The following is a 142,240-nucleotide window of genomic DNA, read 5'->3' as shown; positions in this document are numbered from 1 at the left end:
TTTGTACATTTCTATCATGTCTCTTCTCAGTCGCCTTTTCGACTGAGAAGATTCCAACAGCTGAACAATCCCAGCTGTTGGAACCTTCCCCCCTAGGGGAGATGCTCCAGCCCGTTGACCATCTGAGTTTACCATTTTGGTAAAGAAGAGGAAATCATCATCATCATCATCATTTCTTACCCGCCTCTCCATTTTGATCAAGGCAGGGAACAACAGTAAATATAAAATACATAAAACTGAATTAAGGGCATAATATACATTGTTAAACATCCTAAAAACATTCTAAAAACACCCTAAAATTCCCCTGCCGGAAGAGATCAGCTGCCTCCCCACCCCACCCCTAAATAGAAAGAACCTCTCAAGCGATTGAAAACATCAAACGGCTGGTATTTTCACAAGGTCTCTTGTATAGGGAAATGGACGATCCGATCCGTTAAGGGCCTGCAGATGGGGTGTGAATATGTCACAGTTTTCTATTGTCTTGTAATTACTGGGGGATTCTTTCTTTTTTCTTTCTATCTTTCCTTCTTTTTCTATTTTGAGGAGTTGGCTGAGCGCCCAGGATGATCAGCGTCTTTGCGGAAATCAAGCGCTGGGATTTCAATGACGCAACCCAAGAGGTTTCCACACACACACGCACAGAGGGAACGGACTCTGGTTTGTAGAACACATCCTCTTTTAACCCAGGATGTGGGAGACCAGGACGTACGCTGGAGGGTCTTGAGCCAATCACCCACTGGCTTACAAACTATGTTCTGGGGAAACCAGAGATTCCTCAGGACAGGACTGGCGCCAGGGGTCGGAATGATCAGGAACTGGACAAGGCCCACACCCCTAAAGGGGGCCCTCTTGTTCCTTGCTGGAACCTCAACTCAACTGTGTGCTCACAAAACTGCCCAGAGAGCTTTGGCTATGGGGCGGTACATAAATGTAATAGATAAATAAACCTGGTGTCTTCTGGGTGCTTGGGACTACAACTCCTAGCATGCCTGACCATTGGCCATGCTGGCTGGAGTGGATGGGAGTTCACATGGGTGGGAAACTCTGCCCTAATGGCTTTTGGCATGCCATTTTCTCTCTCTCTCTCCACAGCCTCAGTCCTCTCGTCTGTAATATGGGAGCAATAATACTGCCTTACCTTACAGTGTCGTTGTAAGAACTTTAGCTACTAATTGGAGACGGAACGTTTTGAACACTGCGTGGTTTCTTCCCTTCTTGGAAAGGCCCCATTGTGTTTTAATGAGACAGTGCCATCTAGTGGCAGGGAGATCCCGTGATTTCTGGATAATAGCGCATTGTTGGTTTGTTTTTCAAACACTCCATTTCCAGGGGGTAGGGCAGGAGACGTCCTGGCTGTCGATGGCGTTGTGTAATGGCCCCGCAAACTTCCATGAGCAGCCAATCAAGAGCAGGCGATAAATCGCTCGTTTGGAGAAGCTGTATGCCTTCGGAGAGGCAAATTAACCTTTCAAAATAGCGCTGGTCGTGGGGACGGCACAAAAGCTGAGAAGTGGTTTGAAGGAAAGGGGTCACAGTCAGCTGAGGAAGCCCAGAGCGGGACTCCAAGCGGACCAAACTCAGCCCCTGGCCTGACGTTTCCCCAGCCCCCCCGGGTCCAGATGAACCCGTGACCAGTTTCACTTTAAATGTAATATTTTGGGCTTTGACTAGAGCGTGCTCGATCTCCTGCCTATAATCAGTGCTTTTCTCTTTGCCTTTGCAGCCTCCCAACCCTGCAACAGCCAGCAAAGCCTTGTGGAGAACGGTATGTATTATTATTATTATTATTATTATTATTATTATTATTATTATTATTTGTATCCCGCCTTTTGCCCAATACTGGGCCTCAAGGCGTAATGCGCTTTTTCTTAGAGCGTTCAGACTTCTCCGTGACTCAAGGTTGTACCCATCGGCAGTTGGGGAGCATGTGGTTTGAAAGCCATAGCCTGGGTCAGCACCTAGGGTAGGCCTAATTGGGCATTTGCTGAGGGCCCACATCCCAACGGGGCCCCCTGAGAAGAGCTCCCTGGAATTACTCCTCCCCTTCACCATGGCAACCTGCTTGTTCACCCGCCTCTCACTCTGGCGGTGGTGCAAAGGAGGAGGAGCATGAGATTATTTATTTATTTATTTATTTATTTGCCATATTTATATACCGCTCCCCATTGAAAAATTTCGGAGCGGTGTACAAGATAAAACGAAAATAAAAACGGACTAAAACACTTCAAACAGATCTTAAAAGAAGCAAATACAGTGACTCCTGGCTGGACATTAAGGAAAGGCTTTCCTGGACTAAGGACGTTTTCAGGAGGCGCCGAAAGGAGTACAAAGTTGGCGCCCGCCTGACCTCCAGAGGCAGGGAGTTCCACAGGAGGGGGGCCACCACGCTAAAGGCTCTTCCCCTGGTGGACTCCAATCGGAGGATGGATCTATGGGGGACCACCAGCAGCAGACCCTCGGATGACCTCAGTGACCGGGCAGGTTGGTAGGAGAGAAGGCGGAGCTCTCTCAGGTATCCTGGTCCCAAGTTGTTGAGGGCTTTGTACACAGCCTCCTTGCTTCCTGGCTCTCTGTCTGTCCAGCAAGAAAGTAGTAACAATCATGGGCAGCGTCAAGAGTGCCATTAGTGACAATGGCACTGAGAAGGTAAATCCCTTAGTAAGGGGGCCCACAGAGGCCCTCAAAACCCGGGAGCCTGGCTGTAGAGATGTATTTATTTATTGCCTTTATATATCGCCCCATAGCCGAAGCTCTCTGGGCGGTTTTCAAAGATTAAAAGCATTGCACGTTAAAAACAGATAGTATACAAGAATTCAAAGCATATCCAAGATAGCGGCCCCATCTCAGTGGAGACAGATGAAAAATCAAACTACCCACAACAAAGAATTGACAAACTGTTCATTGATGTTCGGCCTTTTCAGGTCAAACGCCTTACCAGGACGGTTTAATTAAATCAAAAATTCAATTAAAAAATAACAACACCCATCATTAAAATTCTAGGCAAATCTAAAATGAGCTAAAGGCAGAAAAACAACACCTACGGACCAGCATAAAATTGTTGAAAAACTGAAAATCCAAAACATCTGGAAGGCATCAGGACTGATTTAAGGCTTTAAAATTCCACAGCAGTACCTTAGATTGGGCCAGCCACAGTGAGGCTGTCTGTTGTGTCTCTGCATGACCTGCCTCCTTCCCATCAGCCTCTGCTGCAGGTGGCGGGGGACATCTGCCATGCCTTCACACCAGGTGGGAGCCAGCATTCGATTGCTCTGTTGCAGACATGCAGTGGAGCTGTTTCCAGCTTCAAAAGAGGCTGCCCATTGCATCTCTGCATGCGTCTCTGCCTTTACTCTTTCCAGTTAGGCATTTTAAGAACGTGTGTGTGTGTGTGTGTTCTGCTGCTGCTTTTAATTCGGCTAGCTGAAGTCCCAATGGTTTTATTACTGCCAGTTTGATCTTGATTTTATTCTTTACTGCTTTGTTTTATTTTGATGTTTGTACTGAACGTTTTTAATGCATTGTACTTCTCCCAGAGAAATTCAGTCATTGGGTGGTTTAAAAGTACAAATAATAATAATAATAATAGGGTTAACCCAAAGAAAAATGAGACCTGTGTTCATGCTGTTCTGGTTTGCAGAGCGGGTGTGTGGGTTTTCGACAGAGCGAAAAACAACGCCAAGTCACCGATAGCTCATCAGCCTTCCTTTCCTGCCCACATTTACCTTCCTTCCTCCCTTTGCCGTGGCCTGAGTAACCTCTGAGTAACCAGTGAGCACACTCTTGAGCTCCGCTCAAGGCCAGAGTGTTCCGGTGACTAACGGAGCTGGGGTGGGGTGGGGGGGAAGTGGTGTTTCCGAAACTCTTTGTTCCACGGGCCTCTCCGTAACGCGGTGCTGTAAACTTGGCATCCATCTGCAGATGGCGAGTTCCAGATGCCTTTTCTCCCCCCCAGATGTGTTGCAGCAACATCGTGCAAAAATGGCAGGGCGTCAAAGCCCGGGGCCCTTCATGACTTGACAAAGAGGTGCCTCCCTGTGGCGCCGACTGTCAAAAGGAGGAGATTGCTTTCACCTCCCCTTCCCACCGGGTAGCTGCCATTACTGCCGTTCCTTCTAATTGTCAACACCAGTGGTCAGTGCCAACAGCATGATTTTTTAAAATCTCTTTAAAATATATATATATTCAAGGGACTAACAAAGACTACAGCACAGTGGGTCTGTTCAGACAACACGCTAAGCCACGGTTAGGCCACGAAGCCTTTTGCAGCAAATGGTTCGTGAGCGTGTTTAAACCGTGGTTACGGAGCCACCAGGGTTAGGAACGGTTTGCAGCACGACACGCTGAGCCATAACGTTAAGCTCACAGGGCTTAACCGCTGTGCCTTATCGTGACGTCTGAACGGGGTCAATGTGGACTGAGGATTCTCAGCAACCACGGACTTCAAGAGGCATTCAAGAGGCAGCTGGACAAGCATCTGTCAGGGATGCTTTAGGGTGGATTCCTGCCTTGAGCAGGGGGTTGGACTCGATGGCCTTGTAGGCCCCTTCCAGCTCTGCTATTCTATGATTCTATGATTCTATGACTGTGAGGAATGGTCTGCCAGTGGCTGGCTGGGAAACTGGACAACAGCACTCCTTTTAGAAGGGCGAATACGCTGCAACAGTTGTTACTGCTCCAGCTTGTTAGAAGAAAATGCTGCGTTGTTTGTTTGCTTATTTATTTATTGCATTTTTATACCGCCCAATAGCTGAAGCTCCCTGGGCGGTTCACCAAAACTAAAACCATTCAACGTATAAAACAAACAGTTATAAAAACATGGTATAAAATACACATTAAAACGGATTAAAAACATACCGTACACGATTAAAACATCTTTAAAACATCCTAAAAACATTCTAAAATTTCACTGGATAGGCCTGCCGGAATAGATCAGTCTTTATTGCTTTTATTTTTTTTTTAAAAAAAAATGTTTTGTTGTTCTCTAAAGCTGCTACCAGTTTCTGGATTCTGTTGGCCGCTGCGTGAACAGAGTGATGGACTAGATGGACCCTTGGTCTGATCCAGTAGGGCACTTCTGATGTTCTTATGTCCTTCTTTTGATCTGTCCTGAATCTCCCAACAATCAACTGCATGGGATGATCCCTCCAACCCTGAGTTTGAGTATTATGAGGGAGGGAGAGAGAGAGAGAGAGAGAGAGAGAGAGAGGTCTCCCTTTCCACTTTCTCCACTCCACACGTCATTTTGTCCACCTCTAATCCAAGTTACTTTCTCCTTTTCTTTTCCCCTTTCCAGAACCAACTACTTTTAGTTCTTTCAATCTCTGCCGTGTCTATTTCACTCGTTTTTGAGCTGCGTGCCATTAACCCGGCTCTATAGTACCCTCTTCCCCTCGTACAGGAAAAGACGACGATACGGTCATTTCAAAAATTGGATGGTCGCGATGCCATGCTGTGATTGCAGATGCTTATTTTGCCTTTGCCAGCTTCCAACAAACCATTCATTGCTGGCTCTGGCTGATAGAATCATAGAATCATAGAATAGCAGAGTTGGAAGGGGCCTACAAGGCCATCGAGTCCAACCCCCTGCTCAATGTAGAAATCCACCCTAAAGCATCCCTGACAGATGGTTGTTTAGCTGCCTCTTGAAGGCCTCTAGTGTGGGAGAGCCCACAACCTCCCTAGGTAGCTGATAGTCTAGTGTGCTTAAGAATGTAGGTCAAGGGTGGGCAACTTGGTGACTACAGGGCCCATCAGCCTCAACCAACACAGCCTGCAGTCAGGGATTAAGAAAGCTGCAGTCCCAGACATTTGGAGGACTCCAGGTTATCTACCCAACAACAATGGCTAAGAAGCAGGAGGTCTCCAATTTGGACTAGCTGTTTCCCCCAACCTCAGTTTTCCCATCTGCGATATGGGGACAGCAAAAGTGACCTACCTCTCAAGGTTGTTGTTCAGGCCTCACCGCCAGCTAACGTACGCAGAGAGCTTTGAACTGCCTTCAGAGACGACACGTTATTGTGTGCACCTAGTTTTATTTCAAGCCTTTATGCCTCTCTTTTAAACTTGATTGAGCTTCTAAAAGTGGTATGCGGTGTATGTGAATCAAACCGAGAAACAATTAAAAATGACAGCTTTTTCTTTCTTTCTTTTTTTTAAAAAAAAAAGAGAATTGAGCAACGGAAAAGATTACGGAACAGGCATGAAAAGCAGCCAAAGTAATAAAACGCCAGATTAAATGGTAGTAAGACATCATATATAAACGTTCTGAGCAGATTTTAATTTTAATTTTTGGTATTTAAAATAAGAAAGCTCAGGCAAATAATAATTAAAAAAACCACCTGGCAAGGAAGACATGGTGGGTTTCAGACAGAACCAGCCTAGGGTTCAGGACATTGGATAGCTGCTATAGTGATCTGGGTGGTTTTGACTGAAATCGGAGTCACCAGCCTCCAGTGAGTGTACTCCTATGTATGTTTACTCAGGAGTAACTCTCCCTTTGGCCAGTGGGGCTTACTTAAAGGCTTTATTTATTTATTTATTTATTTGTTTATTTATTTCATTTATATACCGCCCCATAGCCGAAGCTCTCTGGGCGGTTTACAAAAGTTAAAAACAGTGGACTTTAAAAAGTATACCAAATTTAAAAATGTAAAAACAACACTATAAAAACAACAGTATCCATTTAAAAACAACAGTTCTGGGGGTCCGTTAAAAAACAAACTTAGCGTTGTTAAATGGTGTTAAATGCCTGGGAGAAGAGAAAAGTCTTGACCTGGCGCCTGAAAGATAAGAGTGTTGGTGCCAGGTGAGCCTCGTCGGGGAGATAATTCCATAATTCAGGGGCCACCACTGAAAAGGCCCTCTCCCTTGTTGCCATCCTCTGAGGTTCCCTCGGAGTAGGCACTCGGTGGAGGACCTTAGATGTTGAGTGCAGTGTATGGGCAGGTTCATGTTGGGAGAGGCGTTCCATCAGGTATTGTGGTCCCAAGCCACGTAGAGCTTTATAGGTTAAAACCAGCACCTTGAATTGGGCTCGGAAACATATAGGCAGCCAATGCAAGCAGGCCAGAATTGATGTTATATGTTCGAACCTCCCTATTCCAGCTATCAATCTGGCCGCTGCATTTTGCACAAGCTGCAGCTTCCGAACCGTCTTCAAAGGCTGCCCCACGTAGAGGGCCTTGTAGTAATCTAATTTGGAGGTTACCAGAGTATGGACAACTGAAGCTAGGTTATCCCTGTCCAGATAGGGCCGTAGCTGGGCCGCCAACCGGAGTTGGTAGAAAGCACTCCGTGCCACTGAGGCCACCTGAGCCTCAAGAGACAGAGATGGCTCTAGGAGAACCCCCAAGCTATGAACCTGCTCCTTCAGGGGGAGTGCAACCCCTTCCAGAACTGCTAGAACACTAGCTCTGTAGGTAGGAGGGAGACGTCCCTAAGGCAGAACCTTATGGGAACGTTGTTTTTTTTACTAGAACCTCAAGATCCACCAGCCAGAGCCTGATACAAAAAGTCATAACCCTGGTTCATACTTAATGACAACTCAGGGTATGGGTATACATTGCTATTGCATCCTGCTGTATGGTTTAACCATGAACAATCCAGGAAGAGAATCCATGTCATTTGGGTTGTGAACTCTGGATTGTTCGTGATAGCCCATAGTTAAACCATAGTGCAGAGTTCGCCTAGAACAACCCACAATTCAACAACAATGCATACTCAACCCATACTCTGGGCTACCGTTATGTGCGAACCCTGCTCTATGGTTTAATCACAATCAACCCAGGAAGAGAACCCATGGTTTGTTGTTGGGTTGTGAACTCTGGGTTGTTTATGGTTAACAACCCATAGTTAAACCATGAGGAACGGAGAATTAACTCTTTCCTCCCTTGCTGCAATCCTCCTTGGACCTGTCAGGTGGGAGGCGAGGAACCCCGAGTCCGGAGGTGGTGAAGAAACGTTGTTCCAGCAGCTCACCTAGTCAGGAGCTGCAGCTTATAAGCAGGAGCTGCCGGAACCCCACCCAAGGCTCAGATGTAGCTCATTGGAAACTCCCAGTAGAAGTCCTCTTCATGAGGTCTACCTGGAGCTTTTAGGCTAAAGTTCCACACCCTGTCCCATTCTATGGTTCTTTGAGGCTCACGGGGAAAGCTGGTAGCAAGTTTGAGGTAGGAAGGCAGAGCAAGGCAGGAAGGACAGCTCCAAGTGGGCCTTGCTGAGTGGTGCTCTTTCCTGTTAGGCAATAGGAGGATGTTGTCTCAGCAAGGCACTAAAGCCAGCCGAAGTCTTAGAGTCAACTGTAATGTGGTCAGCTCTGCCCCTCTGGAGAAGCTGAGTAGATTGTTAAAGGGTCCTCATTGGACGATGATGATGATGATGATTATAGCTTGAGGCTTCTGTGAGGCTGGGGAGATGGAGGTTCTGCCAGGACTCATTCTCTGAGCCAGAGGATGATGGCAGGGCTGCATCCTCCAGCCAGGAGGTCCCTAAATATGGCACTGACTGCCCTACCCCCGAGGAAGTACCCTGTGCCACATCCTCAGGATTGTCTGCTGCACAGTGGAAGGGCTGAGGTCCATGGCACCCCCTTGGATGAGGGGTCTGCATTGAAAGCTTTGCAGAAAAGGTGGGTTTTGAGGAGGCGCTTGAATGACGTGGAAGTGTTGGCGCTGGAGAACTGACTTAGAGCTTGGTACTGTAAGATCTGCCAACAGTTTGTGCTGAGGACTATTTGTACCTGGCCTCATGTTTTAAGAACTGCCATCCCATCCTTAAGGAACAAATTGCCCGGAAAGTTTGCCTCTGCCAGTGTGGGTTTGTAGCGAACTTGTAGAAAGCCAAGATGGCGCCTGCATTGCCCATCAAGGGACCAGCCGTGGAGTCTTCTTTCCGAACAGGTGATGACCATCCACCACACTTGGTTTTGGTTTTGTCCCGTCCCCCCACATTGCAATTTAGCATTTACTTTAGAGGATGTCCTATTTCTTCCTCCGGGGGCCAGGGAAGCAGCGGCTCCCTGGCTGTCGTCGGGACTCCAACTCCCATCAGCCCTGGCCCGGGATGATGGGACTTGCAGCCCAAGGCTGTCTGGAGGGCCAGCCCTGACTTAAAGAGCGATTCACCAACTCAACAGTCTTTATGAATATAAAAAAGCTATAAAGACTGATCTCTTCCGGCAGGCGAATTTTAAGAAGTCTGCCTGTTATTTTAACAATGTATTGGTTTTATATGTTTTAATCAGTTTTACGTAGTTTATATTTTTGTATTCTATGTTCTTCCCCGCCTTGATCCAGAGGGAGAGGCGGGTAAGAAATAAATAAATGTATTATTAATATTACTACTACTACTACTACTACTACTACTACTATTATCTTTCTTTATTGTCCAGCCTAAACTCTTCCTTAGCTTCTACCTCCTTCTGAAACTCGGAATATATTCCCTTCATTCATTTGGCCTTTGACCTCTGTGATATTTATAGAATCTCCGATCACGTCTGTCTGTCTGTCTCTCCCACAGATCTTGCTTTACCAGAAAGTAGCTCTGTGTCTCTGGCTAAATTTTCCAGGTCTTATGACTGCAGTTGCCACTAGGACGGGGGTGCGTTAAAATGCTTTCTAGTCCTTTTGGCTGTTCCTTGCTTGCTAATTTTGGGCTTGCTATATGCTGGCATTTATTTATATATTTCACCTGGATTGTTTTTTTCTTCAAATACTTAAAAGGTTGTCACACAGAGGAGGGCCAGGATCTCTTCTCGATCCTCCCAGAGTGCAGGACACGGAATCATGGGCTCAAGTTACAGGAAGCCAGATTCCAGCTGGACATCAGGAAAAACTTCCTGACTGTTAGAGCAGTGCGACAATGGAATCAGTTACCTAGGGAGGTTGTGGGCTCTCCCACACTAGAGGCCTTCAAGAGGCAGCTGGACAAGCATCTGTCGGGGATGCTTTAGGGTGGATTCCTGCATCGAGCAGGGGGTTGGACTCGATGGCCTTGTAGGCCCCTTCCAACTCTGCTATTCTATGATTCTATGATTCATTATTCGCCTTTTCCCAAGCATATATATATATATATATATATATATATATATATAGCAGCTGTATATGTATGTGTGTGCAATGGATATGTGTGTACGCGTGTGTGTGTGTTTAAAAAGCAAAATTAAAAGGCAAAATACAATAAAAATTGCAGATGGTGTAGTGGCTAAAGTGTTGGACTGGGAGTTAGGAGATCCAGGTTCTAGTCCCCACTTGGCCATGGAAACCCACTGGGTGACTTTGGGCCAGTCACAGCCTCTCAGCCTAACCTACCTCACAGGGTTGTTGTTTTGAGGATAAAATGGAGAAGAGGAGGAGGATTATGTGTGCTGCCTTGGGTTCCTTGGAGGAAAAAAGGTGGGATATAAATGCAATAAACAAATAAACAAATAAATAAATAAAAATAAAAACAACAACAGCAACCAAACAAAAACATAACAATTAGAGGGTTTTTAATAATAATAATAATAATAATAATAATAATAATAATAATAAATTTAAACCATTAAGGTGATAAAATGCTTGGCAAAAAGGAATGTTTTAATTTGGCACAGGAAAGACAACAACATTTGCGCCAAGGGCATTCCACTGTAGAGGTACCACGACAGAGAAGGCATAGTGTAGGTCTCCCAGAGAGCTTCAGCTATTGGGCAGAATGTAATAAACAAAATAAATAAAATTTGGAGAAATGCCTCTTCTGAAGATCTTAAAGCATAGGCAGGAGGTATAGATTTATGGAGATAGAGCCCCTCTATCTAAAGAACTTGTACTGATATTGACTAACAATAGTAGAATTGACTAGGGGCTGAAATGTTTAGAGTGCAATCTTATGTATGGTTAGACAGGAAAAAAGTCCTACAACTCCCAGCATTCTCTACCCAGGCATACTAGCTGGGGGATGCTGGGAATTGTAGGACTTTTTCTCTCTCTAAACATCAAAAGGATTGCCACCTTAGTTAATTAAATGGTTGGAATTCATCCTTCCACAACTTGGGTCCCGAAAGATGTTTAGGACTACAACTTCCATCGTTCCTAACTGTTGGCCTGTCTGAAATCTTGAGGAGCCACTTCTAATCAGCATAGACTACGGGTGGCCATGCATCCCCTACCCTCAGATCTTCCATAGCATGAAATTTGGCTCACTTCCTCGCGCGACCTGGAATTATTCTGCTCTGTAGGTGTCTTGAGTCAGTTTGTATGTTTAGATTCTGTTTTTCTAATGGATGGCATTTAGTCATCTGGACAATTTGTGTTAATTTGCTGTGAGCGAGTGCCTACCCCAGCCATAGAACGAAATGAGAGCTCCTGAGAACTGACTCGGGTCCTATTTGCATAGTTCCGCCCCTTCATCTATGCATACCTGTAGCCCTGGTTTCTGTTTCTTGAGGCTTTTCTACACAAGGCTCTGAATGCATTGCACGTACTGAATGCATTGGACTCCATTTTGGCAGGATTGGCCAGTGTTGGTTTTTGATCTTAAAAATAACATTGGGCCACATTCTGGCCAGCCGCTGTCTCTCCGCCTCACCTACCTCGCAGGGTTGTTGTGAGGATCCGGGTGAAGGGGCTTTGCTCGACAGCACACCGCAGCCCTCTCCCGCATGCCTAGTTTCAGCGAGGACATGTGTGATGGAATGTCTTCTATGGAAGACATGTGTGATGGACATGTGTGATAGAGGCACAGCACATGGATGTAGGCCATTTCAAACCGTGGGGGCTCCGATTCGCCTTTTCGTCCCCCCTTCCTAGAGAAACCTGTCCGTCGGTTGGCCGGGAAAGAAAGTGGTGCTGATGCCGGTTTGCAGACGACCTTGGCGATGCTCCCATGCGCCCTTGAGCCTGCAAACTGCCAATAGCGCTGCTTTTAATTTATTTATTTCTCCCTCCGCCACCAGCCCCACCACGTCGGCCTCCCTCCGTTTCCGTGCCTGCCTTCCCCTTTAAGAGCACCTCGCACATGCTGATACGCAGAAATCCTGCAGCTCGTGGTTGCGGCACTGTTGGGGGAAGTGTGCTGAGCCGAGCAGTTTGCTCTGCCAGAGATCCCGTACAATGTCATTGTGCTCAGGAAGAAGAGACACTGCAGTCAACTTTCCCACACCGCCCGGCGGCTCGACCCAGGAGATACCTCCTTAAGCATCTTCAGCAAGCACCGGCCCTCCGTCAACCTGGCTGTGAGTAAGTGACCTTCCGCTTCTTCTACCTTTCCACCAGGTGTAAAAAAAAGAAAAGAAAGAGAAATTGCGAAAGGTGACCCATCCCTATTATTTCCTGCTCTTTTTTAAAAAATAAAATAAAATAAAATAAAAAAACAGGGATGCCCTTTGCTGTTGATTCATGTGCCTTTAATGTCATCTCTTCCAAGGACCGGGCATCCCAGCTGAGCAGAACTCTTTCGGATCTTATTTCGGCTTTGAGTTTTTAAGCCGGTTATTTCTGCTCGGGTCAAACCTCAAGAAGTTTTAAGGTTTAGGTGGAATTAAGACATTATTATTATTATTATTATTATTATTATTATTATTATTATTATTTTAATACTATTTTTATTGATTTTCAAGTAAGGACAAATACAATAAACACACAGAGAGTAAAAGAAAACACTCCTTATTATTATTTTTTAATTATTATTTTTTATTTCTACCCCTGTTACGAATGTGTATTTTCTTATTATCCTTGAAGTCGTGGTGATTTTCTTATTAGCCTTCCTCTTATGCAGTGACCCAGGGCTGGTTAACAGATCCAGACGACCGATAGAGAGATCTTTAAATGTTTTCGGAGAATGTGACTATTTTTAGGGACAAAATCATTCTCGAGCTCAAGATAGATGAGAGCCATTTGAAGGCTCCGATCCCTGCTGCGCGTGTTTACCCAGGGAGTAAGTCGCACCAAACTCAGTGGGACTTACTCGTGAGTAAATGTGCACGGTAAGAGACTGAAGACTGAAATATCACAACTGTAAAAAAAAAAAAATGAAATGAAAAGGGTCACTATATATCTATAAATAGATTTTTCCATTTTCTAAAGGGCTGAGTTCTTTGTTGGAAGGGATCTCTTGCTGCATAAACGTTTCTCGTCAAATCTGCTTACCTGGATTCTGCATTTCCACACTGAGCATCTTTCTTTTGGCAAACGGATGTGCTTCTCGTGGCTCTGGTCGGGACCCAGAAGAGCGCGGTTTGATTACTGCAGGGAAAAATTAGCGTCAGGATAAGTTATGATGACACTCAGAACTCCATTAGCTTTTAAAATTTATGGCTTACGAAAAGCTACTTGGGTGACACGGCTTTTTGTTCTGATCTTTTCAAGATTTCCAGGAAAGAAAGGAAAAAAACACACATTTAATTTTTTTAATTTTATTTTTAAGGTCGTGTGCACAGAGCCAGGCTTGGGAAATCCTTAGAGCTGTACCCCTTTCAGGATCACAACGCCCCACGTTTTAAGACAAAAGTTTGCTTGCAGCCAAAGGCTACAGCTTTGGCAAACCGACATCTGCACCTGAGATCTTTTGCATCCCAGAGATCTAGGTGCTTGACCAGCCTTTAAAAATAAAATAAGAGGAAAATAGACTTCTTTTTTTAAAAAAAAGAAAAGAAAAGAAAATTCGTAGCTTCAGTTTTCGGAGACACTGGGAAATCACAAGCGTAGGGATTAAAATCGTGACCACTGGCGTAGCAACGGGATCAAAGTTTATTATTTATTTATTTATTTATTTATTCATTTATTTCATTTCTATACCGCCCAATAGCCGAAGCTTGGTTCAACGAAGTACGCTCAAGGCTGTGTTTCGGGCCACCGCTGCAAGGAAGTAAGTCCCATTGAACTCAATGGACCTTATTTCTGAGTAAAGGCATGTACAGCCTGTATTGTGGATTCTGGTAGGACTTCAGCATGCGATTTGCGTGCGAACTGGTGGGAAAAGACAGGATAGGGTAAACTGTACTATATCGGCAGATCTGGAACAACTGCCTTTAACAGTACCTTTTGAATCGTAGCATCGGTGGAGGCCGAAAGGACGGAGGAAATAGAGGCAGGCATCCCTTGAATCTTTTATTCCTGTGCATTGCAGTTTGGGTTGTATTTTATTTTATTTGCCCAGCGGTTGAGATGGGCAAAGCGACGGGTCGTGGTGTTGGAGCAAAGTGTATGGAGAATGCAAGTTGGCCGGGAGGTGATTTCAGGAAAGAGACAAGGCACCAGTAACAGACGGGCTAAATAGCTTGCGTGGTCTGAACGTGGCCTGGACTGGGCTTGTGGTCTGTGATGTCACCGCTGCAGTACGCTGTCTTAGCCTGCCAATCTGGCTTTTCCAAATTACTCAGGGCTCTAAAACGAGCGATTGCCAAATGGTACTGTACTCCATTATTGCGGGGACCCCTCCCCAATAATCTTTTAAGCCGCACGCCAATGCAGACTGGGCATCTGACGAGTCCGGGTGGATTAGAAATAAGTTTCATTCTATCCCCACCTTCCTGTTTCCAGCAGGGGACAGCTAGTAGACAACGAGCAGGCCACAGAGACATCAGCGGTCCCAATATTTTGTCCCCAGAGGTCAACTACCGCTGAACGTTCTATTTTACTGTCGTAGCGCCACGAATGTGTCCGGTTTTTTTTCTAAAGTCCTCTAACCTAGTGACTTTCGCCACACCGTGTGGCCGTGAATTCCACATGCCCGTTTCTGCATTTCTTCCACCTGTCCTGAATCCGCTGCCCAATTGGGTGACCCAATTGTGGTACGACGGAAACATTTCTTGCAATTCGTACATTTTCATCCTGGTCTCGGCTTAGGCTTCCTGCCCTGCGTAAATGTATTATTTCGCACAATCTTGGCCTAGCAAACCCGTTTGTATACCCATGGGTTTCAGCCACACCATACGCCCCCCAAATTTGCAGTTCGCGCCTCTGCAGGACCCCAAAATGCTTTGTGAGAATCACAGGACTTATTGCTGTGTTTCCGGAGGCCTGTGTAACTCTGAAGCTTAAGTGTTTGTGAGGCCAACAAGAATTTGGCACCATGGATGCAAATTCTCTAGAAGTCATGTCGTACAGAAGTATTTTTTTAGGCTATTCCAGCATGGCTCTTTTGAGGGTTATACATTTCCTATACAGAACATGCTTCCACATAGGGAATTGTTAATGCTCGAAACGTACAGCTTGTCAGAAGTTAATTACCAATATTAGCACGGATTCGGCTTTTGCTTTTTATATATACTGCTAGTGAACTCATCCGGCTTTGCATAGGTTGGAATAACTCTTCGACTGATACAGCAAAGGGTTTGAGCAGACTTAGGCAGCTGACAGAGTTGGACACTCTGCATAGCTCCTATCTGAGTGAAGTCAAGTTCACTGACACTCCTGGGTGCATCCCTATTGCCCACTGAGGGAGGGTTTGTCCCCAGGGGGGCTGCCCCCCAGCAAGGGCGAAGGGACAGGCCTATAACTCTGTCCCCTCGGCCTGCTCATCTTCAAACTGTGTGGACAGCCAAGCTCTGTGTGGTTTAGGAATGTCTGCCTCTAGTGGCTGAAGGTGTCCCTGCAGGAGCCAACCACACATTTTAATTAATTAAAATTAAGTTTGTTTGTTTGTTTTTAAAAAATAACCCTGAGGTGCACACTCTTGGGGTTCTCTTAGTATGCATACCAAATTTCAGGGGTCTAGATTCCACAGTTTTGGTGCTGATAGATGGACAGACAGACACACATCTTTTGTTATTATAGAGTATTACTACTGCTACTCCAAATTATAACGAGGATGCATCTCTTTTGTGTTTTAGTAAAGCATTTTTGCAAACATTTCCCCAATCCATGAAAGGGCATCCGTGCGCACAGGCAACCATGTGCAGCCCATTCAGGCGCCCAGGCGCATTGCATGCATGTTCCCATGTATCTCACGGTGCATCGCTGGGCCCTAGCAAACAGGCTGGATGAGTCCTCCAAAGGGCAGGGAGTGTGCTTGCCCCCATCCAGAGCCACCGGGACTTCTGCGCAACCAGACCTTCGACAGGCCATGATTTCGCTATTCTTCACAACAACCTTGCAAGGTAGACCAGGATTGTTGCGTACTTGTTGTCGATTTGCAGAAGGAAGAGAAGGAATTGAGAACGTAGCAAGCCTACAGTGCTCCCAAGTGAGTTTATGGCTGAAATGAGGTTTGAGCTACGAGAGAGAGAGAGAGAGAGAGAGAGAGAGAGAGAGAGAGAGAGTTGTAGCTTCCGCCTCCTTTTGTCTCAGATGAGGAATGCTGTGTAACTCAAAACTCGCTTCCTCCCACGCGGTTGGAAGTTGGCTCAGCAAAAGATCAGCTGCCGTAACTCTTTCAGAGTGCTGCTCCCTTGCAAGCTGGTCTGAAGGGGGAAGTCATAGAAAATGATTTTGTCTGGGCTTGTCTGGGCTTGTTCAGTCGCCACATTTAAGAGATTCAGGCTGCTTATAGATCACACAAGCCCTGTCCTGGTGCAGCAAAGCCCACGAATTGGAATCCTGGTGTTTGCCTTTCATTTCAGGTAAACTAACTACGTGTGTGTGTGTGTGAGTGTGTGTGCGTACGCGCAACTATGAGTGTTTCTGTTTGTGCGGCTGTTTGAGTTTGTTTGTCTGTGTGACTCTGTGTGTGTGATTGTGTGTGTGCTGGAATGATATGTATATTCTGCCACTCTGCAGAGGTTGTGCATGATGTGCAATGCACAACGTATGTGTCTCGGGGTGGGTGTCAATTCAAAATGAGAATACTGTGGGGAAACTACAATACCTATGTGCAGGAGACTGTGGGTGTGTGATTCTGTGTGCGTAGAAATGAGATGTATGTTCTGCCACTCTAAAGAGGTGGCACATGATGTGCAATGCGCAACACATGTCTCTGGGTGCATGTCAATTCAAAATGAGAATATTGGGCTAAAAGCACAATACATGTGTATATGTGACTCTGTGTGTGTGTGTGTGTGTGTTTGTGTGTGTGTGTGTGTGTGCAGAAATTATATATATTCTGCCACTTTGTGAAGATAGCATATGATGTGCAATGCGAAACATATGTGTCCCTGGGTGGATGTCAATTCAAAATGAGAATAGGGTGTAAAAAGTTCTATACCTATGCGTATGTGACTGCGTGTGTATGTTAGTGTGTGCACAGAAATGATATGTATATTCTGCCACACTGCAGAGGTAGCGCATGATGTGCAGTGCACAACATATGTGCCCCTGGGTGGATGTCAATTCAAAATGAGAATAGGGTGTAAAAAGTTCGATACCTATGTGTATGTGACTGCGTGTGTATGTGAGTGTGTGCGCAGAAATGAGATGTATATTCTGCCACACTGTAGAGGTAGCGCATGATGTGCAATGTGCAACGTATGTGTCCCTGGGCGCACGTCAATTCAAAACAGGAATGCTGTGGGGAAAGTACGATGCGTTCGCCAGTTGTTGTTTGAGATCTGCCAAGCGGCGGGGTGGGTAGTTTGTAAACTCCCTGCAGATGGACCGAAGGTAAATGAATTACCCGTGGCTGCAGAGTTACTAGCCGTCAGCCAGGCTGGGCAAATGCCCAAGAGGCAGAGCCCGATGGAGGAGACCACAGTGCTGACCGCATTGCCATTTGCACTTTCGATATGGGTCACCAGAAAGAACAGAACGGCAGCCCGGGAGGAGGCAAAGATGTGCGGTAAAGGGTGCGATTTGTCATTGTACTGCAGGCTAATGAGCCTGGAACAAAGTGAATATAACTTTGCGAAAGGGGAAAGTAAAGAAGAAAATACAGGCGTGTTCATGTGGAATGGAGCAGAGGAGATGGTCTACAAACCTCACCCTTTCTGCTCCTCACCAGCTAAAAGCAGGCTCTGCCAACCCTCCTGATGTTTTGGACTACAGCACCCAGCATCCCCGACCACTGGCCATGCCAGTGGCCAGTGGTCTGATGGGAGTCGGAATCGCAAACATCCAGAGGACACCAGGTCGCTTGGGGATGCTCTGGCATCTTAAAAGTGGCTCTGTTTGCCTAGCCAGCTCACGTCCAATTTCCGACGGGGTCCTCCTCACCACCAAACGAATTTATACGCCCCTGTTTCGCGGTCAACACGTTCCGTCGAACTGCAGGCCGAAGCTGACCTTAAACCCACGGGTTTTCAGCCTGGATCTGAAACCGATCACGTAGAAAAAGGGTGTAGGAGGTCTCTGATTTTAACTAGAGGGGAAGAGTGCGGGACCCTCTCCCGTCCCATCTGGCGGGCTGTGGTTCATTGCTCCACAACGCCCCCCCCTCTCTGCTGACATGCCTTTCCCCAGATGAACTCACTTCCTGCCAAACTTCCCCTGCAATGCGCAGCTGCAGAGATGCGTTAAGTGTGTGTCGATTCAGGCAGGGAACACAGAATCATAGAATAGTAGAGTTGGAAGGGGCCTCTAAGGCCATCTAGTCCAACCCCCTGCTCAAGGCAGGAATCCACCTTAAAGCATCCCCAACAGATGGTTGTCCAGCTGCCTCTTGAAGGCCTCTAGTGTGGGAGAGCCCACAACCTCCCTAGGTAATTGGTTCCATTGTCGTACCGCTCTAACCGTCAGGACATTTTTCCTGCTTTCCAGCCGGAATCTAGCTTCCTGTCACTTGAGCCTGTTTTTCCGTGTCCTGCACTCTGGGATGACGGAGAAGAGATTGTGGCCCTCCTCTGCATGACAACCTTTCAAGTTGCCTTGTATTGAGTCTCCACCTAGCCCACTATTGTTGACACGGGCTGGCAGCTGCTCTCCAGGGTTTTGAGCAGGATTTTTTTCCATCCTGACCAGGGGAGGCCGGGAATCGAACTCAAGACTTTCTGTGTGCAAAGCAGGGACTCTGCTGACCTTTCCCATAGATGTTACAACAACAAGACGCAGTAGTCTGGCCAGGGCCTCTAATTAATGGAACATGGGTCCTAGAACAGTTTTTTATGAAGTAAACCTTCTAGGAACCACATAGAAACCTTTTTCCAATGGAGGCAGCTGACGTATGGAGAAAATCCACTAGAGGGCCTCCAGCCAATTGTGGGTGGAGCCAGATCTGGCAGTGGGCGGAGCCAGCATCCCGAGTGGGTGGGTGTCGCCGCATTGCAGGATTTCGAACATAAAAAAAGCCCTGATGGACCATGCCAAGGGTCCATCTAGTCCAACTCTCTGCTCATATAGTGGCCAACCAGCTGTCAATCAGGGACGAACAAGGAGGACATGAGTGCAACAGCACCCTCCCTCCCATGTTCCCCAGCAACCGGAGTATATAGGCTTACTGCCTCTGATCCTAGCATAGAGCCATGAGGACTAGTAGACCTTGATGACCTCCTCCTCCAGGAATTGATCCAACCCCCTTTTAAAGCCATCCAAATTGGTAGCCATCACTATATCTTGTGGTAGTGAGTTCCATAGCTTGGCTACACACTGTGCAAAGAAGTCCTTCCTTTTCTCTGTCCTGAATCTCCCACCAATCAGCTTCCTGGGATGACCCTGTTGGGTGTCTAGTATTAGGAGAACGGGAGAACAATGTCTCCACATTCTCCGTACCATGCATAATTTTGGACGCCTCTGTCAGGTCTCCTCTTCACCTCATTTTTTCCACGCTGAACAAACGGGCTGGCTGGGAGTTATGGGAACTGTGATCCAGCGCAGGTGCAACATTGCCTGACACAAATGCGGGCGCACTGAAACCGGGCCACGATTTGAAAGCCAAATGTTTATCTGGCTCAAAGAGCTGGAACGATTTGCTAGCCCCGACTATACATCGCTCAACACATCAAGGCACAAAAATGACTCGCTAGCCGGCGGCGTTTTGGGAGCTTCGTCACCGTTTCTCAACAGCTCATTTTTAATTTGTTACAGACCGCACGAGGCTTGAAGCTTCTGCAGCTGGGCCGCGACACCTCTCTGATGCTACGATGACCCTGTAAGGTCGGCCAATATTACTTTGTTATTCCATTTATCGCCTTACGTTTCAGTCCTGACTGATTTAGTCCAATTCGTTTCTGCACTAAATAGGATCATGCTGAATTTTGTCCATAGGCTTCATTTTATTCTCACAACTACCCTGCGAGGTAAGCTAGGCTGAGAGTCAGCGGCTGCCCGAAAGTCAGCTTCATGCCCGAGTGTGGACTAGAACTCGGAACTCCCGAGTCCAGGTCCAAGACTCTAACCACTACACCGCACTGCTTCCTTTTCATTCATGTCATCGCTTGATGTATTAAATCAATATCCCTCCTTTTCCCCAAGGAGTTCAAGGAGTTCATCATCCTGCTCCACTCTGTGTTATCCTCACAACAACAGCCCTGTGAGGGAGGCTAGGCTCTGACGCCGGCCTAACCAGGTAGGACAGTTTGCAGCGACGTCATCTTTCTAAGGAGGTGTTATTTCTCCCCTCCCCGCAGCACAGGCAGCAAGGATCAGCCCTGGGCAAAGGGCAGCTCACACCCTTAAAAGCACACACACACACCCAGGACTGACTCACAGGCCCAGGGAGCAAAGTGCCAGTAGAAGGAACCCGGACGGAAAAGCGACCTACAAAAAGCAAGATAAATTGCACAACCTTTTTTAAACGGCCGCCTACCGGCTTAGTCATTCCCAGAGCTTACGCTGGAGCAGAGCAGCTGAGCGCCACGTGAGGAGTCCGCTAATGACATCACTCGAGTCTCTCGGGTGAAGCCAAAGTTCGCCCCCGCCTCGGAGGTTTCCCCGCTGCATCTCTGTATGACTCGCTGTTCCGGCTTTTAAAATATGTATTTTATTTATTTATTGCATTTCTATCCCGCCTTTTTTCCTCCAAGGAACCCAAGGCGGCGTACATAATCCTCTTCCTACTCTCCAGTTTTATCCTCACAACAACGACCCTGTGAGGTAGGTTGGGCTGAGCGTCTGTGACTGGCCCAAAGTCACCTTAAGAATTTTAATATGTTATGATTGTTATTTTAATATTGCATTAGTTTTATATGCTCTTTTAACTAGTTTTATGTAGGATATTGAATTTAATGTTGTTCCCTGCCTCGATCCAGAGGGAGAGGCGGATAAAAAATATTATTATTATTATTATTATTATTATTATTATTATTATTAAATTATTATTATTTATCATTATTATGGCCATGTGGGGATTAGAACCCGGATCTCCTAGTCCAACACTCTAGCTACTAGAGGTTACAATCATTATTATTATTATTATTATTATTATTATTATTATTATTATTATATTTATTACATTTATATACATCCCCTCAGCCCAAGCTCTCTGGGCAGTTTAAAAGCATTAAAAACAATATGCAAAATTTAAAACCATTAAAAGCACACAACAGACAGTATAAACAAAGACAACATACATCTAACTATAGATTTGAGGAATCAGCCAAAGCCGAAATCACATCCAGGATGGATTAAAAACTCATCACGTGCGGCTAAATGCCTGGGAAAAGAGAAAAGATAGCAATGTTGGTACCAGGTGGGCTTCGGCAGAGATCATTCCAGAATTGAGGGGCCACCACAGAGAAGGCCCTCTCCCTTGTTGCTGCCTTCTGAGCCTCCCTTGGAGGAGGGACCCAGACGAGAACCTCAGATGTTGAGCGTAGTGTATAGGTGGGTTCGTGTCAGGAGAGGTGCTCCGTCAGGTGTTGTCATCCTGAGCCCTGTAAGGCTTTTTAGGTTAAAAACAGCACTTTGAGTTGGGCTCGGAAACATACAGGCAGCCAATGCAAGCGGGCTGGGATTGGATTTACATCTTTGGACTTTCTGGTCCCCGTTAGAATCATAGAATAGCAGAGTTGGAAGGGGCCTACAAGGCCATCGAGTCCAACCCCCTGCTCAAGGCAGGAATCCACCCTACAGCATCCCCGACAGATGGTTGTCCAGCTGCCTCTTGAAGGCCTCTTGTGTGGGAGAGCCCACAACCTCCCTAGGTAACTGGTTCCATTGTCGTACCGCTCTAACAGTCAGGAAGTTTTTCCTGATATCCAGCTGGAATCTGGCTTCCTTTATCTTGAGCCCGTTATTCCGTGTCCTGCACTCTGAGAGGATCGAGAAGAGATCCTGGCCCTCCTCTGTGTGACAACCTTTCAAGTATTTGAAGAGTGCTCTCATGTCTCCCCTCAATCTCCTCTTCTCCAGGCTAAACATGCCCAGTTCTTTCAGTCTCTCTTCATAGGGCTTTGTTTCCAGACCCGTGATCATCCTGGTTGCCCTCCTCTGAACACGCTCTAGCTTGTCTGCGTCCTTCTTGAATTGTGGAGCCCAGAACTGGACACAGTATTCTAGATGAGGCCTAACCAGGGCCGAATAGAGAGGAACCAGTACCTCACGCGATTTGGAAGCTCTACTTCTATTAATGCAGCCCAAAATAGCAGTGGCTTTCTTGCAGCCATATCGCACTGTTGGCTCATATTCAGCTTGCGATCTACAACCGTTATCAATCTGGCTGCTGCCTTTTGCATAAGCTGCAGCTTCTGAACTGTCTTCAAAGGCCCCGTGAATTATTATTATTATTATTATTATTATTATTATTATTATTATTATTCTTACCCGCAAAAATATTTTATATTTTATATAAATATAAAATACATAAAACTGAATTAAACATATATAAAACATTATTAAAAACATCCTAAAATTCCACTGGATAGACTAATAATAATAAATTCCTCTTCTTCTTTTCCTCGTTATTTAGTTTTAAAACTTGATATTTCCTGCAAGAAGCCCACGGCGGCATACATAGCAGTGGTAGCTCCAATGTCAGTGGGGCCGGCGAAACCGCTTGGGGATCAGTACCTTGGATAGTTCCTGACTGGTTCGGATTGAACCCCAGAGCTGATTCACAGCTTCCACTGGTTCCCAGTGTCAGGACTTGTAGGAGGTATCCCCGTCTCAAATTTTGGATTTCAAGACCCTGGCGACAGAGAGAAGACAGCCCTAAACGGGATGAATGAAGCTAGATGAACTGTACAGTGACATTTCTATCCTGCTATTTGTCCTCCTTGAAGGAACACAAGACAGCTTACAAGATCCTCATAGAATCCTAGAATCGTCGAGTTGGAAGGGGCCTATAAGGCCATCGAGTCCAACCCCCTGCTCAAGGCAGGAATCCACCCTAAAGCATCCCTGACAGAGGGTTGTCCAGCTGCCTCTTGAAGGCCTCGAGTGTGGGAGAGCCCACCACCTCCCTAGGTGACTGGTTCCATTTTCGTACTGCTCTACCCATTTTATCCTCCTCCTCTTCCATTTTATCCTCACAACAACCCTGTGAGGTAGGTTAGGCCGAGAGTCCTTAACCGGGCCGAAGTCGCCCAGTGAGCTTCATGACTGGGGGATAAACTGGGTCTCCCTAGTCCAACACTCTAACCACTACACCACACTGCCTCTAGATCGGGAACAGGGGGAGAAGCTCATTTGGCCACACCTCTGCGCCGGGGGTGTTTGGATTGTTCAACCACTCCCAGTGCAGATTTAAAGCCGTTACAGCGCAGTTACCCAACTACGGCAGAGGTCCCCCGTCGCATCTTTGCATGAGTCACCGCCCTGCGTCAGCTGAATTCTCCTCCGCCTGGCAGTCAGAGGAGCCCTTTCTGCAGAAAGGAATTCAGGAAGTGGGGTCTGACAAAGGCCATTCTTCCTCGGGAACAATCTCAAACGAAGCTTTTCACTCTCTCTTTGAACGTAAGGAGGGCATGAGCTCACGACTTTCATCGAAGGGGTGCGGGAGGAGCACTCAGAACGGTTCTACAGTGGGAGATTCCAAGGGTATGTATGGTTGGGAACTTCCCTGCATGCTCACATCCCAGGAGGGGCCAACTGAGAAAAGCCCCCGTGGAATGGCGCGTCCTCTTCCCCATGGCAAGCTGGCAAGTTCACCTGCCTCTTGCTCCGGCCCAGACATTGGGTGGGGTGAGAAGGAGGAGCACGAGACGCCACGGCCTCCTTGCTCATTGGCTCTCACCCCGCCAAGCAAGCAAGAAGTAGCAATCATGGGCAGCGTCGAGGGTAGGCATATTTGGGCACGTCCCAAGACCCCCCTGGAGTTGCTCCTTCGCCGTTGCAACCACCTTGTTCATTCCGGCTGTGAAGCAAACAAGCTGTAGCCATACTCTGAAAAGAGCGATAGCAGCTGGCGACAATGGTGGTGTCTCATTGAAGGAGAGGGGCATAGAATCATAGAATAGCAGAGTTGGAAGGGGCCTACAAGGCCATTGAGTCCAACCCCCTGCTCAATGCAGGAATCCACCCTAAAGCATCCCTGACAGAGGGTTGTCCAGCTGCCTCTTGAAGGCCTCTAGTGTGGGAGAGCCCACAACCTCCCTAGATAACTGGTTCCATTGTCGTACTGCTCTAACAGTCAGGAAGCTTTTCCTCATGTCCAGCCAGAATCTGGCTTCCTTTAACTTGAGCCCATTATTCCGTGTCCTGCACTCTGGGGGGATCGAGAAGAGATCCTGGCCCTCCTCTGTGTGACAACCTTTTAAGTATTTGAAGAGTGCTCTTATGTCTCCCCTCAATCTCCTCTTCTCCAGGCTAAACATGCCCAGTTCTTTCAGTCTCTCTTCATAGGGCTTTGTTTCCAGACACCTGATCATCCTGGTTGCCCCAAACCTGGAGCGGACACGAGGTCCCATGTTTTCCACCAGTGGAATTTTAGGATGCTTTTAGGATGCTTTTAGGATGTTTTTGAGGAAGTTTTAACAATGTATACTGTGTTTTGATCAATATTTTATGTATTGTATACTTGTTGTTCTCCAGATGGAGAGGCGGGTAAGAAAATTATTATTATTATTATTATTATTATTATTATTATTATTATTATTATTGCCTCTTTTCGACCAAGGCAATTTCGCTGGGCAATTTACAAAATGGAGGGAGGGGGAAGAATGAAAACCCATTTTTTAAAAAATCATAAGAACAGAAACTAAAATGACATGGAGGGGGTGGGCAGACACAGTACTAGGAAGAGAACCAGAAGGTCTAGCACCTTGGTCGGTTGGTTTTTTTAACGAGACTCTCGGGAAGCCAAATGCGACAGGTTGGGCTCCCTGTGTGGGCATGTCATGGAATGACCCAGCAGAGAGAGAGAGAGTTGAAATCTTGCAAATAGGGAGGAGCAGAGGGTGGAGGATAGAGTGTCCCTACTCCGGTTGACTTCTAAACGTTATGCACCGAGATCTATGGGTTGAGATGACTAATCCACACCCGCTCCCTTTCTCCCTCCCTCCCTCCACTACGCCATTCCTTCCTTTTTTTAGAAGCCGAAGAAAGATACACGGACTCACCGCACAGGTATCTGACCTCCCCTCCCTCGTGGACCGTGCAGAGGCGCTTGTTCAAGGTGTGACCAGGGCGATGTGCAGCTGGGCCGAGCGGGCCGCCGGGCGACCTTCTGGATCGTTCTACCCAGGAGGACGAGTTTCGGCCTTTGGCAGGAGGGGTGCGCGTGTGCCTGCGTGTCAGCATCAGGTGAAAGCGTTGCTGAGGGCCCCACCCACAGGGAGAAGGAGTACAGCAGCCTGGCTGATCTCCCGGGCCATTGCCCTGTTGTTGAAGAAGGAAGAAGATGCCAAGGTGTATGGCATAGGTAAATTCTTTCTCTTTCCTACCTCCCCTCTCTCTTCTTTTTCTCTCTCTTTTCTTCCTTCTTCAATTTCTTCGTTTTAATTACCTTTCTTTCTTTCCTCCTTTGACCTTCTCTTTCCTTCCTTTCTCTCTCTCTTCCACGCTTTTTCTTTCCTTCTCCCCTTTCTTCTTTTTCTTACCCTCCTTCTGTATTTTCTCTTTTTTTCTTTTCTCTTCCCTCATCCCTCTTTGTCTTTCTTTTTCGTTTTTCCTTCCTTCCTTCTTTCCTCCCTTTTTCTTTCTCTTCCATCTTTTCTTTCTTTTTCTACCCCCCCTTGCTTTTCTGTTCTCCTTCTCTTCCTCCCTTCCTTTTTCATTCCTTCCCCGCCTGCACAACCACCGTTTGACCCTGTTCAGATGACACGCTGAGCCACAGTGGTTCAGCATTTTGAGCTAAACATCCTGGCTAACCATGGTGGCGACATAACCACGGTTTAACCACGTGCTCACGAACCACTTGCTGCAAAAGGGTTAGCGGCTTAACCACAGCTTAGTGTGTTGTCTGAACAGGCCCACTATGGCTTAGCATGTCGTGCAAACCCTTCTTAACCATGGTGGCGACATAACTAATTACATAATTCCTGTGGAACTCCCTGCCTCTGGAGGTCAGGCAGGCTCCAACCTTGTACTCCTTTCAGCGCCTCCTGAAAACATCTTTATTCCAAGAAGCCTTTCTTTAACATGCAGCCTTGGATTTCTGTTTTTGCTTCTTTTTAAATTTTGTTTTAACTGTTTTATTCTGTTTTTATTTTCATTTTACCTTGTACACCGCTCCGAAATTTTTCAGTGGGGAGCGGTATATAAATATTCTAAATAAATAAATAAATAACCACGGTTTAAAACACATTTCAGATGTTTTAAAGACCTGGTGTTCCCTGCACTGTTTTTCGAGCCTTTTTTTTTCTACATTGAGGACTGGAAACTTGGCAGGCCATTTGTGTTTTCGCACCCGCGGGTTTAATGAGCACTGAGATGATTGGTCTTTTCCTTCTCTGGACGCAGACTCCTGCATCCAGAACCAAACGTTGCATTTGTGCAGTATCGAATGGCCCTGTCCCGGAGTGAGTTAGAGGATTGGATTACGGATTTGGCCTTGCCCCTGGGGTGACATTGTTCTCGAATGATGCCACTGGCATTTCTTCTTCTCTTGTGCCAAATTCCACATCCCGCTGAACATGCGCTCCTTCCCTTTTCTTCTCTCTCTTCGTTTTCGTGAGCACAGTGGTATTCCCCTTTCCCTCCTACATGCCGCTGTAGTTCCCCTTTTCTCGGCGGTGCAGCTGCATGCATGACTCAAGATGAGCCTCAAAGGGGCTGCGCTGATTCACTCAGCACCCACGTTCCACCCTCCGGAATCCCACTGGGGTTTCTTCTCAGGCTTGCTGTTTTGGGAGAAGCAGGGCAGAGGTGGGGCAGAAGATATAGGTCCGTTACAGCATATATCACAAGCTGAATACGAGCCAACAGTGCGATATGGCTGCAAGAAAGGCAAATGCTATTTTGGGCTGCATTAATAGAAGTATAGCATCCAAATCACGTGAGGTTCTGGTTCCTCTCTATTTGGCCCTGGTTAGGCCTCATCAAGACTATTGCATCCAGTTCTGGGCTCCACACTTCAAGAAGGACGCAGCCAAGCTGGAGCGTGTTCAGAGGAGGGCAACCAAGATGATCAGGGGTCTGGAAACAAAGCCCTACGAAGAGAGACTGAAAGAACTGGGCATGTTTAGCCTGGAGAAAGGGAGATTGAGGGGAGACGTGATAGCATTCTTCAAATACTTAAAAGGTTGTCACACAGAGGAGGGCCAGGATCTCTTCTCAATCCTCCCAGAGCGCAGGACACGGAATAACAGGCTCAAGTTACAGGAAGCCAGATTCCAGCTGGACATCAGGAAAAACGTCCTGACTGTTAGAGCGGTACGACAATGGAACCAGTTACCTAGGGAGGTTGTGAGCTCTCCCACACTAGAGGCCTTCAAGAGGCAGCTGGACAACCACCTGTCAGGGATGCTTTAAGGTGGATTCCTGCATTGAGCAGGGGGTTGGACTCGATGGCCTTAGAGGCCCCTTCCAACTCTACTATTCTATGATTAATCTGGCTGTGATTTCAATGGATGAAACGATAAAAGCAGAGGCAGCAAACTGCAGGATGGTGGGCCAAATCCGCCCTGCTGGGGAGTCAAAATTTGGCCCGCTGGAGAGTCCAGATCTGGCCCACCTGGGACTCCACTTCTAGCTCGCCTGGGAGTCTATATTGTACATTGATGGTGCTATATAAATAAATAAATAATAATAATAATTTATTTATTTTTATTTATTACATTTTTATACCGCCCAATAGCCGAAGCTCTCTGGGCGGTTCACAAAAGTATCTGGCCCTCTTTTCTTTCTCCCAACTGTTTGGGGATCTCCTAGCTTTTGGGGGTTTCTTTGGAATCTTTTTCCTAGGGCTTACTGGCAGCAAGAGCTATAAGTGAAAATATCTCAGTATTTTGCCTTTAGCCTACCACTGAAAAGTGTCTCCGCCTCACCAAAGCTGAATTCAGCCCTTGGGCGGTAAGAGCTTCTGCACTCCTGAATGAAGGGCTTTGCTGAAAGCCTCTGTTGCCAACTTTACTCTCACATGAGGGCAAGTCTTCCCCAACCTCGTTCCCTCCAGGGGGTTTGGGTTCCAGCTCCCATCTGTCCCGGCCAGCATGGCCAATGGTCAGGAATTCTTGGAGTTGTTGTCCAAAACCTCTGGAGAGGACCAGGTTGAGGGAAGGCTGCATCAGTGAGAGCTCAGCCCAAGTCATGATCTCTGCTTCCTGCATTTGGCATGAAACTCTGCCCCAGAATCCTTTGCGGTGGTGCAAAGGGTTCTGGGATGTACTTAGGTCCCACAGGGACGGCCAGCCGTGATGGAGGAAGGGTGCGCAACCTTGGATGGGGCAGCAGTGCTGTGGCGGGGAAGGAGACCCTCACACCAAGTCTCAGCAAAGGATAACTGAAGACAGGGGCAGCAACCCCAGGGGATAAGACAGAATAATGAACTTAGTCATTGACCATTTGCTTTCCTTAAAAGGTATCCCACCGCTGACACCTGAAGTTGCCTCATAGTAGGACAAGCCCGACTTTCTAGATATATTTGCTCCCCCCCTCTTTGTCATCTTCTTGTTGTTGTTACTGTTGTTGTTATTATTATTTCCATCATGTCCTTCCTTAAAGGACCACAGGACAGTGTACAACGTTCTGCTTCCTCTGTTTTTTCCTCTGAGGGAAGGGGGCCTATGGAGGCTTCAAGAATATGATTGACTCTTCTCTAGCCCCAAAGCATCTTGGGTGCTGGAGTTCAGAGAAGGTAACACGGGTTCACCCAAGCAACCCTTTCCAGAGCAACATTTCCCAGGATTCCCCGAGGAAAGGGAGCAGCTATGAAACCCATTTAAATCCGTGCCACCACAATCAGCCCTCTAGTCCTCTTTCTTTTTTAAAATGAGAGTTTGTTATGCTCTGTCTGTTATATCGTTGTCGTCCCCAGAGCGTTTCTCTTCAAGGACGAGGGCAAGACGGGTCGGAAGCTTTCTCCTCTTGGCCGGCGCCACGGAGCCGTCCCTGTGAGTGTTTCTCTGGCAGTGTCTTAGCTGGTTGTTATGTGCAACGTTCGAGGAAGCAATCAGCAAGAATACTGCCCCAGAAGTGCTGCACATTAGCAGGGCTCTTGCAAACGTCCCCTTCTCCGGAGCCAAAGTGGGAGGAAGCCGAGGATTTCCGGAAAGGGCTTCAGCCACTCCGCCCTGCACATCTCCGAAGACACTGTCTGGACCTCACAAGCTCCGGAAAGCATCTGGGTGGCACAACGAACATCACATTACGAGGGAAAAGGTAAGTCGGGGGGCGCGTGATGGAAATGTGTACATTTCTGCGTGTTCTTGAGCACGGCTGTTTGTGCGACTTTCCGGGCAATCTGGGCAACTTTCCGGGCAATTCGTGCAGCTTTTCTGGGCGATTCGTGCAACTTTTCTGAGTGATTCGTGCAACTTTTCTGAGCGATTCGTGCAACTTTTCTGAGCGATTTGTGCAACTTTTCTGAGCGATTTGTGCAACTTTTCTGGGAGATTCGTGCAACTTTTCTGGGCGATTCGTGCAACTTTCCAGGGCGATTTGTGCAACTTTCTGGGCGATTTGCGCAAATTGCTCCGAAATTTATGCAAATTCCAGAAAATATGCAAAAAAAGAAAAGAAAAAAGTCCCGGACTTTGGGGCAAAAGCCTGCAGCTTGGATTGCAAACGCAAATGAAGCGTTACACTCTGCGGAGCTCTGTCGAGACATCCTTTGCGATCATGAGATCTAGCAACTTGTTTGCTTTTTTAAAACGAAAGCGGAGATTCTCTCAGAAAGCTGCATTTTGTGCCAAATGTCACAGTTCGAGAGTGACACTTGGCAGCTTTTGAGAGCTTGAGAATTCCGCCTTCAGCTAAATGTTGGGCTATAAAGGTCCGTATTTTTAATCTGCGGTGATCTGGTGAGAATCCTATGTTGTTCTTCTTCAACTTTTCCTCCTCCCCTTGGTGAAATTCACCTGGTATTTAATAAATTAAACCGGAACAAATTTCATGCTTTTGAGCAAATCTGTATCTTGCTGGCTGGCAGTAATGTATTTATTACTGCTCTGGATGTAAAATTTGCCTTGGCTGCAAGTCAGTTGAGAGCTAGGCGTCAAGACCATTTACAAGTATCGTAATAAGGAATTGGAGATTTTGCCCTTGTTATGTGTACTGCTCTAGTACCCCACTGGGGAGCTCTTAATTTATGTCAATGTGATTTTGTATTTTTATATTCTTGTATTTTTGTTTAGTATTTTTTTTTCATTTCAAACTGTCTATTTTTATTCTATTTGCTTTAGCTCATCTTTTTACTGGTATTTTATTTTTCTAACTATGTCAAATTGTGAGGGCTTATCGCTTTTAGAAATAAAGATTTCATTCATTCATTCATTCATTCATGCTTTTGTGTTTGATGTGACCCTCTTGAGCCCGGAAAGAGGCGTGCAACTTTTTCACTACCTTGCTGTCTTGGGTTCTCTCGAATTCACATCCTCTGTGCCTGCCGCTCCCGAAACGGGAGGCTCTACGCCCAAGAGGTTTCAACTGGCCGAGATGAAAAGAAGAATATTTCACATATCTTCGCAGTGAAGAGCTGCGCGTCTGCATTCCAGCAAAAGCACATCTACATCGGTGGACGAAACGCCGGTGCGCGTTCAGCTCCTAAAGATGACGCTCGGGTTTATTTATGTTCCAAAAGGGCCCGGTCTTACAAACCTAGAAGCCAACCCGGCACAATTGCCAGCCAGAATGCGGCGCGGAGCCTAAGTAGAAAGGGGCATGGCCAAAATACCGGCATTTTTTTAGCTTTGAGCATTTCAACCTTTTAGGAGTGGGAGGGAAAAACCAAGAAAAACCTGGGAAAATGCCCAATGATTGGTGGATGGGGAAAAGGGGGTGTGGCCATCTGGCAAACTGCCGAGGGATGGATCGCTCGGAGGTCATTAAGAGCCGGCTGGTGGGGTGTAGTGGTTCAGAGTTTGGAACTTGTAGAGGGGAGTCCCGAGTTCAAATCCCTGCTCAGATACAAATCTCTATGGGTGGGTGGTCTTGGCTCACCTTTGCCTCACCTACCTCACTGGGTTGTTGTGAGGATAAAATAGTGAGTTTATGCCTGAGCTCTGTGGAGGAAGGGTAGAATAAAAATGTAATAAACAGAACATTCCTGTATTATAGAAAGGACCTGAGATCTCAAAGACCGAGCGCTTGACACTCCTGCTTCCTCCTAAAGAAGGTTGCCAACTGACCCAAAATAACAGCCGGCTCTGATCCTGTGCCTTTAGAGCACTTTTTTCTATTTATTTATTTAGTTTAAAAAATAAAAGTCAGCAGGCAAAGTATTTCAAAGCAAGAAGATGAGGGTGGTGCCCTGCTGAGGCCTGTGTATCAAGCCGCTCCTAAGGGCACAGCTGCAGAGGGCTGGTTGAAAAGTTGGCCACCTTGCTCCTGCAAAGATAACCTTTCTCTCATTTAAAAATAAAATGAAATACCAGAAGAGTTGAAAGTAATTCTCCCAGGGACGTCTGAGGCCTGTCTTCTCTGAGTGCTTCCCACCGCCTAGAAAGAAACATCTGTTGGAGTAAATGGGATCGGACAGGTGAAATGTCAGTGATGGAATAACAGATGAGACAAATGCTTTATACTGTGTGTGCATGGGAGCGGGTGGGACTCTCATATCGATCTGCTGTTAAGAGAGGGCACACCCTCCTACGCTGGTGTAGGTTATGGAAGATCCGCCTCTGGGTATTTCTTCATCCTAGCAATTTGGGTGCAACCTGAACCCTTCCTAGCCTTGTAGAGTTTAATCCGATTAAGTTTGCCATCCCCCTCCCACGTGCTGCGATAAAACTGTGACTAAGTGCAGACCGCGGCTTCAACGTCAAGCCAGTATTTTCTCTCTCTCTCTCTCTCTTTCCTCCACCCTCTGCTTCGCTTAAAACCCAACCTCTCCTTTATTTCTTTCCTCGTTTTATTTGTTTATTTAATTACATTTATATACCGCCCCACAGCCGAAGCTCTCTGGGCGGTTTACAGCAATTACAAATAGTAAACATTAAAAGTATACAAAAATTTTAAAAAACATAAAAACAGTATAAAAACAACAGTATCCATTTAAAAACAACAATTCTGGGGTCCATTAAAAACAAAGTTAACGTTGGTAAATGCTGTTAAAATGCCTGGGAGAAGAGAAAAGTCCTGGCGCCGAAAAGATAACAACGTTGGCGCCAGACGAGCCTCATCGGGGAGATCATTCCACAGTCGGGGGGCCACCACTGAGAAGGCCCTCTCCCTTGTTGCCATCCTCCGAGCTTCCCTCGGAGTAGGCACTCGGAGGAGGACCTTAGGTGTTGAGCGCAGTGTACGGGTAGGTTCATGTCGGGAGAGGCGTTCCATCAGGTATTGTGTAGGGCTTTATAGATTAAGACCAGCACCTTGAATTGGGCTCGGAAACATATAGGTAGCCAATGCAAGCGGGCCAGAATCGGTGTTATATGCTCAAACCTCCCTGTTCCAGCTATCATCCTTTCTAACCAATCTTTTAACTTCATTACCTTTCCTTCTTTTAAACTTTTTCCCAACTCTTTTTTTTTAAGTTTTCCGGAAAGTTCCTCATCATTATCACTGGTGATATTGGGGAAATACTCGGAAGTAAGTCTTTTTTATATCATCGCCATATTTCCCAGTGATTTTTTTAATTAAAACCTATCCTGCTGAAGAACTCTACAGCACTCAAAAGCTTGCTCACCAATCTGCAATATTTCGCCGGGTCCTAATTGAGGCATTGCCTGACTGTGGCTTTTGGCTAAATCTACATCTTCCTCTACTTTGGGGCTGTAGGTTAGCGGTGAAGGGGCTGTCCCGGGTTCAGATCCTACTTCTGCTAGGGGCAGGTGACATGCGTCCTTCCAGAAGTTTTGGTTTACAACTCCCATAATCCCTCACCACTGGCTAGGGTGCACTAGGTCGCCTGAAATAAGCCACTCTCTGTCAGCCCCCACCTGTCTGCAATAGGGGGACCAGCATACTGAACTACCTTACAGGTACGTTGTAAGCGTCCATGCTAGAAGCATGTGCTGAGCAGCGCTTCACCTGGAAAAATGCTGACACCTAGAGGCCAAAGGGGAGATTGCAGGCCCTAAATCACTGTCTTCCAAAAGTTACTTTACAGAAGGGGGTGCAGAAGTATATTTGGGGGGTGGGGGTTGTCCCCAGGCCCTCCATGGGCCTGATGTCCGTGGGCATGGCCACCTCCATCATCATCATCATCATCATTAATATAAATATTTATATTCCTGCATTGAGCAGGGGGTTGGACTCGATGGCCTTGTAGGCCCCTTCCAACTCTGCTATTCCATGATCCCGCCGTTTTGGCCCACAACTCCCATCACCCTTCAACACCGGCGATGCTGGATGGGGATAATGGGGTCGGCCGGCACACTTACTCGTGGGGGGGGGGCACCGACTGCTGGAAGCAGTGGGTCAAATCCAACACAAGGCCCACGTAGAACAGACCCCCCCCTTTCCGCAATTCAGCCCCATTCATTTCAATGGGTCTACTCTAAGCAGGGCTTTTGCCCGTTGCTTCTCGAGCTGAGGAAGGGCTGCTGCGCCTACTTAGCCTTGGAGAGCGCTCTGCGTATGCTCAGAAGCAGGCGGCTAGCGAGGCGAGCCGTGCCCACGGTGGAGGGAGCCGGCAAGCAGCCCGAGCGGCGCCCGGAGGCAGGGCGAGACGGAGACGCGGAGGAGGAGGAGGAGCCGGCCGTGGGATCCGCCCGGGGCGCCCCTCCGTCTCCTCCTCCTCTTCCAGCCCCGGGATGAGCGGCGCGGCGGGCCGGACTCCAGCGCCGACGACCCACGGCCCTCCGCCGGCTCTCCCTCCGCTGCTGAAGCCTCCGCTGGAGTAAGAGAAAGAAAGAAAGAAAGAAAGAAAGAAAGAAAGAAAGAAAGAAAGAAAGAAAGAAAAGGCCAGCCCTCCCTCCCTCCGCCCTCTTTGTTCCCTTTTCTTTCGCCTCCTGCTTCGCTTCTTCGCTTTCCCCTTCTCCTTTCACTTTCTGGTCGGGCTCCTCTCCCTCGACTTTCTCTCTCTCACACACACACACACCCTTTCCCCGGGCCAGTTTCTCCGGCGCTCTCCCTCGCCTCCCAATTCCCCCACGGACACTTTCCTTCCTTCCCGTCCCGTCCTTCTTTTCCCACTTAAAAAACACACACGAAAATCTCCCCCATTCCCTCTTTCCCACCCCCTACTTCCTTTAAAACTTCGCCATTCCCTGTTTCCCCCCAACTTCGTTTAAAACCTTCCTTAGTCCTTTAAAACCTTCCCTTTTCCTTTAAAACTTCCTTTAAAACCTTCCCTATTCCTTTAAAACCTCCCCTATTCCTTTAAAATCTTCCAGTTTCCTTTAAAACTTCCTTTAAAACCTTCCCTATTCCTTTAAAACCTTCCAGATTCCTTTAAAACCTCCCCTATTCCTTTAAAATCTTCCAGTTTCCTTTAAAACTTCCTTTAAAACCTCCCCTATTCCTTTAAAACCTTCCAGATTCCTTTAAAACCTCCCCTATTCCTTTAAAACTTCTTTTAAAACCTCCCCTATTCCTTTAAAACCTTCCAGATTCCTTTAAAACCTTCCCATGTCCTTTAAAACTTCCTTTAAAACCTTCCCTAGTCCTTTAAAACTTCCTTTAAAACCTCCCCTATTCCTTTAAAACTTTCCAGATTCTTTTAAAACCTTCCCTATTCCTTTAAAACTTCCTTTAAAACCTTCCAGATTCCTTCCTCCTTTCCCAACTTCCCTTAAAACTTCCCCATTCCCTCCTCCTTTCCCAGCTTCCTCCAAAATCACCCCCCACTCCCTCCTTCCTTCCTCACCCCCTCCAGAGCTTTCCGTCCCCAGCCGTAGCCTTCTTCCCGGTGGCCCCCTTCGCCTCCGCCATGCTGCCGAGCCCCGCCCTCCAGACGGAGGTGTACCCCTGGGAGCGGGTGGTGGTCCTGGTCTCCTGCGCCCTCTCCTTCCTGGGATCGGCCCTCCTGGTGGGCACCCACGCCCTCTGGCCCCAGCTCCGCACCCGGCCCCGCCAGCTCCTGCTCTACCTCTCCCTGGCTGACCTCTTTTCGGCGGCCTCCTACTTCTACGGGACGCTGAAGGACTTCAGGGGCCCGTCGTGGGACTGCGTGGCCCAGGGCGCCGTCTCCACCTTCGCCAACACCAGCTCCTTCTTCTGGACCATGGCCATCGCCTTCTTCCTGTACGTCACCCTCGTCCAGGGCTTGCCCACCGGGGCCGGTCTGCTCTGGTTTTTTCACGTGGTGAGGTTCGTGACACCCCGCTCCCCTTCATCCATGCTTTCCGTGGCACCCCGGGGCCATGGCAGCAAATGCTGACAGCCACACTGGCTGGTGGAGTCGAAATCTGAAACATCTGGAGGGCACCAGATGTTAGAGAAGGCTGGCTTAGATTGTAAGCTGCTCGGGGCAGAGACCTTACCTCTTATGTTAGATCCATGGGTTGCCCCCTCCTCAAATCCCTTTGCAGCTCCTTTTGCAACCAGGACAAGTTCCCCATCCTTTCTCTGACCCTATACTCCTGTCCCCATTTCCTATCAGTCTGTTCCCTGAGTTCTACAATCTTCAGCTTAACTGCTTAAGGGCTTTGCACAGTTCAAGCTCTGGGTGGGTTGGGCGACACCCAGCCGCGGCCGTCCTTGGCTCAGTCTCAGCTGGCAACAGCTCTCTGTGCCTTGCTTGCTGAGCGGCCAGACTACTGCCATGCACTCTGTGTGGGGCTGCCCTTGAAGAGTGTCTGGAAGCTTCAGTTGGTGCAAAACACGGCCTCTTGGCTGCTACCGATGCATGATATTGGGATCACATCTCCAGGCTAAACATGCCTGGAGAAGAGAAGATTGAACCTTGAAAGGTTGTCACGCAGAGGAGGGCCAGGATCTCTTCTCGATGATCCCAGAGCGCAGGACATGGAATCATGGGCTCAAGTGACAGGAAGCCAGATTCCGGCTGGCCATCAGGAAAAACTTCCTGACGGTGAGAGCGGTACGACAATGGAACCCGTGACCTAGGGAAGTCGTGGGCTCTCCCACACTAGAGGCCTTCAAGAGGCAGCTGGACAACCATCTGCCAGGGATGCTTTAAGGTGGATTTCTGCATTGAGCAGGGGGTTGGAATGGATGGCCTTAGAGGCCCCTTCCAACTCTACGATTCTATGATTCTAATGCCAAATGACCTGCACTGGGTGCCGATTGTTTTCTGGGCTCAGTTCAAGCGTTGGTGTTAACCTTGCAAGCTCTAAGCCTAGGGCCTGCCTCTCTTGGTATGCACCTACACAGATATTAAGATCAGCAAATGATGTCTTTTTGAAGATGCCTTCGCTTGCACAGGCCCACTCCTGGACAATGTGGGAAGGGCCTTTCTCCAGGATGACCCCCGAAATCTACATTGCATTCCCTGCAAAGTTCGTCTGGTCTCAACTCTCTCTCTCTCTCTCTCTCTCTGCCTTCAGGAAAGGGGGCGTGAGACGTCTTTTAAACTCAGCTTTTTAAGTGGCTGATACAGCACCTGACAGTTGTTTTTCGCAGTTTCTGTTTGATTCTGGTTTTTTGTTGTCCGTTGTTTTTGTAAACAGCCTTGGTTGAGCTTTGGAAATATAGAAATTCTGTCAATAAACCGTCTTAAATCCTTGTCAGTTTAGAGATAATGCTGACCTTTGTTGGACCCATGGTCCGACTCAGTATGAAGCATCTTTTCCTGTGCTCCTTTTGAATTTAGTTCTTTACTCAAAACCATGAGGACTGGAATTTTACATTCATTTTAGGAGAAGAGCCATAATTCAGTCAAAGAGAACCTGCTTTGCATGCAGAAGGAGCTGGTTTTATTTATTTATTTATTTATTTTATTTATTACATTTCTATACCGCCCAATAGCCGGAGCTCTCTGGGCGGTTCAATTAGGCTTTAATCATCTTCAGGTAGGGCTGAGAAGGTTCCTGAGTTCTTCGGGTGGGGCTGAAAAGACTCCTGTCTTCTCCGGGTGGGGCTGAGAAGACTCCTGTCTGAAACTTTGGAGAGTCACTGCCTAGTACCTTCCAGATGTTTTAGACCACAGCCCACATAATCCATGAGTTTTGGCCATGCTAGCTGGGGCTTATGGGTGTTGTTGTCCAAAACATCCAGAGGGCATTGGGTTGCCTGTCCCCGGTGAAGACCAGGAGTGGACAAAATAAAGATCTCCAGATGTTTTGGACTTCAACTGTTAGTATTCCTCACCTTTGGCCATGCTGGCAGAGGTTTTGGGGAGTGGATATCCAAAACATCTGGAGATGTACCTTCTTCCCCCTGCCTGGTGTAGACAATTCTGAGTTACAGATGCAAAACCGTCTCTTATCCGCCTTCAATTACCTCCTCCGGATGCGTTTGGTTTTATCTTTGTTTCTTCTCGTGGCTACAATTGTTCACACACGTACTCTGTTATCATTTGTCTTTAGTGTTACCTCTCTCTCGCCCCCTGATGAAATGTACACTGTAAGCTCCTTGGGGCAGAGATGGATAAGAACGGGGGTTGAGTAGGTAATCTAACGTGAGGACGTTTGGAAGAGACCAGCCAGAGAGCCAATGGTTAAAAAAAACTTGCTTGTTGGGGATTTTAGCTCCGATTTTCCCAGCTTGAGTTGAAGCAAAGGCTTTATTATCCCGTGCGAGATGACGCGGTCACACACCCCGAAGCGGAGGGTGGCGGAGCGATCTTTTGGTGCTCTGGCCTGCCAAGTTTTCAGTAGGAATTATGTGGAAAATGATCTAGTTAAGCAAAAAGCACACCCATACGCAAATTTTCGGATGTGTTTTCTGGCGTCTGGTGCTCTCTTTAAAAGGGAAAGGAACAGGGATAGGAAAGAAATGGGGAAGGATAGATTTTGGAAATGCCGCCGCCTTTGGGCTACGTCTGACGTGCCTCCCATTTTACAGCTCGAGGGACTGAGGCTCTGACCAGCTGAGAGCCTCAGCGATTGAAAAGGGAAACATACATCAGAATGGAAAGCCATTCTTGGTAGAAAGGCGGGGGTACGAGGTCGCTGGTTCTCTCTGGTGTCAGAGGCAGTAAGCCTATATACACCAGTTGCTGGGGAACATGGGTGGGTGGGTGCTGTTGCACCCATGTCCTGCTTGTCTGTGTCTGGTCAACAGCTGGTTGGCCATTGTGTGAGCAGAATGTTGGATTAGATGGACGCCTGGTCTGATCCAGCAGGGCGCTCCTTTGGTTCTTAAAATCATAGAAAAACAGAGTTGGAAGGGGCCTCTAAGGCCATCAAGTCCAACCCCCTGCTCAATGCAGGAATCCACCTTAACGCATCCCTGACAGATGGCTGTCCAGCTGTCTTACCTTCCCTGCCCCGTTTCCAACCTGTTTCTTTGAGGTTTGGAACTGTCCCATGGTGGCATTAAGACAGTTAGGCGCGGCAACGGAATGTCAGAAATGTGCAGTGCTTCTGTTCGCGTTGCCCGCCGGCCAACTAGCTGTGCCCTCTTCTGGGTGACTCCATTCCGTTCCCTGTCCTCCCTGGTTTTCGGCATCCCTCCACTCCACTCCAACAGAGAGAGAACAGACTATGACCCCTCGCTGAGCTGTTTGAGGGTAATTTTTGACCTCTGCTCTTTAAACGAAAGAGGAAAACCTGCTCTTTGTTGATCCCTGCAAGTGTTTGACTTTTCCCTGTTCCAGCACCGTCATGCCATCTCTGTCCCTCCCTTGTACTCTCCGTCAGTTGCGTTGAGACCTTGGGTGTCATGAGAACAAACTCAGGAGTGGCTCCAAGATTAGGGAACTTAACCGCTCCGTGTGTTTTCTGAGATCGGTTTCTTTTCCTGCTAGTCGGCTCTGAAGACTTTCTTCTCTTTTTCTTACAGACTTGTGTATGGCCTGTTGTTTTACGTGGTTCTCCTTGTCCGCCTCTATGTGATACTTTTCATCTCCAGGAAAAAAAAAAAAAACATTGCGAAATGAGTGGAGCCAAAGGAGAACCCGCCCAGCCGACTGAACCTCTGTCTGATTTCATGATCATTTCATTTATTACGTGGCTTTTGTTGTTTATTCGTTCAGTCGCTTCCGACTCTTCGTGACTTCGTGGACCAGCCCACAGCCAAAACTCTCTGGGTGATTGACAAAGATTACACCCCTAAAAATATAACTCAGGGCATGTCTATGCTATACTTTTCCCCCCTGGGTCATCCCTGTGTGTCCAAATGACATGCAGGAGATCCCAGGGTCAACCAGGGACGACCCCTCCATTTTCACGGGATAACTGCTTCTGCAGTTACCCTAATTTTCGCCGGGGTCCTGGGACCATCCTGAGGACCGCAGCTGATGTGGGCACCTGTCCCGGCTTCCCCCTTTCTCCCCGCAAGTAAAGGGGCTGGGCACAGAGCTGTTCCCGGGGGGGGGGGAGGTCCGTGCCCTTCGGGGGTGGGGGAAACAATTTTGACATTCCAAGGATGGGGGGTGGGTTTGGGCTTGGGTGCCGCTCCTCTTAAAACAAGAATCATAGAATCATAGAATAGCAGAGTTGGAAGGGGCCTACAAGGCCATCGAGTCCAACCCCCTGCTCAGTGCAGGAATCCACCCTAAAGCATCCCTGACAGATGGTTGTCCAGCTGCCTCTTGAAGGCCTCCAGTGTGGGAGAGCCCACAACCTCACCAGGCAACTGATTCCATTGTCGTACTGCTCTAACCGTCAGGAAGTTTTTCCTGATGTCCAGCTGGAATCTGGCTTCCTTTAACTTGAGCCCGTTATTCCGTGTCCTGCACTCTGGGAGGATCGAGAAGAGATCCTGGCCCTCCTCTGTGTGACAACTTTTTAAGTGTTTGAAGCAGGTAAGTCTGTAATAATCCTCCCTCCCTCCCTCGCTCTACACCCTTAGGTGTAGACATGACGGTAGTAAAGTAATATAAAACCATTTGCGTGCGCACAGAACTGATGTCCCCAAAAATGGGACTCAAGGCTGCTAACCATTCATAACACCATTAACATATTTTTGGGTGTGTGTGCGTGTGTGGGGGGAAATAAAACAGGAAAAGAAAAGAGGAGAGAATTCAAATAAAATAAAAGTAATTGCAAACCAATAAAATGCATATAATCTCTCTCTTGCAAGTGGAAGGGGGAGAGAAATTGAGCTTTAATACAGACAACAGGCAGGCCTACTGATGTCTTCATGCCCCCCTTTGAAAGGAGATCAGCTTCTTCTCCGTGGTTCAGCTGCCGGAACTCCTCAAAGCCACGGATGTGGAAAGTTCTCTCGCCTGTGGCGATGCCCGACGGCGCAGAGATGTAGTCCTGAACGCCACCCCCACCCACCCCGGGGTTGGCAGAGGGATCTGGATTGAAAGACGATCTGCACGGTCTCCCGCGAAGTGGCATTTGCAAGTGGTCATCCGTTTTGCTTGTGACCAGGGTGTATTTATAGCGCTGCGTTGAACGACCCCGGCCATGTGCTACTTCTGAATGTATTTATTACTAAAACATTCAGGGCGGCCTACAGGTAAAATCACACCAACAATATAAAGCAATATACACAGCTAAAAACCAATTAAACCATGCATAAGTTAATACCAGTATAGAATTTAAAAACAGTAAGACCAATAAAACCAATTAAAACGTCAGTGAATTTAGCCATCAGAGGCTTTGCTAAAAAGCCATGTCTTAACCTGGCGCTGAAATCAAGCCAGTGTTGGTGCCAGTTGGGCCTCCAAGGGGAGGGCATTCCACAGACAGGGTGCAACCACAGAGAAAGCCCTGTCCCACCATAATGTAAGTCTCATATAAATAAATTCTTGGGCAGGCATATATAGGGAGAAGTGCTGTTTAGGGGCCTGATCATCTCAGGGAAGACAGATGAAGACCTATTGAGGCCCGAAGCCATGACAAGATTCGGAAGAGTTGTGTCATAAAAATAATCAAGAGAAAAAAGAAAGGGTAATGAAAAAAATTAATGGTAAACCATTAGGTTTGCATATGTGCCCAGGCAAAGACGCAATGAAGAACTACTGAATTAAGTCATATGTCTTGCAAAAAGTTTTATTTGGATTATCCAAGGCCATACGGTTTCTTAATTTAGCACGTATGAAACCGAAGACGTTCGTTTTATAGAAACGCAAGAGGTTAGGACTTAGGTAATGCAAGGAGCCGTGCAGCTCGAAAAGAAAAAAAAATCAATACTGATGTTCTAAACCAAACCTACGCAGACTTGCGGTCGTTCTGTGCGCGTTATGATATACCTTTAAATGAAAAATACCGTGTGATTTCTTACTTGACGTATACGGAATTGAAGACTTTAACGAAAAGGAACTCAGGACACGGATTAGTACTTAGTAAATGGGAGCAGTGAATTAACTCAGACAACCACTTTTCTTTGCACATCAAATTTGAAACATTTACTTCGGTGTTTTTAAAAGAGCAAAGTCAAATCATCGGAGAAGTTTAGCCATCGGATATTCTTTGCTTGGGAGTTGGTTGGGCCATATTTGATTGATTTGGGTTAGGGCATGTTTCAACTGTAGACATAAAACCAGTTTTCCAACCTGTTTAACTGGTTCCAAACTAGGGTGTGCTGGGAATTTTAGGTTCAGGAAGGGCTGTGATGCTCCATGCTGTTTTCAGGGGAGGGCAACCAGGTTGATCAGGGGTTTGGAAACAAAGCCCTATGAAGAGAGACTGAAAGAACTGGGCATGTTTAGCCTGGAGAAGAGAAGATTGAGGGGAGACATGACAGCATTCTTCAAATACTTGAAAGTTTGTCACACAGAGGAGGGCCAGGATGTCTTCTCGATCATCCCAGAGTGTAGGACACGGAATAACGGGCTCAAGTCACAGGAAGTCAGATTCTGGCTGGACGTCAGGAAAAACTTCCTGACTGTTAGAGCAGTATGACAATGGAACCAGTTACCTAGGGAGGTCATGGGCTCTCCCACACTAGAGGCCTTCAAGAGGCAGCTGGACAACCCTCTGTCAGGTATGCTTTAAGGCGGAGTCCTGCATTGAGCAGGGGGTTGGACTCAATGGCCTTATAGGCCTCTTCCAACTCTACTATTCTATGATTCTAGGTATCCCTTAAAAATACCCCCCCAGGAGTCTTTTGAGGGAAGCGATTGATTCATTTTGTTTTCAACTTTATTTATTATTTATTTATTTACAATATTTATATATCGCTCCCCATTCAAAATTTCGGAGCGGTGTACAAGATAAAATAAAATAAAAACACATTAAATTAGGCGTTGGTGTTGTTTTTTTTAAAGCAAAATGTACAGTGAACCATGGCTGGTCATCAAGGGAAGGCTTCCTGGAACGACGATCTTTTCAGGAGGCACCGAAAGGAATCCAAAGGAATCCACAACTCATTTGCAACGTTGGAGACCCAGGGTCACGTGACGCTATGCGTCACATAACCCATTCAAAACGTTAGAATAACACCAGTGTAGATTCCCACCTGGTCATAATCGAACCGACTTTCTCACACCTTCCTTCTGCGCTGTGCGTTTGAGCTTCCGGCGGACCCTAGCATCAGCTAGCTTGTCGGGATGCCCTCCTCTGGAAGAAAGCTCACTTCCCACCGAGTGTGTAGGATTTGGCCTTGAGGAGATAAGCTCTGGAGGGGGCTGACTTCCAGCTGGGGAATTGACTGTGAGAGCTTCCTCCCCCACTGGTCCAGGCTGGCTGGTGTCTGGTGCTGCGTCTTCTAGTTCTGAATCTGATTCTGATTGATTACCTGAAACATCTTCTCCCAAAACAGGGGCAGTAGGGTTAGACACGACACTCTCAAAATTCCAAACAGACCCACTGCTGCAAACAGGTTGGGGGGACCCCTTGTGACCTGCGACGGCTGCCAGAGGTCTCAATGCAGAGGTCTCAATGCAACTGTTTTAATTGGGGGTCCTGGGAATAGAACCCACGTCCTTTAGCATGCAAAACCGGCGCTCTTCCACCAAGCTATGACTTTCGAGGCAGTCAGAATCCCCTTGACGATAGTTTCATCCTAGAAGACCAATAGGACGCTTCCAGTTCATTCTCCGGCTCTCTGCGTGAGACCCTCTTCGCCTAACACCCTCCCTCCTTTCTCTTCTATCCCCAGCTGGGGGGTCCCGCTCAGCATCACGGCAGCCGCCGTCGCCCTGAAGAAGATCGGCTACGACGCCTCTGACGTCTCCGTCGGCTGGTGCTGGATCGACATCGACGCGGAGGATCGAGTCCTTTGGATGCTCCTCGCGGGGAAGGTGTGGGAAATCCTGGCCTACGTGACCCTACCCATTTTCTACATCCTCATAAGGAAGCACATCAGCCGAGCGGTTGGTATTTGGGGCAACTTCCTTTTCCCTGTTAGGGAGGCCTGTTCGCCTGGGGCGAGTCTGCTTCTCCGCCAGGCGAACAGGTGGGAGAAACATTTGTGAATCAGAAGGTGAACAATTCTGCCCCATTTCTCCTAAGCCTGGAGGGATCGATATGTGCCTCTCTTGGTACACCTGAGTCTGCCTGGAGCTCCTGGTATTTATTTTCATTTCTTAAAATATTTTTGCACTGGGTGGCCGGCCTGCAGCAAAGCAAAGGGCTGCCCTGCAGCGCCACCTTTATTGGGGTTCATGAGAGTGGGCTTGTGTTTTGGAGCTCAGAGCCCCGCCTCTGCCTTGTACTTCAGTTGCGCAAGGGACGTCCATTGAGTGAAGGTCTTTGGATCCATGTGCTTCTTCCCGTCAAGGGTTTTGGCTATTTCTGGTGGCAGCGTAGGGGCTGTGCGGCCACGGAATGATTCTAGACTCTTTCCTGACCCATCCCCCTGCCGTTTTGGGCCTTGACAGCTGCGCTCTGTAAACGAGGCAAGATTTGTGTCCGAAAGCAGCTGTTGGCAGGACGGACTGGTAACTTGATCCCCCTCCCAAGGCATTACAGTCCGTGCCGTCATGAACATCAGTGTTATTGAAAATCAAGTCAGGAAACAGGCTGAAGTGTAAGCAGGGTTGGCCTGTGTTTGTTTCAACAAGACCACATCACACGCTAGTCCTTTTCCAGCTTCATTGGCTGCCAATCCAGGTCTGGGCCCAATTCAAAGTGCTGATATTATTTTATTTATTTATTTAGAGTCTTTTTATCCCGCACCTCAGCGAAAAAGGCTCTTGGAGCGGCTTCCAATTGATCAGTAAAGGAGACAGTCCCTGCCTTCAAGCTTACATTCTAAAAAAAGACACGACACACAAGGAAAAGTGGATGGGGAGGGAAGAGGGAGAAAATAAAAAGAAATTAAGGAGACTGTTTAGACTGGTGGGAAGGCCCTGCTCCACCCTCTCATCTCCCAATGGAGGTGCAGATCAACAGCTCCTTCTTCTTCCCCACAGGGCGAAGATGTTAGCCCTGTGCAGGGGAAGGTCCAACTGAAGCAGGCTCCGATGGTCTCTGCCTGCACCACTAGTCTTCCTAACATTCAAAGCCCTAAATGGCTTGGAGCCAGGCTATCTGAAGGAACGCTTCCTCCCATATGTACCTGCCCTGACCCTAAGGTCATCCTCAGGGGTCCTTCTCCGTGAGCCCCTGCCAAAGGAAGTGAGGCAGGTGGCTACCAGGAGCAGGGCCTTCTCTGCTGTGGCACCCCAGCTGTGGAATGAGCTCCGTAAGGAGGTTCGCCTGGCACCTACACTATACTCTTCTTTTCTCAGCATTTTAACAGCCTAGCAACTTAATCTGAACTTTGCTGTTTTAAATTTGTGTTTTAAATCAGTATTAATTTCTGCATTGCTGCTCGATTTTTATCCTGGTTGTGTTTTTATATTGTGTTTCATACTATTTGTTTTAGATTTTGAATGGTTTCCCTGGTTTTAATTTTTGTAAACTGCCCAGAAAGCTTTGGCTATTGGGTGGTATAAAAATGCAATAAATAAATAAAATAATAATAAATAAATCATTATTATTATTATTATTATTATTATTATTATATTACATCTCCTTTCCCTCTTGTATGGCATCCAAGGCATCTTACATGGTCCTCCTCTTCATTTTATTCTCACAACAACCCTGTGAGGTGTTGTAAAATCCATTCCACGAAATTTATGAATTTGTGCAAATTCGCAATCACGCTTATTAGCACTTGCGCAAATGTGGAAATACTCACAAAATGCGCAAATCCCCACCCACCCAAATGTGCACTTTCATGCTTCGGCCCATGGGGGAAATGGCACATTTTCGGCCAGGGGTTTTGAATCCTATGTATTTTTCTACAACTAAATTTGTGTGAAATTCCGGAAAGTAAAAAAACCCACCGGCCTGCAAGTCAGAATCCGTGCAATTTGGGAAAAGCAGGTTCTGCTGTGGAAACCATGTTTTGGATTCATACCAATCTGAACTCATTTGATTCCCTTACGGATTTCTCCAGTATCCCGAACTGACACAACAGCCAACAACGTGTTTAATTCGACAGGTCATTTGGCCTTCAGGCCTGGCGACCATTGATAAACCTTTTCGATGGCTTGGAGGCTTTTTCACTGAGATTTCCTTTCCTTTTCCCCAAGCACGCTGCGCTCTCGGAGTATCGTCCCATCCTGTCGGGGACCCCTGCTTTCCAGCCGAGAACGTCCATCGCGGATAAGAAGTTGATCCTGATCCCTGTGATCTTCATCTTCCTCCGAATCTGGAGCACCATCCGATTCGTGCTAACGCTTTGTGGTTCCCCAGTGGTTCAAAACCCACTGCTGGTGGTCCTTCATGTGAGTCCCTAGTGATGAGGCCTGGGGGAAGGACCAAAAAATGGGTCATTTCATCCTACAAATAGAAGCTATAATAGTAGTATAGCTTCCATATCGGCAAAGTTCCACTCTTTTCGACACTGGTTAGGCTTCATCCAGTTCTGGGCGCCACGCTTCAAGAAGGATGCAGACAAGCTGGAGCGTGTTCAGAGGAGGGCAACGAGGATGGTCAAGGGTCTGGAAACAAAGCCTTAGGAGGAGAGACTGAAAGAACTGGGCATGTTTAGCCTGGAGAAGAGAAGACTGAGGGGAGATGTGATAGCACTCTTCAAGTCCTCGAAAGGTTGTCCCACAGAGGAGGGCCAGGATCTCTTCTCAACCATCCCAGAGTGCAGGACACGGAATAACGGGCTCAAGTTACAGGAAGTCAGATTCCGGCTGGACGTCAGGAAAAACTTCCCGACTGTTAGAGCAGTACGACAATGGAACCAGTTACCTAGGGAGGTCGTGGGCTCCACACCCTCATCCATATGGTTTCTGAGTAATGGCCATTCCCCTCATGGCAGCCATTTTGTGAATGGGTGAGCCCTGCCCCATGGCAGCCATTTTGGGAGAGTGCCCATGGCGCTCGCTCAATATTCCAAATGTCCCCTACGACCCGAAAAGGTTGGGGACCCCTGGATTGTACATTGATAAATAATCATTGGGAGCACCCCCTCCTGCCTTCTCAAAAATGAATGGTGACAAAAAGTCTGAAAGCTGTTATCTTTCTTTCCCAGTTCGGCCTGTAATCTGTTGTTTGTTTCTGAAGGCGAAGCTTCGCTTATCCAAAATTGATTTTGCCTCCTTTTTCTCCTTCTTCAGGGTGTTGGGAACACATTCCAAGGAGGAGCCAACTGTATTATGTTTGTTCTTTGTACTCGTGTGGTCCGGGACAAGTTGCTTTCTTCCTTGTGTTGCTGGCGACGTGACAGCCCTGATGGTTCTCTGCCAAGTCCAGAGTCCCACTTTGAGACTCTGGATTCGTCCTTCAAGGACTGGGAAACGCAAGGGGGCAACCGCGCAAGAGCGGACCTTTCAAGCACCTGAACTCCGAAGTGTCCACATTATAGCGAAAGACTTGGCCTTACCCGGTCAGGGTTTTATCGGTGAGTATCTTTATCTCCCAGTCATAGATTCTGTTTCCTGCTGTTGCTTAAGTAACCAGGATGATCAGAGGTCTGGAAACAAAGCCCTATGAGGAGAGACTGAAACAACTGGGCCTGTTTAGCCTGGAGAAGAGAATATTGAGGGGAGACATGAGAGCACTCCTCAAATACTTAAAAGGTTGTCTCACAGAGGAGGGCCAGGATCTCTTCTCCATCCTCCCAGAGTGCAGGACACGGAATAACGGGCTCACGTTACAGGAAGCCAGATTCCGGCTGGACATTAGGAAAAACTTCCTGACTGTTAGAGCAGTACGACAATGGAACCAGTTACCTAGGGAAGTGGTGGGCTCTCCCACACCAGAGGCCTTCAAGAGGCAGCTGGACATCCATCTGTCAGGGATGCTTTAGGGTGGATTCCTGCATCGATGGCCTTATAGACCCCTTCCAACTCTACTATTCTATGATTCTGTGATAAGTAAAAGGGTTGTCAGCAGCCACTCGCCTTTGGCGAACATTCTTTGCCTCCAGGCGACCAGCCGTAATCCCATCTAGATTGAAAGAGTTCAACCCCCAGCCCCAATTTCAGGAGCTGCATGACTTCTGTGAATATTTCTGGGCAGATTCGCTATGCAAACCTTTTCTGGAATAGTGCTTTCGGTGAGCTTGTTTGCAAGGCACGCCATCAAAGCCACTTGGTTGAAATTCTGTCTGTAGGAAATCTGGGTTCAAATCCGCCCCGTGTGGGTCAGCAGAGAGAAGATTGGATTTGGGCCTGGATTCAACTTCAGATTCAGTCCTAGACTTTATGAGTGCAGCAACAATCCCTGTGGGTTCCGTATTTGCAAACACTGCTACTTTGGGCCGCTCAGTAATACTGTCAAACTTGACCAAATCGGTTGAATTGATTACTTTTGTAATGTGCCTTTCAAATGTATCTCCACGTTGGGCTATTTTGAATTCCTTGCTCCGTACCTGGATCTGTGAAAGCTGCAGCAACCGGGAATGAAAAGTTTGTTTCTTTTAAATTTTTGGCTTAGAGCTCTTTCCCTTCCAAATTTTGTTAAAATGTTGCGCAACCTTGCTTCTGATCTGATTTTTCCAATGTCGATGCTTTTTGCTAGGGCTGTGCTCCGCTTCCATTCGGATCCCTGAATCGGGAGCAGAGCGATCCGCCTTCGCTAAGGGCGGATCTGAATCGGATTGGGGGAGCTGCGGGTCGAGGCGAAGCGGATTGCTCCGCTGCGGATCGCTCCGCCTCAATCCGGAGCTCCGCTCGCAGGTAAGTGGAGGGAGGGGGGCTTACCTGGCGCCGGTGCTGCAGTCCATGCAGCGACGGCGTTGGAGCCAGGTAAGGGGAAGGGGGGCTTACCTGCCTCTGTCTCACTCCAGCGGCGGCTTCAACTGAGGGCCAGGCCTCAAAGCAGAAGCAGACCACGGCCTGCTTCTGGCTTGAGGCCTGGGCCTCAGTTGAAGCTGCCGCCGGACCGCGATGGAGGCAGGTAAGTTGGGGGAGGGAGGCTTACCTGGGGCCAGCGCTGCCGCTGTCCATGCAGCGGCGGTGGTGCCAGGTAAGTGGGGGGGCTTAGAGGTGGGCGTGCCAGGTTACCTGGGGGGTGCCAGGTAAGGGGGGAGGGGGTCTTATTCGCCCCCCATTTTGTCCCCGCTTCCCCACTTACCTGCCTCCGCTGTCCACCACAGAGGCAAGTAAGTGTGGAAGGGGGGGGGCAAAATAGGGGGCGAATCTCGATCCGACCCACCGGATCTCAATCCGGTTCCAGAGCAGGTTGGGGGAGGTTCGGATCGACCCGAAGCGGTTTGTGGGGCTTGTTCACAGCCCTACTTTTTGCCTTCCAGTTAACTTTGTCCCTGTCCAAATTTCCCTAACCTCTTGTTTACTCATCTTGCAAGATTAATTTTGGTTTCCTCCCCCAACAGGGAACAGAAACGCAATGCAATGCCTGCAGGGGGAGCTACTCGCTTGAAGAAAAAGTAGCACATGTTGGGAAAACGAAAACAGCACACCTGGGATGAAACTGTCCATCGCTGGAATTTGCTTCCTCGTTTCTCAGGGCTTTTTTGGAAGATGCTACAGCGGACATGTTCCAGCTTCCTCTTTTTTATTATTTAATGGATGGGTCGTTTCGTTTAATTTAGAACATGCGGGATCCTTCAGTCTTTAGGACCGACATCTTCCAGGACTGGGTGGGAAGGAAGAAACGTGGAATTCCAAACGCTGCGAAGGATTCCACGGTCCTGAACAGAGATTTTTTGAGGCGTCTGAGCAAGGAGGGGAGGCAAGGAAGTTAAATGCTATATATCCAACGTCGGTTTGCAGGGGTGGCCAACCTGTGGCCCTTCAGATGTTGCGGGACTCCAAATCCTATCGGCCTCAGTCAGTGGTCAGGGATTATGGGAAATGTAGTCCAACCAGTGCCCAGGTTTTCGAGGGCCCTGGGCCAAGACACCCTACATCGGCTGCATCCATTGACAGGCCTCCCTTCTCACTGCCTTTTATATAAATTTATGGTGTAACCACACTTAAAACACTGTGTACCGTTCCGGTCGCCACGCCTAAAAAAGGATATCATAGAGCTAGAAAAAGTACAGAAAAGGTCAACTAAAATTATTAAGGGGCTGGAGGATCTCCCCTATGAGGGACGGTTACAACAACTGGGATTGTTTAGCTTGGAAAAAAGGAGGCTGAGGGGAGACGTGATAGAGGTGCATAAAATTATGCGTGGTGTAGAGAATGTGGAGAGGGAGACATTTTTCTCCCTCTCCCATAATACTCGAACCCGGGGTCATCCCATGAAGCGGATTGGTGGGAGATTCAGGACAAAGAAAAGGAAGGACTTCTTCACACAGTGCACAGTTAAATTATGGAACTCATGACCACAAGATGTAGGGATGGATGGCTTTAAAAGGGCCTTGGATAAATTCCTGGAGGAGAAGGCTATCCATGGCTACTAGCCCTGGTGGTTATGTGCTACCTCCGGTATCCGAGGCAGTAAGCCTCGGATTGCTGGGGAACATGGGTGGGAGGGTGCTGTTGCACCATGCCCTGCTTTGTTGGACCCTGATGGACAGCTGGTTGGCCACTGTGTGAACAGAGCGCTGGACTAGATGGACCCTCGGTCTGATCCAGTAGGGCTCTTCTTATATTCTTATGTCACCACCTCCTCCACCTCCTCTTTCCCATCATGGCTACCACTTGCTTATTGGAGAAGCCGAGAGCCAGGGAGCAAGGAGGCCGTGACATCTGTTCCTCATCCTCCCCATCACCATGGTCTGGGCCAGAGCTGGAGGCAAATGAATAAGCAGGTTGCCATGGTGAAGAAGATGAGCAATTCCAGGGGGCTTCTGTCAGTAGGCCCCCTGCTGGAGTATGGACCCTTGGCAAGGGCCCAACAGTCCCTACTCTTGGCGCAGGTCCTGAGTCCAGCAACACTTGGCGGAGCACACAATTTGATCACCCTTGATTTAGGGAATCCCCTGGCGACCCGCTCCAGTTCGCTCGAAAGGGCGAGTGGCGACACGACCAAGGGACCAATTTAGATATAGGCAATGGAGCATAATGCGGCCCTCGCGTGAGGACGGTGCCCACCTCAAGTGGGAGGCATTTTGTTTCGAACGCCTCTTTGCGTCAGGATCTTAGCACAGCGCAGAGGGAGGAAGGACGGACGAGCCCAAGGCTCGCTTCTTGGCCTACTCAACCGCTTAGGCTGTACCCTTTCCCTCAGGATTGTGTGGGGAGAACACTGTGAAAAGCGCCTGGCTCCAGCCGGACTCGTCCTGTGATAAACTGGAGTGTGTGTGGTTTTTAAAAACGTCTCTCTAAACCAGCCGTCCTCAACCTGGGGCGCTCCAGATGTGTTGGACTGCATCTCCCAGAATGCCCCAGCCAGAGCTGGCTGGGGCATTCTGGGAGTTGTAGTCCAACACATCTGGAGCGCCCCAGGTTGAGGAAGGCTGAACCAAGTAGGTAGAGACTAACTTCCGAAGCCTGTATTATTATTTTTTCTAAAGGAATAATAAAACTGCCGCCATTTTGAGGCAACCCTCAAGAGCTGTGTGTCTTTGGTTTCTCTTCCGCCCTTTTTGAAAACGTCTACGCGTGAGGAAAAGCGAAACTACAGAGGCAGGAGTGGATGCCCAAGGAAGGGGCGTCGGGGGTTGACAGCCCATTTGGGGTTGTTTTAAAACCTCGGCTAATAATTCGGTTGTTTCTAGCGCGAGAGGAGTTTGTGGTTTCTGTCTCAACCAAGTACATGTCCTGTGAGCCGGGGGAAAAGGGGATTAGCTTGACAGAAGACCTGTCCAGCAGGGAGCCCAGCAAGAGAGGTGTTGCTTCAGCTGTGGAGATGGAAATGCACCTTTGGTATGCCCAGAGGCACTCTTCTTTTGTCATCGTTCCTGGAGGATGTGAAGGGGACATATCAAAACCATGATGCTCTGCATCTGTAGAGCACTCCCTTCCCTTGCCAGATGTTGGACTTCAACTCCCATCATCCCCAACCAGCAAAGCCAGTGTTCATGAGTGCTGGGAGTTGCAATCCAAAGCACTGGGAAAGGTTGGTCAAGCCTAGTTTTTATTGCATGTTCAAAAAGGCCTCAGAAATGTTTTCTTGCAGCCCAACATTTGATTTGTGCCTTTTAAATTTATTTATTTATTTATTATTAATAATAATATTTATATAACGCCATCAAGTTTTCATGGTGCTGTACAGAACAATTAATTTGGTTTGCGCCTTCTTTTGATTTATTTAATTGATTTATTTACTGGATTTATGCCTTTATTTAATCAATTTTATTTATTTATTTATTTGATTTGTGTCTTTCGCCCAAGAAAAAGATCGAGGTAGATGTTGTTGGGCTGCAGCCCTCATCAGTCCCAACCAACGCTGAGGGATGATGGGAGTTGCAGTCCAGCAACGTCTGGAGAGCCACGCCTTTCCTCCATCCCTATTCTAATTAACTCAAGGTAGAGAGGTGACTCGAACCCAGGACTTCCTGATTGCTCGTTCAGTTGAGGCTCAACGAACCTGGTGTCCTTCAGGTGGGTTAGACTACAACTCCCATCATATTGCAGACCAGCATATCAAGGGGCCACCAGTTTGGGGAAGAATGATTCAATACAGCTCCTTTTAATTCACCAGTAATTAAACCACATTAAATGATTATGGGAATATCCTCTGCAGTGGTGTAACGGAACCAGGGGCTGTCAGAGATGCAGCCCTGGCCCGTGTTTTATTAGCAGGAACCCTGAAATCATCAGTTGCCCTTCTGAGACCTTCCTTGTCCCCTTTGAGTTTGGCTGCCATCTTCACAGCCACTGGGAGGGAAACGAATTTTCCCATCAACGATCTTCCGCCGTAACACAAAGTCTTTTTCTTATGAAAGAAAAGAACACGTGTTGTGTTGGCTCCCAACTGTCAACCGTTTCTTCTAGAATCTTCCGGCTTCCTTCCTCTTGATTGGTTCTCGCAATCCCGTTCGCCTTCCGCCCTATTTAATTAATAGGGACGGTCCGATTCGTCTTTCTGCACACTGGTCCAGAAAACGATGTAGGTTTGCACGCTCTTCGCCTCGCGTAGGGTGGCGTGGTTTGCCATAGGGCACTGGGGCAGTTTATACAAGTGATTCCTCTAAAGTGGGGCGGTAATGACCATTACTCTGTTCCGGAAGGGGTTGCACTCCCCGTAAAGGATCAGGCTCATGTTTTGGAGATTCCCATGGACACAGAACTGTTGCTTGAGGCCCAGGTGGACTCGGTGGCCCAGAGAACCTTTTATCAACTTAGGCTGATATACCAACGATGATGTCTTTATCAGGACAATTATTCAGGCTCTGGTAACCTCCATGCTACAGTTATCCATTCCCTGGTAAACTCATTCTGTAAAGGTTTTTTTTGGGGGGGGGTGAAAATAGGGGGGTGTTCATCTGTTTTGCAGGCCTTTGAAAGACAAAATTACAAACTTTCAAAATGATTTGTGTATGTAAAAAAATAGGGGGCAGAGAAAAGTTGGGGGTCGTCGTCCCCCCGCACACACACCAGCTCACCCTGCACTGTAGGTCTGAGTCTCTGAAAACGTTTCAAAAGAGGGCAGCGAGATTGTTAATGTGATCACATTATGCCACGAGTTTTCCATCTGTGCTGGCTGCTAGTCCATTTCTGGGGCTGATTCCAAAGATTATCTTCAGTGGTCCTTCTCCAGAAGCCCCGGGCAAAGGAATTAAGGTGGGTGGCTACTGAGAACAGAGCCTTTTCTGCTGTGGCACCCTGGCTACAGAGTACGTTTCCCAGAGAGGCTCACCTGGCACCTATGTTGTTCACTTTTTGGTACTTTTCTATTTTCCCAGGCATTTTAGTCTTTTTCAACTCCGCTGTTTTAAATCTGTTACTGTATTTTAAATATGCTATTTGGTTTATTTATTTATTTATTTATTACGTTTTTATACCGCCCAATAGCCGGAGCTCTCTGAGCGGTTCACAAAAATTAAAAACATTCAAAGTATAAAACAACAGTATAAAACCATAATATAAAATACAATATAAAAACTCAACCAGATAAAAACAGCAGCAATGCAAAATTACAAATTTATAACACCAAGTTAAAATGTATTTATAGACTGTTAAAATGCTGGGAGAATAAAAAGGTCTTATTATTATTACTATTATTATTATTATTATTATTATTATTATTATTATTATTATTATTTATATAGCACCATCAATGTACATGGTGCTGTACAGAGTAAAACAGTAAATAGCAAGACCCTGCCGCATAGGCTTACATTCTAATAAAACCATAATAAAACAATAAGGAGGGGAAGAGAAAGCAAACAGGCACAGGGTAGGGTAAACAGGCACTGGGTAGGGTAAAACTAACAGTATAAAGTCAGAACAAAATCAAATTTTAAAAGCTTTAGGAAAAAGAAACGTTTTTAGCTGAGCTTTAAAAGCTGCGGTTGAACTTGTAGTTCTCAAATGTTCTGGAAGAGCGTTCCAGGCATAAGGGGCAGCAGAAGAAAATGGACGAAGCTGAGCAAGGGAAGTAGAGGCCCTTGGGCAGGCGAGAAACATGGCATCAGAGGAGCGAAGAGCACGAGCGGGGCAATAGTGTGAGATGAGAGAGGAGAGATAGGAAGGAGCTAGATAGTGAAAAGCTTTGTAAAAGCATATAATGTAGGTTCGATTTGGTTATTTTCATTTACTTTTTATACGACGGTTTTAAACTTTTCAAGTGTATTTTTAATCATCTTGTATTTTACGGTTTCAATTGTTGCGAACCCACAGAAAGTTTTGGCTAATGTAGGAATGCAATAAATAAGTAAAAATAATGACATCCACATTCTGTAAAGGAGGGTTGGACCGCTTGTTGGTCATTTGTCTGTTTTGTACTACGGCTCCCATCATTTCTCAACCTAAGCCAGGGCTGATGGGAGTAGCAGTCCAGCCACATCTAGAGGACCCCAAATCCACCATCCTTCTTTAAATGTTCAAGAAGACAAACCAAGGATTGAAATCTTTTTCCTCAACTGAACATTCGCTACCCAAAGATGTGGTGATACATCTGGCTATGGGAGCGGTATATAAGTGCAATCAATCAATCAATCAATCAATAAAATCAGCTGGAAAGTTCATCATCTACTGAAAAGACCTTCATCTTCTTCCCCTCTAGCTCAGTCTGGTTTCTGGTCCATACGAAGAAAGCATGGAAGTGTCGAGATCATGAATCCAGAGCCCAAGAACCAGGTGAGTTTGGAGAGTCCATCTCGGGGGACGTCTAAACCGCTGACAACTTCCTTGGGCATGCTTGGTGGGAACGTGGGAGAGGGCCTTCTCGGTGGCTGCTCCTGTACTTTGGAACTCTCTTCCCAGGGTACCTAGACTCCTTGATGAGCTTTCGGAAGCAGGCGAAAAGTTGTTTGTTCCGGCAGGCCTTTGGTGAATGAACTGGACCTCTGTCTGTGTCAAGGACATTTTAAAATTGTCATTTAAAATGTTTTAATATTGGAATATGTTTAATATACTTTTCACTTTTGTATATCTCTTTTTATAGTTTTTTAATGTATATGTTTTAAATTTTGTGATGCTGCCTTGAGGCCCAGCATTGGGCAAAAGGCGGGATATAATAATAATAATAACAACATTAATGCAAAAATAGCTCGTTCCCTGGTGTACCAAGTCCAATTCAGCACACAAGGAGGAGAGGAGAAGAAGTATGGGTCAAACAGTGTTTATTCTGCAGAATAAAGAGGCACTGGAGCTAATTGCTGCAAAGCATGTGCCTACCTCGCAAGGGAGGTAGCTAGGTATTTATACACTGTCTTCTTTGACGCTGCATACGTAGGCACCATCTAACAGGAAATTTCTAGCTGGAAAGAGGGAAGTACAAGGAAATAAGTTTTCTTGGCAAGCATCTAGAGCAGGGGTTCCCAAACTTTTTCAGGTCACCGCCCCCTTGGTTCCACAAACTCATGCCCAGTGCCCCCTACCCTACACTATAAAAATCATTATTCAGAATAGCGGTTTTCAACGACCCACTAAGGAAGATAATAACAATAAAACAGTAACAATTAACTGGATATTTATTCAAAATCCAAAGCACCCGCCACAGGCTTGCCGAAGGAGGGAGGGAAAAGAGAGCGAACGCCTCTGTTTTGCAGCCGGCGTGGCGGGGCACACCAAGCAGGGTATGTCTCTTCATTAGCGTTTTCATGCTTTTGAAACATTTCAATTCACTGTTAAAAGGACTCTTCTAAAACGGTATTAATACATGTGTGGATTCTTCCCCTATATGGCTTGGGACCAAACTACCTTCTCCCATAAAAATGTCCCTGGGTTTTAACTTATAGTATAGGTTACTCTGGTTCAGAGCTGGGCTCTTTTCCAACAATAATAGTAGATAATACCTTGCTGCTCTTTTACCTGCAGGAGCTGACAAAGCTGCTAGTCTTAGCTACAGTGACATCCTCTTTCGGAACATTCCAGCATGGGTACAGCATCTGGACAATTCAAAACCCTGCTGTGGTAAGCTCTTTATTTTATGCCCTGTGGTGTGATTCCCCCCCCCCAATCTTACTATTGGTATTACATTTTATGCTGTTTTGACATGTTTATTCATTTTATATGGTGGCTTGTTGTTGTATTTAATGGGGTTTTATTTGTGTCGTGACGACGACGACGATCTTTCAAATTGTAAAATGCCTAGAGAAATTTTATTTATTTATTTACTTATTTATTAAATTTATATACCGCCCCATAGCTGAAGCTCTCTGGGCGGTTTACAAAAGTTAAAAACAGTGGACATTAAAAAGTATACAAAATTTAAAGCCGTCAAAAATATAAAAACGACAATATAAAACAACAGTATCCATTTAAACCACAACAGTTCTGGGGTCCATTAAAAACAAAAACAAAGGTTGTTAAATGCTGTTAAACGTCTGGGAGAAGAGAAAAGTTTTGACCTGGCGCCGAAAAGATAACAATGTTGGCACCAGGCGAGCCTCATCGGGGAGATCATTCCATAATTGGGGGGCCACCACTGAAAAGACCCTCTCCCTTGTTGCCACACTCCGAGCTTGGTGGAGTATAAGTTGCATAAATAAATAAACAAATTTGTTTGTTTCTTTATGCAGCTTATACTCCACCTATTTATTTATTTATTTGATCACTTTTATCCTGCCCTTTAGCTGAAAACGTTTCTCGAGGTGGCTTACAAAAACATTTCTTAAGACAATATAAAATATTATAAGTGGCAATTCGATCGGATAAGGTGTTGAAGAAATGAATTAAATAACCAAAAGGAACGGAAAGCCACCCTAGAAAATAGCTGGGCATATTGATTGGTTTTATTGGGTTTTTATTTGAATCAAATGATAATCATAGAATCATAGAATAGTAGAGTTAGAAGGGGCCTATAAGGTCATCGAGTCCAACCCTCTTCTCAGCTCAGGACTACACCCTGAAGCATCCTTGACGGATGGTTGTCCAGCTGCCTCTTGAAGGCTTCTAGTGTGGGAGAGCCCCCAACCTCCCTAGGTCACTGGTTCCATTGTCGTAATGATGACAACAATGATGTTTCAAATTGTAAAAAGCCTAGAGAAATTTAATTTATAAATTTAATAAATGGGAATGAAATGAAAGCCAGAGTAGAAAATTGCTGGGCCTGTATCCTGGCCTTCAGATGTTTTGGACTACAACTCCCAGCATAGCCAATGGTGAAGTGTGATGGGAGTTGTAGGTCAAAAACATCCAGAAGGCTACAAGTTCTCCATCCCGGGGAAGAACTAACCTGTTTAAGGTTGTCAACTGGTCACCACACCTAAAAAAGGATATTACAGAGCTGGGGAAAGTGCAGAAAAGGTCAACTAAAATGATTAAGGGGCTGGAGCATCTCCCCTATGAGGGAAGGTTACAAAAACTGGGATTGTTTAGCTTGGAAAAAAGGAGGCTGAGGGGAGACAGGATAGAGGTGTACAAAATGATGCGTGGTATGGAGAATGTGGACAAGGAGACATTTTTCTCCCTCTCTCAAAATACTAGAACCCGGGGCCATCCCATGAAACTGATTGGTGGGAGATTCAGGACAAATAAAAGGAAGGACTTCACACAGCCCATAGTTAAATTATGGAACTCACTACCACAAGATGTAGTGATGGCCACCCATTTGGATGGCTTTAAAAGGGGGTTGGAGAAATTCCTGCAGGCGAAGGCTATCAATGGCTACTAGCCCTGATGGTTGTGAGCTGTCTCCAGTATTTGAGGCAGTAAGCCTGTGTGCGCCAGTTGCTGGGGAACATGGGTGGGAGGGTGCTGTTGCACCATGTCCTGCTTGTTCATCCCTGGCCGATTGCTGGTTGGCCACTTTGTGAACAGAGTGCCGGGCTAGATGGACCCTTGGTCTGATCCAGCAGGGCACTTCTGATGTTCTTAATATGGTGTATCTCCTAGACTGTACTGGAATTTGGCAACATAACATCTGACAAGGAGGACAGGAGCATCTCGGCAGGGTCCTTCGCCATCGTCATGTTCTCCTTCCCGTTGGGAGGCGTTCTCGGCTCGCTTGCACTTCGCTACCTGGTGGACAATTTGGGCAGGTATAGAGAGAGGCAGGAGGGCAACTGGGAAAGCCTCCGAGGGCCTAAACAGGTTCTATGGGGCGGTGGTGGGAAAGCAGGATGGCCTCTGAGCTTCTTCTCCCCAATGATCAGGGCTCCCCAATCCTTTTGACTACATTGGCGAATCTGAGAAACTGCTGTGGGCACCACCACAAAATGGCTCCAAAGGAGCATGCAGCTAATCGCAAAATGGCTGCCGTGGAGGGCCTGACCACTCAAACGAGGGGGGGGGAACAGAAATCTCGAGGCTAGAAGAATTTGAGAAACCATCAACACAACTTCCAATTCCCCAAACCTTTCAGTAACCAAACCTAAGGGTGTGCAGCTGAAATATGAACGTGTTCTTTATTTAACTTTTATTTCCTCTATTTGCTGCATCGTGTCAAAATCTAGAATGGTAAGCCCCTCGGGGCAGGGATCTCTTCTGAGGACCCGTCCGCACATAACGGCAGCGATTCGTGGGTTCACGCACCACACTAAGCCACACTCAGTGGCTGAGTTTGGGTTGTTGTTGAACTGTGAGTTGTTTGTTGGACTGTGGGTAAGTGTGTTGTCCGGACCTGGGACATTTCCCACAAGGTGGCTTGTTAACCATCCTGAGCAACTCAACAACAAACCATGGGTTCTCCAGGTTGGACATTTTCCGTGGGGTGGCACGTTAACCACGGGTGCGCTGCCCAGAAGGCGTCAGCTGATGGGCAGTATAAAATTGTAACAAATGAATCATGCGGCGTGGCTTATTTTTCTCAAAGAAGCCACCTTGAGAATCCATGGTTTGTTGTTGTTGCATTGTTCAGGGTGGTTAACAAGCCTCCCTACATGGGTAACACGCCCCTTTGTGGGAAATGTCCTGGGTTCAGACAACAGACTTACCCACGGTTCAACCAACAACCCACGGTGCAACAACCCACTGAGCGTGGGTTAGCATGTTGTGTGAACCGCCCCTATACATTAACCATGGGTAAAACAAAACGAAACCACACTTAGCAGAACTACTAATTGGTGGTTTGGATGAGAAATTAGTTGGCTGGCTATACCTTTTATGGAATTTAAATTAATCCTATTACCGTATTTCTTCGATTGTAAGACGCCATCGATTGTAAGACGCACACTAATTTCAGTACCATCAACGGGGGAAAAAAAAACTTAAGACACACCCGCGATTCTAAGACGCACCCCATTTTTAGAGATGTTTATATGGGGGAAAAAGTGCGTCTTACAATCGAAGAAATAGGGTAATTCTTTCTGGATTTGCAAGTTTAGATGTAAGCCTATGCGGCAGGGTCTTGCTATTTACTGTGTATAATCTGTACAGCACCATGTACATTGATGGTGCTATATAAATAATAATAATAATAATAATAATAATAATAATAATAATAATAATAATAATTTGACATGTGCAAATATGCACCGTTTTGTGTCCTATGACAGGGGTCCCCAACCTGTTAGGAACCTGGCCGCGCAGGTGAGCTGCTTTCATCCACCCACCCCGACCCCCACCCCAGCGTACCTGGGCGTGGAGCACCATCTCGCCTGCCCAGCCGAAGCAAAGCCAGGATGCTGGGGTGTGGTGGGTCAGCTTCAGAACGGCGTGCCCGGCCGGAAGCCGCTCTGGGAGTGCGACTTCTGGGTGCACCGTTCCGAAGCCACCCACCCCAGCATCCTGGCTTCGAAGCCAGGATGCTGGAGTGGGGGGGGCAGGGGGCTTCCCCAAACCATCCCCTCAAACCCCCCCCCCCCGGTCCATGGAAAAATTGTCTTCCATGAAACTGGTCCCTGGTGCCAAATAGGTTGGGGACCGCTGTCCTATGAGCCTGGCACCCAAATCCTTTGAGTGCCTAGCCATCCCCTTATTAGCTCCGCCCCCTTATTGGCTCCACCCTCCACTGTCATTTTTTACTGTCTTTTCAGAAAAGGGGCCTTGCTGCTAACAAACTTTTTCACCATGCTCTCTTCTGCCCTCTTGGGACTTTCCAAAGTAGTAAATGTCTTCGAATACGCCGTCTTCTCACGTTTCCTTTCTGGAATATGTTCAGGTAAAGAAGAGTCCTGGATTCAGTTTAGAGCCAAAATTCCAGCCCTTTTTACCAGTAAGCAAGCCTTAGAAAAAAGCACTTTGGAAGTGGGCAGGAATGCACAAAAATTGGGAAACCACATGATTGATGGGTGTGTGTGTGTGGAAAGTAGGGGGGCAGGGGAAGGGGGTGTGGCTATTTGGGGAACCCTGGAGGGCCCTGACGTTCTCCAGCCCTGATTAAAACCTTGAATTATCCTTCCAACCAGGTGCATTTTCCAATATGGTCCCGTTGTACATCGAAGAAATCTCCCCCGTCAACCTCAGGGGATCCCTCACCATGGTACCCACTTTGTTCCTCAACCTTGGCCACTTGGTGGCTCAGACCCTGGGCTACCACACGCTCCTGGGGAATCCAAAAGGTAAATTGGGAGAGGCAAGGCCTTCGGCAGCGAGGACATCGGACGTGTCGTCAGCCCCGTACATCAGTGCACCTTGTTTCGTAGGTTACCCGCTTCTGTTGGGCTTCAGCGGGATCGTGGCCTTCTTAAGCTTCACCCTGCTGCTCTTCTGCCCCGAAAGCCCGAGATTTCTGTGGATTCAGAAGCAGAAGGAAGGGAAAGCCAAGAAAAGTATGCCCCCGCCCCCACAACCCCCGGACTTCACAGCAACCTCTGGGCAGTGTCAGCTCCGGGATTTGGAAGGCCCATGGGCTAAACACCCTCACTGGGTTGCCAGAAACTGAGGTCCAAAACATCTGGAGGTCGACTTTATATATTTATTTATTTAGTTAGTTGGAGTCTTTTTATCCCGCACCTCAGCCAAAAAGGCTCCCGGAGCGGCTTACAGTTGATCAGGAAAGAAGACCGTCCCTGCCCTCGGGCTTACATTCTAAAAAAGACACGACACACAAGGAAAAGGGGATGGGGAGGGAAGAGGGAGAAAATAAAAAGAAATTAAGGAGGCTGTTCAGGCTGGTGGGAAGGCTCTGCTCCCCCCTCTCATCTCCCAATGGGGGGGGGTGCAGACCAACAGCTCCTTCTTCTTCCCCACAGGGTCATGATGACCGTTAGCGCTGTGGGTGGGGTCAGGGCTGGTGCTACCATACAGGCCACTCAGGCGGCCGCCTAGAGTGCCAAGGTAAGGGGGCGCCGAACGCCGCACCTAGAAGCCGCTCTCCCACAGCAGCTCTGAGAGGGCGGCTTCTGGGTGTGCCGTTCCGGCTGGGAGGGTGCCAAAGCGAAGCCATAATGCTGGGGTAGGGGGGCGGGCAGGCGGGCAGCTTCGGAACAGCGCACCCGGAAGTCGCTATCCCAGAGCGGCTTCCGGCCGGGCGCGCCGTTCCGAAGCCACCCGCCCGCTGGCCCACCCATCCCCGCGTCCTGGCTTCACTTCGGCTGGGTGGGCGATATGGCACCCTGCGCCCAGGTACGCTGGGGTGGGGGTGGGTGGGTGAAAGCAGCTCACCTGCCTAGGGTGCAAAATAGTCTGGCACCTGCCCTGGGTGGGGTGGGGTTCCAACTCTCTACCCACCTCTCTACTTTCTACCCACCTCTGTCGTAGGCCATAAATCAGCACTTTGAATTGTGCCTAGAAAGGGGGCAGTGACCCGTGATGCTGTTGTAACGCAGGGTGGCCACACAGCTATGTAGGTTGCCCACACCCAGAAGCAGGGCTGGCATCGGAGGCAGGCATGGGTGGGTTACCTGCTGAGGGCCCACCCCCCAACAGAACCTCTGGAGATGCTCCTCCTCTTCACGGTGGTGACCTGCTTGTTCGCTTGCGTCTCGCTCTGGCCCAGACAACAGTAGTGAAGGGGAGGAGGAGCAGGAGATGCCATGGCCTACTCTCTCCCTGGCTCTCAGCCTGCCAAGCAAGCAAGTAGGAGCCATGAGGAGAATGAGGAGGAGGAGGAGCATGAGCTGGTCGTCATGGCGATGAAAAGGTCACCTTGCTGAACGAGGTCCCCATCGAGGGTGTCTAGACCAAGGGCCCTCAAAGCCAACACCTCGATGGAACGCAGCGAGACGCAGAACCCTGCGAAGGCCATGCTTCTGGGGAGCGCCTTGCCCAGGGAGCTTCCAAATCCCGGAGCTAGCATGGGGGAAGGTCCGAGGGAGCAGAAGAGAACACCGTTTCTCCACGCTGCTCTTTTTCCGGGTGACGGGGGCCCATCCCCAGAGATGCCAGAGGTGATACTGGTTGTGTGTCAGTCTTACAGCAGCTGAGAGGCGCAGAGGATGTGGAGGACGAGATCGGAGACCTCCGCCTGGAGGCCCTCGCCGAGAAGGCGGAACGGAACATGACGGTGCTGAAGCTTCTTCGTTGCCAACAGCTCCGGTGGCACGTGATCTCCGTCGTTGTCTTGATGGTGGGGATCCAAATAGCTGGTGTCATCGGGGTAAGCAAGGAAGGAAGAGCCTGAGAGGTTTTAGAGACTTAAGCCAGGAACAGCATCAAGACTCTTCGCACAACGCACTAACCCACTCTCGGGGCTGAAACGCGGGCGATCGTATTGTCTGAACCCAGCTGCGGTAACAAACCATGGCTTGTTAACCGTGAACAACCCACAGTTTACAACGCAACAACAAACCGTAGGGATGTTCATGCAACTCGCTGATCCACAGTCAGTGGTTGAGTATGGGCTGTTTGTTGAACGGTGGGTTAACGTGTTCATATCATAGAATCATAGAATAGCAAAGTTGGAAGGGGCCTACAAGGCCATCGAGTCCAACCCCCTGCTCAATGCAGGAATCCACCGTAAAGTCCAAAACATCCATAGAACTCCCTTCTGCTCCAAATCCCACCCCAATCTAGAACCCAGAGTTCCCCTGGAACCTAATCTGATGAAGGATAGCATATAAACAGAAATCCCCAGCGCCAGATCAGAATACACCTGATCTTATTAACCAAAAAAGCAATGTTTATGAACAAAACTAACAGGACCTAAAAGTAACAAGAAGGAAAGGAACCTCATGTGCAAGCACTGAGTCATTAGTGACTCTTGGAGGGACGCCAGCTTTCGTTGACGTTTTCTTGGCAGGTCTTATAGCGGGGTGGTTTGCCGTTGCCTTCCCCGGCCGTGATTACCTTTCCCCCAGCTAACTGGGTACTCATTTTACCGACCTTGGGAGGATGGAAGGCTGAGTCGACCCGAGCCGGCTGCCTGAAACCAGCTTCCGCTGAGATTGAACTCAGGCCGTGGGGAGAGTTTCAGCTGCAGAAACTTCTGCTTTACACAAGGACCTAGTCAATTTCGGGGTGGGGCGGGGGGGGGGGGCGGAGGAGAACTAGTTCTATATTCTCTGTTTTATAGATTTGGATGGATTTGTACTATTTTATATATATTAATAAAGGATTTTTAAAAAGGAAAAGGAAAGAAGAACACAAGGAAGTGAACGTAAAATTGCTACAATGGGTTTAAATGTCTGCGCGTTTTGCATGTTTTTGTGGTTTTTAGTTTCTGTAAATGGTTTTTAAGCGTTTTTATCTTATGTGAACCGCCCAGAGTTCACATAGTAAGATAAATAAATAAAATAAATAAATAAATACGTGCTAGATTATATTATTATTATTATTTTATTTATTTATTTATTTATTTATTTATTTATTACATTTCTATACCGCCCAATAGCCGGAGCTCCCTGGGCGGTTCACAAAAATTAAAAACATTCAAAGTATAAAACAACAGTATAAAACCATACTATAAAATACAATATAAAAGCTCAACCCGCTAAAAACAGCAGCAATGCAAAATCTACAAATTTAAAACACCGAGTTAAAATGTATTTATAGACCGTTAAAATGCTAGGAGAATAAAATGGTTTATTTATATACCACCCCATAGCCAAAGCTCTCTGGGCGGTTTACAAAAGTTAAAAACAGTCAACATTTAAAAAGTATACAAAATTTCAACCCATCAAAAACATAAGAATCCGTTAAAAAACAAACTTCGCGTTGTTCAATGGTGTTATATGCCTGGGAGAAGAGGAAAGTCTTCAGCTCACATCAGTGCAGGATTTCCCTCAAGTTCTGGGTTGTGAGCAGTTCCTTCAGTGCGTCCTAACATTGCTGTGGTTTGATTCCAGGTGTACGATTATTCAGAGAGAATTTACAACTCCGCGGCAGCGGATAAGAGGAAAAATCGATTCTTAACTATAGGGCTAAATTGTCTCACTTTCAGTGTGGCCTTCGGAACGGTAAGCCTCTCACAGCTCTTTTTAAAAAAAACCCTTTTAAATAAATCTTTTACTGGTGTTATTCCAGTTTGCTAGCACAGCTTTACTCAAAAATTCCTAGAAATGGTCACTTGGTTGGGTGACCCTATGAAAAGGAGGACAGGGCTCCTGTATCTTTAACAGTGGCATAGAAAAGGGAATTTCAGCAGGTGTCATTTGTATGCATGTCACACCTGGTGAAATTTCCTCTTCATCACAACAGTTAAAGCTGCAGGAGCTATACTGCAGCTATACTGTGACTAGATTTAAAAGAGGGCAGGGCTCCTGCAGCTTTAACTGTTGTGATGAAGAGGGTATTTCACCAGGTTCCCCATATATACAAGTGACGCTTGCTGAAATTTCCTTTTCAATACAACTGTTAAAGATACAGGAGCCCGGTCCTCCTTTTCATAGGGTCACCCTACACTTGGGTGAGTGGAGGGATTCCTGTGTAGCTGGGTTGTTCATAAACAGATTGGCACGCACACAAACAGAAAGAAAGAGGAAGACTCACACAAAAAGGCAAAATTGTACTGCAGCTTAAAGCTCTTCCTGCCAGAAATTACGCCTTAGGGAAAGGCATTTTAACCTCTTAGAGCCTTTCTACACGAGGCTTTCATTGTGTGCTCGTGACAACTCACTCGTGGTGGTTTGCGGGTCCTTTATATGACCTCCTCCTCCTCCTCCTCCTCCTCCTCCAAGGCGTCTCCCATACTTTGCAACCATGATCACAGTTTCTTTCTTAATGGGGAAAGTCCGGCATTTCCTGAATGGCGGCATGTAATTGTGCAATTCCACCATACCACATCGCCACCTGGTGGCTGTAGAATGAAATATATACCAAGGCAGAGAAAGAAACTCCCCTATTAAAAAGCAGGTGTAAAGGAGCCCATCTTAATCTCGCAAGGAATCCAGAAGCAGAAGCCCAGGTAAAAGTATGGGATAAGAGCCTCATGTAGAAATTCCCTGAAAATGGGGGTGGGGTGTGTGACACAAATGCTGTGAAAACACCAAACAATCATGGTTGGGGTGGGGGGAGAAGGTGAGATAAGAGGAAGGGGTGTGGCCATCCGGAGAACTGTGGACTAGATTGGGAGACTAGGTGGACTTAAATTTATTTATTATGTTTCTATACTGCCCAATTGAGAAAGCTCTCTGGGAAGAATTTGGCCGTGAGGTTACCCACCCCTGCATCAGAGCAACCCAGGCTGCTTTGGACTTTTTAGCCCGCAGTCAAACTGCAGCTTAGCTACCAAAGTCACCCCTGTGTTATGGATCCCTATAATTGTCCCAAGGTCAACCAAGGAGCTTCCTAGCTAAGCCAAGATTTGAATCCAGGCCTATCTATGTCCAGGGCTGTATCCATCACACGGCGTCGGCTTGTGATTGCCTCTCTCTCTAAGACCCTCTTTCTCTCTCTCTCTCTCTTCCCCCACACCCCGCACTACCTTTTTACTCTCTAGATGTACACCGTTGACAGTGTGGGACGGAGATTTTTGCTTCTCCTCGGCTTCATGATCTGCAACATGTCCTGTATTCTGTTAGCCCTGTCCCTCGAAATTCAGGTTTGTAATTTATTTATTTATTTATTTATTTGTTACATTTATATACCGCCCCATAGCCAAAGCTCTCTGGGCGGTTTATGAAAGTTAAAAACAGAAAACATTAAAAATATACAAAATTTAAAATCATCAAAAACATAAAAACAACGGTATAAAAACAACAGTATCCATTTAAAAGCAACAGTTCTGGGGTCCGTTAAAAAACAAATTTAACGTTGTTAAATGCTGTTAAATGCCTGGGAGAAGAGAAAAGTCTTGACCTGGTGCCTGAAAGATTACAATGTTGACACCAGGTGAGCCTCATCGGGGAGAACATTCCATAATGGGGGAGGGACACCACTGAGAAGGCCCTCTCCCTTGTTGCCATCCTCCGAGCTTCCCTCGGAGTAGGCACCCGGAGGAGGACCTTAGATGTTGAGCATGGTCTGCATAAGACCATTCTTGGTCTTATGGTCTCTATCGTCTTATGGTCTCCATAAGACCATTCTTCTCATCTGATGTAATATACATGGTCTTATGGTCTCCAGAGGACCGTTCTTCTCACCTGAGGAGGACCTTAGATGTTGAGCGCAGAGTACGGGTAGGTTCATGTCGGGAGAGGCGTTTCATCAGGTATTGTGGTCCCAAGCCATGTAAGGCTTTATAGGTTAGAACCAGCAACAATTTTATTCCCTTTCTCTGCTTGTGTCGTGTCGTTTTTTCTAGTTCCATAGCAGCTACTCCGGCAGACTTTTTTTGGGCTGAGGCGCGGGAATAAACAGAGATTGAATGAATAAATAAATATGGGGTGCTTTTTAAGAATAATTCGCGGAGGGGGGGAACCCAGTAGTCTCACGATTGAAGCCTGACCAACTTTCTCCAACAGGCCAAAGTTCCATCCATGATTTACGTCAGTGGCATTTTGCTCAACGTCTTCTTCGCCGGCCACATGATCGGGCCAGGTAAGTACCCGGAGGTCGTCCAGAGCGTTTTGCTGGGAACGCACGATATGCACATCGTAGGTCAGGGTGGCGAACCTTAGGCCCATGGGCCAAATCCGGCCCTCTTTGAGTCCCCAGACGGCCACGCCCCCTTCCCGTAGCTCCCCCCTTCTTCTCCCCCTCCGCCCCCTGCCCACTACCAACCGTTTACAAGTTTCTTGGCTTTGGTGTACTTTTTCTCCCCATGCTACAAAGTTGAATTGTCCCACCTAAGTTTCCGTTCCTAGAAATATATTTTCTCTTTTGACTCTGCCCCCTTTTTGCCTTTGGCTCCACCCACCATTGGAATGCCAGCCCCCAGCCCGGCCCCCGAGCTTCCCAAGCATTCAGTCTGAAAAGAGATTCAGCGCCCCGGGCATCAGAGGACCCATGAAAAAACAGTGCCGGTCACCTGATTATTCCTCTCCCACACAGGTTCGATTCCCTACATAGTATCCGGAGAAATATTCCTCCAGTCCTCCCGGGCCTCAGCTTACGTGATTGGAGGATTCGCGAACTGGTTCTCGAGGATTCTTTTGGGGGTGATATTCGTTCAGATGGAGGTGAGTGATTTTGCACATCAGCGTCTGCTTGATTGACCTCAAACATGTAGGCCCCTTCCAACTCTATGGTTCTACGAAATCCAAAAACATTTGATTTCACTGTGGCGGTAAAGCAGCAGTTTCTGCAGCTGAAACTCTCCCCACGGCCTGAGTTCGATCCCAGCGGAAGCTGGTTTCAGGCAGCCGGCTCGGGTCGACTCAGCCTTCCATCCTCCCGAGGTCAGTAAAATGAGTACCCAGTTAGCTGGGGAGAAGGTAATAACGGCCGGGGAAGGCAACGGCAAACCACCCCGCTATAAGGCCTGCCAAGAAAACGTCAGCGAAAGCTGGCGTCCCTCCAAGAGTCACTAATGACTCAGTGCTTGCACGAGAGGTTCCTTTCCTTTTTCTTCTTTCTATTTATTGTATTTATTTGTATCTGTATTTTTTGTATTTATTTGTATCCCTATTTATTGCTCCGGGGAGATTTTGTTTCTTTGCATTAACATATTAGAGAAGCAGTGTGGTGTAGCGGTTAGAGTGTTTGGCTGGGACTCGAGAGGTCTGAGTTCTTGTCCTCGCTTGGCTATGAATCTGACTGGGTGACTCTCGGCCAGCCGCCGACTCTCAGCCTAACCTACCTCGCAGGGTTGTTGTTGCGGAGAAAATGCAGAGGAGAAGGAGGAGGAGAGAGATCAGGGAAGCAGCCATGGGTTCCTTGCTGGGGGGCGGAAGCAGGATATAAATGTAATAGTCATGAATCTTGGAATGGCAGGGAGGTGAGAACGTAAATACTCGACATGTGATTCACAATGGCTGTTGTACATGTGGCTCTCTAAAGGGGAAGGCGTAAGGGTGCAATTTTATGCATGTTTAGACCAAAAAACGTCTTACAACTCCCAACATTCCCTGGGGGGGGGGGAAGCCCCACAACTTCCAGCATTCCATGATGACTGGGGAATAATTATTATTATTATTATTATTATTATTATTATTATTATTATTATTATTTTATTTATTTCTTACCCGCCTCTCCCTTTAGATCGAGGCGGGGAACAACATTAGTACAGGAATCAACACATCTTAAAAATTCTTGATTTTACATTGACCTGGATAGGCCTGCCGGAAAAGGCTAGTCTTTAAAGCTGCCTTAAAATCACACAGAGAGTTGATTTTACGAATCTCCTCCGGCAGGCCGTTCCACAATCTGGGGGCGACAGAAGAAAAGGTCCTCTGGGAAACTGATGTCAGCCTAGTTTTAGCGGACTGAAGTAAGTTCACCCCAGAGGACCTGAGTGTGCGGGGCGGACTGTATGGGACAAGGCGATCCCGCAGGTAACCTGGACCCAAACCATTTAGGGCTTTAAAGGTAATGACCAACACTTTGTACTTTGCCTGGAAACTAATTGGCAGCCAGTGGAGTGATTTTAATGTTGGGGTAATGTGGTCACCCCTAGGTGTACCGGTGACCAACCTGGCTGGCATATTTTGAACTAGTTGAAGTTTCCGAACTAGGTACAATGGTAGCCCTATTGAATCCAAGTTTCAATATTTCCGACATACAGGCATCCAAACCATTGAAAGCCCTCTGACCAGGGATTTTTCAAGGGTCAGAGCATACTCTGGAATTCCTATCTCTCCTTGTGGTGCTTACCAAGGAACAGAGTGCAACGTTTTGTACTGGTCATAGGCTGCCAAGATATGGCCTTGTTTCTGTAAGAATGGGTTTTCTGTTTATGGAACATGTATGGGACTTGCGATCAGTCAAAGGAGGGAGGAGGGAAAAGCATGACTTCGTTAGAGCAACTTGGATGACGTCTAAATGTATGCTGATGTGGCTGATGGGTAGAGAATCTCTGACGTCCGTTTGTACGAGGTATGGGGCTTTTCTCCTGTGTACACAGTAAATAACGAGTCTCTGTTTCTGGACCGGTTGTGAAGTCGTCCCTTCCCTACCCAGGGCCGGTGCTACCATAGAGGCCACTCAGGCGGCCGCCTAGAGCACCAAGGTAAAGGGGGCGCTGAACGCCGCACCTGGAAGCTGCTCTCCCACAATGGCTCTGAGAGGGCAGCTTCCAGGCGCGCCGTTCCGAAGCCACCTGCCTGCCCCAGCATCCTGGCTTTGCTTCGGCTGGGCGGGCGAGATGGCACCCTGCGCCCAGGTGCGCTGGGGTGGGGGTGGGAGTGGGTGAAAGCAGCTCACCTGTCAAGGGCGCAAAATAGTCTGGCACCGGCCCTGTCCCTACCAGGTTTGGGGAATTTAAAACATTTTAAAACATCAAGATAACCCTCCCTGGAGCTCAGAATGCCTTGCGTTCATGTAACCATCTCCTTTTCTCTGTTTCCATGCCCCCCCCCTTTCCCCTCCCTTTCTGTCTCTAGCCGCACATCGGGCCATTTTCCTTGTTCATCTTCTGGCCTCTCTCCATGGCCACCTTTGTTTATATTTTCAAGATGATCCCAGAAACCAGCTGCACGACCTTTTTGGAGATCCAGAAGCTCATGGAAGTTCGCATTGCCGAAAGAAATATGTAAAGAGCCCCCGGAGAGAATCCCGGGCTTGCTTAGTTCTGCGGCGCTGATCTGAAGACGACGGGGCTGTCCTTCCGTAGTCTTGACGCGTCGGCGTTTGGAGCGGTTTCCCTTCTGGTCCGGAGGAACGGCTTGGCCTTCTCCTCGCGCGCCCAGGCCGCGAATTTGGTTTCTTCATTAAACGCTGAAGTGCAGACTGACTCCAGAGGGAAATGTGTGACGTTCCCTCTTGATCCTCCTGAAGTCTAGTCTAAAGAGTGTTGAACCTCTTTCTAAGGCCAAATTCCATTTCAGAGAAGGTCATTCTAGAATCATAGAATAGTAGAGTTGGAAGGGGCCTCTAAGGCCATCGAGTCCAACCCCCTGCTCAAGGCAGGAATCCACCCTAAAGCATCCCTGACAGGTGGTTGTCCAGCTGCCTCTTGAAGGCCTCCAGTGTGGGAAAGCCCACCACTTCCCTAGGTAACTGGTTCCATTGTCGTACTGCTCTAACAGTCAGGAAGTTTTTCCTGATGTCCAGCCAGAATCTGACTTCCTGTAACTTGAGCCCGTGATTCCGTATCCTGCACTCTGGGATGATCGAGAAGAGATCCTGGCCCTCCTCTGTGTGACAACCTTTTAAGTAGTGGGTGGGGCCCAAAATACCAGCCCCAAGCTCTCCTTGCTGGTAACTCCGCCTTAGGAGAGACAGTTCACCTTTTTAGGATAGGGAGAAAACTACACAAAAGCTGGGGAAACAATTGGTATTCCTGGGAAAGGGGGCATAACCAGGGAATAGGGGGGATGATTGGGACCTCAGGCAGGTCTGATTCACCCCATGGGGCTGAGACATAGGTGTGCACACAGGGTGTGCCAGGTGTTCCCAGGCACACCCTAATTTCCCAGTGCCACCCCTTCTTTCCTGCCACCCCCTGCTCCGATTGGAGTGAAGGAAGGGAAAGCGTGCTTTCCGAGGCCTCCTGAAAGTGTGTAATCCCCCCTCCCCACGCCATGGTGGGGAGAATTACGCACTTCCTGGAGGCCCTGGGAAAGCACACTTCCCCCTCCTCCGCTCCAGTTGGGACCTTTAAGGTGCACACCCTAATGAAATGGGCTGCACCGTTGCCTATGGGCTGAGATTTTGTACCCTTGCTCTACCCCATAGTCCTTACTGCCTCCCTGTCTCTGTTCCTCTCTGCCCTTGAGGTGCCGCATGAGAAGCTACCGGAAGGTCCCTTTTCCTCCTCCAGGGCTCAAAGTGGGGTGGGGTTCTGGAATTAAAAGCGCTTCCTCCCCAATAGGGGAGGGCGTCAACGTTCGGCACGGCCGGGCAGCTGCCGAGATTGGCTGTTTCTCTGCATCATTGCAACCTGCGTGTTCCCCTGTGTCTCATTCTGGCCCAGACATTGGTGGTGGTGGTGGTGGTGAGGAGGAGGAGGGGCAGGAGATGCCACAGCCTCCCTGCTCATTGGCTCTCTGCCTGTCTAGAAAGCAAGTGGTAGAAATGAGGAGGAGGAGGAGCAATAAGAGTTATTGACAGTGGTGGTGAGAAGATCGATTCGCTTAAGAAGAAGGCTGTCTTGGCCAAAGGTCCTCCAAAACTTGGAGCTGTCACCTCCCCCAAACAGACATAATCAAGTCTAGTCAAACGCTGAAATGCAATAATCCCACTTGCTTTTTCCCCTTCTCCTTTGAGTACCCCCAACACACACACACACACAGAACTGCAGTGGCTTTCACACGCCGGTTAGAATGTCTGTAAACATTCCATTGCACCACAGTCACTCAGAAGTGTCAGAGGTTTGGTCTAGACGGCACGGCATAATTAAATTGTCCCCCACTGCAGTGATTTGTTTTGATTCTCCCCCCCCCTTTGGGAGAAAGCACAGGGATTTTTGCAGCGGGGGAATTGAGGAATGGACGTTAGTCATTCTCCACATGCGGTCAAAGAAACCAAAAATAGTTGTGCCGACAGCAAAAAGCTCTCTTTGTTTCGTAGATTTTCTTCTCGCGTTCACTTCCATTCAGGTACGAAACTTTTTGGGTGGAAAAGACCGCGGACAAATTACCCAGGAAAAGGGGACCAGATCTCCCCCTTAATAGGGTGTTTCTCAGGGTTTGAAGTGTTGAATTGACATTTGGGGGGGTCCCCCCCGCTTCCATTGCACACCTCCCCAAGTCTCCAGCAAGTCTAGGGCCCATCCTCTTTTCGTGGCTCCCATTCACAGAAATAGTCTAAAAACCACATGCTGGATTATCAGGGAACTATGAAATGGAAAGGAGAAAAACACACACTACAATTTAACTACTTCAAAAGTTGAGGATAACTTTGCTAAGGGGTTGATCCAGTCCCCTTCCCGGTTAACTGTCAACCGCTGTCAAACTAGCCTACAGGTAGTCCTGTCTTGTCAATTACCTTGTAATTTCCTAGTACACTTCATTACCTTTGACTGATGAAACATACAAAGCAATAGATAAGACAAGGCTATATATCCTTTGACAGCCCTAAATGTGCACTTTTGCAACTGTGAAAAACCGGGGGGGGGATTATTATTATTATTATTATTATTATTATTATTATTATTATTATTATTATTAATCATCATCATCATCATCATTTGTGCAAATTCCACAAGGCAAACTATTTTGTTTTTTTCATGTCCCATTTTTTAAAGTCCCATTTTTAATCTCCCCTCCCCCAAAAATTAAATCCTGGGAATGAAAAAGGGGTCACGATTGGAACAGGGTGGGGGAAGGAAGGGTCAGACAAATGGTTTCTGCCTTACAGGACCAGGTGGAGGGCCGAAAGGGAAGGGGAGTGAATACCCATGGTAAGCCCAATTGTGTCTGCGTGGTTTACAAACTTTTTTTTTTTTTTGAGTCGCATCTGAGATTTTGTCGTGGGCACTTTCACAAGATGACTGTTGGGGGGGGGGTGATGATTCCTAAAACGGCTGCCACAGTAGGCATCTCCAGTCGGAAAACCTTCATTTTCCAGAAGCCAAACTGGTGAGATTAAAAGAAAAACCACTTTCCCAAGAACCGACTCGTGAGGTGGCATCCGAGCTTCAAAACACAGAACCACTCTAGAACCCTGATAAAGATGGTGCTAGAGGGCAGCCCCACACTTTGCAGCAGTCCAGCCTCCCATTGTTGATTTTTAAAGTTAAAATCTTAAGGAATAAAATGTAAACACGTGGGGCAAGGAGCCTGGTGGTTGCTAAGGGTAGTAGTGTTCAAGGGCACCATGATGGAGACCCCGCAATAAGACAGCCTCAGCCTGCAATCAAAAAGACACGACACAAAAGGAAATGGGATGGGGAGGGAGGAGGAGGAAAGCGCAGCCAAGCCCCGGAATGCAAACCGGAGAGGCTGAAAGAAAAGTCATTTGCTCAAGAAGCTGTGTACAAGGATGAGGTGGGGCCAGAACCCCCAAACACCAAGCAACTATTTGGACTGAAAAATAAAGAGGGCGCTGGGGGTGCATTTATGGGTTCACAGGCAGCACGGTGCAGCCCCTAGAATAACACGCACACCCCCAAACCACAGGCTTGCAACTGAAAAGACACAACACAGAAAGAAAAAAAAGGGAGCGAGGAAAGCAAATCCAGGCAGAGATGCAGCTAGCTGGAGCCCGTTTTTTTAAAAAAAAATATTTTGTGTGTATTGTTGTTGTTGTTGTGAATTTAACAAAACAGAACTGAAAACAAATAGTGAAGGGCGGAAGGAACAAACCTTACATGCATAGGAATGTCCCCACCACCACCCATCAGATGCACCATTCATAAAAAAAAGGAGTGGGAGAGTTATTCATACATTTCAAGAAAAGCAGAACCAATATCCCTGTGTTTATCCACTCTATACCACCCATTCGAACATTGACAAAATCTTAACGAATAAAATAAAAATTGGGAGAGGCAGCACGCCTGGCGGGGACACATTGGTGTCCGGGGGCACCATGTTGGAGACCCCAGGTTTAAATGCTTAAAAAGGCAGCCGCGGGATTCAAACCGGCGACCTCTCGATTCAGTCTTCCACCATGACGGGTTCTAGTCCCGCCCCCTCCACGAGTTCTAGTCCCACCCCTGCCCCAGATTGGCGCTCCTCTCGCCTGCCAACTGTCAACCGCTCCCATCGGAACCTTCCGGACACCTTCCCCTGATTGGCTCTCGCAGTTCCGTTGACCTGATTTCAAGGGAAACTACGTAACTCACCTGCTCTGAAAACCCGGGTTCGTCGGCCTACTCTTCACCCCTTCCTCTTGCTAACTTGGGCATGAGTCTGGAAAGATTGGGTTGTGCTAGGGTGGCCACGTGTCCTCTTTTACAGAGGACCATCCTCTCTTTGAAAGGTTTCCGGTACTGTCCCAGGAGACCATTGGGGTCTACTGTGCCAGATTTGGGGGCGGGGGGAAGGCACGTTGCGCCCAACTCTGAAAGCTTGTAGGCGTCGCTTCTCAAATTAAGAGCAAGTCCAATCCGCGCAAAGCCGGGTCTCCCATCTCATAAATGAAATAACATAAAATACACGTGAGGTTTAAAGCAATTTCCTCCCATGCACACTCACTGCCGCACGACACGGCATCACAAGCTAAGAACATCAGAAGAGCCCTGCTGGATCAGACCAAGGGTCCCGCCAGTCCAGCCAACCGGCTGTGGAAACCCGCAAGCAGGACGTGGTGCAACAGCACCCTCCCGCCCATGCTCCCCAGCAACTGGTGCATAGAGGCACACTGCCTCTGATACTGGAGGTGGCACACGGCCATCAGGACTAGTAGCCATTGGTAGCCTTCTCTTCCAGGGATTGATCCAAACCCCTTTACAAGCCAACCCAATGGGTGGCCATCGCTCCATCTTTTGGTAGCAAATGCCATAGTTTAACATCTGTTACCTCTAGTCAACGGTGTGCCTCCAAAAGGACGCATCGTTGGTCATTGTCTAGCCAGGGGAGCCAGCCTGCCCAGTGGCTATGTGTCTTCTTTGGAGAGGACCGTCCTCTATTTAAACCATCCAAGATAAGGAACCATAGGGATTGTTGTTCACCTGAAGTTAGTGCCTGAGCGGCAGACTGAAGGGGCTGGCACATGGGTCACCTGGTCTTGCACACCATGGTGAGATGGACCGTATGCTGGGGGATAGACCAGTGTTGGCACCAAGGGTAGGCCTGGTTGGGCACCGGCCCGCAACCCAGGAGGGACCCATAGAGAAGAACCCCTTGGACTTGCTGCTCTTCCTCCCCCATTACAACCCGCAGGTTCGCCTCCTTCTTGCTCTCACCCAGACTATGGTGGCGGCGAGGAGGCGGTGCAGGAGATGCTACTTCCTGTCCTGCTTATGCGCTTCCTGGAACCAATGGTGACCCAATGGTCCTGCTTATGTCTTAGCGTATGTCCTTCGGTCTGTTGAAAGAGTCCACCATTTCCTTACGGGTTCCTACTGACTCCTTCCTCCGCAGCGGAACCTGATTATTGATCCCTACCGAAAGAAGCATGAGAGCGGAAGAAGAGCCAGGTACTTCCAAGAAAGGGGTGAGTTTGCTGGATTCCCCGTTCTCTTGGGTTACGTACGGGTGTTGTTGACCAAGATATATATATATATATATATATATATATATATATATATTGTTGTTTATTCGTTCAGTCGCTTCCGACGCTGCGTGACTTCATGGACCAGCCCACGCCAGAGCTTTCTGTCGGCCGTCGCCACCCCTAGCTCCCCCAAGGTCAAGTCTGTCACCTCCAGAATATCATCCCTCCCTCTTGCCCTTGGTCGGCCCCTCTTCCTTTTGCCTTCCACTTTCCCTAGCATCAGCCTCTTCTCCAGGGTATCCTGTCTTCTCATTATGTGGCCAAAGTACTTCAGTTTTGCCTTTAATACCATTCCCTCAAGTGAGCAGTCTGGCTTTATTTCCTGGAGTCTGGACTGGTTGGATCTTCTTGCAGTCCACGGCACTCTCAGCATTTTCCTCCAACACCCCAGTTCAAAAGCATCTCTCTTCCTTCTCTCAGCTTTCCTTATGGTCCAGCTCTCGCAGCCAGAGGTTACTACGGGGAATACCATTGCTTTAACTCAGTTGTGATGAAGAGGGAATTTCACCAGGTTCTCCATATATACAAATGACACCTGCTGAAATTCGCTTTTCAATACAACTGTTAAAGATACAGGAGCCCGGTCCTCCTTTCCATATGGTCACCCTATGCAGTGTTAAAGAGGCGAGGGAGAGCTGTGAACCGCCCAGAGAGCTTCGGCTATTGGGCGGTATAAAAATGAAATAAATAAATAAAGGGAAGGAGTGATGAACCCATTCCGAGCCCATTTTCGTTGGGATCGGGAGGAATTCTTTCAAAGCAAACGCATCTTGGATCAGGGTCAGAACCGAGGCAGTATTTCTAAACGCCGTTCCGCCCTGTCCGCCGCTCTTTCCTGCAGGAGCTGACGAGAGTGCTCCTCCTGGCCGCGCTGATCTCTGGCTTTGGGTCGTCTTTCCAATATGGCTACAACCTCTCTGTGATCGACTACCCTGCGGTGGTAAGATGGCTTTCCAGCGTGGATGACTTCTTTAGAGCAGGAGGAGAAGCAGTGCCCTTTAGATGGGTTGGACTACAACTCCCAGAATCCCCGGGCTGGAGGATGGACCCTCCGCCCTTGCCTGATTGTACCTACCCTTGACTGATTGTTTTACCAGTTGCTTGCTGGACAGGTTGCCACGGGGAAGAGGAGGAGCAAATTGGGGGGGGGTCTGTTGTCAGTGGGCCCCTGCTGGGGTGTGGGCTCTTGGCACGGGCCCAACCATGCTGACCCTGGGAGCCGGCCCTCCTTGGAACCCAGCACATCGAACGGGCGCGTGGATTTCGCAGGCAGGACTCGCTGTGGCTCCCTGTGAAGCCTAGCTACAGTGATCCATGCTCTGGTAACCTCTCGTTTGGATTACTGCAATGCGTTATACGTGGGGCTGCCTTTGAAAACGGTCCGGAAACTTCAGCTGGTACAAAACAGGGCAGCCCGTTTACTAACAGGGACTGGCCGATGAGACCACATCACGCCAGTCCTTTTCCAGCTTCATTGGCTGCCAGTCCAGGTCCAGGCCCAATTCAAAGCGCTGGTACTAACATTCAAAGCCTTAAACACCTTGGGGCCAGATTATTTGAAGGAACGCCTCCTCCCATATGTGTCCGCCCGGACCTTAAGATCATCCACAGGGGTTCTTCTCCGTGAACCCCTGCCAAAGGAAGTGAGGCAGGTGGCTACCAGGAGCAGGGCTTTCTCTGCTGTGGCACCCCAGCTGTGGAACGAGCTCCCCAGAGAGGTCCGCCTGACGCTTACACCGTACTCCTTTTCTCAGCATTTTAACACCTAATTTAACTTAAATTTAAACTTCGCTGTTTTAATTCCGCATTTTAACCTACATCAACTTCTGCTCTGTGGTTTTATCCTGGTTGTGCTTTTTGTATTGTATTCTGTATTTGTGTTTTTAGATTGTCGGTTGTTTTATTATGCTCTTCATAGTTTTAATTTTTTGTGAACCGCCCAGGGAGCTTCGGCTATTGGGCGGTATAAAAATGTAATAGATAAATAAATAAATAAGCGTCCCCTCGCTTGTTTTCTGACACTGACAGCCTGTGCGCTCCGCCTCTCTCCTAGTTCCTGAAAAGCTTCTACAACGAAACCTATCACTTGCGCAATCGGATCAGCATTGACCACAGCCTGCTTATGTTCTTGTGGGGTCTCACCATTACTTTCTTCCCGCTCGGAGGCATCATGGGCTCACTTTTGGTCGGCCCGTTGGTGGACAGCTGTGGCAGGTACCCGGATCGCATTGTGCTGGGGCGACCTTCTCCCGAACAAAGTTGGCACTCTTGGGGGATAAGGCTGCAATGGGAACTCCGGCTTTGCTCAGTTCGGATCGCCTTGATAACACTTAGAAATCTTAAAGTGCCTTCTCCGTGGGCCTACTCCGAGGGAAGCTCGGAGGATGGCAACAAGGGAGAGGGCCTTTTCCGTGGTGGCCCCCCAATTCTGGAATGATCTCCCCGAGGAGGCTCGCCTGGCGCCAACATTGTCATCTTTTCGGCGCCAGTTTAAGACTTTTCTCTTCTCCCAGGCAGTTAGCAACATATGCTGAATTTTTAACTGACCCCAGAATAGCAGTTTTAAATGGATACTGCTGTTTTTATGCTTTTAAATTTTTTGTATTTTTGTTTTTGATGTTCATCGTTTTTAACTTTTGTAAACCGCCCAGAGAGCTTCGGCTATGGGGCGGTATAAATATAATAAATAAATAAATCTCCATCCGACGAGCGTTTTACTGCACGCTCGTTACTGGGCACTCACGGATCGCGCGAGGGACGGGAGCCACGCGTTTCGACCTAGATGTGAGGGGGCTTTGAGATAGCATTGTTGGAGTGGTTGGTGGCTCCGATTCTGGTGGGGCTGTGAACCCAGTCCGGGTTTCAGCCAGAACCCAAAAGGAGTTCCCTGAAGTGTTGAAACCTATCCCCTAAATGGGTTCAGCACCTTCAATAGCTCTTTTAGAGTTCTGACTGTTTCCGCCTGAAAACCCAGGATGGATTCACAGCCCCACCGGAATCGGCGCCACCAGCCTTGACTGCAATGAGCGTATGCAAATGTTATGCAAAGTTGATGTCCTCTTTGGGATGGAGGGGGGGTGACACATGCCCTGTTTTATAGGGTCATGCCGAAGTGGCCGTCCTTGGAGAGCTAAAGTTTAACTACTTTGCAGGGAACTAATACAGAGCCATATTTCTCTTCCTCTGTCCACTGTCACGGTTTCGATGCTACATGCATTGGTGAACATTTCATCATTTTCTTCTTTTTCAGAAAAGGCACCTTGGTGGCCAATAACTTTGCAGTCATGATCTCTGCCATTCTCATGGCCTGTTCCAAGCCAATCCAGTCGTACGAATTCATCATCTGCGCGCGCTTGATTGTCGGAACGTGTTCAGGTGAGTCGCAGCCTGGATGGAGTGCCTACCCCTGTATGAAGCTACCCAGCTCCTATGACGTACATCTGAGACCCTCCTCTGAGGGTCCTCCTCCGAGGGAGCTTCGGAGGGCTGCAAAAAGGGAGAGGGCCTTCTCCGTGGTGGCTCCCCCACCTGCAAAACACTCTCCCTGGCAAGGCCCGCTGGGCGCCAACGTTGTCATGTTTTGTGTTAAGTCTTTCTTCTACTCCCAGGAATTTGACTGCGTATGATGGGGCGTTTTCATTTTTTTATCAGCTCCCGGTAGTTTGATTGTTCATTCTTTTTGAGAGCAATCCTATGGCACCTAGATGGCACACTGGTGTCCCTACGATATTTCGGATTCCTGGATCCGAGGTCAGAGACAGCGCTCTGACCTCGGATCCAGGAATCCACACTCCCTATCGTTGTCATGTTTTGTGTTAAGTCTTTCTTCTACTCCCAGGAATTTGACTGCGTATGATGGAGCGTTTTCATTTTTTTATCAGCTCCCGGTAGTTTGATTGTTCATACTTTTTGAGAGCAATCCTATGGCACCTAGATGGCACACTGGTGTCCCTACGATATTTCGGATTCCTGGATCCGAGGTCAGAGACAGCGCTCTGACCTCGGATCCAGGAATCCACACTCCCCATTAAGCATTAATTTGTCTAAGAGAGCCATCCTATGGACCATAGGATGGCTCGGGAAACCCATTCCAAGTTCAGAGACAACTCTCCGACCTCGGAAGGGGGAGTTGGGGACCTGACCCCCATTCAACACCTCCTTGCAGCCGGCGCAGAGAACCATGCCAGCTACCCCCCTGAGGTCATAAACACTCTTCAACCTCGGAAAGGGGAATCGGAGATCTGAACACTAAACCATTGTAGAGATCCAGTTCCTTTGTAAGGTCGTAAAAAAACCCGACTTTTGAGAGCAGGTAAAAGGAGGGGGGTACTGGAGAGGTTTAACTCTTTCCACCCTAGCTATTCCTCCCCATCTCCTCCTGCATGGAAATTAAACTTAGAGCTTCATCCCATGTACCCGTTTCCCTCGAATTATCCCCATAGTGTAAAGCTGTCGTTGTTGTTGTTTTGTTAGCTAAATCATACCCTCCTAAGATCCTTTGCATACCAGGAAAAGGATTTAAGAGGGGGGGGGATGTAAAAAATCATAAAAAATCAACGGATGACCCAATCCAATTCAAATTTGGTATGCTGAAAGCCCTCCTTAATATCTATTCCTGTGCCGATTTTGACGTCTTTATCTTCAAAGCTTAAGCATCTGTTTAATTTGCAGTTTTAAAATCTCACATCATCCTCCCAGCGGCCGCTGGGAGAACAACAAAAGATTCGTTCTTAAACGGGTACTAAAATACGACGCTTCTTTTGGCTAAGAAGCACAATTAAAGCAGGATGCATGGGAGTACTTCACAATAAAAGCAGATTATCAGCTGGAAAACATAGGAGTCCTTTGCAGGCGGTCCACAGTAATCGCACAGTATAATGCTGGTGTGATGAAGCTATTAGAACCAACCTTCCAATGGGACCCATTTTCCCGTAGTTTCATTCCCATGTTGTAGGGGTTGATCTGGGTTTTTTTGTCACATACATGTAGGGGGAAGTTAACCCTTTCCCCCTTGGCTGTGATGATGATGATGATTATTATTATTATTATTATTATTATTATTATTATTATTATTATTTGTATCCCGCCTTTTGCCCAACACTGGGCCTCAAGGCGGTCTTACAAAGTTTAAAACGTACATTGTAAAACCTAGGAAAAGAAATGAAAGGGGGGAAAGTTTAAAATACACAACAAAATTATAAGTCAATTAACATAGATGGAGGGACAGATTATTCTCCAAAGGCTTGCCGGAACAAACACGTTTTCGCCTGCTTCCGAAAGCCCATCAAGGAGGGAGCCAGCCTAGCTTCCCCAGGAAGAGAGTTCCAGAGCACCGGAGCAGCCACCGAGAAGGCCCTCTCCCATGTTCCCACCAAGCGTGCCTGTGAAGATGGTGGGACTGAATGAAGGGCTTCCCCAGAAGATCTCAAAGCACGGGCAGGCTCATAAGGGAGAATGCGGTCATTCAGATTTGATTCTTCCTCCCCCTCCCCCATTCCTGGGAATCAAACTTAGAAAAAGCATCTCACTGACACCAATGGATACTCAGAGCTCACGGGAACAGATTCTGAGCAACCGCGTAGCAACGCTCCTGGTTTGTACGTTTCTGCACCTAGCGCCTGTGTACGATCCCTTCATTTCCCCTCTCACCAGGTATATCCTTCAGCATTGTGCCTATGTACCTAACCGAGCTGGCCCCGAAAAACCTGAGAGGAGCCATTGGGAGCATACCCTATCTCTTCATTATTTTGGGCAGCCTGACGGCTCACATCTTCGGTTTCTCCAAAGCCCTCGGCACCCAAGAAGGTAAAGCAGAACAGTGGGCCATCATCCCGCTTCCTGTGTATAGGAGATCGCCTTCCACAACCCCCCCCCACCTACGTTCTATTTATTTATTTACAGTATTTTTACCCCTGTTTTAAAACGGAAGAGGCTCTTAGAGATGGTTTAAGAACACAGACTGAGAATGAAGCCGTCCCTGACCTCAGGCTTACCAACTAAAAGGCACAGCACAAAAGGGAAAAGGATTAGGAGGGTAGAGGAAAAAGCAAAACTCAGACACTAGTTCCAAAATTCTTATAAGTATTCTTTCTGGCAGGGAAGGGCGAAACTAGCTCCCTGCAGATGTTCCTTCTCTGGCTGAAGTGTCGGGGCCAGGTTGATCTCGCGTGATGGTCTCCCTGGGAGGCAGGCAGTGAGGTGAGGGCAGAGACTCAAGAGAGGGTCTTCTCGCTGGTGGCCCCGTTTGTGGAACTCCATGACACAGGAGCCGTGATTGTATCGCCCACTGTGACTATTTTTGAATCTATGTGAAAAAGTATTTTTACTTACACAAGCGTTTGGCTCCTGACCTTTGGGGTGTTTTTTAGGTTAGAATATTATTGTTCTGCTTTAGTTATTTTAATGCTTGGGTGAGTGGGGGGAATCTCTTTCAGCCCGAAAGCTGAATTCAATTTCGGAGGAACTCTTGGGGGCCATATTCTATCAGTGGGCGGGACCAAAAGCAAAGTGGGAGGAGCCCCAAATACAAAAAAAAAAAATCCACATGTATCAGTTTCAAGCTCTTACTCCCAGTAATTAAAGCCTTAGGAGAGACATTTACACCTTTCAGAATGGGGGGGAAATTACAAAAGCCGGGACAGCCACGTGATTGGTGGTTGGGGAAAGGGGGAGGAGCTGGGGAAAGGGGGAGGAGCCAGGAAAAGGGGGCATCGCCATCTGGATGTGGCCCAGCAGCTAGTGGTTCCCAATCTCCCTGAGTTCTGTTGTGACAGTAGGAGTTTGTTAGGGTGATTTTATTGGCACTTGTTTTAATTGTATCATCGGCCGCTCTGTGCTCCGTTTGGAAGGAGGCCGGGCGACGAGAAGTCTGAGTCATAATCTCTTCTTTGCCAGGCTGGCCGATCCTTCTGAGCCTCACTGGGATCCCGGCGTTATTTCAAGCCGTCGTGCTGCCTTTCTTCCCCGAAAGTCCTCGGTATCTCCTGATCCAGAGGCAGAACGAGCCGAAAGCGAGGCAAGGTACGACGGACGGGAACAGCCCAGAGTGAGGATGTAGGGAGACGCTGCCTGGTTTCGGAGGGGCTTTGGGCAAGACCCCCTCCATGGCCCCCCTCCCTCGGTGACTCTACCTTCTCAACACCACTGTCACCAGCTGCGATTCCTCCTCCTCCTCCTCCTCCTCCTCGTTGCTACCACTTGCTTGCATGCCAGGTAGGGTAAACAAGATTTTGGCAATGGTGACCAGGAGGAGCGAGTCCTGAGGGCTGTTGTCAATGGCCCCCTACTAGACTTTGGGCCCTTGGCAGGTGCCCAATCATGCTGACCCTGGATGCTGTCCCTGATTGTTAACCCTTGCTTGCTAGACAGGGAGAAAACCAGGGAGGTAGGAGGCCGCGGCACCTCCTGGTCCCCCATCTCACCACCACCGTTGTCTGGGTCAGAGGGAGGGGCAGGGGAACAAGCAGGTTGCCATGGGGAAGGGGAGGAACTCTTGGCAGTGGGACCCTGTTTGGGGTGCGGGCCCTCAGCAGGTGCCTGGACATGCCCTCCATTGGTGCCGGCCCTGCCTCCCACTTGTGCCTGAGAGAGGTAGGATGAGAGAATGCACAGACTGAACATTCCCAATGATCCATCTAGGGCTGGATCCCAGGACCATAGTCCGAGGCCCTGCAGTCCACCCTACACCCTACCCCAAACGATACCCTATGAGACCCTTCTTCTCACCTGACATGATGCACATGGTCTTATGGTCTCCATAAGATCATTCTTGGCCTTATGGTCTCTATGGTATTGTTGTTATTTATACACCACCTCATCGTCGAAGCTCTCTGGATGGTTTTACAAAGATTAAAACATTGATCGTTTAAGAAAATAGATATAAAAAAATTAAAAGCCATAAAAACATAAAACAGATAATACATAAAATTAAAAAAAACATAAAACAGATAATATACAAAGACAGTATCTGTTTAATAATATACAAAGACAACATTTGGGGTTAGTTAGAAAGCTCAACATATGCGGTTAAATGCCTGGGAGAAGAGAAAAGTCTTGACCTGGCACGGAAAAGATAACAATGTTGGCGGCAGGTGAGCCTCATCGGGGAGAACATTCCATAATGGGGGGGGGGACACCGCTGAAAAGGCCCTCTCCCTTGTTGCCATCCTCCAAGCTTCCCTCAGAGTAGGCACCCGGAGGAGGACCTTAGATGTTGAGCATGGTCTGCATAAGACCATTCTTGGTCTTATGGTCTCTATCGTCTTATGGTCTCCATAAGACCATTCTTCTCACCTCACATAATATACATGGTCTTATGGTCTCCAGAGGACCATTCTTCTCACCTCACGTAATATACATGGTCTTATGGTCTCCAGAGGACCATTCTTCTCATCTGACGTAATATACATGGTCTTATGGTCTCCAGAGGACCATTCTTCTCATCTGACATAATATACATGGTCTTATGGTCTCCAGAGGACCATTCTTCTCACCTCACGTAATATACATGGTCTTATGGTCTCCAGAGGACCATTCTTCTCATCTGACGTAATATACATGGTCTTATGGTCTCCAGAGGACCATTCTTCTCACCTCACGTAATATACATGGTCTTATGGTCTCCAGAGGACCATTCTTCTCACCTCACGTAAGATACATGGTCTTATGGTCTCCAGAGGACCATTCTTCTCATCTGACGTAATATACATGGTCTTATGGTCTCCAGAGGACCATTCTTCTCATCTGACGTAATATACATGGTCTTATGGTCTCCAGAGGACCATTCTTCTCACCTGACGTAACATACATGGTCTTATGGTCTCCAGAGAACCATTCTTCTCACCTGACATAACATACATGGTCTTATGGTCTCCAGAGGACCATTCTTCTCACCTGACGTAATATACATGGTCCTTTAAAAGTGGTCTCCCTAAGACTATGAAAGGCAAAATCCTATGAATGTTTAGACGGAAAATCATAGAATCATAGAATAGCAGAGTTGGAAGGGGCCTACAAGTCCATCGAGTCCAACCCCCTGCTCAAATGTCCTACAACTCCCAGCATCCCCCAGCCACCATGTTGGACTTTTTCTGTCTCAACCTGCATAGGAGTACACCTTAAGTCCGGGATCTAAAACGACTCTTCACTTGTTTCCCCACACCCCAACTCCTCTAGGCGGAAAGGTTACAACACATAGGACAGTTTAGCTTAGACAAAAAGGGTGACTAAGGGGAGACATGATAGAGGTGTACAAAATTATGGAGATAGTAGACAGGGAGACATTTTTCTCCCTCTGTCATAATACTAGGACCCAGTGGGGTCATCCCATGAAGCTAATTGGTGGGAGATTCAGGACAGATTCAAGGAAGGCCTCCTTCACACAGTGCAGAGTTCAACTAGAAGGATGTGCTACCACAAGATGTAGGGGTGGCCGCCAATTTGGGTGGCCTTAAAAGGGGGTTGAACATATTCATGGAGGAGAAGGTTATCAATGGCTACTAGTCTTGATGGCTCTGTGCTACCTCCAGCATCAGAGACATTCTGCCTAGGTACGCCAGATGCTAAGGAGGGTGCTGTTGCCCTCGTGTCCTTCTTCTGGGTCTCCTGCGGGCAGCTGGTTGGCCCTTGTGTGAGCAGAATGGTGAATGAGATGGTCCCTCCTTCTATTCCCCACCAGCACCACCACTTCTGGCCAATTTGTGTCTTTCTGCTTCTCCTTCCATCCAGCCTTAAAGAAGCTGAGAGGCTGGGATGACGTGGAAGAAGAGATGGAAGAGCTCCAGCAGGAGAACCTTGGTGAGAGCACGGAGAAAAAGATGGACGTGCTCAAGCTTCTCTGGTTCGGTGAGCTGCGGTGGCACCTCCTCTCCACCATTGTCCTGATGGCTGGTCAGCAGTTGTCCGGCATCAACGCGGTAAGCCGATACCCCAAGCGGTTAGGAGCTTGAGACATCAACGTGGTGGACCCTGGGGCTTGTCACATCCCCTGAATCTCCATCATAGCCAACATCAGAGTTGTTATCCTAAGTCTAGGCAAATAAGGAATCTCAAGGTGATTTCAGGTGCATGTCTTTACTGGTCATCCATCCATCACCATTGCGTCTCTAGGAATGGCCAACATTGGTATGCTTTGTGGACCATTCTGTTCTCCAAAAAGGCCTGGAGCCAAGGGTCGGGAAGATCAGGCACACCCCATGGTCCCACAAGACCCCCCTGGAGTTGCTCCGCCTTTTCACCATTACAACTCATTTCTTTGATCGTCTCTTGCTCTGGCCCAGACAGTGGTGGTAGTATGAAGGAGGAGCTTTTTCTTTTAGCCTCACCACTTTGCCTTCTGGGAAATATCGTGCCTGGCCATGCCCACCATGGCAGCCATTTGGGAGATGGCCCAGCTTCATCCCCACGGCAGCCATTTTAGGATGGGGCAAGCTTCATCACCACGGCAGCCATGTTAGGAATGGGCAAGCTTCATCGCCACGGCAACCATGTTAGGAATGGGCAAGCTTCATCACCACAGCAGGCATTTTGTGAGTGCGCCCAGGACACGCTTTCAAAATTCCAAAAGTGCCCACCAATCCAAAAGGGTTGGGAACCCCCTACTATAGCCACTATGCCGCACCCTCTAAAGTTGTCACTTGTGTTTTAATTGAATTTTGATATCAATTGTAATTGTATTATATTTATTAATGCTCTACCTTGTGATTTAAATTTTTGTGAACCGGCCAGAGCGCTTCGGCTATTGGGCAGTATAGAAATGAAATCAATCAATAAATTTAACTATTCCTTTGTAAGCTTTCTTGGCATCTTCAGCTGAATAATGTCATGGAAATCTTTTAAATAAGCAAACCGGGGACTTCTCTGGGCTGTGGGAATCGGGTTTTCTGGACAGAGTGATTTGCAGAACAGTAACAAATGACTCCCCTCCCACCCTAAATGATTGTGCTGGAATGAAGAAAGCTCGGGGTGACCAAGAGCAGATATTTGTCCAGCAGTCCTCAAAACTGCTCCGTCCAGTCCTCAAAACAAATTCCTGGGCTCAGGATTCCTTAATTCGAAGTATGGCTTTTGCATCCGGCTGCAGCTAGGTGGATCTCGAAGTTCTAGATTAAAAAGCAAATCCCACAAGCTCGAAATCTATCCTCCCATGCCATATAGGGTTCTTCACTTGCCTGAAACCCAGTGGCTCATGAACGTCATCTTCCGTTTCACTAAGAATTTCACATCCTCTGGTCTCCGTTCAGGCGCAGTATTACAGTGAGAGAATCTTCCTGTCTACAGGGCTAGGAGAGAATATTGTCTGGTACATCCGATTGCTGCTCTATATTCTTCTCATGTTCATAACTCTGCTAGCGGTAAGTCTGTCTGTCTGTCCCCCCCCCCTCTCTCTCTCCAGTACTAAAAAAAGGGTGTCTCCCTCCTCTCATTCTTTACACTAGGGTGGGCAACTCCCAAAGTGCCGGGGGACATTCTCGGGAGGCCTCCCAGACAACCCCCTTTGGGCTGCATACACCCCTATATATGCCCAAAACCAGGAGGGGATAAAAATAATAATTTTGACCCATGTGGTGTTCCGTAGCAGCTCCAGACGCCATTTTGTTTACCCAAAGCCAGGAAACCACCAAATGACATGGGGTGGGGCCTTCTAGGGAACCACATAGGATCAGATTAGGACCCCGAGGGCCGGCTCTGGCCCCCAGGCCTAAAGTTCCCCACCCCTGAAGTACACTTCAAGGGCCCACAAATGTAAACCGCCCAGAGAGCTTTGGCTATGGGGCGGTATGTAAATGTAAATAATAATAATAATAATAATAATAATAATAATAATAATAGCCCTCCCTTCTATATTTATTTATTTATTTATTACACTTATATACCGCTCCCATAGCCAGGGCTCTCTAGGCGGTTTACAGAAATTCTAAAAATTGAGGTAAAAACAAGTAAACAAAATTTAAAACTCTAAAACACAGAACATACACACATAAAGCATTAAAAACCGATTAAAAACTAAACATGTGGGTAATTAGGATGTGCCGCCATACGCCTGGGCAAAGAGGAAAGTCTTAACCTGGTGCTGGAAAGACAGCAGCGTTGGTGCCAGGCGAGCCTCGTCAGGGAGATCATTCCACAGTCTGGGGGCCACCACCGAAAAGGCCCTGTCCCTTGTTGCCACACTCTGAGCCTCTCTCGGAGTAGGCACCCGGAGGAGGACCTTAGATGTTGAACATAGTGACGGGGTATATTCACGTCAGGAGAGGTGTTCCGTCAGGTATTGTGGTCCCAAGCCGTGTAAGGCTTTATAGGTCAAAACCAGCACCTTGAATTGGGCTCGGAAACATACCGGCAGCCAGTGCAAGCGGACCAGAGCAGGTGTTATGTGGTCAAACCTTCTGGTTCCCGAAATCAATCTGGCTGCTGCATTCTCTTTCTCTTTCCCGCCTGTTTATATTTTCTCTAGATTTGGACTGTAGACACCTCGGGGCGGAGGACTCTCTTGCTGGTTGGCTACGGGATCTGCAGCATTTGCTGTGTCCTCATAACCATGTCCCTCGAACTTCAGGTTTGTAATTCAAATCGGATGATGGCGTTAGGTCCTGAACGCCGCCCTGGCACTCCAAAATCAGCCAGTTGCTGGCAGCCACGATTGAACGTTGTTGTTGTTGTTGTTGTTAAAGGAGGGTATGTTTAGAACAGTGGTGTTTTGAAACACATGAACATCCTTCTGGCTGGTCATAGAATCATAGAGATGGCCATCAAATCCAACCCCCTGCTCAATGCAGGAATCCATCTTAAAGCATCCCTGACAGGTAGTTGTCCAGCTGCCTCTTGAAGTCCTCTACGGTGGGAGAGCCCACGACCTCCCTAGGTCATGGGTTCCATTGTCATACCGCTCTAACCGTCAGGAAGTTTTTCCTGATGTCCAGCTGGAATCTGGCTTCCTTTAACTTGAGCCCGTTATTCCGTGTCCTGCACTCTGGGAGGATCGAGAAGAGATCCTGGCCCTCCTCTGTGTGTCAACCCTTCAAGGATTTGAAGAGTGCTATGCTGTCTCCCCTCAGCCTTCTCATCAGGACACTTGAAGTGGAGGGAAGTGTTGTGAGCAAAGCACACCAATTGCCAGAGCACAATCCGAAACCTTGTTCCAGGCAACTAAACCTTGGTTTCCCTATAGACGAGGGAAAAGGCGAGATAGAAAAGGCGAGATAGACCTTTTTTCCTTCACTGAGACCCTCGGAGCCGCTGGTTGGGGGAGTGATGGGAGTTGTAGTCCATCTTGAAGGCAACAGGCTGGGGAAGGCCACGCCCCCCAAAAAACCTAGAGGCGGTATAAGATGTGGGGCAGGGGCATAGCCATCTGAGTGACCCTAAATCAGGATTTAACCCTGAGCCTAAAATTCAGCACCCCTGACTTAAGGCACACCTGAACCCTCACCTCTACACGTCTAAACATGGCCCCCCTTTCTCCAACAGAGTAACGTCCTCTGGATGTCTTACTTCAGCTCATCTTTTATCACCGTCTTCTTCATTGGACAGTCTGTCGGTCCAGGTAAGTGCTCAGACGACATCCAGAGCTCCACCAAGAAGCGGACGCAGTGGGGGCTGAGGACGCATGTCATGGGGTAGCAGCGGCAGGGCCCACAAGGTCAAACCCCCAAGACTTTTTTTCATTAGCAGGGGCGCCGATGTCATCTGCCACCTCCACCCCGCCCCAGACTTCCCTGTTCGCTCTGAGCTTAGCCGAAACCCTCATGGTTGTTGCGGGAGGGCGGAAGGAATTTTCCCAGCAACGATCTATTGCGCCCTGTCGTAAGGCAAATTGTTTCCGGGTCCAATTCAAAGTACTGGTTTTGACCTTAAGTTCTAAATGGTTTGGGATCAAGTTACTTGAAGGACCGCCTTCACCCATATCAGCCTGCCCGCGCTTTAAGATCAGAAAGAGAGGCCCTTATATTTATTTATTTATTTATTTATTACATTTATATCCCACCTTTTTTCCTCCAAGGAACCCAAGGCGGCCTACATAATCCTCCTCCTCTCCATTTTATCCTCACAACCACAACCCTGTGAGGTAGGCTGGGCTGAGAGGCTGTGACTCACCCAGAGGGGATCTACACTAGTATATGAAACGTTGTTTTTACAGTCATTGAACGTTTTGTTTTTGAACGATTTAAAACGTAGCGGTTTTTAAAACGTTTACTTGCGTTTTCTCTTCCCGTGGGAATGCATTCCTTTTGGCCACACTAAGAAAAGAAATCCGTTTGTTCTATTTCCCCGTCTGCCAATTCCCCCTCCCACTTCCTCTTCTCTCCGCTTTAATTCGAGACAATCTTCCACCTACAAACAATCCACCAAGATGCCTCCCAAAAGTGAAACTGGAAGTGGCTGCAAAAAAGAGGCTTGAAAGGAAAAAAAACCCACCAGCTCCAACTTTGGGAGTGGAAATTACATAAACACCCCCCCCCCAGGAATGCGATTGGCTAATTAAGAAATGCAGGAAACCCATTTAATACGCTGAAATCGGCCACATCATACCAAATAGAACGACTTATTTCAGACAAGTTCAAAATAAAAACCGGAGAACAGACAACAATAAAACGTCACAAACTATACGTCATGTGGCGTAATACTACGAAACGCACACTTAAAAACGGTAAGACACGTTCTAACTTAATTAGTGTAGATCTTCTCCCAGTGAGCTTCCATGGCCAAGGGCAGGGCCGGTGCTACCATAGAGGCTACTCAGGCGGCCGCCTAGAGTGCCAAGCTAAGAGGGGCGCTGCGCAGGGCAGCACTCATGCGCATTGTTGGCTGTGAGCCGGGCCGGCCCGGCTGGAGGATTCAGCTGGGCCTGGGCGGGTGAGATGGCGCCCCGCGCCCGCCCAGCCAAAATGAAGCCAGGGACGCTGGGATGGGGGGGGCAGCTCCACATTCGGACTTCCACCTGGAAGCCGCCCTCCCAGAGCCGGGAGGACGCCGCCAGAAGAAGAAGAAAAAGCACATGGTGAGCTCAACCCTGGCTCAAGCCAGCCTCTGCCTTACTCCCGAGGAAAGGGCACCGGGTTGCCTCGCCTCTCTCCTCAAACAGGCCATGATGTCCAGGCGGGCAAGCGGGACTCCTTCTCCCTTCCCCCAGGAAAGCTAGGGACTTGTGGACTCCTCGCCAGGCAAACTCTCCCGCTTCCCGATCCTGCGCGCGTGGATCAACAGGACTTGCTTCCGAGAAAGCGTTGCACCGGGAGGCACCAGTGCGGCCCGATCCGCCTATGCCTCCTCACTCGGAAGCCTTAGTCTCCCCAGTAAACGTGCGGAGCGGATCGGGACGCCAGGCTGCATAGCGGGTTGCGTTCGCACGGAAGTAAGTCCCGGTGAATTCCAGACGGCTCGGTCCCAAATCAAAGTGAGCCAGTCCCAGCTCTCCTCTCGGCGCACTCGTTTGGACTTCTGCGCAATTTGGGGTGTGTGTGCAAGTAGCTCGCCTTGCCTAGGGTGCAAAATAATCTGGCACCGGCCCTGGCCAAGTGGGGACCACAACCTGGATCTCAGTGCAACACTTTAGCTACTACACCACACTGGCTCTACGGTTGCCTACCTGTGACAGCAATTAGGTGGGCGTTCACATGGGAGCCTCGTGTGGCGCAGAGCGGTAAAGCAGCAGTTTCTGCAGCTGAAACTCTCCCCACGGCCTGAGTTCGATCCCAGCAGAAGCTGGTTTCAGGCAGCCAGCTCGGGTCAACTCAGCCTTCCATCCTCCCGAGGTCGGTAAAATGAGAACTCAGTTAGCTGGGGGAAAGGTAATAACGGCCGGGGAAGGCAACGGCAAACCACCCCGCTATAAGGCCTGCTATAAGGCCTGCCAAGAAAATGTCAGTGAAAGCTGGCGTTCCTCCAAGAGTCAGTAATGACTCAGTGCTTGCACGAGAGGTTCCTTTCCTTCCTTTTCCTTTCACATGGGAGAAGGCCCCATACCTTTGGAACAAACTCCCATCGGAGACCCGCCACGCACCGTCCTTGCAGGCTTTTAAGAAGGCCTTGAAAACATTTTATTTTACCATTGGCTTTCTCAGGATATGACTACTGTTGGTGCTGCTATAGCCATTTTTGTTCCTGCTGGTTTTATCGTGGGCTTTTATTGTTTTTACCTGCTATTTAATTGTGGTTTTCTTTTTATGTCTTTTATTGTTGTAAGCTGTGTTGTGAGGGCTTCTGCCCTAAAAGGCGGCCAAGAAACGTTTTAAATAAATAATTTTTTAAGATGTCTTGGTCTTGAAGGTGCCGCTATGAGCCCTTAGTTTTACAACGGACGGGTTCCTGGTAGAGATGAAAACTGTTAGAAATGGATCAACACGGCTGCCTGAAATTTTGGACCCTCCTTGGGGGCGTGGTTATGGGGTTTATCATGATGAGCAACCGTAATCCTAATTTACCACTGCATCACTAAATGCAAGACCAGAGTGGCATAAATAAATGCGTGAGAATGAATGGGCCATTAACCAAGGTGAATTTTTTCTCTTCACTCAGGTCCGGTAACCAACGTGTTAATCTCTGAGCTGTTCCTTCAGTCCTCTCGGTCCACCGCCTTCGTCATTGCAGGCTGTGTACATTGGCTCTTCAAATTTCTCATTGCGGTTATGTACCTTCATATAGACGTGAGTGCTTTCGGGGGGCTGGTTCATCATCCTGTGCTTGCTGCTAAAAAATAAATCAGGGGACCGTTGATGTTTTCTAAAGCTGGATTTCTAAAACATCTCGGGGATTTGCTCGTGCGAATTATCATAGAAACATAGAGTTGGAAGGGGCCTATAAGGCTATCAAGTCCAACCCCCTGCTCAATGCAGGAATCCACCCTAAAGCATTCCTGACAGAGGGTTGTCCAACTGCCTCTTGAAGGCCTCTAGTGTGGGAGAGCCCACAGCCTCCCTAGGTAACTGGTTCCATTGTCGTACTACTCTAACAGTCAGGAAGTTTTTCCTGATGTCCAGCCAGAATCTAGCTTCCTGTAACTTGAGCCCATTATTCCATATCCTGCACTCTGGGATGATTGAGAAGAGATCTAATACAGTCCAACAATATTACAGACTTGGCAATGCTTGACAATGCATTGACTACGCTGATAAGAATAGAAAATGAGAAGAAAGCCTATTTCTGTACATATATTATTCTGATGGTATTGTCTCAGGTGCTCAATGTTATAAAAGCCTGTAATATTGTTGGACTGTATTAGATTTGTATTCTTGCATGTATGATATATATTATGGCTTATTATAGTACCCAACGTTGTGATTGTTAACCACTTTGAGACACATCAGTTGGCTTTATATATTCTTATAAATTGTAAATAAATGGGTTATTTGATAATTATCGCCTTTTATTGGTGTTTGGAGTAGTTGTGTGCCTTTTTGGCACTTTATATAGTACTACTTAATAACTACTGCCTTCCATTAATTGTGTATTTATTATAAATAAATAATAATAATAAATAATAATAGTGTAGCCACTCCATATCTAGACAGATTCCAGAGTGGTAAATGACAAACAATAACAAAGTAAGAAGATAAAAGTTACATCTCTCTCTCTCTCTCTCTCTCCCCCTCCCCTTACTGTTTCCATCTCTAGGTACACATAGAGCCCTATAGTTTTCTCATCTTCTGGCCTCTCTGTATCACCACTTTTATTTACATCTCCAAGGTGATCCCGGAAACCAAGGGAAAGACCTTTCTGGAAATCAGGCGGATTGTGGCAATCCACGAGACCAGGAGGATGCTGATCCGAGACCTGGCAGACATGGATTAAAGGAGGACCCCTCTGTGCTGCTTTGCATATTATTATTATTTTTTAAAAAAGGCAAAGATCCAAAGGAAATCTCTCTTGTCGTCTTTCAGTTGTCTCGGCTCTCCTTCTGGGTTGGAAGGAATAATAATAATAATAATAATAATAATAATAATAATAATAATAATTATATTTATTTGTATCCCGCCTTTTGCCCAATGCTGGGCCTCAAGGCGGCCTTACAAAGTTTAAAATATACATGGGGGGGGGGGCGGCGGAGAAACAAAACCATAAACAATTAAAAAATACACAACAAAATTATAAGACATTAACATAGATGGAGGGCCGGATTATTCTCCAAAGGCCTGCTTGAACAAAAAAGTTTTAGCCTGCTTCCAAAAGCCCAACAAGGAGGGAGCCAGCCTAGCTTCCCCGGGAAGAGAGTTCCAGAGCACCGGAGCAGCCACCGAGAAGGCCCTGTCCCGCGTTCCCACCAAGCGTGCCTGTGAAGAAGGTGGGACTGAAAGAAGGGCTTCTCCAGAAGATCTCAAAGCACGGGCAGGCTCATAAGGGAGAATACAGGTTCATAAGGGAGAATACCTGGACCCGAACCTGAACCAACTGCCTTGTCTCCAACTTCTTCATATACAGGCTTCTTTTACTCTCCTGCCGCGAATTTCTTTTATGAAATCGTACCGTGCGCACACTATTAAAGGGATGTACCTGGGATTCCCCCCTCCCTTGGCTTCCTAGCACACAGTCCCACCTTCCTTCCCCACCTGCAGAAGAGGCTGTCTGTTGAACAGGGATCCCCCAAACCCAACTTCACAGATGGGGGCAAAAAGATGGCGGCTCTTTGGCCAAGGGGTGTGACGCGATTCAGCTCAACCAGCAAGCTCCCTGCCTCGGTTTCCCTCAGGGAAACAGGGCAAGGGAGCTTACTTGGCTGGTGCACACCTGCAAACTGAGTCCGCCTGAAGAAGACTATATTTGGCTTCGCTACCAAAGAATTGTAGGGCACTGTTTGTGTGTCTCTACAACAGGGGTGGGCCACAAGCAGACCTGTGTCGCCTTCCTCCGCCCCCCAAATTTCAAGTTACAAAGTGGCACTCAGTTGCACCAACGGAGCACTAATAAGGTCAAATTGACTTTGCTTGACAGCCAGAGGTGTCCCTTTAAGTCCTCCGAAGCTCAACGAATTTTTGGCAGCAAACCGGGGATTATTTTTAAAAGTGTTTATTTGTTCTGTTGCGGTGCAACCTGGAGGGAGGGGGGACAAAAATGTCCCACAGACCTCCGGCAGTTGCGTCCACCCCTCCTCAAAGAGATCGAATCGGTTCCTCTCGAGTCAAAAGCCTGTTTCGCCCCGTACTATTTGTCTGGTTTTGCCTAGCTTCTAGGCTTGGCGGGAGCTTTGTAACTTTCCTCTAGAAGGAGCTGGAATTATGCATTTGCCTCTTAAGAGACCGAGGCCTTAGCTACACCTACGGTTTATCCCGGGATTAAGATGCTTATGACTATTGCCCTGGACTGCTGGCTAGGAATGAGGCAGGCAGTGGGCGGAGCAAACCCAGCAGCTCTCAGAGAAGAGGGAGGGAGAACAACGAAAGGATTTAACAATGTGCCCTGCAGTAATGTTACAGCTACAGAGAACCGATACAGAGAACCACGTTAGAAAGGGACACTAGCAACGGTATAAGACTAGTGTAGATCCGACCCAGAACCTGCCTCCGCACCAGGCACTCTAAAGTTACGGGCGTTTGGGAAGGGGCTTCCTGTTCTCCTTGGGAGGACAATTGTGCTCGCTTAGTTTGCATAATTTTGCCTAGGGGGGAGTTTCCAAGAGATTAGACTCTCTGCAGGTAGAAGAGATGTTTGCTGCTTAATAAAAGCTTTGTGGATTACCTAGCAGGCCTCGTCATTTGCCTCCCATCGAAAGCAGGAGTGTTTTGAGAAACACGACATTCTCATCGCCTTCATATACCAGCTGGGCGGAGCTCTCTGGGCGGTTCACAAAAGTTAAAACCATTCAAAGTATAAATCAACAGTATAAAAACCATAATATAAAATACAATATAAAAACTCAACCAGATAAAAACAGTAGCAATGCAAAATTACAAATTTAAAACCATGTTATTTAAAATGTATAGATTGTTAAAATGTTGGGAGAATAAAAAGGTCTTCACCTGGCGTCGAAAAGCATATAATGTAGGTGCCAAGCGAACCTCCTTAGGGAGCTCATTCCACAGCCGGGGTGCCACAGCAGAGAAGGCCCTGCTCCTGGTAGCCACCTGCCTCACTTCCTTTGGCAGGGGCTCGCGGAGAAGGACCCCTGAGGATGACCTTAGGGAGGTACATATGGGAGGAGGCGTTCCTTCAGATAACCTGGCTACCTTCGCTTGTCAAACAAACAAGTTTTTTTTGTCTTGTTTGTCTGTTTAGTGTAAATTTCAACAGAGCAAAGGAAACAAAACCATAAAAAAGAAAATGTTGAAGTGATCGAATAGATCAATTTTCAGAAAATATATGTGGAATGTGTGTGGGGGTGTAAATACAGCTTTCTAAAAAAATTTTTAAAAAGATTATACATAAAATTCAACCAAGGCAGAACAAATATCCATATATAACATGGCCGCGAATATTCGTGTGTGCATATATATCCATTCCCAAGGGGCGCCTATATGCCAGCCGTTCAAATGTTGAAAGCGCTATTAAGTTCTCAATCCACTGTGTTAGAGGAGGTGAGGGTTTACCCTCCAGCATTGTCATTTCATTTTTTTTATCTGTCAAAAGAGTGTGGAGAATCCATTTATGTTGACCGTGCATTAACTACCAGGGAGCAGGTAGATAATTTGAAGGGAAAGAAAAACCCATGTACATCAATAATCAGTAAAAATTAAAGAGTGTTCCAAAATACTCTTTATATGTGAAGAAGGGGTAACAATCAGGAGTAGGCGTGGTGGGGCACCGGTCAAGGGCCCACATCTTAGCAGGGGCCCAGTGACAAAAGTCCACTGAAGTTGCTCCTTCTCTTCCCCGTCACAACCTGTTTCTTCACCTGCCTCTCTCTCTGGCCCAGGCAACAGTGGTGGTGAGATGGAGTAGTAGGAGGCTTTGTAGCCTACTCACTCCCTGGCTCTCTGCCTGTCAAGCAAGCAAGCAGAAGCCAGGAGGAGGAGGAGGAGGAAAGTGGGTGAAAAGGTAGATGCATCGAAGGGTCCATTGATGGTTTCTTGCCTTCCTTCAAAACCTGATGCCAGCACTGATTGGAAGACCCTACATTTGAGACAACGTGCAAAGAGATACAAAAGTTCTACCTGGGCTGCTTATAGCTGCGATGAACCCCTTCACCCAGTCTTTTCTTGACTTCCCCGTCGACCGTCCTTAAACAAACCTAGGCTGAACCATCTTCTGAAATGTCAAATACATAACCGTGAGCTGCGGTTGCTCGGTGCTGACTTTGTATGCCCCGAGGCGCTCTTGTTTTATCGACAGTCTACGTTAAAACCTTGACTATGCAAAAGGGTCATGAAATAATGATAATACTTATCATCAGCATCACACTTTGGAGGGTTCAAATTGCCTCAGGAATGTTATCGCGTAAAGCCCACAATCATGTTAAGGGACGCTAATATTGTTATCCATTTATCGCCATTGGGGAGTGGGTTACGGAAGAGCAGGTGGCAGTCCTGAGTGCATTCGTGTTAGAGGTGGATTCTTCCCAACTGGTAGCTCAGTCACTTGACGGCCATACCATGCCTCTGTTACCCCGGTACTTAAACCTCGTGAAGACGCGCTTCTACATTGGCCTCCTTTCTATTGGAGATGATACATCCAGTCAATTCCCAACTGTCAACAGCTTCCCTTGGAACCTTCCGGAACCTTCCGGCCGCCTTCCCTGATAGGCTCCTGCCGTGCCATTAACCTTCCGAGGGACTTATTTCATGGGAAAATAAGCCTTTGTTGATTGTTCCTCAGCTCAGCAGTACGGAAAGCTAAGCTTAGTTTGATTGGTGTGCATTATCTATTCATCCCCAAATCTCTACGGTGGGGAGTTACTCTAAACAGGGTAAGCTACTGATTTGTGGGCCTGTTTAAACTATCAGACGTCCTGGGGTAATGTAGGGTGGACATGTATCCTTCTTTACGGAGGTCAAGCCTCGATTTGAAGACGTCTGCCCTTTACAGAGGACGGACTTGTATCTGATGTCTTTTCAAACAGAAGACGTCAGGGCAAGTCTTCTATTTGTGAGCGCCTCAGTTTGAAGGGTTGTCCGGCAGGGACGGGGTCAAGGGTTGAGCACCTGTCAAGGGCCCACATCCCAACGGGAGTCCACTAACTAGAGTCTCCCCACTGTTGCAACCTTGGCCCAGACAATGTGAAGGTGGTGGTGAGGAAGAGGAGATACAATTGCCAATATCAAGCAACCAAGTGGAGATGTGGAAACACTGCTGGTTTTGGAGGGCCTTTGGTCAAGACCCCATCCATGGGGGCCCTCCCTTGGTGAGCCTACCTTCTCACCACCATGGTCATCATCTGCTCTTGTTCCTCCTCCTTTCTCTCATCACGGCTCCCACTTGCTTGCTTGGAAAATGGAGAGCCAGGGAGCAAGGAGGCCATGGCGTCTCCTGTTCCCCCTCCTCACTGCCACCATTGCCTGGAGTGAAGGTGAAGAAGCAGGTTGCCATGGCGAAGAGGAGGGATAACTCCAGGATCCTCTTGTCAATTGGCCCCTCTTGGGGTGTGGGCCCTCAGCAGCTGCCCAACCAAACCTACTCTTGGCGCCGGCCCTGCTCTCCAGGGTCACCTGTTTGCTGACTGCAGGAAGCAGGGTGCTTCACTCACTAGAACTTCAGGGTGCTTTCCAAAGGAGGGCACTGAACGCTACTAGTCAAAAGACATTGGACAGCTATCAGAGAGAAAGAGAGACAGACAGACAGACAGAGACAAAACTCTCCCATCTTTTCCTACCGGTTGAAATGGAAGATGCCACCGACGCCTGAAACCCCTCCCATGAAGTTCCGTGAGTGATGGCAGGGTGACGGCATGATAAATCATAGAATCATTGAATAGTAGAGTTGGAAGGGGCCTATAAGGCCATCAAGTCCAACCCCCTGCTCATTGCAGGAATCCGTCTAGAAGCAACTGTCCTTGTATTCTTGAGAAAACTGGAAGAATCCATAAGCTCTTTTCCTTCCCCTCCAGGCGAACCCGATATCAAGAAACATGGGAAGCAACGTAAAAAAGGCCAAGGCCGGCAAACGGGTACGTTTGAGAGTTTGTTCCTCCTGCAAGGTTTATGAAAGAAAAGTGAAATCGGAGGATCGCGATATTTCTAAACAACCTTGTAAACAGCCATCAGTAAAGGAATCACGAACGCACAGTAAATGCATCGTGTTTAAAAGCTCTTAATTTAGCTTAGGGGGGAGGGGGAAAAATCTCGTTAGTTAGCTTAGGATGACCTGACTAAGGTTGCAAATTAATTGAAGAATTTAATTGATTGATTAATTAATTAATTTCTGGAGGGTTGATTAATTCAATTAATTGATTTGAAAACATTTGACTGAGGAGTAAATTAGCTGGCTTCCCCGCCCACCCCCCACCCCCGGTGAAATTTAAAGAAATCCTAGTCATGACATCTAAATGTGCAGGTATGGAGATCGGTATAAATTAGCATATGCAGATTTTATGCAGATTTCTGAACTCTGGGCCTGGGCACAGAATCTTTTAAATGCCCAGCAATCCCCCGGGTCTGGTCACCCTCCCATAAACGTCCTGATTGCATGATAAACACCCCAGGTGTGAACCTGCAACGGTCTCCTTCTTGAATAAGCAGAAAGAGTTAATAACCTCTTTTGTTTCCCTGATAGGAGAGAGAGAGTGTAGCTGCCTCCCTAAAAAGCACAGGAAGCAGCTTTGAAACGCCTGATGACTCAAAAGCCAGAGGCAGCAGATGGGTAAGTTCAGAGAGTTTGTTCATCCTGCAAGGTTTATGAAATGTTAACGGTCTTATCCCATTTCCGGAGTCTGAGCCCCGCAGTTGTAGGTTCAAAAGTCCGAAAGACCCAAGATGTACAGCACAAAGAGAGATCAGGCAATAGGTCGAGTCTCAATGGCCCAGTTCACAGGCAACCACAGCAGTCAAGATGCAAGCAGAAGGGGTAACAGTCAGGGCCGGTGCCAGATTATTTTGCGCGCGCAGGATCGGGAAGCGGGAGAGTTTGCCTGGCGAGGAGTCCACAAGTCCCTAGCTTTCCTGGGGGGAAGGGAGAAGGAGTCCCGCTTGCCCGCCTGGACATCATGGCCTGTTTGAGGAGAGAGGCGAGGCGACCCGGTGCCCTTTCCTCAGGAGTAAGGCAGAGGCTGGCTTGAGCAAGGGTTGAGCTCACCATGTGCTTTTTCTTCTTCTTCTTCTGGCGGCGTCCTCCCGGCTCTGGGAGGGCAGCTTCCGGGTGGAAGTCCGAATGTCGAGCTGCCCCCCCCCCCATCCCAGCGTCCCTGGCTTCACTTCGGCTGGGGGGCGCGGGGCGCCATCTCGCCCGCCCAGGCCCAGCTGAATCCTCCAGCCGTGCCGGCCCGGCTCACAGCCAACAACGCGCGTGAGTGCTGCCCTGCGCAGCGCCCCTCTTAGCTTGGCACTCTAGGTGGCCGCCTGAGTGGCCTCTATGGTAGCACCAGCCCTTGTAACAGTCCAGTCCTGGGAACAGGTAGCCAGATTCCCAAGCAACACAGCAGATAAGGGATGAGCTACCACAAGATGTAAAGATGGCCACCAATTTGGATGGCTTTATTTTTTTAAAAAAATATATTATTATTTTCAATACTTAAACATACACCATTACAATTAAAAGAAAAACAACATACTACATAAATGTTGAACAACATTAATATCATATAGTCTCACTTAATCTATATAACATAATCATACTTAACATAAAAGTGCACCCCCAACCTTGGGATCTTATTCCTGATTCCAAAATCTCATAATTTCTTCTGCTGGTGGTTTCCCACTTCCCTTAGAAAACACAAATATTAGGAACTGTTTCCAGATTCCTTCAAAATCATTCGTTTTTGCTATACCTCTTCTCACAGTAATATTACATGTCAATTTATCATTAATAGCTATATCTCATACTTCTTTATACCATTCTTCAATACAATAATCACCTTGAATCTTCCAGTTCCTAGCTACCATCAGCCTTGCTGCAGTCAGCAAATTCATTATCAATAATTTGGATGGCTTTAAAGGAGGTGGGGTTAGACAAATTCCTGTAGGAGAAGGCTATCAATGCCTACTAGTCGTGATGGCTATGTGCTACCTCTTGGATCAAAGGCAGTATCATAGGCGTGCACAAGGGGTGTGCCAGGTGCAATAAACTCCCCATTTAGAAACACCCCATGTCTGGTCCTGTAAGGCTATGCTTGTTCTTCAGCAAGCTGAAAGCACCAATAACCTCTTTTATTTTCCCTACAGGACGCCCTGAGTATTGAAACTTACCCCAAAAGCATGGGCAGCGTAGAAAACCCAGACATAGAAAGGACCAAACCCAGCAGATGGGTAAGTTTGGAGGGTCCGTGTATGAAATGTTAACAATCCAAGCTGCTACGCCCTTGTTTTCCCAGGATGCAAAGACTGCTGGTCTTTAAGCCAATAATATGATATGTATAAGAATCTCATTGGTATCGAAGCTGGAAGAGTGGGAAAGCAGAGGAGGAAAATAGAAAAAAGGAAGGAAATACATAGGCCTGGTTTATACATAACGACAATCCAGAGTACGGGTTGAGTTGTCATTGAATTGTGGGTTGTTGTTACATGCGAATCGGCCACTATGGTTTAACTGCGGTTTGTTCACCCCGAACAGCCCAGGAAGAGAACCCATGGTTTGCTGTTGACTTGTAAACTCTGGGTTGTTAGTTAAACCATAGTGCAGGTTTCACACGTAATGAGAACCCATGATTCAGTGACAACCCACAATTCATCAACAACCCATAGTTACCCCATTCTCTGGGACGTCGTTATGTGCGAATCAGGTCACAGAGTAGTATCAAAGGGATGTGGAAAGTTAAGGCCAAAGAGGATAAACGGCTTCTGAGGCCCTTTCATTGAGATAAGCAAGACGTATTCCAAACACATCTTGGGTTGGGCTCCAAGCACAGGAACATTCCTGATCAGTGACCATCAGGGTCCAAAATCTTTGGATTATAATAAATATTTATATTTATTTATTTATTTATTTATTTATTTATTAAAAATCAAATGGTCTGATTCTTGTAAGCATTTATGAATGCCTTCTGGAGGGTTGTAATAAATAAGGAGTAATGTAACTGATAGAGCCTCGTGTGGCGCAGAGCGGTAAAGCAGCAGTTTCTGCAGCCGAAACTCTCCCCACGGCCTAAGTTCGATCCCAGAGGAAGCTGGTTTCAGGCAGCCGGCTCAGGTCGACTCAGCCTTTCATCCTTCCGAGGTCGGTAAAATGAGTACCCAGTTAGCTGGGGGAAAGGTAATAACGGCCGGGGAAGGCAACGGCAAACCACCCCGCTATAAGGCCTGCCAAGAAAATGTCAGCGAAAGCTGGCGTCCCTCCAAGAGTCAGCAATGACTCAGTGCCTGCACGAGAGGTTCCTTTCCTTTCAATGTAACTGATACTGCTGGCTACAAATGACCAATGTACTAGGCACCAACTACCAAACTTCCCAGACTCGGTGGCAGCATTCAGATAACACAATAGTCAATGGTGAGTTAATAGTCAACTCCACAGTTGGTTATTGAAGAGTACTCCCCAACCATGGTGTGGATTAATGCCAGCGTCGAGTTGACTATTAGTCAACAGTGAGTTTGACACATCACTCGCCCTCTCCCCCCCAGTCCTCCCGTTGGTATCCCATCAGCCATTGCGAGTTCTGCTGGCTGAACTAGAACGGCGGCCACCGCTTTGCCGGGGGATTCTGTAGTCACCAAAAATAACCAACAGTGTGTGCAACGAAATAGTCAATGGTGCCCAACACACAATAACCAACAGTTGTTGAAATAATCAACTCTGCGCAGCGTTGGTTATTTGCGTTGGTCGTTTGCATTGGTTATTTCAGCCAAAGAACCAACCGTAGTGCGAAAAAGTCCCGACAGACGGCACAATAACCCACCGTTGACTATTTAACCCACCGTTGGTTATCGTGTCATCCGAACCCAGTCAGTATTACCTCTGGAGTCCAGTTTCCAGGGTGCTGTGAACATTCTCAACTTAAGAATGAAAATTGGTATCCAGCAGACAATATTAACACCCAAGCTGAAATATAACAAAAAAATACCGCAGGGCGGGGTATAGATTAAGCAGGATTTGGCTTGGATCGCTGGGAAGCGTTTCTCTTATCCTGGAATAGAACGAATCCTTAGGAAGAAGTAAGGAGAAACAGTTTGGGGGATATAGCTTTTAATTGGACCCTTCAAACTACACAGAAGTTGTGTTTATGAAATAATGCTCGGATGTCTGACCTCCCTTTCCCCCCCATTTTTAAGGGCACAACCCTACGCATGCTTAGACAAAAAAAAAAAAAACGTCCTGAAACTCCCAAAGGGTACAAACCTATGTATGTTCAGACAGGTAGAAATTTGCAACACCCCATCCGTGCCCCACTGATGGTGTCCTCCAAAACCAGCAGCCAACACTGCTTGTAAATGTATTCCGTAAACTATTAATTTTTTAAAAAAGGACCACCAGCTACTGTGTTCCTTTCCTTCCAATAGGCACTGATAAGGCCACTTGTCATGGTTACGTTGACTATTTCCTTCGGGTCGTCCCTCCAATACGGTTACAACCTCTGGGTGGTCAACCATCCAGCTGCGGTAAGATTGCGCTGTGGCGTGAACCGGCTTATTCGAAGTGGGTGAGCCCTTGCTTTGCGAAGAGAAGGTCCCACTCCATAATGATGAGTAGCAGTTTGTTGGGGAAATCCCCTTCCCTTCAGCTCCCATGATGATTACAGCTGAAGGCAGCAGGAACGAGGACGTCCGAGGGGGGTGGCAGATGACATCAGAGACCCTGCTAATAAAAAAGTCTCAGGACGTCGACCCTGTGAGCCCTGCCTCCGCTATACCATTACACGTGTATCATACGGGAACACCGGCTGGGTGGCCGGGATTCCAGCTGCAGCTCCCTTGTCACGTTTGCACTGGGTTGGCGACCCAGCGTTCACTGCCGGGCCGTGTTAATGCCACTTCCCATGTTCATCTCTCACAGCTCATCCAAGACTTTTACAACGAAACCTATCGGCAGAGGAAGAAGGTCTTCATCCAAGCCAACTTTCTCAACTTCCTGTACAATTTGACCGTCACCATCTTCTCACTCGGAGGTCTCATTGGCTCCCTTTTGGTTTGCCCCATAGTGGATAAATGCGGCAGGTAGATCGAGAGAATGGGCCGAGGGCCTAACGAGGCCCTGCAAAGGACGGAGGGAGGCGTGCTTGCCTCTCGGTGGATGTTTTGCCGAGAGGCAACCATTCTTTTATAAGGATTTAGAGACAGTAAGCAGCCCGGTGGATGGAAGTCTAACCGGTCGGGCAAAAAGATACAAGGGAACACATAAAGCGGAGCAAGAGAGCTTGTTTCCTCCTTCTGTGGTCAGGAGAGAGCAGGGGGTTGGACTCGATGGCCACAAAAAGATGAGCATATGTGGAGGCATTGGGCGAGAATAAAAGTTTTTTTGGGACTTAATTTTTAAAGAAATTGAAAAGATAACAGGGCAAAAAGTTATTAAATCACCAGAACTAGCATTGTTAGGATTATTTCAGGAGGAGAATAAAAAAAGTTGAATCTAAACAACTAATAGGATTCCATAGAATCGTAGAATAGCAGAGTTGGAAGGGGCCTATAAGGCCATCCAGTCCAACCCCCTGCTCAATGCAGGAATCCACCCTAAAGCTTCCCTGACAGATGGCTGCCTCTTGAAGGCCTCTAGTGTGGGAGAGCCCACCACCTCCCTAGGTAACTGATTCCATTGTCGCACTGCTCTAACAGCCAGGACGTTTTTCCTGATGTCCAGCCGGGATCTAGTTTCCTGTAACTTGAGCCCATGATTCCATGTCCTGCACTCTGGGAGGATCGAGAAGAGATCCTGGCCCTCCTCTGTGTGACAACCTTTTAGTTTCTGCCAGATTGGTTATAGTCAGATTTTAGAAAGGTTTGGTTGGCGCTCCGCTAAGTAAGGTTTGGCATGTAGCCTTAATGGAGAAATTGACAAATAAATTGAGATTAGTAAGAGGAACAAGATTCAAAGATACATTTAATAAAGACTGGTATTGTTTCATAGTATACATAACCTAGTCGGAATGGGAGAATAAAATTCCAAATGGATTCAACTCCTCTTGGCTGACATAATGAAAGATAAATCTTTTGTGTTGGATTAAGTTGTCTCCTTTTTGATTTTTCTGACTTACAAAGAAAAAAAATGCTTAAGAGATGAAGAATGATACATATGCGCTTGTATATTTATATATGCATACACTGTAATAGATCTATATTGTAATAGGTATAATAGTATCATTGATTTCCTACAAGGGGAGGAGGGTGGGATAATTATGACTGCATTTTTATTTCTATTTCTGTTTATTAGTTTTGAATGCTATAAAAATAATATATATATATTGTCAGGTAATCACTGTACTTTAACGCGCTGGAAGTTACAGACTGTACCAGTGAATAGAGTTTGCAACGGCTCTTAGTTAGGACGCAGCAAAGACCAATAAATATAAGGCAAAGATTCTTTGTAGTTACAAAAATAAATCTTTTACTGACAGATATAATTTAGCTATGGCAATACAAGTTACAAGTTATACTCACACATGGTCAAAGTAATACAGCATACATCAGGCTGGGAAACAGAGTCATGAGAGTGATGGGAATGATGATGAAGATGATTAACAATGGCTCAAACACAGTTTCTTTTATAGGCAGTCCTGTACAAATGATGCAACCACTAATTGGCAATCATAGAAAAATGACACAATGCAGTAGTCCAATAATTCAAAAACTGTCCACCTGCAAAGTTGGCCTTTAAGTGATTGTCTTCTACTGACTCCTCACTTCTTCCAGGTTTTGTAGGACATTACAGAAATAAAGGAGAAGATAAAAACAGAGTCCATTCCAGGACTATCTATCTATCTATCTATCTATCTATCTATCTATATCTTCTACTGACTCCTCACTTCTTCCAGGTTTTGCAGGACATTACAGAAATAAAGGAGAAGATAAAAACAGAGTCCATTCCAGGACTATCTATCTATCTATCTATCTATCTATCTATCTATCTATATCTTCTACTGACTCCTCACTTCTTCCAGGTTTTGCAGGACATTACAGAAATAAAGGAGAAGATAAAAACAGAGTCCATTCCAGGACTATATATATATATATATATATATATATATATATATATCATAGAATCATAGAATAGCAGAGTTGGAAGGGGCCTACAAGGCCATCGAATCCAACCCCCTGCTCAATGCAGGAATTCACCCTAATAATAATTAATAATTAATAATTAATAAATAATCCACCTTATTAAATATATATATAACAAAAAGATGAGGACCCTTTTGCAATGCCACAGCTCCTCTCCCTCACCTGCTCTTTGGATACACGGACAACCTGTACCCACAACCCCCCCCCTTTTCACTATCTTTTCAGGAGAGGCGCCTTGATGCTAAATAACTGCCTGTCCATCATTGCTTCCATCCTCATGGGTTTTACCTCCTTGGTGCACGCCTATGAATACACCATCTTCTCACGCTTGGTCACCGGGATATGCTCAGGTCAGAAGCGTTCTTGGAGTTTGTGGGTTGGTTTGGGGTTCAAACGATAACGCACCGAGAATGACTAACCAACCCCTTGCAGAGCCCCACTGGAAATGTCCTGGGATGTCCTGGCGTTTCCCGTCTCCGCGCACCGGGGCCTCCCGTATTTCCTGAAGCGGCGTGTTTGTGAGCTTCTGCTAGAGCTGCATGGCTGCTGTTAATGATTCCTTCCTTCACCATCTAACCAGGCATATTCTCCTGTGTTGTCCCAATGTACCTCGCAGAGATGGCCCCCAAAAAAGTGAGGGGGACCATCATGTCGGTATCAATGCTCTTCGTTGCCATCGGAGTTCTGACCTCTCAGGTCCTTGGCCTTCCGGAACACCTGGGGACCAAAAAAGGTAAATTCAAGGGATGCTTCCTTTGGCCCATAGCTAAATGGTTTATTTATTTATTTATTTATTTATTTATTGCATTTCTATACCACCCCATAGCCGAAGCTCTCTGGGCCGTTGACAAAAGTTAAAAACAGTAAAAATTAAAAACAAATATACAAAGTTTAAAAACATAAAAAGCATAAAAACAACAGTATCCTTATTGTAAACCGCCCAGAGAGCTTCGGCTATTGGGCGGCATAGAAATGCAATAAATAAATGAATGAATAAAATAAAATAAAATAAAAATAGCTGTTCTGGGGTCCGTTGAAAAACAAACTCGGCTCATGTTGTTAAACGCTGTAAAATGCCTGGGAGTTGAGAAAGGTCTTAACCTGGCGCTGAAAAGATAACAATGTGTGTGTGTTTGTTTATTTATTTATTTATTACATTTTTATACCGCCCAATAGCCGAAGCTCTCTGGGCGGTTCACAAAAATTAAAACTACGAAGAGCATAAAAACAACCAACAAATTTAAACACGCACATCCAAAATACAATATAAAAAGCAGAACCAGAATAAAACCACACAGCAACGTTGGCGCCAGGCGAGCCTCATCGGGGAGATCATTCCACAATTGGGGGGCCACAACTTAAAAGGCCCTCTCCCTTGTGCTCAGGGCTGGCCCTATCATTAGGTGGAGGGAAGCAAACACCTCAGCTGGCAACAGTGGTAGTCGCACAGCTGTCCTTTCAGGAAGACAACGCTGTTGTGTGTGCCTCACAGCTTCTCTTACATTGCTTAGAATCATAGAATAGTAGAGTTGGAAGGGGCCTACAAGGCCATCGAGTCCAACCCCCTGCTCAAGGCAGGAATCCACCCTAAAGCATCCCTGACTGATGGTTGTCCAGCTGCCTCTTGAAGGCCTCTAGTGTGGGAGAGCCCACAACCTCCCTAGGTAACTGGTTTCATTGTCGTACTGCTCTAAAACAGCCTGCTTTCCTTGGGTGTGACGGGGGACTCTATCCTGTTGCCTGGAATGGAAGGGGGTGCCATCTTGTCCTTTGCTTCAGGCGGCAAAATGTCTTGGGCCAGCCCTGGTTGTGTTTCATCACGGCCCGTAACTCCATTTTTCTTGCACAGATTGGCCAATATTGCTAAGCCTGACCGGGTTCCTGGCAATGTCCCAAATCATCATCTTGCCTGCCTTCCCGGAAAGTCCGAGGTACCTTCTGATTCAGAGGAGGGATGAAGAGAAAGCGAGGCAAGGTAAAATGGCCCTGACGTGCACAGAGACCTCAGGGCAGGGGTGGCCAAGCTAGGGTGACCATATGGACACGGCTCCTGTATCTTTAACAGTTGTATAAAAGGTGGGTTTCAGCAGGTGTCTTTATATGCATGCAGCACCTGGTAAAATTCCCTCCTCATCACAACAGGTAAAGCTGCAGGAGCTATACTGCAGTGACCAGATACAAAAGAGGGCAGGACTCCTGCAGCTTTAGCCAATAAGAAAACCACACCCTGCTTCAGTTACGGAAAGAAAACAGCTTTATTTATTTATTACATTTATATGCCGCCCCATAGCCGAAGCTCTCTGGGCGGTTTACTTACAAGTATGTTTGCATATACAATGCAGGTACAGTGCAGAGTTTCAAAAAGTGTTAGTTCCATCCATTTAGGGTTCCATTACACCCACAGCAGCAAGAGAGCAAACACACTTGCTCCCAGCAATGGAGGAAGTCAGAGAGAGAGAGAGAGAGAGGGATGGGAGGAGCAAAAGGAAGAAAGTACAGGAAACCACACTGTAGGCTATAGAGATGTTAAGGCTAGCTGGGGTCAAAATTCCAATTAACTGCAACACTGCCTCCTTCCAGTAACTTCCAAATCTTGGAATGGCGACTGATCCATCTTTCAGGTCGTGTGTCTGTCTAGGTATGCGATGCCTTAAAAAGTCTCCCCTCAAAGAAGACAAAACATGCCTCCAATGTAAATCGTTTCCTCCCCTCCTTCCATCCATCTAGCCTTGAAGAAGCTGAGATGCCAGGAAAACGTGGACCGTGAAATTGAAGAGCTCTACCAGGAGAACCTCATGGAGAGGACCGAAAGGGCTATGAACGGATTTCAGCTGCTCTTCTATCGAGGCCTGCGATGGCAAATCATCTCTGTCATCGTCTTGATGGGTGGCCAGCAGCTCACGGGCATCAACGCGGTAAGCAAAGGCAACCAGCTGGACCAAAACTGGCAGGTAAACAAAACCGAGAGCAGCGTGACATCCGCTCACCAGCTACAAGAATTCTGCGGTGGTTCCGGCGACCCCGAAAGGGACTGGTTTCAGTCTGACTTGAAATAATCCCTCAGTTTTGCTGGCCCATTCAAAGATGGAGAAAGCAGGTGGCTGTCGTGTTTCTCAGAAAACTCCTGCTTTCGATGGGAGGCAAATGACGAGGCTTACTACGTCATCCACAAAGCTTTTATTAAGCAACAAATGTCTCTTCTACCTGAAGAGAGTCTAACCTCTTGGAAACGTCCCCCTAGGGAAAACTATGCAAACTAAGCAAGACAATCGTCCGTTCAAGAAGAATAGGAAGCCACTTCCCAAACGCTCGTAACTTCAGAGCGCCTGGTGTGGAGGCAGGTTCTGGTGTAATCTAATGGACTTTCTCACGCCTTCCTTCCACCCCATGCGTTTGAGCTTCCAGCTTGTTGGGACACTCTCCTCTGGAAGAAACCTCACTTTCTCACAAAGTGTGTAGGATTTGGCCTTGAGGAGATAAGCTCTGGAGGGGGCTGACTCCCAGCTGGGGAATCGCCCGTGAGAGCTTCGTCCCCCACTGGTACAGGCTGGCTGGTGTCTGGCGCCGCGTCTTCTAGTTCTGAATCTGATTCTGATTGATTACCTGAAACATCTTCTCCCAGAACAAGGGCAGTAGGGTTAGACATGACACCAGCCTCTGGAGGCCAGAAGCAAAACTGGCAGCAAAAGATGGGACTTCCAAGGTGGCTGTCCCCATTTTCCTTCCCAGAATCCCCCTTACAACAGAGTTGCAGGATGCTGATGGGACATTCTGAAAGCCTTCTGAAGGGCAAATGGTGGTCCTTTCAAAAGAAGCAGCAGTGACAAATAAAACTAGGCGGAGTGTTCCTAAATCTGGCAGTGCCAGATTTAGGAACAAGCTAAGTATCATCCTGCCTTTATACAAGTCTATGGTGCGGCCACACTTAGAACGTTGTGTACAGTTCTGGTCACCACACCTAAAAAAAAGATATTATAGAGCTGGGAAAAGTGCAGAAAAAGGCAACTAAAACGATTAAGGGGCCGGAGCATCTCCCCAATGAGAGAAGGTTACAACAGCTGGGTTCAGCTTGGAAAAAAAGGATGCTGAAGCGAGACATGGCGTACAAAATGATTCCTGGTGTGGAGAATGTGGAGAGGGAGACATTTTTTCTCCCTCTCCCATAACGCTAGAACCCGGGGTCACTCCATGAAGTGGATTGGTGAGAGATTCGGGACAGATAAAAGGAAGGACTTCTTCACACGGTGCACCGTTAAACTATAGAACTCACAACCACAAGATGTAGCGATGGCCAATTTGGATGGCTTTAAAAGGGGGTTGGATCAATTTCTGGAGGAGAAGGCTATCCATGGCTACTAGTCCTGATGGTTGGTTTGTTTATTTATTTATTTATTTATTTATTGCATTTATATACCGCCCCATAGCCGAAGCTCTCTCGGCGGTTTACAAAAGTTATGTGCTATCTCCAGTATTTGAGGCAGTAAGCCTGTGTGCACAAGTTGCTGGGGAACATGGGCAGGAGGGTGGTGTTGCACCGTGTCCTGCTTTGTTGGTCCCTGGTTGACAGCTGTTTGGCCACTGTACAAACAGAGCGCTTGTCCAGATGGACCCTTGGTCTGATCCAGCATGGTGCTTCTTATGTTAAACCATGGCTTCGGGCGGGAAGTCTAGGGAGCTATCCAAGGTGCTGAACCCTATTCCCAAACTTGGTTTCGCCCCTTGGAGAGCTCCTTTAGAATACTAGCTGGCCGAAATGCAGAATGGATTCGCAGCGCTGCTGAAATTGGAGCCGCCAACCCGCCATGTTTGCTGGCTTCCTAGGAGTTGTACATTTCCCCCTCCATTCCAAAAGGTTGGAATGACTCTCCCAAGACTTAATTACCGGCATGTTTGGGCATTTTTTGGGGCTCTGCTTCCTTTGGCCTTTGGCCACATGCCTTTACTGCACCCACCTCTGAATGCAACTCCCAAAAGCAATTCATTCCCCAGGATGAAATGGTTCTGCACCCCTGGAGCATCTTCAGAGGAGGGCAACCAGGGTGATCAGGGGTCTGGAAACAAAGCCCTATGAAGAGAGACTGAAAGAACTGGGCATGTTTAGTTTGGAGAAGAGAAGATTGAGGGGAGACATGAGAGCACTCTTCAAATACTTAAAAGGCTGTCACACAGAGGAGGGCCAGGATCTCTTATTGATCCTCCCAGAGTGCAAGACATGGAATAACAGGCTCAAGTTACAGAGAGCCAGATTCCAGCTGGACATCAGGAAAAACTTACTGACTGTTAGAGCAGTACGACAATGTAAGCAGTTACCTAGGGAGGTGGAGAGCTCTCCCACACTAGAGGCCTTCAAGGGGCAGCAGGACAACCCTCTGTCAGGTATGCTTTAGGGTGGATTCCTGCATTGAGCAGGGGGTTGGACTCGATGGCCTTGTAGGCTCCTTCCAACTCTTCTATTCTGTGATTCTAGATTAAGGTAACATGACATCCAGGGTGTAGTGCAGGATTCTACACTTTCCCCTGAAACTCTGGGTCACCAGTAGCTCCTTCCATGAAGCCATTACATTGGTTGCTGTGATCTGCTTTCAGGCATACTATTATGCAGAGAGAATCTACGCCGGCATGTATCTCAACAGACAAGAGACTCGATACATCACGATGGCCTCAAGCATTTGCAGCATTCTCACGCTGATGGTTGTGGTACGTTTCTCCCACCTTGGTCTCCAAATTTAATTCTGTTCCAAGAGGCTTATTTTCATGACAGGCCTTCACTGTGGTTTCCATGCTGTTTTCACTGGCATGATCCCAGTTACGTGCTGTTGTTTTAACCTTGTTGTAAGAAGCCGATAGCCTTTGTTTTTACTTTTGAGAAAGCCATCTAAGAAGTATAATCAATAGTTGAGCTAGTTGAGATAAGATAGTAGATCTAGTTGAGATAGTAGATCATAGAATCATAGAATAGTAGAGTTGGAAAGGACCTATAAGGCCATCCAGTCCAACCCCCTGCTCAATGCAGGAATCCACCCTAAAGCATCCCTGACAGAGGGTTGTCCAGCTGCCTCTTGAAGGCCTCTAGTGTGGGAAAGTCCACAACCTCCCTAGGTAAGTGGTTCCATTGTCGTACTGCTCTAATCATCAGGAAGTTTTTCCTGATGTCCAGCCGGAATCTGGCTTCCTGTAACTTGAGCCCATTGTTCTATGTCCTGCCCTCTGGGAGGATCGAGAAGAGATCCTGGCCCTCCTCTGTGTGACAGCCTTTTAAGTATTTGAAGAGAGCTATCATGTCTCCCCTCAATCTCCTCTTCTCCAGGCTAAACCTGCCCAGTTCTTTCAGTCTCTCTTCATAGGGCTTTGTTTCCAGACCCCTGATCATCCTGGTTGCCCTCCTCTGAACACGCTCCAGCTTGTCTGCGTCCTTCTTGATAGTTGAGATGATAGTAGATAGTGGATCTAGTTGAGATAGTAGATAGTTGAGATAGCGCCAAAGAACCAGGAAGCACAACACCCCCGAGTAAACAACGGACTTTCCCTTAATATTGAAACATTGAGAGAAACTCTCTCTTTTCTCTGATTCTATATCTCCTAGGTTTATGCGATTGACATTGTCGGGCGGAGAGTTCTGATTCTCACCGGCTTTGGGCTTTGCAGCCTCCTCTGTGTCCTGTTAACCTTGACGCTTGAACTGCAGGTTGGTAATGCGACACATCAAGGAAGGGTATAATTTAAAGCCCGGCATCGCAAATGGGCTGCCCACTAGACCTGGTGGCTCCAGCTTTTGGGAAGGGGGCGCCATTGGGCAAGACAACCTCAATGGTTTCGTTGCCTGGGTTGAGTCCACCTTCTCACCGCCATGGTCACCCACTGCTCTTGCTCTCCTCTTCCTCTTCTTCGTCATGGTTCCCCCTTGCTTGCTGGATTGGCAGAGTCCTGCTCCTCCTTCTCATCACCACTGTCATCTAGGCCAGAGCGAGAGGTAGGTGGACAAGCAGGTTGCAATAGGAAGATGAGGAGCAAGTCCAGGGGACTCTTCTCAACGGGCCCCTACTGGGTTGCAGGACCTTGACAGGTGCCCTAATATACCTACCCTTGGTGCCAACGCTAGCAATTAAGCACATTCAGCTTCCCCACCTACATTCACAACCAGAGCTGAATAGCAGCATCCACAAACCAACTGGACATTTAGCTACAAACCTGACTGACCAGTGTTGACTAAAAAAACAAAGATCATTTTTTTAAAAAAAAATCAAAATGATTCAAATTCCCTTGATTTTAATCAATTTTCACTGCGATTGACATTTTTAAAAATGAGAAATTATTTTACATTATTATTATTATTATTATTATTATTATTATTATATTTGTATCCTGCCTTTTGCCCAATACTGACTTGCTTGTATTATATTCCTGACTTGCTTTTCTCCCTTCCTTTTCCCCCCCGATCCTCACATATTAGCCCTGTGAGGTAGGTGAGGGTATGAGTCTGGGACTGGCCCAAAGTCACCCACTGAGTTTCATGACCGAGTGGGGACTAGAACCCTGGTCTCCCAAGACTCCCAGTCCAAAACACTCTCACCACTACGCCACACTGTCATGCTTTGGAACGGTGGCATTTCAAAATGCAAGATGTCTTTCCAGTTGGATTTATCCACACCCATCAAATATACGATAGGAGACGTGATTTGGAATTTAAATGTCAACCTGGATTCTGTGTAAAGGATCCAAGTGGGCGATACAAAGTAGTGTAGTGTTCTCTTAAGAAAACTTTGGCTATTGCATCAGATGCTGCATATTTGTCATTCGAGGTGCTGGTTTTAACTTATAAAGCCTTACACGGCTTGGGACTTCAATATCTGATGGAACGCCTCTCCCGACATGAACCTACCCATACACTGCGCTCAACATCTAAGGCCCTCCTCTGAGTGCCTACTCCGAGGGAAACTCAGAGGATAGCAACCAGGGAGAGGGCCTTCTCAGTGGTGGCCCCCCAACTATGGAATGATCTCCCCGGCGAGGCTCACCTGGCACCAACGTTGTTATCTTTTTGGCACCAGGTCAAGAGTTTTTTAACTGACCACAGAATAGTTGTTTTTAAATGGATATTGTCTGGTTTCGTTTGTATTTTATGCTTTTTATAGTTTTAAATTTTGCATATTTCTTTTTAATGTTCACGGTTTTTAACTTTTGTAAACCACCCAGAGAGCTTCAGTTGTGGGGCAGTATAGAAAAGTAATAAATAATATAATAATAATAATAATACTTCCCGACGTTTCGTGGCATCTGTGGCATTCCATGCTGCAGCTTTCTCTAAAGGAGCTATATCAACATCAGTTCAGCACCCTGGATAGTTCCCTTAGGGTTCCAGAGGAAACAGGGTGTATTCACAGGGCGATATCAGAGCCACTGGCCTTCACAGTTAGCAACACTGCAGAATCAGAGGTGCCCAGTGCGCCCCTTCATATAAAGGGCAGCTGGCATCCCTCTTCATTCACGACTGAAGCCTGGCCAACTGTCTCCAATAGATAACCATCCCATGGATGTCTTACATCAGTTCATCTCTTCTTTTCGTCTTCCTTATTGGACATGCCACCGGACCAGGTAAACCCTGAGATGGCGTACCCTCTGGAGTTCCTCGGGTGACCACGCCCACTTAACCTTGGCCCCACCCCCTTCCCACCCCTTCACTCCTTGCTCGGTTCTTCCCCGTCTTTTGTGAAGTTTTCCCTTCGTTCTGAGAGGATGAATGCCTCTCCTAAGGCCGAGTGACGGGTGCTAAGAGCTTCACGCCACAATGCGTTTGGGGTTTTGGCCCCGCCCCTTCTGCCCGTGGCCACGCCCACCCCTGGAAGGTGGCCCCCCCCCGAGATCTTCTCTGGAATGGAATCCCAGCCCTTGGGTGAAAGAGATTCTCTAACCCCTGATGTGCAAGATTTCTTGGCGGAAGGGTGAGATGAAAACGGCACATACTGATGCATGTTTAGACAGACGAAAAAGTCCTACAGCTCCCAGCATTCCAAGGGTTGACAGCTGTGGAATGCTGGGAGTTGTAGGATTCCCCCCCCCATAAAGAGGCGTAGGGTCGTGAGTCAATGAAAACTGGCATCTTCTTCTCTGCACCCAGGTCCAATACCCAACGTGATCATCGCGGAACTGTTTCTTCAGTCATCTCGGTCCACAGGTTTCGTGCTTGGGGGATTAGTGCATTGGCTCCTAAATTTCGTTATGGGGGTGCTCTTCCTTCAGATAGAAGTGAGTGATCTTGGTTGGGGAGGGGGCAGTTCCGAATCATTAAACCTGATTAAACTATTAAATCATTAAACCCTCTCTCAAAATACTAGAACCCGGTGGGGTCATCCCAGGAAGCTGATTGGTGGGAGATCCAGGACAAATAAAAGGAAGGACTTCTTCACACGACACAGAGTTAAACTATGAAACTCACTACCACAAGGTGGAGTGATGGCCAGCAATTTGGATGGCTTTAAAAGGGGGTTGCATAAATTCCTGGAGCAGAAGGCTATCGATGACTACTAGACCTGATGGTTGTGTGCTACCTCCAGTATTCGAGGCAGCAAACCTCAGATTGCTGGGGAACATGGGTGGGAGGGTTCTGTTGCACCATGTCCTGCTTTGTTGGTCCCTAGTCGACAGCTGGTTGGCCACTGTGCGAACCGAGTGCTGGACTAGATGGACCCTTGGTCTGATCCAGCAGGGCCCTTCTGATGTTCTTCTGATGTTCTGCTGTTGACACACATGTGCTAAATCAATTATTTTCTGCATCGTGCTCACATTGGTCTCTTTCTCTTTTTGGTGTCCATCTCTAGACCCGTATTGGCTCCTACAGTTTCCTCCTCTTTTGGCCTCTGTGCGTCGGAACCTTCATTTTTATCTTAAAGGTGATCCCAGAAACCATGAACCGGAACTTTCTAGAGATCAGGAGGCTCATGTCAGCCCAACAGGCCAGGAGAATCCAAGTCCAGGCGACGGATGTCAAGAGGAATACACGCAGGAGGTCCACGCAGCACGGTAAAAGAAAGAGACGAAAATCCTCCGCTCGCTAGTGCACCTTCAAATGCCTCAGCTCCGTGGACACTTGGGTGACAGCGGGTTCTCTTCAGGTCCCCTCCTCTCTGTTCAGGGTTTTCTACTCTCCTCCCCCGCATTTTTAACGTTTGAAATGATAAAGCACGCACATGATTATAGAACGGAATCTTTCCAATTTATTTTATTTATTGACACTATTTATATACCTCTCCCCATCGGAAATTTCGGAGCGGTGTACAAGATAAAATGAAAATAAAAACAGAATAAAACACTTCAAACAGATTTTAAAAGAAGCAAATACAGTGACTCATGGCTGGACGTTAAGGAAAGGCTTTCCTGGAATAATGATGTTTTCAAGAGGCAGGGAGTTCCATAGGAGGGGGGCCACCACGCTGAAGGCTCTTCCCCTGGTGGACTCCAATCGGAGGATGGATCTATGTGTGACCACCAGGAGCAGGCCCTCGGATGACCTCAGTGACCGGGCAAGTTGGTAGGGGAGAAGGCAGAGCTCTCTCAGGTATCCTGGTCCCAAGTTGTTGAGGGCTTTGTACACAAGTACAAGAACCTTAAACCTGGCCCGGTAGTGAATAGGCAGCCAGTGCAGTTCCCTAAAATGGCCTCTGGGCTCTCAAATACAGAGTTTTCAAAGACATCCCCGACTCCATATCCCCACCCCGCCTATCTAGGTAATATGAGAACCTAGAAGGCTTTGCTGGAATGTCCTTCTCTCTCTTTTCAATGTGAGGCTGTGAATCCGCTGTGTTTACTTTCGGTTCCGTGGCAGAATTGAAAACTCAGCACTGCCTGGGGAGGGTTTCCTTTTCTGCTTCTCCTCTAGATGGCGCTGTGGTATAAGCGGGATAGCACAAATACACAAGAACTATCCCACTTTCTTTCACCACCAGAAATAATACCCCCATTTTCCTTGCTCACAGAAAGGGCCGTTCACAAACAGAGGCAAAACGGGGGTGGGGGGGTCACGACGCCATCTGAAGAACCCGTAAGCGACCATTTGTAGGGAATGACGAGCGGGCAATGCACGCCTTGTGGAGAAATGCTCATTGCTTCTGATGGCAAAAGAAAGCGTGGTTTTCTCTTGTCCATTTGCAAAACCATGCCTGGCTAGCTCAACAATGTTGCTGTACCTCCACCATGTATAGGGACAGTGAAAGCAAGTGAAGGCCAGCAACTGAGTGGTTCTAGGGATCCGTGTACATGGGAGACCAGCTCCAGGATTTTGGGGGTTCTTGAGCAAGGCACCCTCAACAGACCCCATCCCTCAATGAGTATGCCTTCTCACCCAAGGTCAAGCCAGAGAGATAATTTCCTGGCCAACTGAAACCGTACAGCACTAAGAGATCAAGAAACTAACCCTTTTGCAGCAAATAGTGAGTGTGTTTAAACCGTGGTTACGTAGCCACCATGGTTAGGAATGGTTCACATGACACGCTAAGCCATTGTGGTTAGGTGTTTTGAGTGAAACACTACGGTTTAGCATGCTGTGTGAACCACTCCTAACCAAGGAAGAGCACAGGTTTGTCCCAGTCCCAGTTGCAAGACTTGGATGTGATGAACTTGTTGGAACAGGAGAATCACAGCAGCAAATCACTTTCATGAGCCTGGGTGGGCTGTTATTCAAGGAGGAGGAGGAGGAGGAGGAGGAGGAGGAGGAGGAGGAGGAGGAGGAGGAGGAGGAGAAGAGTGATAATAACAATCATAATCATCATAATATAACAACAATGCCTTATTATTATAGACAACAGGCATCTCAGTCATGCCACCATTTTGATGGTCAACTCTGAGAGCCGTCTCCTTGTATTATTATTTTTTTATCCTTCCAAACCAAGAGCGTTAATCGCATCCCATCTCCAGTCTGACTCACATGTGGCTGTTTCCCCATCACCCAAAGCATGGGACACCAATCTGTGTCACGTTCGCATCTTTAAACGCATCTGTTTCGGCGAGCGGGGCACTTAGAAATAATAGCAGTTCTTTAAACAGAAATGCAAGATGTTCCACCGTAGCCAAGGCGACTGGTCCCAGGTTGGACTCGGTGGCCTTGTAGGCCCCTTCCAACTCTGCTATTCTATGATTCTATGACCTGATAGCACTCTTCAAATACTTAAAAGGTTGTCACACAGAGGAGGGCCAGGATCTCTTCTTGATCCTCCCAGAGTGCAGGACACGGAATAACGGGCTCAAGTTAAAGGAAGCCAGATTCCGGCTGGACATCAGGAAAAACTTCCTGACTGTTAGAGCAGTGCGACAATGGAATCAGCTACCTAGGGAGGTTGTGGGCTCTCCCACACTAGAGGCATTCAAGAGACAGCTGGACAACCATCTGTCAGGGATGCTTTAGGGTGGATTCCTGCATTGAGCAGGGGGTTGGACTCGATGGCCTTGTAGGCCCCTTCCAACTCTGCTATTCTATGATTCTATGATTCTATGACCTGTGTACCTGCTCAGTCTGCTGTCCAGGTGTGAAGCGTTGTTGTGAGTCTCCAAGGCTTCTGCAGCCCACCTTTCTTAGGGTCCCTTGACTTCAAACCAGACCTGGACCTGATAGCGCGTCAAAGAGAGGACACCTTCAAATAGAGGACTGTCCTTTGTAAAGTGGGACACCTGGCCACACCACGGCTGACCTGTTTTGGAAATCACAACATTCCAACCCCCTTGGTATGAGAAGTGGAGCGTCCAAAGCATCTCCCTATCTTCAGCAGTGAAATCTGGAAGGTACGCAGTGTCCAGCAGGCTTTCACGGAGCTTGAAAGCCTAACCCATGACAATCTCAACAAGAGTCTTGTCATTTGTTACCATTGCAGTGTTATGAGCATCCTGCTTCTCATATGGGAGGGGGTCTTGAGCGTCTTTCAGCCCCAGGGACGAATTTCGTTTCAGAGATGCGTTCGGGGAAGGTGTTCCATTAGTAGGCGGGGCTGAAGGCCGGCGTGGCGTGGCCAAAGGGCCAGACGTGCCTAACTGGTTTAGCTTAAAGCAGAGAGGTACTTCCACCTTTCAGGATGGGGAGAGTTCTACATATAACCCGGGGGAAAGAGAAAAGCTCTGTGGTCAAGAGGAAAGGGGGCGTGGCTAGGAAAAAGAGGCGTGTCCACCTGGGGAAAACCGGAAGGCCTTATTCCACCCCTGCCCTGTTGCAAAGTGCCGAAAGGCATTTTAGAATGACATTGGAGCGCCATCTTGTAAGACGCACACTCATTTCAGTACCACCAACAGAAAAAAAAGCTTTGAGTCTAAGAAATAATGAACACACCTGCGATTCTAAGATGCACCCCGTTTTTAGAGATGTTTATATGGGAGGAAAAGTGCGTCTTAGAATTGAAGAAATACGGTAATAGTTCTCTTCGAAGCCAGGATCCAGCGTGGATCAGAAGAGCACCGAACATCCTGAATTTCCTTGCTTTGATCTTCCCTTCCTATTCCTTTGGTATCATGTCCTTTATGTTTTCCTCTTTGTATGAGGCGCAGAAAACCAGCTGCTTCCGAATAATAATAATAATAATAATAATAATAATAATAATAATAATAATAATAATATGCAACCGTCTCCTTTTTTATGAAGATGAAGCCACCCGCGTCTCTGCCTCCAACTGTCAACAGCTTCTGCCGGAATCTTCTGGCCTCCTTCCCCTGATTGGTTCGGGCAGGACAGTTAGACTTCCGCTGCCTTATTTCAAGAGAAACTATGGCTGGGCTGATTTTAATGTAGTGTAGCCACCTGACCAGGACTTTATGGTAGGTCTGCCTTTTCTTCACCTCTTCAGCCCCAAACCTTTGGGGGAACTATTTTACCAATGGCACGATTTCCACTGCTCGTGGGTACAGGCCTTAGTTCCTAAATTATAGGCCTGTTTAAATGATCAATTACGGTTCCTGAATTCTCCCTCTCCCTCTCTCCTTCTCTCTCTCTCTCTCTCTCTGGGGCTGTTCACACAACACGCTAACCTACACTCAGTGGTTGAGTGTGGGTTGGTGTTGAGCCATGGATTAGCATGAACCCAGGATATTTTTCACAGGGCGGCTAAATAATAATAATAATAATAATAATAATAATAATAATAATAATAATAATAATTTCTTATCCGCCTCTCCCTCTGGAAAGTTAACTATGTCGTGTGGCTTGATAACCATCCTAAATAACCCAACAATAAACCCTGGGTTCTCAAGTGGCTCCTTCGAGAAAAATAAGCTTCCCTGCAGCATTAACAAGACAGCCTGGCTGCGTTCAGACAACGCACTAACCCACAGTTCGACAAACAACCCACGGTTCAAAATAGCCCACGCTCGACCACTGAGTGTGGGTTAGCGTGTCATGTGAACAGCCCCTTAGTGTCGATCAGGACGTCTCCATATACTTTGAGGGAAAGCTGTGAAGAGTAAAAATAAAAATAATTCAAGGTTGAAGGAGCAAGCATCACTGCAGTTAATGAACACAGGCAGGGAAATTATCTCTGCTGCAATCCTCCCGGTCCTTTATTATATTATATTGTTACTTTTGTGTAAGTTTCGCAGGTTGTCCTGATCTTTCCTTCCCCTTTGATTTTTATAAGTCAGGAAATTATCTACTTTGTTTAACCTTATGTTCTTAAACAAGCGCATCGTTAAATTATGGAACTCACTGCCACAAGATGTAGTGACAGCCACCAATTTGGATGGCTTTAAAAGGGGGTTGGAGAAATTCCTGGAGGCAAAGGTAATCCATGGCTACTATCCCTGGTGGTTGTGTGCTATCTCCAGTATTCGAGGAAGTAAACCTGTGTGCACCAGTTGCTGGGGAACATGGGTGGGAGAATGCTGTTGCACCATGTCCTGCTTGTTCATCCCTGGCCGATGGCTGGTTGAGTCTAGATCAGCCTTTCTCAACCTGGGGCGCTCCAGATGTGTTGGACTGCATCTCCCAGAATGCCCCGGCTGGGGCATTCTGGGAGTTGTAGTCCAACACATCTGGAGCGTCCCAGATTGAGGAAGGCTGGTCTAGATGGACCCTTGGATTGATCCAGCAGGGCTTTCCTTATGTTCTTATGTTCTTAAGTTAAGAGAGTCAATAAAATCCTGAAACCTCCTCCCTCTTCTTCAGCCATAGCTCAATCGGATTTCTGACCTCAACCCAAGAAAGTATGGAAAAAGGACCAGGGAGAAGATTAGTGAGGACAATTTACAAGAAAGTAGTCACTTTTTAATCTATCCTTTGTATGTTTTATATTGATTTTGCTGGTCTGCGACTGTAATAATTAATAATTGAATTAGGAAGTAGTGAGTTGAGATCGGGCCGGACCGGGCACAAAGAAACCAGACACTTCCGGCAGCACCCTGAGCAGAAGATGGAGGAAGGCAGGAAGGTAGCACAGTGGTTCCCAAAGTGGGCGGTACTGCCCCCTTGGGGGTGGTGGGATTGCATAGGGGGGCGCTAAGAGGCAAAGGGGTGGCTGGCAGGGGGACACTTGAGGTGGTCTTTTCCGAGAAGCGCCTCTCCAGTAGGTCTTAAAACCCAGGGACATTTTTATGGGAGAAGGTAGTTTGGTCCCAAGCCATATAGGGGAAGAATCCACACATGTATTAATACCGTTTAAGAAGAGTCCTTTTAACGGTGAATTGAAATGTTTCAAAAGCACCAAAACGCTAATGAAGAGACATACCCTGCTTGGTGTGCCCCGCCACGCCGGCTGCAAAACAGAGGCGTTTGCTCTCTTTTCACTCCCTCCCTCGGCAAGCCTGCGGCGGGTGCTTCCCATTTAAAGGCGCTGTGCGCAGGGGGCACTGGGCATGAGTTTGCTGAACCAAGGGGGCGGTTACCTGAAAAAGTTTGGGAACCACTGCTGTAGCATATAGGGTGATCCTATGGAAAAGAGGACTGGGGTCCTGTATCTTTAACAGTTGTGTAGAAAAGGGAATTTCAGCAGGTGTCATTTGTATGCATGCAGCACCAGGTGAAATTGTAGGAGCTATACTAGAGTGACCAGATACAAAAGAGGGCAGGGCTCCTGCAGCTTTACCTGTTGTGAGGGAAAGCGAGTTTCACCCGATGCTGCAGGCATACAAAGGACACCTGCTGAAATTCCCTCGGAGGATAGCAACAAGAGAGAGGGCCTTTTCAGTGGTGGCCCCCCAATTATGGAATGATCTCCCCAATGAGGCTCGCCGGGCGCCAACATTGTTATCTTTTCGGTGCCAGGTCAAGACCTTTTCTCTTCTCTCAGGCATTTAATAGCATTTAACAACATTTTGTTTGTTTCTTAATGGATCCCAGAACTGTCGTTGTTTAAAATGGATTCTGTTTTACACTGTAGTTTTTATATTTTTGATGGTTTTAAATTTGTATACTTTTTAATGTTCACTGTTTTAACTTTTGTAAACTGCCCAGAGAGCTTCGGCTATGGGGCGGTGTATAAATTTAATAAATAAATAAATAAATATGCAACTGTTCAAGATCCAGGAGCCCTGTCCTCCTTTTTATATGCTCACCCAATGCAGCAAGTGCTGGCCCTATCCAATGGAGAGGGTGGGGTACTTGGACTCTGTGTCAGGTGGCAAAATGTCAGGGGGCGGCATCGACTTTAGAGGCTTTGTCCAAACTGAAGTGCATCAGGAAGGCTGAAAATTTTAATTGCAGGGGACCGGGGCGGGGGGAGCCCCTGTGAGCCTGAAGGAGGAATTCAATTCCAGAGAAGCTCTCAGGAGGGGGCACATTCCAGTGTGGGAGGGTCCAAGGACAAGGGTGTGTGGCCAAAATATAAAAATGCTAGCCAAGGCTGCCAGTAAGGCAATGGGGTAGGCCTACAACTCCCATAACTCCTCACTGTTGGCTATGCCAGCTAGGACTGGTGGGACCTGCAGGCCAACACATGTGGGCCAGATCTACACCAAGGAGGGTATAACACTTTGAAAATGGTTTGAAAACAGTTTACGGAGTGTGTCCTTGGGCCCCAACAGTTGTCACTACTGTTATAAACTGTTTAAAAGCAGTGGTGTAGATCCTGCCCTGGAGAGCCAGTCCTCAAGCTGAGTTCAGCACCTTGGACAGCTTCTTTAGAGGTATGACCCAGCACAGATTCACAACCCCACTGAGATTAGAGTCCCCAGCCTCCATGGGCACCTTCCGTTCCTCCCGTTAGCTTGCGCCTGGAGTGGGAAGAACACCGCCTGAACCACTGTCGGAACGGGGGGAGCAATCTTTTCCTTCCGTTCTTCCGTTCCTTAACTCCGTGTGCGGGATCCTGGCCAGCGCGTTTCGCGAACGATGACCGCACGCCATTAATGCTTCACTTTAAAACGAGCAAAAAGGAGTGCGAAACAGGTCCTCAGGATGCGAAAGGATGTATGTGTACATAGCGTTGCAGAAATAAATCCTTTGGGGCTTTGTGCAAATAAATCCTGTTGCATCCTGAGGACCTGTTTCTCTCTTTTTTTCCTCCTTTTGGTATTGATTTCACTTTAAAATGCAGTGATGGATGCTTTGCCACAATAAATAATAATAATAATAATAATAATAATAATAATAATAATAATAATAATAATAACTGGACAACCATCTGTCAGGGATGCTTTAGGGTGGATTCCTGCACTGAGCAGGGGGTTGGACTAGATGGCCTTGTAGGCCCCTTCCAACTCTGCTATTCTATGATTCTATTACCTGCCTCTCCCTCTGGATTGAGGCAGGGAACAACACAGAATACAAAATATTATAAAAAATATTACATGTGCTGCTTTTTCTCGCAGAAAGTCACCAACAGCCTTTTCCAGATCACGGCGGTCTCTGCTTTGGGGTCCGTCCAGTACGGTTACAACCTCTGGGTCGTCTACTCCCCACATGTGGTAGGTGATATCAAACAGCAGGGCTGAATCCAGACGTCACAAACTCTGGTGCCTTCCATACGCCTGGGACTACAAGGCCATGCATCCCCCAGCTGAGCATGGATGGGGGTTGTAGTCTAACACATCCGCAGGCCACCAGGTTATAGACGTTTGGTTTAGTGCATAAAGTGGGATGGTTCCTATTCTTTACCAGGGACATTCTATCATTCTGTTACGTTTCCATTATTTTGTTTTGTATTAAGACAAATTGGAGCGTGCCTTTTGAAAACCGTTTAACGGCTATCAGTACCTTGTTTCTACGGTGGCTACTGTGTGAACTGAGCGCCGGACTAGGTGGACCCTTGTTTTGATCCATCAGGACTCTTCTTTTTCTTACGTTCTTCTGTCTCTGATTCAATCCCTGGCATCTCCAGGTAGGGCAAGAAAAAAAATGTGCCTGAAACCCTGGAGAGACGTTGTACCCATCCCTCATAGAGGAGATGCTCCAGCATGTGTTGGCCTTGCACCTCGATTTATTTGCATGCGCACTAAAGGTTTACACACATCCGCAGTATAGAGCCCCCTGTCCCAATCAGAAATGTAAGTTCTAGAGACTGGAGAAACAATAGGGTGACCCTATGAGAAGGAGGACAGGGCTTGTGTATCTTTTAATACTTGTGTAGAAAAGGGGAATTTCAGCAGGTGTCCTTCGTATGCCTGCAGCACCTGGTGAAATTCTCTCTTCATCACAGCAAGTTAAAGCTGCAGGAGCTATACTTGAGTGACCAGATACAAAAGAGGGCAGCTTTAACTGTTGTGATGGAGAGGGAACTTCACCAGGTGCTGCAGGCCTACAAATGACACCTGCTGAAATTCTCCTTTTCTACACAACTGTTAAAAGATACAGAAGCCCTGTCCTCCTTTTCATAGGGTCACCCTATATGTCCTGCCCCTGTCCCCAGTCTCCAAGGAAGCCAGACATTGTCCTTGCAACCTTTTACTTTAGAAGATGTCACTCATTTTATTTTAGAATGCAAAGTTCCGGTGAAGGAAAGATCACCCCTCGAAAAATTGTGTTTTTTATTGAATGGTTTTAACAAACATGGAACTTTTAGAACTGCTAAATTTCTTGTGTTGACCCTGCTCTTGTGCACAAAGGCCAAAGGGGAGGGAGGGATGAATGAATGAATGAATGAATGAATGAATGAATGAATGAATGAATGAATGAATGAATGTAACACATCTATGTGAAACTGTAGAATGGCTGGTTGCTAAATATAATAAACTTGACTTGGGCTTGTGCCCCAAACAAACGTAATATATAAGAATGAGACCTGAGCATGCATCGAAGGATACATTCACAGGCTTGGTAGGGTACATTCACATGCTTCCTGTCCCATGTTCATTCGGTTGCAAACCTGGTTTTCTTGTTATGTCACTGTCATGTTTCTCAGAAAACTCCTGCTATTGATGGGAGGCAAATGACGAGGTTTGCTAAGTCATCCACAAAGCTTTTATTAAGCAACAAACGTCTCTTCTACCTGAAGAGACTCTAACCTCTTGGAAATGTTCCCCTAGGCAAAACTATGCAAACTAAGCGAGACAATTGTCCCTTCAAGAAGAATAAGAAGCCACTTCTCAAACATCCGTAACTTCAGAGCGCCAGGTGCGGAGGCAGGTTCTGGTGTAATCAAACCGACTTTCTCACACCTTCCTTCCACTCCGTGCATTTGAGCTTCTGGCGGACCCTCGCATCAGCTAGCTTGTCAGGACACTCACCTCCAGAAGAAGGCTCACTTCCCATCGAGTGTGTAGGATTTGGCCTTGAGGAGATAAGCTCTGGAGAGGGCTGACTTCCAGCTGGGGAATCGCCCATGAGAGCTTCCTCCCCCATGGGTACAGGCTGGCTGGTGTCTGGTGCTGCATTGTCTAGTTCTGAATCTGATTCTGATTGACTACCTGAAACATCCCTTACCAAAACAGGGGCAGTAGGGTTAGCCATGACACCCATGTGCGGGAACTCCTTAACCACTTGCTCTCATTTCCTCCCCTAGGTCCTACAAAACATTCACAATTTCACCTTCCGAGAAGCCAAGGCCAGCATTGAAACAGAGTTTCAGATGTTCATGATGGCTGTCTCCATTAGTTCTTTTCCCATCGGAGCTATACTTGGTGCACTCCTGGTAGGATCCATGGTGGATAACTTTGGCAGGTATATAACTAACATGAAGGGCCTAGGGGGCGTGGCCCCTGCCTTGTGTGGCCTAGGCCATGGGTTCGATCCCCCCCACCCTGCATCTCCAGGTAGGGCTGGAAAAATACCCGGCTGGAAACCTGGAGAGCCGTTGCTACTAGTCATTGTCAACAATGCTGGGCTAACTGTTTTAATTGTTTTGCTGCTTTTAAATTATATATTGTTTTAACTTGGTTCATGGTTTAATTTGTTTTTAGCCGTGTATATTTACTGTTTTATACTGTGTGCTTTTATCAGCACGCCGCCCTGAGATCTTAATGATGTAGGGCGAGATATAAATGTTTTAAATAAATAAAAGGGCCAAGGGTCTGACTTGGGGAAAGGCAGCTTCCGGTGTTCCTCTTTCAATGGGTGTTTGATTCAGAACCATGAGGACTAGAAAATTGGAGAAGCCAGTGTTACTCAGTGGTGGTAAGAGCATATGAAGAGCCCTGATGCTGGATCAGACCAAGGGTCCGTACAGTCCAGTGCTCTGTTCCCACAGTAGCAAACCAGCTGTTGACCAGGTACCCACAAGCGGGACACGGGTGCAACAGCACCCTTCCACCCATGTTCCCCAGCAACTGGTGTATATAGGCTTACTGCCTCTGATACTGGAATCCAACTTGGACATTTTGCAGGCTATCATTGGCTACTAGCCCTGATGGCTATGTGCAACCTCCAAGATCACTATGCCTATGTACACCAGTTGCTGGGGAACATGGGCGGGAGGGTGCTGTGGCATTCATACCCTGCTTGTGGGTTTCTCACTGACAATTGGTTGGCTACTATGTGAACCGAGCGTTGGACTAGATGGACCCTCGGTTTGATCCATCAGGGCTCTACTTATTCTTACGTTCTTCTGACTCCGATTCGATCCATGGCATCTCCAGGTAGGGCACGGAAAAAATCCTGCCTGAATCCCTGGCGAGATGTCGCTGCCAGTCAGTGTCGACAATACTGAGCTAAATGGACCAAGTATAAGTCAACTTCCTACGTTCCTGGGTCTGAAATAGACCCTTTGGGGGAAGGGGGGGGAAATACCCACATCTTCTCAGTTATATGTCCTCCAACCAACAGGTAGTCATAGCCAATTTGACTTCAATGGGTTTTATACCCAGGGCATCATTTAACATACATCTCCAGCTTTGTTTATTATTTATTTATTTACGTTTTTTTTATATACCGCCCCATATCTCAAATAGATTCTGGTGCGATGAATATGGGAATAAAACAGTAAAAAGAAAGAAGATTAAAAACAGGAAATGATAAACGGTTCAGTTTAAAGGAAAGGAAAGGAACCTCTCGTGCAAGCACTGAGTCATTACTGACTCTTGGAGGGACGCCAGCTTTCGCTGACGTTTTCTTGGCAGGCCTTATAGCGGGGTGGTTTGCCGTTGCCTTCCCCATCAGTTTAAAACAAAGGACCAATACAAACAGTGGCTGGGTAGTTGAGGAAGGCTTCCTGGAACAGAGTTGTTTTCTGGAGGCGCCGGAAGCAGCCTAGTGTTGGTGCCTGCCTGACCTCCAGGGGCAGGGAGTTCCAAAGGAAAGGGGCCACCACACTAAAGGCTCTTCTCCTGGTGGACTCCAATCGGGCCAAATATTCATGTGGAACCACCAGAAACACGCCCTCCAATGAAAGGTCCTCACTTCCATCCCAGGCCCCATCCTCAGTACCTTAAATTAAAGCATCCAGATCACAAGTTTCTAGTCCTTTGGGTTGAAACTGAGTGAGCTGCGCCCGCTGAGTCCTCAGCGGCAAAAGGACGCCCCTGAACAAGGTTTACGGGGCTTGGGGTTTGCAGCCTCAGTGGTTTCACAGGAGCACTTTGACTTTTCCATCAGGTGAGCGAAGCCACAAGAAATTGCACGAGAAATGACAGGGGCCTGCCTGGAATTCCTTCGCTCCTTTTCCTGCCCGTAATTCCCTCATTCTTTTGATGCTAGCACTCATTTATGGACACTCACCCAACCAACCGACCAACCTCCATTTCACTGTCTTTTTCAGGAAAGGTACCTTGCTGATAAATAGCTTTTGCTCCATGGTCTCTTCTACGCTCTTGGCTTCTGCCAATGTATTGCATGGCACAGTGTTCTCCTTGTTTTCCCGCTTTCTCATTGGAATAAACATGGGTGAGTCCTCGCATTGGATTTAATGGTTTGATTTTTATTTATTTTTTAAGGGAAAGGGGACCCATCAATCATCGGTGCCCATCTGGCAGCGTGTCAGATACCTTTAAGCCCTACATGTGAGGAGGAAGCATGCTCTGGTTCGGGGCCCTGCTGATAAGCCAGAAATGGCTGGGGCAACAACATCCCCTATAAAAGGGAGCCTAGTCCTTGCTGGAGCAACATCTTTCTCACAGCACTGCCTGCTGGACAGCTCCCCAGCTAATCTATTTTCAATTAAGACACCAACTGCCCTCCTAGAAGGAAGGACTTCTTCACAAGGTGCAGAGTTAAACTATGGAACTCACCACAAGATGTGGTGATGGCCACCCATTTGGATGGCTTTAAAAGGGGGTTGGATCAATTCCTGCAGGAGGAGGCTACCAATGGCTACTAGTCCTGATGGCTAAGTGCAACCTCCAGTATCAGAGGAAGTAAGCCTGTATATAACAATTACTGGACACGGTTGCATTCGTGTCCTGCTTGTGGTTGCCTGTTCAATATGTGAACAGGGTGCTGGACTAGATGGACCCTTGGTCTGATCCACCATGGCTTTTCTCATGTTCTGATGTTCTTAAGATGCACAGGCTCTGACTTGGGCTCATCTCCAAGGGCAGAAAAAAGGGATCGCCACTGAGAACACATCTCTGTGAGCTCTTGTGAAATCTGGTAGGGTGTGGAGATAGAGCAGGGCATCTCCCATACTGACGGTGCGGAAAGCCATGTCTCCGTACAATTTAATCTAGCAGCCTCGCAGATCACCCCATGGGATGTCCCACCAATGATGGATGGGACGTCCCATCAATCAATCAAACTAATTGTTTGAGTAATGAGCAAAATACATATTACCAACGCTTCCTGCATTCCATGGAGATGCTTGTATGTTTCGACACATGTCAACATGAATACTATGAATTATCCCTTGATTTATTATCTAACTGGTGCCTACTATCAGCTTTGGCTGATACGCCAGCTGTGCCCCTTCCTAGAGTCGGAAGACCTAAAGACAGTCATGCACGCGCTGCTAACTTCGAGGCTCAACTTGTGCAATGCGCTCTACATAGGGCTACCATTGTGCCTAGTCCAGAAACTTCAATTAGTCCAAAATATGGCAGCAAGGCCAGTCACCGGAACACCTAGGGGTGACCACATTACACCAGTTTTAAAATCTCTTCACTGGCTGCCAATTAGTTTCCAGGCAAAGTATAAAGTGTTGGTGATCACCTTTAAAGCCCTACATGATTTGGGTCCAGGCTACCTGCGGGATCGCCTTCTCCCGTACAATCCGCCTCGCACACTCAGGTCCTCTGGCAAGAATTTACTCCAGCCAACAAAAACAAGGCTGACAACTAGTACCCAGAGGACCTTTTCCTCTGCTGCTCCCAGATTGTGGAATGGCCTGCCGGGAGAGATTCATCAACTTAACAGTCTTCCGGAATTTAAGAAAGCCATAAAGACTGATCTCTTCCGGCAGGCCTACCCAGTTGAATTTTAAGATGCCTTTTTAATAATGGGCTGCTTTTAGTCATGTATTAGTTTTAAATGTTTTAATTAGTTATATGTATTTTATGGTGTTTGCATTTGTGTTGTACCCCGCCTCGATCCGGAGGGAGAGGCGGGTAACAAAATTATTATTATTATTATTATTATTATTATTATTATTATTATTATTATTATTATCTAACCAGGCATATTTTCCAGTGCGGTCCCATTGTACCTCGGAGAGATCTCCCCAGTGAAAATGAGAGGAGTCATTGGCATGATGCCTCACCTCTTTCTAACCATAGGTGTCCAAGTGGCTCAGATCCTAGCTTTCCGTGAAATCATGGGGACCGCAGAAGGTAAATCCGAGTGCCATATCCCGTAGCCCAGGGGTGAGGAATCTCTTTCAAGCATGAGCACTGAATCCAGTTTCGGAGGAGCTGCATTCCAGTGGTGGGTGGGTCTGAAAGTAAAAGGGGCAGGGCTTACAAAAATCCCAGAAAGCCAGCATATTACAGCATAAAGCTTTTATTGCCATTAGCTAAAGCATTCGACCTATTAGAATGGGAGAAAGATCAGGGAACTACCCAATGATTAGTGGTTGGGGGAAAGGAACAGGGCCAATGGGAGAGGTTGTTCTGGGGGGACACTGGAGGGGGCAGATTGTGAGCCCTGGAAGGCCAGATTTAAACCCCAGACTCGAGGTTCCCCAGCACTGCCTTCACCTGTAGCATATCGGATATGTTATAGCCGTCGATAATTGTACCTTCTTCCACAGGTTGGCCAGTACTGATGAGCCTCTCCGGGATACTGTCATTATTTCAGATCATCCTAGTCCCCTCCTTCCCTGAAAGCCCACGGTATCTACTGATTCAGAAGAAAGATGAAAAGAAAGCCAGGGAAGGTACTGATTGTATGAGAACAGTGGTACTAGATACAGGCAGATACCCTTGAAATGCCTTGTTAGTGTTCCCTGCAGAAAGAGAGAGAGCGCCTTTCACCCGATCTGCACGTCAAAGCATTCCAGCCTTTGTAGTTGTGAACAAACGTGAGCGAGCAAGTGTACTGGTTCCTGAATGCCAGCCAGCTCAAGCTAAACTAAACAAACCAGGGACTTTCTGTACCTGGGTTGTTTACCATGACAACTGAACTCGGAATTGTAGTTTGTTAGAGAGAGACAACCCAGAGTTAGTATCCATGGTTTGTTCTTGGGTTCCAACTCTTGGCTATCTCTCCTCTAACAAGCCACAATTCCAGGTTCAGATGTCACAATAACCCTGGGATGGAGCATCTCTGGGGCTGTTTAGTCCCACCCAGCTTCAGCAGGAGTGATCAATCAGAGTTTGCTTGCTCCAACTTCATTTACAACAAACCACGGTTAACAAACTGTGGATTGTTGTAACGTCCTTTATATAAATTACAATTTGGATGGTACCTAATACCTTTATGGCTAAACGTGAGAGCTTTGGCTATGGGGGGGTATATAAATGCAATAAATAAGTATAATCTCCAAGGAGACTTGTGTCAGAGATGCCAAACTCCTACAGCTGATATATTCCATAACTTTCAGAGCAATCCAATCCAAATTTTGTTGTTATCCGTGAGTTTGCTGGTTTATAAAGCACCACTGGTAATCATGGGGAGAATGTTGGCGATTACAGACTAGGATTTTGATGTTTGTAGCCTAAAGGGATAGGGCCAAAAAAATATCCCAGAAAGCCCAGAGAGCTTTGGCTATTGGGCGGTATAAAAATGTATTAAATAAATTAATAAAGGATCAGGTGCATTTTTTGTGGGTTCTCTTGGATCCAGAACTGTCACTTGAGATACAGGTGGACTCAGTGACATGGAACACCTTTTATCAGATTAGGCTGATATACCAACTACGTCCTTATCTGGACACAGAGATAGCCTAGCTACAGTTATCCATGCTCTGCTAACTCTCGTCTGGATTACCACAATGCGTTATCCGTGGGGCTGCCTTTGGAAATGGTCCAGAACCTTCAGTTGGTCCAAAATAAGGCAGCATGGTTGTTAACGGGGACTGGCCAACGTGATCATATTATGCCAGTACTTTTCATAGAATCATAGAATAGCAGAGTTGGAAGGGGCCTACAAGGCCATCAAGTCCAACCCCCTGCTCAATGCAGGAATCCACCTTAAAGCATCCCTGAGAGATGGTTGTCCAGCTGCCTCTTGAATGCCTCTGGTGTGGGAGAGCCCACAACCTCCCTAGGTAACTGATTCCATTGTTGTACTGCTCTAACAGTCAGGAAGTTTTTCCTGATGTCCAGCTGGAATCTGGCTTCCTTTAACTTGAGCCCGTTATTCCGTGTCCTGCACTCTGGGAGGATCGAGAAGAGATCCTGGCCCTCCTCTGTGTGACAACCTTTTAAGGTTGTCACCTTCCATCTTTGTTGGCTGCAAGTCCACGTATGAGCCCAATTCAAAGTGTTGGTATTTATATTCAAAACCCTAAACTGCTTGGGGCCAGGTTACCTGAAGGACTGTCTCCTGCCATATATATCTGCCCGGACCCTAATATCATCTTCAGCAGTCCTTCTCTGGTAGCTCCTGCCAAAGGAAGTGAGGTGGGTGGCTACTAAGAACAGGGCCTTATCAGTGGTGGCACCCTGGTTGTGAAATGAGCTCTCCAGAGAGGCTCACGTGGTGCTTTTTTCAGTGCCAGGTGAAGACCCTTTAATTTTTTTCACCCTTTCAGTCTTTCGATTTCTGTTGTTTTGAAATTCGTTACCGTGTTCAAATCTTTGCACTGCTGTTCAGTTTTATTTGGGTTCGTAATTTTTCATTTGGGATTCGATACCGTCGTTTTAAACCTTGGCCTGGCTTTTATAGGACGCTTTATTGCATCAGGTTTTACCGTTTTCATGGCTGTGAAGCGCCCACAGAGCTCGGGTTACTGGGTGGTCCATAAATGTAATGATAAAATAAAAATAACATGATCAAATAAAATAATCTCCGCCTTCCTGCAATTCAAATCCTTTTGGCTGCTCCTCCCATCCAGCCTTGAAGGAGCTGAGAAACCGAAGTGACGTGGAGAATGAAATAGAGGAACTGCGTCAAGAGGACCTCTCCGATAAGGTGGACCGGGGCATGAATTCCCTTCGTCTCCTCTGCCACGCACCCCTGCGGTGGCAAACCATCTCCATCATCATCTTGATGTGCGGCCAGCAGCTCTCCGGCGTAAACACGGTAAGGAAGGCGACATCGCCAGCGGTTCGGATGCAGAGCCCAAGATAAAAGAGAGGTGGACATAGGGAGCTTGTTTTACACCATCAGGATTCAGAGACCTGGGTAGGATCTACACTACAGCTTCATGACAGTTTATAATAGTTTTGACAACTGTTCATAAGAACAAAGCCTCGTGTGGCGCAGAGCGGTAAAGCAGCAGTTTCTGCAGCTGAAACTCTCCCCACGGCCTGAGTTCGATCCCAGCGGAAGCTGGTTTCAGGCAGCCGGCTCAGGTCGACTCAGCCTTCCATCCTCCCGAGGTCGGTAAAATGAGTACCCAGTTAGCTGGGGGAAAGGGAATAACGGCCAGGGAAGGCAACGGCAAACCACCCCGCTATAAGGCCTGCCAAGAAAACTGACGTCCCTCCAAGAGTCAGTAATGACTCAGTGCTTGCACGAGAGGTTCCTTTCCTTCCTTCATAAGAACATCAGAGGTGCCCTGCTGGATCAGACCAAGGGTCCATCTAGTCCAGCACTCTGTTCACACAGTGGCCAACTGGAGTTCGGGCCCAGGACACCCCTTGTATACTGTTTTCAAAACGTTTTCAAAGTGTTATATCCTGCTTGGTGTAGATCTGGCCCTGGGTATCATAAGAAGAGCCCTGATGCTGGATCCGACCAAGGGTCCATCCAGTCCAATACTCTGTTCACACAGTGGCCCACCAGCTGAACCCTTTTCCATATTTCTTGCACTCTGCGTGCATTTACTCAGCACGTTCTTGCTTCTGAAGCAAGGGGTGTTAAGTCAGTTAGCCATCAATCCTTTCCTTCTTTTAGACATTTCCGAGAAAATCTAACAGGCAGTATCCATTGCCAATACTATTTAGAGGAGACCCATTGAAATGAATGAGACTGAATTTAGTCAGTCCCATTACGCACATTGGATACTGGTTTACTCATTCTGGAACAGCTGCAACGATGACCCCATTCAGCAATTTTTAAGAGTCTGGATTTGAGGGAAACGGAAAAGAAGCCATGTGAATGCAGGAACATCAGAAGTGCCCTGATGCTGGATCAGACCAAGGGTCCATCTAGTCCAGCACTCTGTTCACACTGTGGCCAACCAGCCATCAGCCAGGGACCAACAAAGCAGGACATGGTGCAACAGCAACCTCCCACCCATGTTCCCCAGCAACTGGGGCACATAGGCTTACTGCCTCAGATAGTGCAGACAACACACAACCATCAGGGCTAGTAGCCCTTGATAGCCTTCTCCTCCAGGAGAAAGCTATCAAGAATATCAGGTTTCTTATATTAAATGGGCAGTGCTTATCTATACATGAACAGGGCATTCCAGGGTGTTTCCAAGTGCATGCTTTTCCCGGCTTCCCTGACTCTTCCATCAGTCACCATTGTGCCTCTAGGGATGGCCAACGTTTTTGTGCTCATTGGACAATCCCATTCTCTGAATGCTTGTCCACGGGCCAGAATTCTTCAGTGCCTTAGACCACAATCCTAGGCAAGTTTAGAGAGAGAAAAAAGTCCTACAACCCCCAGAATTCCCCAGCCAGCCATGAAGATGTAAGAGCTTTTTCCTCCCACTTGTTTGGGGAAGGCTAAACTAGAATCTGCAACTTCATTTTCCAGCAAAGGACAGCCTTCTAGATTAAGGGAACCTGACCGCCAGGGTTCAATATAGGTACATAGTTCTTTACTTCCCCTCAAACTCTAGGTCTTCAGTAGCATCTTTCATGACTCTAAGGGCTTTTCTGCTCCTCATTCCCTACTCACAGTCACTTGCTGGTTCTTTAAATGATGATGTGACCCACTAGTTTCGCTCCTGCGTCAAACCAGCACTTTCTGCACGTGTTTTGAGAGCACAGAATATGCGGCATTTAATTGTGAGAGCGAAAGGAAGTGCGATTTCCTCTTGTGTATTTGCACCACTCCGCTACATCACAGCGCCACCTAGAGGTTATGTAGCAGGAGAGCAGGCAACGAAACGCTCCTCGTGTAGTGCTCAGATCTCGATTCCGTAACGAAGCCGAAAATAGTTACAGCCGATTAATATCCCCGTGCCGGACAGCTCTAAGACGTTCCGTTGTTCTGTTCTCATTTCAGGTATACTATTATACAGAGAGAACCTATCAGGCAATGGGTCTAAGCAAAGATTCTGTCCGGTACATCAGTTTATTCTCAACCGTTTCCATGCTCGTTGCTATCTCGTGCGGGGTAAGCATCTCCTATCCCTGTCTTTCTTGCCCTTTAAGCTGCCTAGGGATTTCGTTACATGAAGCAATATATAAGTATTTCCAGGGCCGGCCGAAGACATTTCGCTGCTTGAGGCAAAAGACAAGAAAGGATGTTTTTAATACAATAAAAGAACGCCGACACATTTCAGACATTAAGCTCCTTCCTCAGGGCAATCCGAAAAGACAATATATCATATTGATACACTCACATGACCACCATTGTATATCGCACAAATGATACAAATGTGCATCGTCATATAAAATTGTACTTTTTAATTTGCGATATAGAATGCTGGTCATGTGAGTGTATAAATATTATACGTTGGGCCTGCCCAAATAACACGCTAAGCCACAGTTAGGCCGCTAACCCTTTTGCAGCAAATGTTTAAACCGTGGTTATGTAATCTCCATGGTTAGGGATTTGCTCACATGACACACCACGCCATGATGCTTAGTTCAAAATGCTGAACCACTGTAGTTTACCGTGAACAGGGTCACCGTCTTTTCAGATTGCCCTGAGGAAGGAACTAAGGGTCCAAAATACACTGCGCTTTTATTATATTAAAAACCATCCTTTTTTCTATCCCTTTGCCTTTTGGGGGGGGCATCCCCTGCACATGCCGCCTGATGCAATGGCTTCACTTTGCCTAACAGAAGGGCCGGCCCGGAGTATCACCAATAAAATAAATAAGTCTCGAAGCTCATTCTGCTCCACCGGTCATATCTTCATTACAAATCCATTGTATCCGTTTTATGCCGTCACTTCCCTCAAAGCATCCTGGGTATTGTAGTTTGTGGGGGGGGTTAATGAGTTTCAGAAGGTTTGGAAAGTATCTGTAGGAAAATCAGCTTGCATTTTCATTCCACAGAGAGAGAGATAGAGAGAGAGGGAGGAAATAAAACCTGCTTTGGAAAGACTCCAATTTTTGCTTCAGGTTCCAGTGTAGTGTAGCGGCTAGAGTGTTGGACTGGGAGTCGGGAGATCCGGGTTCTAGTCCCCATTCAGCTATTGAAACCCACTGGGTGACTTTGAGCCAGTCCCAGACTCTCAGCCCAACCTCCCTTGCAGGGTTGTTGTTGTGAGGATAAAAGTGGAGAGCAGAAAGATTATGCATGCCGCCTTGGGTTCCTTGGAGGAAAAACGGTGGGATACAAATCCAATAAATAAATAAACAAACCATTTTTGGCCTACAAGGGCAGGACATTTCGGTGCCCAGTTAGAGCTGCCCCATGCTCCATTGCTCCTGACCAGCAACTGCAGGTTTTTATTATTTATTATTGCATTTATATACCGCCCCATAGCCGAAGCTCTCTGGGTGGTTTTCTCTAGGGCTGTGCACGGACCCCCCCGATCCTCTTCGTGCCCGATCCGCAAATTGCGGATAGGGCCCGCTCCGCCTCAATCTGCCTAGGGGCCACTCCGCTGAGGAGCTCCAGCTCCGAATCGGAGCTCCCCAGTGGTGGGGAGTGGCGCCAGGTAAGGCCACCCTCCCTCCTCCCCCTTACCTCTGTCCGTCCCGGCCCATGCCAGATTCACTAGATTGCGGCCTACACTTCCTGGCTCTAGTGAAGCTGGGATGGGACAGGACAGATGCAGGTAAGACCCCCCTCCTTCCTCTCCCTTACCTGCATCCGTCCACGGTCCTGCGGCTGCTTCAACTGCTTCAACCGTTGCAGCCTAGTCTTCCTGTTTGAGTCCTCAGGCTCAGTTGAAGCAGCCGCAGGACCGCGGACGGATGCAGGTAAGACCCCCCTCCCCCTTACCTGGTTCTGCCGCCGTCGCCGCATGGGCAGCAGCGACAGCGGCAGGGCCAAGTAACAACCCCTTACCTTTTTCATGGAGTTCCGGATCGAGGCGAAGGATCCGCCTTCGCCTCGATCCGCTCCACAACGCTCCGCAGCTCCCCCGATCCTCTTCACCTCCGCCTTAAGGGGAGACGAAGCCCCCCGATCCGCTCCTGCTTCTCCAGTCCAAGGAGAAGCGGAGCACATCCCTAGTTTTCTCACGGGGGAGAGGTGGAGAAATGGTGTCTTGTCCAAAGCAACCAGGATTTCCTCTCCAGACAATAGAACTGCGGCTTTTCCTGACCTCTAGGAAGAGCTGGGGTCCATAGGAAAAGATTCAAGTCCTTCCTGCCAATAACTAAACTTTAGCAGAAGCATAAAGGGGGGGACCCTACACAAAAGCTGGGATGCCAGCAAACCGTGTGGGAAAGGGAGCAGAGCCAGGGGGACCTGTTTTAGGCCTGGGCTCTGTTGCTGTGACATCCTTCGTCCTCTAGATGTACGTCATTGAATTGAAGGGGCGGAAGATTCTCCTGCTCACTGGTTTCGGGATCTGCAGCTTCCTTTGCATCCTGTTAACGGTGACTATCGAACTTCAGGTAGGGAGCATGTAATTTCAAGAGTGGGTCCGAACAAGAGCCGAAAGTTCCTCGCGGGGCTGCACTTGGCAGTCCCCTGGATCCCCACCCACCCCATACCTTGGTGGAATAGCAAACTGCAGCATTCCTCACGACAGGCCTTTTGGGTAAAATGTCCCCACTGGCTGATCCCCCCCACTGCAAAATTTATTTGGCCGTTGCATTCAGATGCCGCAGAGTTCACCTGGACTTGGCTCTTGATCCATTGCATTCTGGGGCTTTAGGATTAGGGAGCCCATTCCAAAGAACGGTCATTTTTCAAGACAGTGGTCAGCAAAAACGTTCCCATGGGTATCAACATGCCCATCGAAACCCCTATTGGCAACTACCGTACTGCCTGCATTTCCTGATTTTTATTTCTTATGATTTTTATTCTTGTTTCACTGGGGGCCTGCTGCAAAGCCTCACCCGGTCGCCTGGGGCGAGCATGCATCTCCTCCAGGTGAACAGGCAGGGAACATTTCTGAATCAGAAGGTGAAGGATTCTATCCCGTTTCTCCTAGATGTGCACCTCTCTTGCTGTCCGACTCCTGGTTTTTATTTTCATTTAAGATCTTTTTTTTAACTGGGAGGCTGTCCTGCTGCCATAGAATCATAGAATAGTAGAGTTGGAAGGTGCCTCTAAGGCCATCGAGTCCAACCCCCTGCTCAATGCAGGAATCCACCCTAAAGCATCCCTGACAGATGGCTGTCCAGCTGCCTCTTGAATGCCTCTAGTGTGGAAAAGCCCACCACCTCCCTAGGTAACTGATTCCATTGTCGCACTGCTCTAACAGTCAGGAAGTTTTTCCTGATGTCCAGCCAGAATCTGGCTTCCTGTCACTTGAGCCCGTTATTCCGTGTCCTGCACTCTGGGAGGATGGAGAAGCGATCCTGGCCCTCCTCTGTGTGACAGCCTTTCAAGTATTTGAAGAGGGCTCTCATGTCTCCCCTCAATCTTCTCTTCTCCAGGCTAAACATGCCCAGTTCTTTCAGTCTCTCCTCATAGGGCTTTGTTTCCAGACCCTTGATCATCCTCGTTGCCCTCCTGGTTGCTATGTGCAGTTCTGCCTTCCGGCGCCATCTTTGTTTGGGTTCTAAAGAGTGGGGTTTTGTGTTTTGAACTCACACCCCACCCCTGTCTTGTCCTCAGGTTCTTGGGCAAACAACGTTCTCTTTCAGCTCATCACTTTTCCTTCTGGGAAATGAGCATTTTGTGGCCATCCACGCCCACAATGGCAGCCATATTTTTTATTTTTTAAAAAAAGGGAGGCACTTGGCTCACAATGACAGTCATTTTGCGTGAGCGCCCATGACACTTTCTTAAAGTCTCAAATGTGCCCGCTGGGCGAAAAAAGGTTGGGGTTCCGCCACTTTTAGATAAGGGACATCGGACACCCTCGCTCGTGCGTGACTGAAGCAAGACCAACTTTCTCCAACAGAGGACCTTCAAATGGATATCTTACATCAACACAGTTTTCATCAACGTTTACCTGATGGGACATGCCATAGGGCCTAGTAAGTGCTCAGATGATGTACAGGGCTCCTTGAAGGATGTGCAAGAGATATGGGTGAGAAGTGGCATTTAGCACCTTCATAGAATCATAGAATAGTAGAGTTGGAAGGGTCCTAAAAGGCCATCCAGTCCAACCCCCTGCTCAATGCAGGAATCCACCCTAAAGCATCCCTGACAGATGCTTGTCCAGCTGCCTCTTGAAGGCCTCTAGTGTGGGAATGCCCACCATCTCCCTAGGTAACCGGTTCCATTGTCATACTGCTCTAACAGTCAGGAAGTTTTTCCTGATGTCCAGCCGGAATCTGGCTTCCTGTAACTTGAGCCTGTTATTCCGTGTCCTTTTTTATTTATGCATCCTGAGCCCTTCCACTAAGATTCAGTGCTCGGGGCGGCTTACATCCATTAATAATAATAATAATAATAATAATAATAATAATAATAATACAAATAGAGCGATTGAACAATCTGTGTGTGATGCACTCAAAGGGGAGGCAGACAAAGCAATTTTAAAAAAAGAGAGGGATCCTTTAAAAAGAAAAGAAAAGTCACCCCAACAGGTCAAATGCCAGCCTTGAACCCCCGTCTCTCCACCAGGCGCCCTTCCCAACCTGCTGATCACAGAACTCTTCCTGCAGTCGTCCCGTTCGTCAGCGTACGTGGTTGGAGGATTCGTGCACTGGCTGCTCAACTTTTTCACGGTGGTGACGTTCCTTGCGATAGAGGTGAGCGCTTTTGCAGGCCGCTTGGGTGGGGAATGGGTGTTGGGGAAGATGGGGGTTGGGTCCGCGGCCCCTCTCCTTCAGTGAGTCTACGTTCTCAACGCCACGGTCACCCCTCTCCTCCTCTTCCTCATCATGGCTCCCACTTGCTTGCTGGACAGGCGGAGAGCCACGGAGCGAGGAGGCCGTGGCGTCTCCCACTCCTCCTTCTCGACCGTTATCAGGGCCAGAGCGAGAGGCAGGTGAATAAGGAGGTTGCAACGGGGAAGTGGGGGAACAGCTCCAGGGAGCTCTTGGGGCATGTGGGACCTTGGCATGTGCCCAACTACACCTACCATTGGCGCTAACCCTGCCCAAGAAGATGTACCGGTGGTATATATCGGGCCAAGTTTAAGGTTCTTGTACTTGTGTACAAAGCCCTAAACAACTTGGGACCAGGATACCTGAGAGAGCACCTTCTCCCCTACCAACCTGCCCGGTCACTGAGGTCATCTGAGGGCCTGCTCCTGGTGGTTCCACCTAGATCCATCCTCCTATTGGAATCCACCAGAGGAAGAGCCTTCAGCGTGGCGGCCCCCCCTCCTGTGGAATTCTCTGCCTCTGGAGGTCAACTTTGTACTCCTTTCGGCACCTCCTGAAAACATCCTTATTCCAGGAAAGCCTTTCCTTAATGTCCAGCCAGGTGTCACTGTATTTGCTTTTTAAAAAAATTGTTTTAACTGTTTTATTCTGTTTTATTTTCAATTTATCTTGAACACAGCTCTGAAATTTTCAATGGGGAGAGGTATATAAATATTCTAAATCAATCAATCAATAAAGAAGTGTCTATACAATACCCATGTCCATCCCTTTCTTCCTCTCTCTCTCTCTCTTCCATTTTTATTCTCAGCCATTCGTCAAGGCCTACTTATTTCTCTTCTACTGCCCTGTCTGCACAGCAACTTTTTTATATATCTACAAGATGGTCCCAGAAACCACAGGAAAGACCTTTCTGGATATCAAGACGCTCATGCCCGTCGTCACAGCTAAGCAGTGTCTGGTGAAGGTGCAGCCAGAAGAAGAGAAAACGGAACTTACTCCATGAAGAGTTTGATTTAGTGCTTGTAATAACAAGGCGATGATCCTCAGAGATAATCTCAGTGTCATCTTTGGTTCTGTCAATACACTAGCATTAAGGCTTTCCTTTCCAATGAGAAGGATCAGCCTTTACATCTAGACTTTTCTACATAAAAAAATGTATATATATATATATATTAACAAAGCAAGAGACCATTTTGTTTGTGGCTTTCTCTTTCAGGAGTTCATAGAATCATAGAATAGTAGATTTGGAAGGAGCCTACAAGGCCATCGAGTCCAACCCCCTGCTCAATGCAGGGATCCACCCTAAAGCATCCCTGACAGATGGTTGTCCAGCTGCCTCTTGAAGGCCTCGAATGTGGGAGAGCCCACAACCTCCCTAGGTAACTGGTTCCATTGTTGCACTGCTCTAACAGTCGGGAAGCTTTTCCTGAATCATAGAATAGCAGAGTTGGAAGGGGCCTACAAGGCCATCGAGTCCAACCTCCCACTCAATGCAGGAATCCACCCTAAAGCATCCCTGTCCAGCTGCCTCTTGAATGCCTCTAGTCTGGGAGAGCCCACAACCTCCCTAGGTCACTGGTTCCATTGTCATACTGCTCTAACAGTCAGGATGTTTTTCCTGGTGTCCATACGGAATCTGGCTTCCTGTCACTTGAACCCATTATTCCGTATCCTGCACTCTGGGGTGGTAGTTGTTGCGGGGGGAGGGTTATGAAAAATAGTTTGATTTTATAATCATATCTCATCAACATGAGATCCATTGTCAGGGTTCCTTCAATGACCTGGACCCCCTAAGCAACTTCTTAAGGGTCTTTTGCCTCCATAAGAGTCCCACCTACCTACCTTCCCTCTCCCGATAATGTGGAGTTTAGGCTGTAGACGTGGGATGAGTGACACTCCAGACACAATAATAATAATTTCTTACCCATCTCTCCACTTGGATCAAGGTGAGGAACAACAGTGAATATAAAACACATAAAAATTGATTAAAAGCATAGTATACATTATTAAAACATCCTAAATACAATCTAAAATTCCACTGGATAGGCCTGCCGGAATAGATCAGTGGGCGGCAAGGCTTCAGCACAGGAACACCGGGGCCAGGATGGACAGCGGTGGAACCGGCAACAGAGAGAGCTCTGCCTTCTCCCTTACCAACCTGCCCGGTCACTGAGGTCATCCGAGGGCCTGCTCCTGGTGGTTCCACCTAGATCCATCCTCCGATTGGAATCCACCAGGGGAAGAGCCTTCACCGTGGTGGCGCCCCTCCTGTGGAACTCCCTGCCTCTAGAGGTCAGGCAGGCGCCAACCTTGTATTCCTTTCAGCACCTCCTGTAAACATCTTTATTCCAAGAAGCCTTTCTTTAACATGCAGCCTTCAATTTCTGATTGTTGCTTCTTTTTAAATTTTGTTTTAACTGTTTTATTCTGTTTTTATTTTCTTTTTACCTTGTACACCGCTCCCAAAATTTTCAATGGGGAGCAGTATATAAATAGTCTAAATAAATAAATAATAAACAGAGTCCAGGCAGGGCCAGAGGCACA

General features: G+C 47.5%; 4 protein-coding genes and 1 pseudogene across 4 annotated transcripts; all 5 read left to right on the top strand.

The window, feature by feature from the left end:
• The first annotated feature begins 34,569 nt into the window (after window positions 1-34,569).
• Window positions 34,570-51,100, top strand: GPR157 (G protein-coupled receptor 157). Its single transcript, XM_063145296.1, has 5 exons — window positions 34,570-35,510; window positions 43,323-43,536; window positions 45,745-45,939; window positions 46,783-47,066; window positions 49,002-51,100. Exons 1-4 carry the CDS (start codon window positions 35,131-35,133, stop codon window positions 47,005-47,007), a joined length of 1,014 nt encoding a protein of 337 aa, XP_063001366.1. The 5' UTR covers window positions 34,570-35,130; the 3' UTR covers window positions 47,008-47,066; window positions 49,002-51,100.
• A 3,698-nt stretch (window positions 51,101-54,798) lies between these two features.
• LOC134411593 (solute carrier family 2, facilitated glucose transporter member 5-like) lies at window positions 54,799-70,217 on the top strand. The gene is made up of 12 exons (XM_063145457.1): window positions 54,799-54,822; window positions 56,005-56,100; window positions 58,024-58,169; window positions 60,105-60,229; window positions 60,477-60,629; window positions 60,714-60,839; window positions 62,421-62,608; window positions 64,296-64,406; window positions 65,888-65,989; window positions 66,852-66,927; window positions 67,381-67,508; window positions 69,870-70,217. Exons 1-12 carry the CDS (start codon window positions 54,799-54,801, stop codon window positions 70,020-70,022), a joined length of 1,428 nt encoding a protein of 475 aa, XP_063001527.1. The 3' UTR covers window positions 70,023-70,217.
• An 8,566-nt stretch (window positions 70,218-78,783) lies between these two features.
• Window positions 78,784-93,441, top strand: LOC134411633 (solute carrier family 2, facilitated glucose transporter member 5-like). Its single transcript, XM_063145512.1, has 9 exons — window positions 78,784-78,960; window positions 81,238-81,390; window positions 82,480-82,605; window positions 85,312-85,499; window positions 86,826-86,936; window positions 88,040-88,141; window positions 89,053-89,128; window positions 92,101-92,228; window positions 93,196-93,441. The coding sequence occupies exons 1-9, from the start codon at window positions 78,870-78,872 to the stop codon at window positions 93,370-93,372; spliced, it is 1,152 nt and encodes a 383-aa protein (XP_063001582.1). The 5' UTR covers window positions 78,784-78,869; the 3' UTR covers window positions 93,373-93,441.
• A 5,134-nt stretch (window positions 93,442-98,575) lies between these two features.
• LOC134411592 (solute carrier family 2, facilitated glucose transporter member 5-like) lies at window positions 98,576-115,855 on the top strand. The gene is made up of 13 exons (XM_063145456.1): window positions 98,576-98,614; window positions 100,824-100,907; window positions 103,092-103,190; window positions 103,585-103,745; window positions 106,029-106,153; window positions 106,384-106,536; window positions 107,653-107,778; window positions 108,531-108,718; window positions 111,390-111,500; window positions 112,387-112,488; window positions 114,320-114,395; window positions 114,919-115,046; window positions 115,619-115,855. Exons 1-13 carry the CDS (start codon window positions 98,576-98,578, stop codon window positions 115,853-115,855), a joined length of 1,629 nt encoding a protein of 542 aa, XP_063001526.1.
• Window positions 115,856-123,551: 7,696 nt separating this feature from the next.
• Window positions 123,552-140,699, top strand: LOC134411591 (solute carrier family 2, facilitated glucose transporter member 5-like; annotated as a pseudogene).
• Window positions 140,700-142,240: the final 1,541 nt, after the last annotated feature.

The sequence above is a fragment of the Elgaria multicarinata genome, chromosome 20 (assembly GCF_023053635.1).
Source record: "Elgaria multicarinata webbii isolate HBS135686 ecotype San Diego chromosome 20, rElgMul1.1.pri, whole genome shotgun sequence".
In the NCBI taxonomy this organism is placed as follows: domain Eukaryota; kingdom Metazoa; phylum Chordata; class Lepidosauria; order Squamata; family Anguidae; genus Elgaria; species Elgaria multicarinata.
The sequence above is the reverse complement of the archived record's forward strand: the minus strand, read 5'-3'. Positions and strand labels throughout refer to the sequence as shown.

What these genes read in the sequence shown, in the direction of transcription:
- GPR157 (XM_063145296.1), top strand. Translation starts at nt 35,131, where the DNA reads ATGCTGCCGAGCCCCGCCCTCCAGACGGAGGTGTACCCCTGGGAGCGG. An exon ending in TGGTTTTTTCACGTGGTGAG is followed by an intron (nt 35,511 to 43,322) that starts GTTCGTGACACC and finishes TTCTATCCCCAG; the next exon opens with CTGGGGGGTCCCGCTCAGCA. An exon ending in GGAAGCACATCAGCCGAGCG is followed by an intron (nt 43,537 to 45,744) that starts GTTGGTATTTGG and finishes CTTTTCCCCAAG; the next exon opens with CACGCTGCGCTCTCGGAGTA.
- LOC134411593 (XM_063145457.1), top strand. Translation starts at nt 54,799, where the DNA reads ATGAATCCAGAGCCCAAGAACCAG. An exon ending in CAATTCAAAACCCTGCTGTG is followed by an intron (nt 56,101 to 58,023) that starts GTAAGCTCTTTA and finishes TGTATCTCCTAG; the next exon opens with ACTGTACTGGAATTTGGCAA. An exon ending in GCTCCTGGGGAATCCAAAAG is followed by an intron (nt 60,630 to 60,713) that starts GTAAATTGGGAG and finishes CTTGTTTCGTAG; the next exon opens with GTTACCCGCTTCTGTTGGGC.
- LOC134411633 (XM_063145512.1), top strand. Translation starts at nt 78,870, where the DNA reads ATGATCTCTGCCATTCTCATGGCCTGTTCCAAGCCAATCCAGTCGTAC. An exon ending in GATTGTCGGAACGTGTTCAG is followed by an intron (nt 78,961 to 81,237) that starts GTGAGTCGCAGC and finishes CCCTCTCACCAG; the next exon opens with GTATATCCTTCAGCATTGTG. An exon ending in TGTTCATAACTCTGCTAGCG is followed by an intron (nt 86,937 to 88,039) that starts GTAAGTCTGTCT and finishes TATTTTCTCTAG; the next exon opens with ATTTGGACTGTAGACACCTC.
- LOC134411592 (XM_063145456.1), top strand. Translation starts at nt 98,576, where the DNA reads ATGGGAAGCAACGTAAAAAAGGCCAAGGCCGGCAAACGG. An exon ending in TGGTCAACCATCCAGCTGCG is followed by an intron (nt 103,191 to 103,584) that starts GTAAGATTGCGC and finishes CATCTCTCACAG; the next exon opens with CTCATCCAAGACTTTTACAA. An exon ending in AGCTCACGGGCATCAACGCG is followed by an intron (nt 108,719 to 111,389) that starts GTAAGCAAAGGC and finishes ATCTGCTTTCAG; the next exon opens with GCATACTATTATGCAGAGAG.